Source organism: Scleropages formosus, chromosome 10 (assembly GCF_900964775.1).
Source record: "Scleropages formosus chromosome 10, fSclFor1.1, whole genome shotgun sequence".
Classification (NCBI taxonomy): domain Eukaryota; kingdom Metazoa; phylum Chordata; class Actinopteri; order Osteoglossiformes; family Osteoglossidae; genus Scleropages; species Scleropages formosus.
This window is the reverse complement of record NC_041815.1, coordinates 13,803,116-13,925,011: the sequence shown is the minus strand read 5'-3', so window position 1 is coordinate 13,925,011 and position 121,896 is coordinate 13,803,116. Positions and strand designations below refer to the sequence as shown.

Sequence of the window (121,896 nt, the reverse complement as noted above, 5' to 3'; positions counted from 1 at the left end):
GAATATTTTATCATTCTGTGATTGACTGGTGCCCATTAAGGATATGCTTAGGCTCATGCCCCATGATTCCACGATAGATGCCCGCCCACTGTGACCGCTCCGTGGACAAGGGGTTATTGATAATGGAGATAAAGACTGATATTTTTTGAAAATATTAGTTTGATAAATCTGTGTTTTCGGTAGCATTTTTTATTATTTGCTTTCTTAAGATGCCATATATAAAAAGCTGCAATGAGAGTGGATCTGTACATTACAGCAAAGTGGGAGTAAGCAGAAATTAATCTGTCTCCGAGTGGATCTCCTGTTCATCACTGTGTAGTAGTTAAAAGGGCTACTGCACTCTTGGGGGAGTTTGAGAGTCGATACATCAATCCGCCGGATGCTTCCCGATGCCCTGTGGGGTCGAGGGGCTGACTCGCAGCCCGCCAGGCGGCCTGCAGGGTGGCAGGTCCCGCAGCAAGCCAGGGTGCAACTGAGGAGAGGCACTTAAAAATCCCTGGCTTCAGAAGGAGGGAGGTTCACCGGATGTCCCGTCTTACGTGAAGCCGAGAAACACACGGGAGGAAGCTGCAACCCTTTTACGTTTGGTGTCCTTGCGGTCACTAAAGTGAGATTGGAGGTGCGAGTCACAAACATACGTCCTTGCGTGGGGTATGTAACTTGGGTCATTTTATTTTAAAGAAATTCAGCTGAATCGCTGGGCGAGGAGTAAACCTGTAAGCTCGCTTCAGATAAAAGGTTCTGGTAAGCTGCTAAATAATTAGTAAGTTATAAAAAAAACTAATGAAGCGTAATGAAGTGACTCGCCTAATGCACAGTCTGGGCTTACAGCCTAAAAGGCCTGAAAAGAGCAGTAATGAGATCAGCCTGAATAAAATGGGGCAGGATGAGCGCTGCCCTGGGACAGGAGGACCCCAGAGGAGGACCTAATGAGGGGAGCGAGTCAGGCTGAGGCGTGGACACTGGCCAGGGGATGGCAGAGAAGGTTCTGGATTACAGCACCAGAATTTCAGTTTGGGGCTGGCAGTTGAAAATCATGGTTATTGAGACCGGACCAGTTTTCTAACTTATAATCAAATTTATGCAATTGTGCAGAGGTGCCTAAATCAGGGGTCGCTAAATTTTGCTTACAAAAACTGAAAAATAGAATCTGCGCCCAGGTCTCTCTTTTGTTGTTGTGAAGCAGTTCGGTATTGTTCTGTGGTGGGTACGTCACTTTCGAGAAAAGCTTCCGCTAAATGAATAAACGTATCGGTATATTGAAATCTCAGGGAAAAAAGACTCGCTTGAAGGTCTGTTAGAAGATTGAAATCTCCTGTTTCATGTTACATAAACATTGTATGAAGCATCACCGCTCTGTGTCTGAAATGCTGCAACTTTGCAGGCAACATTTTCTATTTAAAAAAAAAAAAAAAAACAGTTGGTTTATGCCATAAATAATATACATTTGTTCCTCACCAAACATCATTCCGAAACAGTTTAGTTTCCAGTCCATTTCCAGTCGTTAAATCATAAATGTGTTCTGTGTATATCTGTTTACATCATAATTACATAAAAAAAAACCTTGTATTCATAAATTCAAATTTTATTTTCCCTTCTTCAGGATCTACATGTCTATATCTAAAATACATTTTTTTTGTAGTATAAAGTACACAAATTATAAAAAAAGTTGTCCCTTCTGTGCATCTGAAAAGAGCTATTATCTGGAATGGAACAGCAGGTACTATAATACTCAGTCACCTTACAATCAAAGGACTTGGGTGTCGAACCCCGCCCCCAGCTGTATTGCCCCAAATAAGGCACCCTGCACTGATACAAAAAAAAAAAAATTGCCCAGCTGTAAAAATGGATGAATACATGGGGTATACAACAACAAATACACAAATAAAGGAAACTCCATGCATGAAAGTGGATTAAATTTGAAGTAACTAAATTACAAATAGAAATGCAACCAGAAAGATGAGTTGTATTCGAGCGACCATTTAGCAGTATGTGCCAGCTCTAAAAGAAGTTTTTAAAAAAAAAAAAAAAAAAAAATCTATTTTTTGCACCACGGCTGCAGTTAAGGAACTTCTGGTATCCAAGGCCAGCAAACAAAGGCACATAACCCGGTCGAAGGAGCACAAAACTTAAACCTCTGATCAATGGAAGAAAGTACTAAGGCCTGATAAGTGATCTTTCACCCCATTTCCTACATCCACATGGGTTTACATTTGGAAAAAAGCAAAGGATCCCTTCAACCCAATAGTTAGATGTGGTGGGAGATCTGTAGTGGTTATGGGCAGCCATGGGAGTCAATAGGTCGTATGATTTTTTATATAATGGCAAAGGAGTATGAGGCCATTTCACAGGACCAGGTGTCCCCCTATGGTGCAAACACTGTTCCTTCAAGACACTCCAATATTCTATGATGCTAATGCCCCAGAAAACGCTTAAATTCAAGACAGGTCTCGTAAAAACGAGAATGATGTTAAACACAACCCTTATGGGAAGTTCTAGAGTCCTGATTGCAAAAAAGATTTCCCACCTCCTTTGTCAATCAGATAACCGGAGGCTTTTCTTCTTGAAGAAGGGTGCAGCATGTCTCTGGACACACTCAGGACTTGTATGACAGCATTTCAAGGAGGACTCAAAATGTTCTGAAGGCAAAGGATAGCCTTACTCTTTATTGGGTCCTTAACATTCGATATTTTGGGCATTTCTGTTACTTTGGCCACCATGTCTGTGTGCCTTTATTAATCTGAAGGTAGTCTATGGGGTGTGAGGTTGATTCTTGCCTAGGGGGACCAAAAATCGTAGCGGAGAACCTGTTTGGAGATTATAAGCATCACTCCTTCCGGACCAGGGAGGATGGATATGATGGATGTGATTTGCAAGAATGTTTTTCAGAACTCCAGTTGGCCATAGCTGTGATGTGTTGTTCACAGTTTTATCAGGCAGTGTTATCATCTCCTGCTGATGTAATGACTTGGCTGTGTTCATTTGTGTGCATGCAGTGCCAAAGAGATCGCCATAGGCACCACTGTGACACAACGGGGTGCGTACTGCTGTCCTACCCAATGCCCCCCGCCTCGAGAGTGCCGCTTTGAAGATGAATGTCAGATTTGCTTTCAACTGCCCACCTTTGGCTTCGAGCTCCATTGGCGTCATCGCACAGCCTGCTGGAAGGCATGACCTGCGAGACACTGCTCAAATCCACCGGGTCTCGAGAAACACAAACAGGGATGGTCAAAGCATGCAAGAAAAATTGAGGCAACCGAACGAGGAGACGAAACAAAAATGATTAGTCTTGTTTTTTGAAAATGGAACAAACTGATTTGACAGTGAACGGGTGAGACTTTTCAGACATGGTGGTGCACCGCAGAAGGTCTCGGATGTCAGCGTCGCTTCTCGTCACTCTACCCCTCAGCACATCTACGAGCAGGCCTTCCCATCCGGAGGGCGAGGTGAACCTGGGGCTTTGGGGAAGTGATTGGCTCAGCCAGGGCATGTGACCTCGTGACTCAGCCAGCTGCTGTCACAGGAAATCAGCACAGGGGACACTGCAGTGGGGCATTATGACAGTGAAGCTCTGTTTCCATGGAAACACCCCAGGGACAGCCAAGCAAGCAGGAATCGAGTGCATCCTGGAAGGCTGCAGACTTATAGTCAGTTCCTTGGGATCTGAAGGCAGGGGGGCGGGTAGAGGTTTGGGGGGGCCCTCAGGAACAAGCTGGAAAAAAACATGGCCTTAAATTCATCCACAAAGGGTTCCAACATCTCCTGCAATCGAAACGTAAACAAAGTTCCAACTTCAGGAGCAAAAACTTGAAACGCTCAGTGGGAACTCCTGAACAAAAAAAGAGCTTCTGCAAAACGTCATCAAGCTGCTTGTGGTGAGGAAACAAGTACAGTGTGTGTTTGACGCAAAGCCAGCAGTCAAACGCTGTGATACAAGGTTGTGCGAAACAAGATGCAAATTACACTTTAAAAGAGCACAGATGTTAATATTAACATGATGGAACACTTCCCCTGTGGCGACGATGCAGCCATTCATGCAGATATTCTATTTATACCACACCGGTTGAGGATGAGCAGTTCCTTCGCTTCGACGAGACTAATTGGAACGTTTGCGGTTCTGCACATTGAGCGCTTTCCTTAGCCGCTGCCAAGCGAACGTCACAGAAACAGCGCTACAAACCAACTTATTAATCGTACAGAATCCGATACCGAACCGGAGATCTATCTGCGCACTGCAACATAATGGCCAGCGTAGCCCTGCCTGGGGCTGTTCGCTTCCTGTTGCCCCTCACTGGTCACACCAGTCCTTTGTTTCAGGAGGCTGAGAAACACTCGGAGGGCCCTCCAGGGAGAGCACCACGCCACTCCCACCCACCTCACTTGTGCACTTACTGATGATAGAAGTGCTCCATCCTAAGTCAGGCGTCGCCGGGTGACACGAGGGGAAAGGCACACCGGGTTATGGGCAGGCCTTTGTCCCATCAGTGCACTTCCACACACGCATCGTGGATGCTTGGCACATGCACAGTGCAAGAAGAATAAAGGAAGAATCAAGCATTGGCTGCGTCAATCACAAAGGAACATTAAGATGTGTCTCTTTCGCCCCCTACTGGCCAGGCTCCGGGAGCACAGGAGTTACTCAGCAATCAAAGCAAGCCTTGGGATGCAAAGATGAAAAACATGCATTTCTTTTGGTGTTGATCGACGCCCTTATGTAGAATTATTTTGCCTGTTAAATCGAAGGTCTGGTGAAGGAAGTACTGCTTGTGCTGTAAAGCTTTGGAGGAAAGGTTTATACAGGGAAGGGTGGTTTTTAAAAATAAAAAATAAAACCATACACACAGAAACTGTGATCCACATCTTTCCCCTTTAGACAGAGCTGCTTTCACCTGGCGTGACTCCAGGCCCCTCTGTCCCAGTCCCATCCCAGGACGCTTCCTGATGGCCTGTCTGTGGTCTTGCTTGGCACAGGCGCAGATGTTAATGGGGGAGGAATGAGTTTTGAGCCAGGGAACCAGACCTACATGGGCTTGTTACTCATTAATGGATGTGTAAAAGCACTGAGCACCGCAGACCGTCCCTCTCACGAGACCATGAATTATTCAGCCCGCTTTCAGGAAACCCCAGTCTATCAAGGGAGCTTTCATACAGACTGACCAGGAGGCCAGCTCCAAAACATCCCCCAAAGGACTACGGGTGGAAGGGAGTCACGTCGGAAAGCACGGCTCTCTCTAAGCGACACGCCGTCGAAAACCGACAGCGAACCGTCGTGCCGAGTATCCCGAATGTGTAGTTTACAGAGCGCTCATTCCAGACAACAGTCCTAGTATAGCGCTAGCTAACAGGGATCAAGGACGAGACACTGGAAACACAACAGTTGCTCAGAAGTTTATGTTGCATACAGGAGAAAGTCAAGCACATAAGCAGTAAATAAGCAGCACAACAGTCATCGTCAGAAAATACAAAGAGTCCCAAAGCAAAGCCCATCAGAACAAATACTCAAAGGAAACGGCTGATCTATAGGTCGTACATGCCTAGTATTTCACTCCTGTAGCACAAACAGTCTAATACCAAGGTACTCATACACCTGAACCCCTCCCAATCAAAACCACTTAACTTCTAATAGATTACAGATTACTTCTCACTAGAATAAATAAAACACCAGTGACATACATGTGTGAACCCTGAAAACTTGAATTATTTAGAAGGTACTCAATGTGGCATTGGATTATGTCCTGCCCTAGGCTTCACAATATGGAATCAATGATATTAATATAGTTTTCAATAACGTAAGCCTACTGACTGTCTAAATAAACCCCAGAATACAACCACAATTCCTCAGCATTCAGCAGGTAGCCCAATAAGCATTTGTTATAGGTACAAGTGTTTTCATATTCCTAACCCTTCTATTTTCAAGTAACACTCATTAAATTCAAAAAAGCAGGAAGAAATATGATTAATAATGCCATAAACTAAAATTATTTAGGAGGCAACATCACTTTCCATTCTACATTTAAATCTTTAGGTAATACCAAGCATCTTGAATACACAAGGAAAAGATGACTGTAGCTAGTTTAATTATATACTGTGCTGCTTATGATTTGGTTGTCAAGAGCTTTTCGTTTAAATTAAAAAAAAAAAAGGAATGTGACAACTGAATTCAGAAGCCTTTGATTAAATGCTCGACGCAGAAAAAGCAATCATATCCTGCAGCGCCCTCTAGTGGGCCACAGCCGGGACTACAGCACCCTCTAGTGGAAAGGAAGAAAGTTGTGGGCCAGTGGGGCTCAGATGCTATGCGATGACGTCACTGCCACATGTCTCCGTTGTCCCCATTCTCATGAAAACGGTGCAGGTGATCAGAGTACCTTCAAAAAAAGGCATGGATAAGAACAAGGCATCAGAAATTCTGCAAGAATCTACAGCCCGCACTCTCCCACTGTCTTACGTACAATATTGAATACTAGTAGGTACATACGAGTACTATATCTAAGCATAATGACAACAGTGTAACAATATAAAGTTATTTAAACACACACTGGCTAAAACCGCTGGTCCCGAGTGGGGTCGCAGTGAACCGGAGCCTGACCCGGCAACACAGGGCATAAGACCGGAGGGGGAGGGGACACACCCAGGATGGGACACCAGTCCGTCGCAAGGCACCCCAAGCAGGACTCGAACCCTAGACTCACCGGAAAGCAGGACCCGGCCAAACCCGCCGCGCCCCCTTAAGTCATTTAAACTCCATTCAAAATGAGATAAAATATTTCAATCTTTGAGTCAGTAGCGTGTAGGCAAACAGGACAACTGTAACATGCTGCAGGTGTGTGAGAGGAATCTGGACAGAGCACGGGGCAAAACTGCATGCACTCACTTCTTGGCGCAGTAGGCAGCGCAGTCACGTCCGATGCTCTCGCTCCAAGCGGTTTTGTACAGCACCTGGCAAGGTGAGCGCAAGTCAGGAGAACCCAATGCCAGTTTACACCGTACCCTGTTTACGGTGACTGGTTCCTCTCACTAACAGTTATATACGGAAATGTGAATTTGCTTGTGCCAGTGGTGAATATGCATAGCTAAAGTGAGCTACCATTAAAACCTTTATTTAAAAGGTTACTTTTAAGTGTACTAAGTTTATCCTATTATCTCAAGAAACCATTTTTATTAGAAAGTGAACAGGAAGTATGCTACACATTATTAAATGTCTCAGGTTTTAAACTGACCAATAGTTTATTTTTATTAGTACACAGAAAACACTACACATAGCATCATCATACATTTTTATACCTAATATATTATACAGAAATATGTATTTTAGAACTAGCTCATATACCCTTGACATCCTCAGTAAATGGACACATTGTTAGGATCACCAAGCCTACTGCTGAACAGTATGTACAGGAGGGCACGAGACACACCAGGAAGACCAGGCAATGCAGGAGGATGGTGTAGAAGAAGGCAATGGTCCGGGCCATCTTGTTGGACAGGATCACTCGACCCTGAAACACGAGGTCTGATCAGTCCGGTTGTCTCAGTCCGTACGTGAGGCCCGGTTAGCGTGGTCAGCCCAATCAGTGCAGTCAAGGCGAACCTCGGAGAGCCCTCGCAGATAGCCGTACTCACCATGCTCAGCGTGGCCTTGTCCCAGGGGCTGAGACTCAGGTACCGGCGCTGACGCTCCTACAAAGAGAAATTCAGCCAGGCTCGTGATCAACTCATAAAACACAGGTTTTAAGGAACGAAACACAACGTTAGAGGTATGTGTACAAACACGGTAGGGTACTGAGTGGCGGTGTCTGTTTTAAGGGTGTTTGGCATGCTATAAAGGAGGAGGAGACTCTCCTCACCCTCTTGCTAAAGGAAGCAAAAGGGTCCAGCCTCTCTTCGTACTGCGAAGAGTAGCGCATCACGGTGTCATCACTGCCTCCAGCCTGCAGGGGTTGAACGAGAGCTTCCAGTTACATGCAAACTTCTGCACTGATCAAAGGGAAAGACCCTGATTTCTCACTTTTTTTTTTGCTTGCTAGGAGTGGCCTCCTGGTTGAAACAGAACTATGGGAGGACCCACCCTGCCTGGGTAGCTTTGGAGGAACTTGATCTTCTCGTAGAGCTTGATGTTGTCAGCACGCAAGCTGTCCAGTTCCGTCTGCAGAGCCTGCATGGTCTGATGAAGGGAGCGACTTTCCTGAGACAGTCAAGGGTACAGAGCGGTAAAAAGAGGTCAAATACTACAACACATGCTCACAGCTATTTTAAAACCAGGATAAAAAATTACACACAAAATATGAAAAGGTTATTGTATGTGAGGAGACACCTTTCAAAGTTATGTATGTACTGTATGTATGAGATAATGAGGGTGTAGCTTCTGAGGAAGCATGTCAGTTAGGCTGTTGTGTCAGTTTCATCATCAATGTGAAATATTAAACTAAGCAAGTACTAGTGCAGGCAATCAGTATCAGTGTCACAGAGTCTGAGACACACACTGCTACCAGCATCAGTGTGTAAATGGTGGTGAAGACATGGTCACTCACTGCCTCCAGTTCTTGGTTGCGGGCTCGGAACCGTTCCCTTTGACTGGAGATGATAGACAGGAGCGAGTCCATCTGCCCCTGGGGCAGTTCGGCCTGGGGCTGGACACCTGAGCCTGCACACGCAAAGTGTAAATGGCAGAGGAACAGAGATGAAGCAACACCCTCATCATGGTCCAGCGGTTTTACATACTGTCACATCACTGGTTGTGAGCTCTGGTTGCAGCTACACGGAACATGACTGTATATACTGCGTTCTAATTTGCTGCACTATAGTACAAGTGAGATAACCCTGAGAACCCTTGCTGGAAATATTTTCCATAATTGATTTCATAATTGCATAACTTCTGACGACTACTATAATTGTGACTAAGGCTAATTAACATTACTGTAGTTGCATCTCCCCTCCCTGACCACAGCAGGCACAGTCTGCAGTCACAGACTTACCTGGGAACAGAGCCGTAGCCTCTTTTATGGGCTCAGGGATTTTCCCCAAGTTACCAAAATCAGCTCCCTGGAGACAGGGGAAGAGAGAAAAAGAAAGAAGAAAAAAAAAAGAAAAATTACTCTTTTAATATGAACAAAAGCAGGGGGAGGAGGTTTAATGTGGTCAGCAGGACCCAGTGTTAAAATGGGCTAAACGCAGTTCTCAGCGATGGGTGACGGCTCAGTCTGCACAGACTGCTTCTGCCAGCAGCAAAACTCCAGCTGTGAGAAAAGGGCCCTCATTTCACTCAGAAGCTATTTACCTCATTAGCGTTCACAAACATGGCTCCGAACAGAAACCAAAGAAGTGCCACAGGCCTTTCGATTGGGCTTTTTTTTTTTTTTTTTTTTTTTTTAAACGTGAAGACACCAGAAAGCGATGTGCACCTTTGTGAAACGGTCCTTGTGTTTAGAAATCAAGAGTTTTCATTTTAAAATTAAAAATCAAGCAGCTCTAATGAAAGCTGCATATTATCACTTGGTAGGAGGAGCTGAATGAAGTTGGATAATGAAACACACACACACACACACACACACTTTCTGAACCGCTTGTCCCATACGGGGTCGCGAGGAGCCGGAGCCTAACCCTGCAACTCAGGGCGTAAGGCCGGAGGGGAAAGGGACACACCCAGGACGGGACGTCAGTCCGTCGCAAGGCACCCCAAGCAGGACTTGAACCCCAGACCCACCGGAGAGCAGGACCCGGTCCAACCCACTGCGCCACCGCACCCCCCCGGATAATGAAACATCCCCAGGAATTATTTCTAACCTGCTGTTACAGCTGGGACAAACACCAAAAAAGGGCGTTTAAACTTTCCATTCTTGGATAATGAAGAACAGGAAAAGCCCCACCTCAGCATCTGGGCGAGGTAAGGAGGACAGGGCCTGGATGGTACTTAGGTCGTGTTCCAACTTGAGGATGAGCTCCTTCTGTTCGCCGCTGGTTCGCACCGCCTCAGAGAACTCCCGCTGTAGCTCGGTATAACGGCCTGCAGACCCGGAACCCAGCCCACCCAGCCAGACAAAGCAGGTTATCAGTCAAGCATTTTGATTACATAGACCAAACACTGAGTTGCCCTCAGCACAAAGAATACGGCAAAATGGCCTGTACAGATACAATAGGCTTAGAAGGGACAATTACCTACCAGTTGAGGAATTGCATTGCTGCCCTCTTTATTCACTCAATCATGTCATAACACCCTAACAAGATTTTATTCACATCTTTAAAGATCTGGTTGAAAAACTCATTGCTTTTTTAATCTGGCTGGACAGTTTGTAGCGTAGTGGTTAAAGCTACTGCCTTTGGATCTAAAGGCCGCACGTTCAATCCCAGCCTCCAGCTGCAGTACCCTTGAGCAAGATACTTACCCTAAATTCCTCCAGTAAAATTAGCCAGCTGTATACATGGGTAAATAATTGTAACTTTAACACTAAGTCGCTTAGGAGAAAAGCAACAGTTAAATAAATAAATGAAATACAGGTGGTCCCCAATTTACAATGGTTCGATTTGCGATAGACATTCAGCAGAAACCGTACTTTCAATCCCCCCCCCCCGGCAAACAACATGCAGAGCGATACTCTCGCGATGCTGGGCAGTGGCAGCGATCTGCATCTCCCAGGCTGTCAGGCAGAGACACCTCTATTTAGGTGTTAGGTGTATTAAATGCGTTTGAGTTACAATATTTTTGATTTATGATGGGTTTCACGGAACGTAACCCCATTGCAAATCGGGGACCACCTGTATACGAAAAGATGGATAGAATACAACTGATTGGGTTCAGCATCCACTGCATGGAAGAACAGATGGTAAACAGACATTTAAAGTCATAGTTGTGTCAAAAACTTTGTGAACCCTTTGGAATTACCTGAATTTTTTTTCATGGAAGACTCCTAATCTGATGTTATCTTCACCCGAGTTAATATAATGTAGTCAGTCTAATTTAACAAAGAACATACATTTTAAATAGCCATGTCTTTATCAAGCAAATGGTTTAAACAAATCCGTTGTTGGAAAAAGTACATCAACCCTTATACAGACTAGTGGAATTTCCTTTATTGGGAATAACCTCAACTAAATGCTTCCTGCAGCTGCTGATCAGATCCACACAGTGGTGAGGAGGTATTTTGGCTCATTCCTCCATACTAAACTGTTTCAGTTCATGTATATTTTTGGTGTCTTGCTCAAATGGACTGCTTCACACCACAGCATTTTAATAGGATTGAGGTAAGGGACTCTAACTTGGCCATTTTAAAATACTGAATTTCTTTTGGGCCACTGTTGCTGATTTACTCATATGTTTTAGATCATTGTCATGTTGCCTGACCAAACTTCTTGAGTTTTGCATCACAGATAAACTTAGTTTGCTGAAGTATTTCCTGATACATTAGTCCATAAATGACTGCAAGCCATCCAGGTCCTGAGGCAGCAATGCTGCCCCACAGCATGACGCTCCCTCCACCATGCTTCACAGCTGGGATTTGGTGTTATGCAGTTTTTTTTTTTCCCTCTAAATATAGACATTGTACATTCACCAAAAGGTTAACCATTTGTCTCATCTGTTTGCTAAACATTATATAGGTTAGTACTGTGGAATATCCAAGGGTCTTCAGCAAACTTGAGATAGGCACTAAAGTTTTTTGGAGAACCATGGTTTCCCTTGTGGTAACCTCCTGTGACCTCCACAGTATTTCAGTTAAGTATTTTTCTTACAGTAGACTCATATACGTCATCAAGGGCAAGAGTTGCCTGCAGATCTTTAGATGTCACCCCAGGGTTCTTTGTCACTTTGAGGATTGTACGGTGTGCAGTTGCATTGATCTTTCTAGATCCTTTGAACGTACAAGGATCTCCTTGAACATACAAACTACTTCCCAAAAAAAAGTTTGGGCCTCTATCAGTCCATGTTGAAGGAAGTCTTTTTGTAACCCCTTTTTCAAGCTTCAAAAACTGTTGCCTCAAATCTCTAAACTAGGCCATACTGCAGTTTAACAGAATTCAGTTAAGTACAGGTAACAAACTTTCCTTTTTGACTGGCAGGGGAGGTCAAACCACATCTGAACCCAACTCAGTCCAGTCACCCTCTATTCAAAGTGTCTGTTACCCTAGAGGTTCACATCAATGACCTCGACTGTTTACAGCATTAGTGCAACAGCGGTATAGAAATGTAAATGTATGTGTGGTTTTTTTTTTTTTTTTTAGTAAGACTTATGACTAAGATATTACATTTCATAAGCCATTCATGCAGAAATATATCATTTCAAAGGGTTTGCAAATTTTTGCTCACAACTGTAAGCTACACTAGAACTGTATGATGAACTCTAAGGTTTAAAAAGTCTACAACTTCACAGTTTGAGTAGTTCTCCTCCTGTGCAGTGCCTCCCATTTACTCAGAAAGGAAGAGAGATACAAACAGCCTGACACACAGACAGATCAGAACTCATTTCAAAGCTGTTGATGCAGTAGTAACCATCCCTACTCCTCCGTGTCACCTGCGGTCCCTTTTCTCAGCAAACAGTTGTTTCACCGGGACGGAACTGTATGCAGCATGCTGGAGAAGCTTTCATGGGTATACAAGTGTGCTGAAACCATAAAGAAATTGTAAAAGACACAGAAAATCAAGAAAACTACCTAGAACTAAAACTATTGCATTCTGAAGTACTCTGTGTGACTTTCCCACCCCCACACATCCCTGCTGGAGGAGTAGGAGCCACCACTTCTCCTATGCCAAAGACCAGAGTGTGTCATCGAAAGGCCGACACTGTTAGCAGTGACTAAATACCATATGATCCTGGAGGTTGGCACTGGCTTGGGTCCAAGCACACACAGAAAAGTGCTACCAGGACCTGGGTACTGAAAACCTCTTGGGTGTATACTTAAAAGGGACAGGAAGTATAGGACATAAGTGGGGGAGAGTTTGACCTTATGGGGGGAAAAAGGGAGGGGGGGGAAAAAAAAAAAAAAAAAAAAAAAAAAAAAAAAAAAAAACTACATCACACAGTGAGCTTGTGTTTGTATAAAAGATATTTACTTCAATTATCACACCTAGGGTGCTAGTGAATAACAATAATACATTTTGTGAGTTTCATACAGTGATATTGCTTCTCCATATTGTTGAGGGACTGTCTTTCAGTGCTGAGAACAGACAACAACAAAAAGGAACAATACATGGAAAAGAAAGTTACTGGAAAAGGTTCTTTGTTAGTGGAGGACACAACCATCTTCCACCGAAAGCCACCATACAGCCTCATCCCAGCGCAACACAAGAACAGAGAGAACCGAGCATGGTGACAACAGCAAGACCCCAGAAAAGAGGGCCCCTCGCCATGACCATGCCCCACAGAGAGCCCTGGGCTCCCGTCCCCAATCCTCCCCAAACTCGAGACAACACCAAGGCTGCATACAAAGAGTGCTACTGAAGGGTCTACACATGTACACACAAATACACACACATACACAGCCCACCCTGGGTGCAGCCTGGCTCTCCCTTTGGTGACCCCTTGTGAAACTACTATTCGGGACCAAGTGTAAAACGAAATGCGAACTGCAGTGAAACTCCTGATCAGCTCAAGTGCTGCTTTTGCTGGAAAGACATCTATTTAAAATTTATTTTGCTTTAACTTTTTTTGTAACATTAGGGTAACAGAACTTCAATGTGAAGTTTGATAAGTCACAATAGCCTCATAAAGCAAAATTAAATAAAACATCAAAAAACCCTGATGGATGCCATAATTATAACAGAGGTCTTAATTTTTCTTTAAAAAAGGAAAAAAAACTGGTTGAATTACACCAGCCCTGGAAAAACTTGTACCTAAAAACCATTAATAGCTTTTGAACATCAGAGAAAACTCCCATGCCTAGACAGTAATTTTTGGTATAAAATTGTGCTCCACTACCCTTCTATTACAAACAAAAAAAAATTTAAAGAAGATTTTTGGAAATCACTGAAATAGGAGTTGACAAAGCATACAGTGCCTCCTATGATATAAAAAGTGTCATGTATTACAATAAACAGACTGATTTAAAAGTTGTAAGCTGATGCATGTCATCCAGAGTTACAAACTAATAAAGTCGCTGTGCAAGAAGAGGATGGACGTGTTGTGATCAGCTGTGGACCCACATACAAAACCACCCCCCGTGACTGATCTCACTCTCCAGTGAGAGAAACAATGTTCTTGTTTCAACAAAGAGCAGAAAAATATTCCTTTCAAGAAAGGCTGCTTATAAATCTGGTTTAGTAGTAAACTGAGTCAATGTGAAAAGCCACAAAACTGGTGGCAAGTGGAGTTAATTCAACTTTATTTTCTTTTTTTGTTTTAATAAAAGTAACCACATCGGTATACAACTGCTTCCTACAAATGCATAAGACTACAGTATTAAATGGAAAAATAAGAAGAAATAAAGTGGGAAACTTAATGATTCAGCTCAGCATAACATAAGTAATGTCTTGATCACCCAGCTGGCAGCAGGGTGTAGGAACATGTAGTTGCATGAGCTTATAAGACAACTATACTCAGGGTCATTATAGACATACAGTACATACAGCTTATTAGTATGGAACTATACTGAAAACACGGAAAACAAACATCTCATGTCACCCCAAAAAAAAAAAAAAAAAAAAAAAAAAAAAAAAAAAACCTCTTTCCCTGTGCTCTACAGCACTTCAGAAAACATGCTCTAAACAGCAGCAAGGCACTATGGGAGATGCAGTTTGTCAAGCGTTAAAGTACTACTTCCCAGCAGGGTGGTGCACTGGAAGATTCAGCACTGTTGCTGGGGTGCTGAAGGGATACATTAACAAAATTTGGATCTAATTAGCCAAAGGCTTGCCAAGATGATCTTATTCCAGTCTCATGAATCAGGATAGGTGTTAACATACACAGATGACTACATGGCATCTTCCTTGGTGCATTACAAACAAATGCCTAAAAAAAAAACCTTCCCACAGACTTAGGGTTTGGTCACATGGTAGTATAATAGTGGTAGGATCACAGACCTTACCTAAACATACCAGACCAAAACCTTCTGTAAACCTCCTTCAGCAAGAGCTTTTCATAACTACTCTGGCAGACAGGCTTTCACCCACTGTGGGATGCAGAAGACTGACAACACATCAGATGGAGCGCTTTTCTGTGTCTATTGCATCAAAATGCCTGAATTAGAGAACATCCAGGCTACTCTTCTGATCTATAACTTCATCTCCTGTCAGTTGCTTATTCCTCCCACTTATACTTTATTTTGTTTTTGGCATGAACAACCACAGGCTAGCCATGCACCAGCAAGACTGATTTTGTAGAGGCAATAAATACAAAACTGTAGGTGTAAAATGTATCTCCTGCATGTGAAAGCCATATCAAACTGTGCTTTACAGACCCACCTAAGGTGTTAAGCACACATTGTAGACACCAGAAGCTGTTACACTGGCTGCCAAATCAAATGGGGGAACCCAAGAATCAACAAAGGATGAAAAAAAATGCCACCCTTAGCGTCATACCAGGCAACTGTTCATCGGCTGTGAATCATTGTATTAGAAACATCCTTAAAAACAAGAAAAAAAAAACTGAGGTTTATAAATTTGATATGCAACACAAAACTGGAGGTGAAATTCCACATCAATTCTACATAGAAATGTTCAATACTTCAATATAAAAAAACTGAAATCTAAGGAATACCTAAAGGGTATCACTGCATCTATACAACTTCATAGGACAGTGAACAGAATCTGTCCAACAATCTCATTTAATGCAATAGAAAAATACCTGCAGAGGGCAAACTCTTGAGTCTTTTTAAAAAGCCTGAACAGAGCCATACTGATGGCACAGTTCAGAAATGCCTCTTGTAGAAGCCAGCGTCATTTTGTTCCAGCACGGTTTGCCTTCCTCTACGCTTCATGAGATAAATTCAGATCTCACCCACTCACCTAAAGGCCTGAGGACAGCTATCTGAAATAGCAACCAACAGCAGAGGTCACACCCCTGTTACTGGCATTTTTATGGAAGGGGAGAGTGAAAAAAAAGTTTGACTTGTGCGACTTGATTTACCATACAGCATGGTCACTTCAGAAAAACCTCTCGGCCTCAAGTCTCTTAAAAACTGACCTATACGTGTAAATGCACTTAAAAACAGAAAATAATGCCAATAAATTAAGAGCTGCTGAAAAACTTTGTGTTTCTTAACAGACAGTTTGGTCCCTGCTGACTTTAATGCCAGATCTCTATGTATTGTTATGCCTTTTGTAAAAACTTCACCGGGACATTGGGAGCTCAAAGCTAACAGGCCGATGCTGGACTCAAAACACAGGTCTGGAAAGTTCAGTCTGATCCTGAGATCAATCTAGCAACCCTTGCCTTGCTCTCCAGGGAGAGAAAGAAGAGGGGAGGGAGAAGGGGGGGGGGGGGGGGGGAACAACAAAAAAAAACCCCCACCACCACCATATGCACAATGTCATTTCCAAAACTAATCCACAAGACGGTAATGCTAATTTTTCCACAAGGAGTTGACAGCATTTTTGAAAAGTATGAATGCCATCCACAAGTCAAAAGGCAACAAAAGGCATCAGCTCGCTGGGACTCAACTCTACGTAACCAGACATGCAAGACCTGCTCCATCACCGCTAGACATTTTCCATTAGATCATAAACCCTCAGGAGTTTAATGTATTTTGGTGGAATTACGCACAACTTAATGAACAGATGGTAGTAGCAAATCAAGGCAACAGAAACCTTATAAACAGTAAAATACAGTGAAATGATTTGGTGGCCCACAACACAAGACGAGAACATGTTCTACAGCAACAGGCCTGACATGGACCTTCAGTAGCAAAGACAGACCTTTCAGCTTCATTAGAATCTCTCTGGCTTCCAGAACCAAACAGCAGCAAATCTAGTCCTCAAAAGTCCCTGCCCACAGACACATTTTTAACCATGTTCAGTGAAAGAAAGCTACTTGATCTCGTTTGACCGTCAGTATTGATGTAGTTGAAACACAGCTAGAAGCTACAGCTACTGACCATGACCGCACTATCAGGAATCATCAGCGAAGTTTATTGTGGTGTGTATGGACTCCAGGAGGCTTAATGGTCAATCACCACCCACTCACCGACAAATTTAAGATTTTGTCCCAGTTAAGATGCAGGTAGTACTATGCTGACTGTGAGCTATACTAAGACTTTATGACTTAGCTCAGCTTGTTGTGCACTGCAAGCAAGATACACATAAGTTCAAGAGATCCTAGGGAAAAAAAAGCTCAGATTGGTTAAGTGATTAGGAACAGCTTATGTTAATGCTGAAGAAAGTTTTCTGACAGGTAAGGAGATGTGACAGAAGTCAGATATCTCTGCAAACAGCCTGGACAAGCAACATCAAAAATGTGAATAAGCATTAACCCCATAAAACCTTTCTCATGTGTTGTGACTTTCAAAATGAGTCCTGCTACATCATTTTCAAATCCTGCAATATGGACAACATAATGGAGAACATAAACACGCTGGGCTTATCCGATGAGAACTCGAACTTCAGGAGCTTGCAAAGTTTGTGCCAAAAGCAAGAGTGCTGATGCAAGCTTTGAAAGAGATATTCAGTGTCTTAGAGGACCAAGTATGCGATATGTGACAAATGGCATGATGTTCCACCTAACAAAGCTGCATATGCATGGTATGTTTTAAGAATTCTGATGCTTGGGAATTAAGGAGAGCTGGACTAAAATGGGACAACTGGGCTGTAGTGAGGATACCCTTTGACTCCTGGTTAGTCTCTCTGGGTTAAATGGATTACTAATGACAGAAACCTGAGGGTTTAGGGTTGAAGGCTAGGTCTTAACCTGCATCCATGCAGGAAAGCTACTAACACCCATATTCCCATGAGGTTCTGCATCTGCAAGGTGCCAGAGTGAAAAGAGGGGTCAGGCTGTATGATAGATTAACAACAATATAAGTGCATGGTAGAAGAGCTCAAAGGCACCTCTGGAAGCTTGGCCTTGGTTTGATGAACATCTGTCATGACAGTTGCTATTGGTGGAGAGAATCTCCAGTCTTCTGTCCTTTGGGACAAGTTTCAAACAGACTGAGGACTGCTGTAAAAGTGATAGGAAGGCACAAGCCAACTGCTCAGGATATAACTACTCAAGAATTCAAAGTGCCAGTGCACTGGTCACATATGAAGCCTATTTTTTTTGACAAAAGAGGAATTGTAAAGAAGTTTGCTTATTGACAGTATAATTTGGCAGACGGGTTCATTTGCATTAGGAGTAATTACACAAAAAGTTAAACTGGTAAGAACATGTTTTTTTGCAAATTTTTGACACCATTGCACCTGATCTAATTTCACAAAACAACATCGCAACATTGCTATTGTTTTAGACATTATGACGCTGAGGTAAAAACATACTATATGTAATTAAACAAAAAAATTAAAACAAGAATACTGGATTTGCTTAGCTCTCATGTTCCCTAACTGCTTGTCCAAGTTTCACTGTAAGTAGTGTATCTAGCAGTGTAAGTCACCCTGGTGAATAAGGTGTGTGGGCTGATAACACTACATAGAGTTCAATGGAAGTTGCTTTGAAGAAATGCATCTGCTAAATAAAGTAATGTAAATGTAAGTCAGGGTCATGGTGGTCCTGAGCTTATCCCAAAAACAAAGGGCACAAGGCCAAGTAGAGTACAACCTGTGCAGGACACCAGTCCACTGTAGGGTTGCTACACACATCCATTCACACATGCCATGGGCAATTTAGAGTCACCAATTAACCTGAAACACACATCTTAGGACTGTGAGAAAAACCCACACAGACACAGGTAAATCTGTAAAACCCCACAGAAACCGAAGTGGATTCAAATCTGCATCGTGAGGCAACAGTGCTACCCTCTGTGGCACCGTGCTGCCCAGACTTACATAGTTTACACTAAAAATATTTATACAATACATAAATATATAATATATATTACAAAAAACAAAAAAAATTAAATTAGCAATGACACCTATTCTTAAATTTCTAAACTGTTGTCAACCATGCACCTATTGTCAATAACCACTTACCCTATACAAGGCTGAGGTGATCTGGAGCCCATCCTGCATGTACAAATTGCACTAAACTACCAATGTGTTTTGCCACTAAGGGAAATGAGGGCAGAATGTAGTCAATACTGCAAAAATAATTAATTTTGATTTGGTGAGACTGGATGTAAGAATTTGTGCTGGCAGGTCCTAACAAGTGCTTCAGTTCCAGCTTTTTGACACCCATGTGGCCTTGCTGGAGCTCAACTAGCTTAAAAACAGGTCAGTTGGTTTCAAATGAAGAGTGTTCAAAAATGTCACGGACACATTGTACAGTGTGCAGACCCTAAAGCCTCCTGGAGTCAATGAAACTGAACTATGGACCTTCACGGTAAGGGTGAGAGGTGAATTCATATTTCCATCCTATAAGAAAAACCTAGAAGGACCAACTGCTTGAGGATAAACCAAATCAGCCAAACGCTTGACTGAGCTAGTCAGGTCAGAAAGTGCATCCGAGGAGTAAAGAGAGGTGAAGCACAAACGGAGGGGCAGGACACATGCAAACAAATGCAAATCTCTCCTTCAAGAGGAAAAAAGGACTGGGGAAAAAAAGCATTATAGCACTGATAAGAGAGAAATGGGTCAACATCTCCTTTTCTAAATCAAGCATGTGAAGGTGTTTGGTACTTTAGTCCTTTTTAAATATTTAAATGCATAATAATGAGAAATGAAACAAAAACCCTGCATGATTAAATCATGAACTGCAAATGCTCCATGTAATGCTATGTTTACGTAAATCTTCCAACACAATACAAATGACATTGTCAAAATAATCTCAAAAAGTTCATTAATATATACGAATGACAGCTACGTCTTGTAAATATTAACAAATACTGCCGGCAGTCTATCAGTCTAAAAAGTAACATGCCCACTTATAATCCCTTCCATAATAAAAATCTAATAAAATAAGTTGTCAAATGAGAAATACAGCACCTATAAATAAAGCAGAGTTTACAAAAAAAAAAACTACATCTTTAAGATATGGCAATAAATGGAAATTAAAAATCAGCTATTGGTCAGAAGCCATTAAATTGATATAAGAGCTGAAAGAGGATAAAAGGTGGCAGCTGTGCACTACACAAGTGCCCAGGTAGGTACAAATTAGAACCTCACACAAACGTATAAAACACACTGTATGCGTATGCTCAACGTCTCTCCCTTTCTTCTCTTTCTCACACACAGACATACACATAAAGCTTGAGACAGAGTGCTGGCTGGATCTGTATATGCCTGGAGTTACACACACACACAAAAAAAAAAAAAAAAAAGTGTAGAGTTCATGTATGTGGTTTTTTTTTGTGGATGTGAACAAGATTTTGCTCTAACACTCAAAATCACATATAGTAAAGAGGTCTGCCTAAACACAAGAGTGCATGACGTCAACTTTTTAGCATCTTCTATAAAAGCCCACCAGGTCTGTGTCACAGCCATTCGGTGTGTCTGAAGTACTTTGTTCAGCAGTGACATGTTAGCACTGGGTGTGTGCAAGATGCCTCCATATTTTTTGCAACCTGCACTTAGACCGTATGGGCAGGTAGAACTGTCAATCATACTTTGGCATGCCACAAAAGCTTAATGTGTACAGTTCACGCCCCCTGCTCACATGTCTACTGACCAGTGAATGGACTACCAGCGGACAGAAGTCTGAGCACCTGGTGGGGAGCAGAACTGGGAACAGGGGCTTTCCATCTGACTGACCAACAAGGGGAAAAATCGAGGTGAGACGTCAACATCTCTTGTGCTTATTGGACACAGAAAAAAAAACCTGTAAATCAGAGCTGAATTTGAACTTCATGTATGAATGCTCTGCGCCTATGAACGAACACACACACAAACACAGACGTTTTATATGCACACACATGTATGTGTCTGGCAAGCCAGGGAACCGATGGTGAAGCAGTGTAGGAGAAAGTGTGATGTGTCTCTCCGAGCACTGAGCAGAACCCCAAACAAGTGGTCCTTTGATGCTCCGTGGACACACCTGTGTAGTGCTGGAAGCCCAAGTCACAGAGCTGACCCAGGAACGAGGTCTCCGGAGTGGCTTTGAGGCCACGGTTTTAAAAAGCTCTTTTAAAACATCTAAAAACAAGTGGACACTAATATTTCTCCAAGTGAATTTTTCAATCTGTTTTCCTGTTCTCCTGGTGTTGGCCTGAAACAGAGTGTGAACAAATGCTCACTGTGGCTCGACAACACACGCAGAACTCAGCAAAAGATGTGAGACAAACGTGAACTACAAAGAATACTGTCGCCCAGAGAAAAACTGACAAAATCACGTACTGATACTTTTCAGCTTTTTGGATTTTCCTGACATGAACCTTCACTGAAGTTAAAAACTTTGTGAATTAAATTGATAACTTTTTAAAACAATAACTGTTTGTATATTTCTTTGAACTTTTAACCCCCCAAATATCAAGGGATGAAAACTCATTATTTAGAGTCGACAGACTGTGCAATCTCTTAGTGGCAAAACTGCTATACAATTTTTTTTTTTCTTTTTTGCTACTAACAATTTGTGAAAGAATCAACTTTTTTCCTTAAAGCGATCCACGGTGTCCAGGGTGTTCCAAGCCATTCGATGGCGAGCTGAGGAGAACAGAAACCCAGTGATAGGGAAGGGACCTCTTCCATATGTCCCTCCCCTTGTTTTCTGGGGGGGGGACCCCACTGCATGAATGCTTGACTTTGAATGCTTGTTCCTAAAATCTCCCCCTTGTCTTCTTCAGGGTGGGATGATAAAACCACAGAGGGGTAAAAAGAACCAAAACCGTAATTTAAAAACACACACACACACGCACACAGACTAACAGTTCAACAGTGTGTGAAAAACCCAAGAAAATGTTTTCCTGAACACAGACGTGACACGCAATCCTCTTGCTTAAAAAGGAGCGGGGGAAATTTCTTGAAAGATTTTATCATCCAAACGGCAGGATTCCCAGGATATAATTCTCCATGTTCTTTGTTTAGTCTGTGGCGTCCTTGCACCAGTAGCGGATGGTGTTCAAACCCTGTGGCCAGCAGGGCATTTAAGTGCTTTTCTGAATAAAATCAATATATCAGTTTTCCTGCAGGTTTCCTTTCACAGCCTTTACCCTAGTAATGCAAGGAAAGGAGCGTAACCGTCTGCTTCCCCTTGAGGCTTGGCCTTAGCTGTCTGCAAGCAGCAAAGAGGAGCTCCTTCTGCCCAAAAGGCCATCAGAACTCCCACTCGGCACCCTCCTCACGGCTTGCCGCTTTTTCCAGCCGGTGAATGATGTTGTTGAGGTTGGCTGCCTTCTTTTTGCGCAGGCTGCTGTCCCTGGGGTTCCTGGCAGTGGTGGGCGTGGCCTCAGGAAAGCTGAACAGTCCAGTCACACCCCCTTCCTTCCGGCTACTAGTCCCCGGGGCACAAGAGTCTGTAGGGGCTGAGTCTGGCGGAGCTGGCGAGCGCCCCGGTGTCCCTGCACCTCCATCACCACTAAGTTCCTTCGTGACACCCCCATTGCCCTCTGACATGGCCCCCCTTCCCTCCTCAGGCCCTGAGGCCTCAGCAGGCCTGCTCTCCAAGGCACTGTCGGACTCAGTGCCATCACAGCTGTCACCCTCGCCCACCTTGATTGTTTGGGCTGTAGGGGATGAGCAACCCTCTCTGGAATCTCCAGTGGAACCAGCTGCTCCGGCCTGGATCTCCTCAATGAAGAGCTCCCTGCGGATACGGGACCTGGAACACAAATACAGGAAAATCCACACTTCAGGCAACAGCCCACTGGAACACAGTTCCTCCCCTCTCGCAGACAAACACTGATAGAGTCAAACCCTTGTGACATCAGTCAGAACGTTCAGCGACCTGTAGTTGTGGAACCAGTTGATAACGGTGCTGGTCTTGAGATTCAGTTGGTTGGCCAGCTCCTCAATGGTCTTTGGAGAGGGGTAGGGTTTCTGCTGGTAAGCTCGCTTCAAGGCCTCCTTCTCCTCAGGGGCCAGGACCACACGAGGCTTCTTCAGTTGGTGCTGCTGGTGCTGGGGGCTACTGCCTGGGCCAAAGTCCCCCCCAGTTGGGACGCTATCCACTGGCTGGCTCTCGCTCACTGAGCTGTGCCTTCGCTTCATGTACGCTGCGAACACACGGACACAAGGGCACATCAGGTCAACACATGCTTTTCAAAATCAAGTTCTCATACAAACAGCCTGAAGGAATACTACAAACTATATCCATTCAACTATATTTAAATATCATAGCTTATACTTACAGAACATTTTTACAGTGTCAGTGTAATTTTCCAGAAGCACGGGAAAAATTACAGCGCAATCTGAGAACAATGCAATATATGGGGGGCACAGTGCCTGCTCTGAAAATCCATTGTTCCACATACTGTATGTATGTATGTATGTATGTATGTATGTGTGTGTATATACACAGGTGATCCCCGACTTACAACAGGGTTACGCTCCGCAAAACCCATTATAAGTCAAAAACATCGTACGTCGAAAATGCATTTAGTACACAGCTCTGCGTGACAGACTGGGAGATGCGGATCGTTGCCGCTGCCCAGCATTGCAAGAGAATATCGCTCCGCATATCGTTTTCCCAGGGAAAGGGGGAGAAAAGAGGAGGGGAAAAAAAATATCAAAATTTGAAGTGCGGTTTCTAGCGAACGTCTATCGCTAGCTCACCATCATAAAGTTGACAAAAGTGTAAGTCGAACATTCGTAAGTCGGAGACCACCTGTACATACACATAAATATAAACATGCACATACATACTGATATGTATATATTTATTGCTCCTGAAACCCATGACTGTTTTATGGATGGGCTGTAGTTGAAGTGGATATATGACCACTAGGGGACAGGCTTAACACATATCGCCCAAAAGAGAGCTGCCACAAGAAAAAAAAAAAGAAAAAAAAAAAGCGCCGCAAATAAAGAAAATCCATTTCCGGCAGTGTTTGTAAAGGCCTCTGCAGAACAATTACAAACTGCCGATTCAGATCCAGGAATGTCACAGCTTCTGCTTTCGCTCTGCCTTTGTTCTACCTCATCAGCTTATTTCGTCTCCAAACCGCATAGCACCATTTTTAATGGCAAGACCAAAGTCATATCCCTCACCAATGGTCTATAGACCCAAGCTACTTCTCCATCTCCTTATTAAACTGCAGTGTGATACTTGGGCCCACAGGGTGCACGAATGAACTGTTGGTTTTTCCTGCCATACAACGGGGGCCCAGCTGAGGCCCAGACCGCCCAAGGACCCCCAGCCCACTGAGATGAGGTCAAATAACCAGCAATGTTGCCTTCCCCACCCAAGAGGAGTGATAAACAGGTCTAAATCATTCCAGGAATGCTCATTTAGCTTGCTGCGGAAAGGAAAAACACAAACGCACTGGACTTGAAATAAGCAGACCCTCGGGAGGTTCCTGCTTGTCATATCGGATTGGGGCAGGATTGTCCATCTCCCTTATCGGTGTGGACAGCACAGCGAGAAGCGCGTTAACCCTCGGAGCTGGGAGAGAAAGAGCGAGCGCAGATCGCCTTTGCCAGTGGACTCAGGACTGCTTATAGAAAGAACAACCCAGCAGCCCTGCTTGATCTCGCTTGACTCACAATCCACTGCAAACCCAGTGAGCAGACAAAACATACCTTTGCAGCTGTACTACTAAATGAAGACCATTCCAGAAAATCAACAGAAGCAATGCTTGTTTATGGAATAAAATGATTCATTTTTCCTCAGACACTGACAGGAGGTGAACTTGAGGGGTGAGTCACACCTACAATCGCAGGGTAAGAACTGACCCCAATTCATCAGGCCTTCAAAGTAAAAGAACATCCGCATCAGTCAAGATCTGGGATGATCTCCAGGTCCCTTACCAAAGAAGCACTTGATGGAAAGCTCCAGTTACTGTGCTTAAAAATGGGCAGTGCAGTGTTTACAGCCTTTGCCTTCCATTCAAAAGGCTCAGCTTCCAATGCAATTCCTCCTCTATTATGAGCAAGATACTTGCACTGAACTTGTCAAGTTGCACTACTGTATAAATGGGCAAATAACTAGCTTAGTATACAAATTCCACATTATATGCTGCTCTGGAGAAACGTGTCAATTAAAATAATTGGGAAAAAAACGCTGATTAAGAAACACCAACATGTGGATGAAAAACTGCTCTGTTCTGCTTGAATTATTTCAGTAGGTAACCAGTTCTTCAGTGAAGATTTTCAAACATGCAAGAATTCAAAGCTATGAGATGGGAACTGAAATAAAAGCATCTGCTAACCAAATTAAGAAACCCAAGTAACTGAAAAGATAAGAGTCCCATTGGTAACACACATTCCCAAAGGCACCCACTGTGGAAGCAGTTGGGGCCAAATACAAGGGGACAATACTCAACAGCGAAGCACGGAGCTAGTCTAGCAAACCAGAATGAAGGGGTGAACCCAAGAAAGCAAGGCCGGTCACAACTACCTTTCTTCTCCATGCGCTTCATATCCATGAGCTTCTCCACGTTGCGGGGGTCACTAAGCCACAGCTGCATACGCACGAAGGGCTCCCTCCCCTTGAGGCTCAGTTTGTGCCAGGGCTTGGGTCGGGCCAGCAGGTCTGACACGGAGCCCTGAGTCAGGCCCAAGATAGTTTCCCCAAAGAGGCGCTGCCCTGAAAGACATAAACACACCAAGTCTATTAGACAGGGTGTTGATGGTGGGGTGTGAAGTAATGTTTAGGATCTAGGCAAAGGGGAAAAAGTGCTGAAGCAGCTGAAGAATTAGTCAACTAAATACTGCTGTCGCATCAAAACTGGGGTCCATCGCGGCAGATCGTGTGCTCAGATGTAGCAGTCTGCGGCTACCAAAGCCCAAGGGAGGATGAAGGATGCCACCGCTGACAACCAAGCCTTCATGCAAACGCCAACCATAGGCCAGATCGCCCGTTCTAACAAGAAAATGTCTCAGATCTTCCCAAAAGGGAAAGTCGTCAAGCCACCACAGTATAGAGAAACTGCTACAAAGCACTATCATAGCAAACCATTTGATCCTACAAAACTGTGCTGGAAACAGATTGTCACTGCTGCTTTTGCTGCCATCTCAGTGACACACACTTTATTATTAAACTGCGTCAGGTTAAGGAAGAACCTGGGTGCCTACGTACTAAAGAGCTTAGCCATGTTACTTTACGCGACATGTGTGACCGTCTTGTTTCCGGGCATTAAGCTAAAAGAGCTGGAAGGCAGTCAGCAGACCAATCATCTCAATTATATAAAGATGGGCCTCACATCGTAATGCTTCCTCAAATGGACTCCAAGAGATTCAAGGAATTCTGGGAGATTTCATTCATCATAGGCCTGGCAGCAACAGAAGCAGCACTGTTTCCATAAGGTACTTCAAAGAATTCAAGGGACTTCATGGCCAGTGCTCATACCATCATCTTTTTCCTGAGTGTAGCCTTAAGACAACTTTTAAATGAAATAAAGAGAGCAGAACTACATAAAACTTAAATAAAAGGTACAATTCATACGGCGCAATGAAGAAAGAACCCTAAAATACAAAATAAAAATGTAAGTGGTCTTCTATAACAGACCTTGAAGAAAATTGCTGTATTACCCAACACGCCTTTATGTTTCACTCGGCCATGAAAAAGGTACAGCATTTATGAAATGTATGACGGTAACATTTTTTTAATACAAATCTTTCAAGTGGTGCTGGCTGTTCATTCAAGCGGTACAGCTTTCTATTCCTGCGGAGAACACATAAAATTCAGTCGGATGAACCTGTGGCAAAACCTGAAGCAGGGCAGTAAATCTTCCCAAAGGTCAGCCAGGAGCGGAACACAAACATGGCTTTTGATATGAGACTGTGAGCCTGGAGGGAACAGGGTTGTGTGTGTGTTTGTGTCAGCGGGGCAAGCCTTAGGCTTTATGTTTAAAATGAAAGAGGCTTCAGTGTGTGGACAATCTTGGCTCGAAGGCTCTGCGGATCACGCTTAAATGACAACATCCATCATCCGTGGCAGCTTGTCTGATGGGAAAGGAGACGGGGGCTTTGATAGTGGGACCCAAAGAGTGGGAAGGTACAGGACACTTGTGGGGAGAAGGATAATGGTTCTCACCGAGGTTGTTGTCTGTCAGCACCTCTTTGACCTTCTTGGTGATGACATAGGTGTCCAGCTCAGGGGACACAGCCACCATCTCCTGGATGCTGAGGCCTGAGTGTCCAGGGACAGGGAGTGGCGTGCTGGGCTGAGAGTCGGATGGGTCGCCGGGCTCTGGGGCCTGAGCCTGGCCTGACAGCTCCCCCACACTCCTCACAGATTCCTCGCCAGAGCTCAGTGGGGACTCTGGAGCAGGGCTGCAGCTGGCTGAGGTCTTTGGAGTGCCCTCTGGAGGAAGATAAAGAAGGGGTTAGTTTATAGAGAAGAACCCCACAGGAGGCATACACTTTATTATACTGCCTTAAAAACAGCACAACGGCATCACGCTGAATTTCACATTTCACTTGAAACATTGTTACCCTATGAGAAGAGTACAGAGTGTAAACACTCAGGGTACTGTAGCCATGCTAGTCACCTACATCTGACCATTAAAAACAGCGCACATCTAGAAACTACTTTAGAATAACAGTACTGTAACAGGGAGGCTGTTCCGTGAAATAATGCTTGACATCAAAATGTTACATGAGGGTAGAGTGAGCAGTGACACTGCGGTGACTAGTGCGTTCTGTGAGCAGATGCTGCAAAGAAGTGAACGAATCCCTCTCGCTGCGATCAAAATATCTGTGTGTGTGTGTGTGTGTGTGTGTGTGGTATTCCTATGTTCTGCTTCACTGGCAGCATCAGCCATAAATACTAGAGACACTCTTCCTTCCTCCCTATCAGCAAATAAGAGCTGGATAGCGCCACCTCCAGTGGGACTGCATTTAAAACTACACTGCCATCGAGCTCCAGAGCTGGGGCATCACACCACGGCCCACGTCAGACGCTGCGGCTGAATCCTTATACAAGAGATGATGTTCCTACCTCCTTAAGTACAAGATATCCACCACACATAGACTCACAGCGATTCATGAGGCAGGAAACAAAATATCTACCGCAGTGAAGGTACAGGCCATTTCAAAGATAAACCATTTAACTGCACATTGAATACAGCTTTAACTGTTATTTGCTTTGGCATGTCAGAGGAGGCTGTAACACGTCTGCATTTGAACAGCTGTGTTTTTAGACAACAGCTTAATGTGGAGCTTGAAAGTGAAGATGGAAGGAAAAGAGAGCAAGATGTTTGCTTTGCCATGGAAGGGCCCTTTGTCTCCATTCTTATCTATATTTTAGTGTTTGGTTCACCAAACCATAGCATGGACATCAAGGCACAGTGACCGCAGCAACTGCAGTGCGTCTGGCCCGTCTCTTACTGAAACTCGAAGATGAATTCTGGCTTCATTTTAGCTCCTGAATGTTAGCATTGGCAGTGTGCACTGTAAACATCCCTGCTCGTCCTCTTTCCCTCTCTCATCCCTCATCCTCCCACTTCGTGCCCCTCCCACTAGGCTTGGCTGGTAACAGCCCACAAGTGAGCAGCAAGAGGAGCCGTCACTTGCCATCAGGGTGAGGCTGCTCGGGGGTGAGGGGGATGCTGGCTGGTGACATTCTAACCAGCGGCGCCATGGAGAGGGTGCGAGTAGATGAGAGTGGAGGCGACAGGCCGTCCTGCTACACGGTGCCAGTGAACCAGAGAGCTACCCCAGCGCTGAGGGAAAGAGCTGGGTGACAGTGGAGCGGCAGGCTTTTGGGGCACAGGGGATGAGCCGAAATGTTCTGCATCTGTCCACGCAGCCACTTACAATGAACAAAGCGCATTTTCACCTTCCACTCAATTCCATAAAGGTACAGCTGTGTGCCAAAAAAACAACAACACCCATTTGGTAAGGATTCTTTCATTTCCCATCTACTACTGTAAATTCATCTACTAAAAAAAAAAATAAATGAAGGAGACAGCTGAAAGATTCACCACAGTTCACCGTGTGTCACAGGAAGGGCACGCTGCCATTCCTCCACAGACAGGGCAGCAGGTGTTCTCACACACACAAAAATGGGAACAAGCTATACCTTGTATGTCTACACAAGGTTCAGTGCAGTTTAAAGCATTATGAATCACCTAAATATGTCTGCTAAATACTACGTACTAATCGCTCTGGAGAATAACATCTGGAAAATGAACAAATGTAAATGTAAGTCCCAGCACCAGTGACACAACTTGCCAAAAGAGTTGACATGAGTAATGAACCAGTGCCAGACTGATGTGCCTTGAGACAACGAGTTTCTTCCATTCAGATCATGACTGGCTGCTTCATGACACACAATAGACTAAAATTCACCGCTGAGCAAAGTGTGACTGACCAACAGGGAGGCACCCCATCAGGCTTTGTGCCAAGAGAGCCAACAGAAGGATAAAATTCGTGCTTGCTGTTACTTGTGTGTGAGGAAAAAAAAATGGGGAGTTTTTTTTTTTTTTTTTTAAAAAAGAACTCAGGCTTACTGCATTCCAGGAAGGCCCAGTCTCTCCTATGGAGCTGCTGAACAGGCTACATGTTAAAACCATCTCCAGACCGTAATGCCCTTTTAAAATCTCGCTCCGGCCAGGATTAGGCTCAAAGGCAAGCTGACATTTACGTTTCTTTTTAAGCTACGAGCACATTTTAAAAGCCATTAATTTCCGATCCACCAGGCTTTCTGGGGGTTAAAGCCATCTCCTTAATCTATATATTGCTTTGCATAATTTCCAGTGAAAATTATTGAGGAACGGTGCTTAATGCAGGTCGGGTGGTAAAAGCCATCCATCATGATGCCCCGTGCCCCAGCGCTCCTGTTCTGTATTCATCATGTGATCGGTCGATCATTTGCATATTAATCGGCCCGTCGAGCGTGATGATGGCACTTTGCGGCCGGCTGCTTCCCTGCCTGAGACTATTGGGGGGTGGGGTGAAGGGCTGAGCTCTGCAATTACCACCCATCAGCGATGCCACAGGGTAATTGATTACCACGGTTTCTGGATGCTTCTGAAGAGCTCCAAGTTCTGTCTGCTCGTTCAGTTGCTATACACAGTAGACTGTGCAGAAGTGTATACGTTTGCACTTGCATACACACCCTTCATGAACTGCAACTTTAACGTAAGCTTGATGATTTCTGAACCACCTGACAATTTCCCTCATCAGGCAGAACTTCACTGTATTCAAGGGCTAATTATAATAAACACAGAGTAGGAGGACAGGAATAAACACTGACAAGGGCTAGAGACACTGGGGGTGGAGTTTGACGCTCCAGGCCTCTGGAGAGCCAGCCAGACTCTGAACCTAGATGGGTAATGAGGTGATAGTGGTGGGGAGATGGATGGCTGGTCAGTATGCCAGACACTCTCCCAGGGGAGGGGGCGGCGGTGCTCAGCTGTACACAGGGTCATTCCTTTGTGCCCAGGGGCTATGTGGCCAACAGCAGAGTGACATGCTGTGAAACCCGGTTTGGACGCATGTACAGGATATGAACAGTAGTCAGTACCTTGTAGCGTGCCCTGTTGGCCTTGCAGTGGCAGCACGCTGTGGGCTGGCTCGCCATTCAGACACGGCTGCATGCGGGAGAAGGGCTCACGGGTCTTCTGGGTCATCTTACTCCAGGGTTTGGGCCGGGAGAGCATGTCGCTCACGCTGCCTTGGGAGAGCGCCAGCGTCTGGAACACACACACAACCAAGAAATCATTAAAGGTCTGTCACAGTGATCTACACATGTAATCTTGATACACGACGACACGAGGCTCGAAGACAAACAGGAGCACAAAAAAGTAGATCAAAATGCAGAGACCGGTATTCATATATCCAGCTCTTTTTAACATCACTGAGATTTTAACTTCCTTTATTCTACCCTGCAGCTGCTAAAAAGTAAATCTGTGACATATGGAGGACAAAAACATCCCCTCCGGAAGCAATAAACAAACAGCCTCTATACTGATCACTTCTAATCAGCGTCAAAATGCAATAAAACAAAGCCTGGTCAAAAGGAATGAATTTAAAAACTGCTTTGGAATCAGTTTCTCCAGAAGACTCAGCAGAGCAGATGGGGAAAGTACAGAACTATGTGGACTGGTTTGGAGGCTTTCTGTGTGTGTGTAGATGTTCGTTACCTCTTTGGGGCTGTCATGGCTGCGGTTTTCATCAGCTGCTGTTGGAGGTGCGCTACGACGGTCAGGGTTCATGGTACTCCACCAGTGGTCGCTCCATGAGGCCCCTCCCCGTACTGAGCTAGGCCCTCCATCAGCCACTCCCTCGGAGGGGGCCAGTTCCGCACCCTCCTTCCTGATCCCCGCAGGGTGTAAGTCTGGGTGGGGGGAGGGTGTGGAGGAGACAGGTGGCTTCTTCAGGGACAGGGCCAGAGGTGAGCAGGCAGAGACAGCGGCCAAGGAGGGTGGAGCACCCAATGGTGGCCGGAGTGAAGGGAGCTGGGAGTCAACAGGAGGGGTGGAGGAGCCACCTTTCAGCAAAGGCTGCAGCGCTGCCTGCTGGGCTTCCATCTCACGACGTGCCTGCTCCAGGATGGAGCGAATAGCCTCGTCAGAGCTGCTGCCACTACTCCTCCCACCACCTCCACAGGAGTGATGAGGCAGAGAGGGCTCTGCTGTCGGAAGAAAGGAGTGCTGGCGTAAGAGGAGAGCGGCAGGAGGAATCCATAGAGACCAACACACACAGATCTTTCTGGTGCTTACCCAGAAAATCTAGGTAAAACAACGAATGACCACAGGTTCAGCGGACAGTGATACTTAGGAGGTAGTGAAAGCAGTTTATTTTATTCAACATCATTTACCACTAACACAGAAATTCTCCTGAAAATGTAGGTCTTAAGGAAACAGAATGGTTCATTGTAGGTTTTTCAGGAAGTACTTGAACAATGAGCACCCAGTGAGGCAGCGTCGTAGTGAGCCATAATCCTGTGCATTAAACTCCTCTGACACCATTCAAATCACCACCACGGTATAAACAGCGGCAGGCTAAGGGGACACTCACCAGTCTTCTGCACCTGCAGTTCCCTCTTAGCCTGCTCCAGGATGGACTTGATGGCCTCGTCAGAACCACTCTCTGGGGTGCGGATGCGGGTGGTGATGTTGCCTGCGGAAAGGGACCAGGCAAAGGGGTCACATGTCAGTTTGAGGTCAAAGGGGGCAAAGCCCTGCGCATCCAGTCAATAGCCACTAGAAGGGACACTGGTCTGTAGTAACCAAAGATACACCTCTTCTGCAGTAACCCAAAGGTATACCTCATCAAAAGCACCACAGCACTGCTGTACATTCAACTGTGCACTATGTCCACCCAAAAAAGATGGTGAATTTTGACAAAGTCATATTCATACTCATTCTCATCATTATATTGCCAAAGAAATGGAGACAGCATTCAACAGTTCATCTAGGAAGAGTGATTCTTTCTGCCCCCTCAGGGACATCCAGGTTCCACAAACACCCCGGCACACGGTAGATCAGCACCCAAATTACAAGAGACTACGCTCATGGCTGGATTCTATTACTTAATAGCATTTTCCACATTGCTCTTAATAGTATCTCCAGCAGTTTTGAAAATAATCATGAACCCAACAAAATACATATAAATGAGCAGACAAAATGCTAATTCAGCAACTAATGCCTAAAAACAAAACTTCCTGGTGCAGCAAGCAGCATAGCAGTTACTGCAGCCACCTTTGGATCTGAAGATTGCAGGTTTAAATCCGCACTTAGTGCTGTACTGCACTGCACTTGAGCCAGATACTTTTACCCTGAATTAAAAATTGCCCAGTTGTATAAATGGGTAAACAACTTCTAAGATGCTTTGAAGAAATGCATCAGCTAAATGAATTAATGTAATGTAAAAACAAATAAGGTGATGTCTGCACAAAGAGTTTGTTGGTTGTAATTAGCCATACAGGCTGGTGGTAAAACCAAAAAAAAAAAAAAAAAAACCACTTAAAAATACAGATGTAGCCACATCCTTAATCTCAGAAATGGATGAATACCAAGTTCTTAAGTGTCCCTTTAAGGCATAATGCTGACCCAAATAGGGTGAAAACAGGCAGACCCTGCAGGATCCCAAGCAGCCACAGTGAGGAACAAAGGGGAAAGAACCCCAGTCTAGGCCTTCATACCCCTCACGATAACTACGGCAGTGAGGAGTTGAACCCCAATCCACCTGAAGGCAACAAGGCAATTCATTTACTGTATGTGCCACTTGAGAAGCTACTCAGTCCTTTTTTTTTTTAAATTTACATAGCGATCAACTAATAATTGAAATCAAAACCTATGTGACATTCCTCTGAAAATAGCTTCCACCCCACTGGGTTATATATATACACACACACACACACACACACACACACACACACACACACACACACACACACATATATATATATTATATATATATGAAACTCCATCAGTACCGCTGAAGTTAACAAATACTTATTAATTATGAATACATTACTGATTCGGATCTCCACATAGGTAAGCCATCAGCAAGCTATTAATTTTAAATATTTCCAAATGTTCTATTGTACATAAACCTTTCATATGGAGCATGTTTAGTGAGCATTTGGGGAGGGAAATAAGATTATATTAATGGATAAGCTTGGCAGGACTGTTCATGACACTCTGCACAGACAGCACACAAATACACAACAAGGTACAGACATTGGAGACCTGAGCCTGCACTACGTGAACTGATGAAGAGGTCGTCAGGTAACGGAGCACTGACCTGACACGGCAACAGCATGTCCTTCAATTCTACATTGAGATCTGTTAATTTAAGAGGGACTTTTCTCTAAAGCACCATGCACCTCAGGTATATAAATATGCATTTCACAACAAAGCACTTTGATTGTCCTCATCCTGTGCCCATGACAGCTGTTCAGAGGAAGTCTTTGCTCATATTTTACCACAAGCTGGTGGCTGGAAAGTGTCTTTCTCTAAAAAGAAGCTAAAGAAGAGGGGAAAAACAACTTATAGACCAGTCTTAAAAATAAAGGGTAGTGTAAGAAAGGACACTGATTAGAGATGGAGGAAAACAAACTGCATCTTACATAAAGATGTCTTTATAAGGACTTAAATTACATGCGTGGCTTTCGATTGACGTCTCTCTGGGACCGTGTGGATGGCACTAGTCTGGTTGTGTCGCTCTTTGTGTGCCTCCATCTGCAGCTCTATGCATAATCTCCACAACGGATAAATCTGTCTCCACATCATCTCTCCAGCCTCACCCCACCCCACACACATCAAGCCACGCTTTTTTGCTCTCCAGATTCCAGGCCAGAAGGAGAAGCGGGCGCAAACATGCTCAAACAGCACGGACACACGGGGTCACTCCACTCCCAGCAGCACGGCGAGGGCAGAGCACACACCTGGAGGTGGGGCGCCTTCATGGCCGGCTCGTCGCTTCGGACCCTCCTGAAACACGCGCTTCAGGTTCTGGCCTGGGTTCTCTGTTGGAAAACAAGCGGCGACAGATAGGGGTTGAGTGTCAAGTGGTGAGCTGCTTGCATGGAAGAGCTGAATGTGAGGCACATACACTGGCCACACTGGAACTGAGCTGCGGCACCACCAAACTTCAACACCATCTGTCTTGCGCCACATCAAATCACACAATTGAGGAATGACATCTGTCTCGCGCTGCTGGCAACTGGCCAGATGCCTGCAAGCACCAGGTGGGGCTACAGAGGGGTTCTCACACAGCAACAAGGAGAGAGACACCAGCCAACTTAAGAACCCCCTCTTAGGGTCATACAAGTGACACTAGGAACCCTCAGAAACTGGCCATCTGACAGCTCAGGGTTGCTGTATTAGAGAGTAAATTATTGTATAGTTGATTATGTAACACTGCAAGCTGCCTTGGACAAATGCGCGAGAAAAATGAATAGGAAAAGTACATTACAATTCATATCACAGCAGAAACAGTGGTCTTTGCTGCAAGAACTATAGCAAGAACAGTGCTCTTTCTGAAATGCACCCGACTGCTCGTACCACGACGCTACAGAGGAATTGACATGAATTCATTACGTGGTAGTACACCACTGTGTTCTGGAAGGCACAATCACAAGGTACAGCAGTAACAAATAAAAGGTGCCCTTCCTGTAAATCTTGTGTCAAACATCATGAGGAGGAACACCCTACATTCTCAGGTCTCTAAACTAGAGAATGCCAGTGAAGGCACAGAGCTGTAAGCATGCATTCAGTTCATGGAGGTCAATCTCAACATCTGAGCCAAGCAATAACCACCTCGTGGTTCCAAGGCTTCTAGTCAGTGCACGCTATCCTGCTGTCTCTCCTTTCCCCTTGACCATGTCTCCAGGCTCATTTAAAGCCGTAGGTTTGATGTGGAGCGACCAGGGGAGTTTAGCATGCAAGAAAACATTAAGGCTTCTCGCCATGTCCGAGCTCCTGGATAAGAGAGCGCTCATTGCAAGACACGTCACTGACAGAATCACTAATCAATACTGAAACTCTCAAGACGTTATTTCCTCAAACACAGTAAGCTCCGTTCGGTGCCGCAGCCAAGGAGAAGACTGGTTCAAGGCACTCAGCCAGACCAGCCGCTTGAACTGCTTCCAGACAAGCGTTACTGACAAGAATTCAACAATAGTGCCCATGTTCCGCACCTTCCACCCATTATGACGCTGCAGTCCAACACTTTGCCAAGAAGACTGTTTAAATTTATTTCCTTCCAGCTGCCAAGCGCAGTCAGGTGGGAAGAAGTGTTCCTAACTGCATGTCAATTTTAAGTTCCAGCACATTCTGCTGAACATCGGCAGACACTGTTCCAGTTCCGGATTAAGTTTGCAACGTGAATTGTGAGAAACTCAGGTTAGAACAGCAATAGTCTTTGCAAATTTCGGTCTCTTTCTAGTTTCATATAAAGGCAATAGAAGTGTCGCAAGCTGGTGTGAAAAAGATGTCTGCTGTTGGCAAAGAAACACAAAATGCCAAAGTTGTTTTCGAAAGGGTCTGTTTATGTTTCAAAAATAAAGGCCAACGAAATTTGAGTAGATACAAACTAAAGTATGGGGAAAATATTTAAAAACACAAACAATGCGAAGAGAAAAGGGTGGAAACTAATTCCAGCGAAGGAATTCCGAATTACTGTAAGGCCATGTTCTGATTCATTGTTCTGCTGGGAGCAGTTTGGTCCCTACAGGGGGAAACGACAGCAGACGCTGCAGATGCTTTCACTCAAATGGATGCTGTCCCATGTCCAGCTTCCAGTGTCTTTGACTTCTTTGAGATGAACACAAAGACAAATTACCAATCTCCATGGCTACATCTTCACACTGTGCACACACTGCACAGTGACCTTGTGTTTAGTCCATCACTTGTGCTCCTCTGGATAGTCATTCCTACTTAGCATATTACTTTACACATTTCCCAACAGTCAATTTACACCAACATTTTTATTTGTGCTCTTTTAGAATTACAATGAGTTCTCCCCCCAATATAGACAATAGCTAGATGCACAAGACATCATCTGAACAGCATTTGGTGAAGTAAAACAGAGTATGTGCACCAAACAACTGAGTGAGCAGTGCTGTATGTAAGGTCATGTCTCACTGACCATTCAGCCCTTACAGACTTATGCTCAGAATGGCAGCACATGAGCTATCAGGCTGGAGCAGCGTACCATACCGTAGAACTAGGTGTAAGGAAAGTGGGTGGGCTCACCTCGTTGGCGTCCTTGGATGCTGCGCAGTGCCAGGATGTTCTGCTCGTCAGATAGGAACTGTCTCATCTTGTGGAAGGGCTCCTTGCCACGGATGGTCAGCTTGCTCCAGGGCTTGGGCCGAGCCAGGATCTCGCTGACAGAGCCTTGCGAAAGGCCCAGGACGTAGTGGCCAAAGATGCGCTGGCCGATGTTGTGCTTAATGAGCTGCTCTTTGACCTGCCGTGCAATCTCTGCTGTGTCCATGTCCTCGCCTTCTGAGGCACTGCCTGCACCCTCCGATTGGCTTGGCGATGGGGCCAAGCCATTGGGGTCTGGGCTAGCGGCTGGCTGGTGCTGGGGTAGTGGGCTAGCGGTGTAGGGCCCAGGGCTGAAGAGTACAGCCCCACCAGGCGAGTCCTGCAGGGCCTTAGAGTAGAAGCTGTGCATGAGCTGTCGCTGGAGCAGGGAGCTGAGTGGCACTTTGCCCGCCGGGGGGAAGGCAGCGCCAGATGTTGGCCCGTATAAGTCCTGCCCCATACCCGTGGGGGAGAAGGGGTGAGCGCCGTTAGCCTCGGGCACAGGCCGTAGGAGCAGCTGTGAGGGGGGAGGGGGGGTGCCGGTGTTGGCTGTGGCAGCGGTGCGCTGCAGACTCTCCACAGGGCCCTCTTTCCCTTTCCGTCCAGCTGGCCCTACAAGAAAGGTCAAACACAATGCATTATGGGGGAGTCAACAAAAAAGGGGTCCAAAAATACAAAAAGAAAATTATTAAAAAAAAGGACTAATATAAAAGTCCATATTCTGGACTTTCAAGGCATTTTATTTGATTTTATTATTTATTTATTTAATTTTTTTTTTTTTTTTAAACCAAACTCCCCTGACACACACCCATGCATTTGTGCTTTGTACCTTTCTTGTAGGGAGCAGCCTGGAAGGACTAAAGGCACTACTGTCCTCTCTTGGGTACCTCACATGCAACTGGTTCCTCAAAGTTGCCAGTCTCAGAGAGTCCCCAGAGGGGGTGGGAGCACTAGGAATGATGGGGAAGGGGTGGGGACTGCAGGAAAGAGTTCATGGACGGCCAGTTGGGTCCGTGGTGGCTTTAGCCGTGTTCTGTGGAAGGTTCGTGGTGCTCTCAGAGCTGTGCTCCTGGCTGGAGGGGCACATTGATTTGAAGAGATTAGCCTGCATGGCCTCCATCCTATTTGTCCATTGCTAGCCATTGAGCTGCACACAACTTTTTCAACGTCCAGGAGCACATAGCAGCAGTCGTTCTGTGCATCAAAGCAGTGATCCGGATCTTATGGCTCCTGAATGGCATGCACTGAAAATGCATGTTTTTAAATGTCTCAAGAAAAAAGATCAGAAGGTTGATTCTGGGAATGTCTGTCTCGGATGTCTTTGACCGTAAAAAGCCTCAAGGCAAAGTAAGAATTAAAAACTGTCCATTTAAATGGAGATGCTTAAAAAATTTTTTAAAAACTGAAGAAGTGGAATAAAAATGTGCAACGGCTAATTAATTCCAGGGTTACCTTCCAGTGCCAAGTTTCCCCATCTAGATGCACCGTCACACAGAGCCATTCACCGGTAAACCATCATCCATCGTTTCATCTATCAATGCATGTCACTGAATATCACTTTTACCTTTCCACTGGGGAATATGTAGTGAACAAATGTACAGTATGACAATCATTTCGCGCACTCTGCATTTACATTGAGTCATTTTCGTTCCTTCAACAAAATTTATAAAACCGATCCACATTCCATATGAGAATTACACAGAAGCTGCATCAGTCTTAGATATTTAAAAACTAATACTAACACAATAAAATAAGAACATAAAATCGTAATGCCTTCCAAAACTCAATTAGGATGACATTCCACTGGTCATGAAGACACACCACTCAAAACAATGCAATGGAAAAGAGAATTAAAAAAAGACTTTTTTTTGTTTAGCAAATCCTTAAAAGTCAGTGGCTTACGTGCAAACATCGTGAAGTGATTTTAACGAAAGATGCATCGTATAAAGACCAGCCATGACAATACAATGACTATGGCTTTCCGCAGCATGGACGGAGAATTGAAACTACACAAGTCCCTGTTCAAAAATGCTAATTTGTTGTTCATATGGGAGTATATACTTCTATCTGTGTAGCCCCTTGGCAAATTCAAGACATTTTAGACTGGTGAAGCAAATACTACAAAATAGGACAGAAGGGGGAGGGGGGTGTGTGTGAAGCCTCATCTGTACACAGAGCCCAATCTCTTTTTCCACAATGTCTGCCAAAGGGCTGCAGTATTCCACTTCGAAATCATGTGGTTGTTTGACAGCCCGTTCACCACCTTGTTCAGGCTGACAGCAGCAGTGTACAAGCACACTATCACAAACTCTTCAAAGCCATAACGTAACTCAGCTTACCCAATGTACTGGCCAAAAAAACCCTGAACGAGCTACAGCAGAGAGCATGCCAAAGCTGTGTGTACACAGACACACAGTGCTTAGTCTGTATTAATATCAGGACCAGTCCACTACAAGCCATGTTGTTCTCCCATGTGCCACCCATACAGTCCTAGTGGAAAGCCTCAACTGCACCCTGAGAGTGTAGCGAAATGGACGATGCATGCAGAGCTCAGATTCCACAAAGAGAGAGAGACTTGTGAATGCTGCTCAGGTGCTGTGGGCCCAGCAATGCACTGGGTGCCCTGCCCACAGCAGGGAACTCACCGCTAAGATCGCTGTTGGCGATGCGCAGGGAAGCGTTCTCTGACTGCAGGTTGCGGTTCTTCTCCAGGAGCAGCACCTCCAGGGGTTTTGCAGAATCCTTGGGGAGGAACAGGGGGCAGTGATTAGCCTACTTACAGAAACAAAAAGAATCCAGAGACACTAATCACACCGGTCTTTAGAGAGCACTGCCGCCCCACTGCTTGACTGATTATGTACAAACCAACTCGGTTTGGTTTACAATGGGCGGCACAGCGAGTAGCGCTGTTGTCTCACAGCGCCTGGGTGGTGCGAGAGGACGTGGGTTCAATCCCCACTCAATCTGCGTGGAGTTTGCCTTTTCTCCCTGTGCCTGCGTAGGTTTCCTCCAGGTGCCCCGGTTTCCTCCCACAATCCAAAGACATGCTGTTCAGGTTCCCCCATAGTGTGCGAGTGACACAGAGTGTGTCCCACTAACGTATGGATGAGTGACCCAGTGTAAGTAGTGTATCTAGCAGTGTAAGTCACCACAGTGAATAAGGTGTGTAGGCTCATAACACTACATAGAGTTCATTGCAAGCTGCTTTGGAGAAAAGCGCCTGCTAAATGTAATAAACTGCAAACACATTTTGAACTGAAGCATATAAATTTATGAAGAAGTTATTTTATGGTGGTCTTACCTGTGCTGTAGTTCCCTCAGATGGCCCGAATTCCATGGATTTCAGAATGCTGTGGAGAGTGAAGGACATAAGTGAGGACGCTGTGGAAGTAAGACACCATACTATACTGGTTTCTGACCATTTACATGTGTGGATTTGGGTCTGCAGCTCAGAAATCGCATTGCTCTCCATCTAGCATTTACCCCATACATTGTCTCATTTGGGTTAACACATGGAGAAGGTGATACTCAAGAGAACAAGGAGCAAAAGAAGAGGGGGGGGAAAAAAAAAATCACATTACTGCATTTGTTAAAATGCCCATTTTACATATACTATCAACCACCTTCATTTGTGTGATACCCAACAGTTGTACAAAAAAAGCATGAAGGCACTCCACCCATTACAGGAATGCTTCTCACCAGGAATGAAGCTATCAATACTAATTCAACCAACAGTGTGTGAGATTAATGGCACGCTCCAACAGTAATGAATCTTTTAGACCCTCCCCATTTGTGTACACATAATAGATTTATAATAAAGAAAATCTCATCACAGAATTAGTGTCCGGACATGTCCCACTTTGAAGCCGTTAGAGACTATCAAACAGCAGCAACAATTAGATCAGCCACAAACACCCCCGCCTGAGGAATGTGTCTCCATAACTTTGTTAGCCTTTTCATAACTCATTTGGGCTAAAATATATCCCTGTAATAATGTCAAATGACTGTCCGTAGTAAATGGCAACAGTCTATTTTTGAGGTATCACAGTCTGATTGAATCTTACAGCCTGGGGGGCAAAATTCTGAGGTTGTAAAAAGATGCTAGAAATCTCAGAAGTAAAATTCAAACGGATAAGCTCTTAAGCATCATTTAACTGACTTCTTCCAAGGCAAGTTACGTCGACTTTGAATACTGAGTTACTCACAATTATTTACCCAAGACTTGAGTGTCTTCTATTCACTATGCCACCTTGCTGCTCACTACCCACCAGAACTGATTTAAGATGTATATTACCAGCTGTCCTGAGTTCTAACCAAACGCAATACAAATACTGGAAAGGTACAAACAGTTAACTGCCGTATTAGTCCTCTGTGCTTTGATAAACTGTAAGCTATACATAGTACTCCAGACATGTGGGAAGTAAAAAGGAATCTAATATAATAACTGTATTAAAGAATATTCTGTGAAAACAGACCAGCTCCATTACTTACTTCAGCTCTTTCTTGACCTCTTCATAGTCAGCCTGCTCCTTCAGCTTCTCCTCCAGTTGCTGGTGGGAACATGGTTAGTCCATGAAGAATGTGTAGAAGGTGCATTTGGGTTATACAGCCCTCAAAACATATTCCAGAGACCCTATGTGACATTCTCAAAACGTTACTTAAACGCTTTATTTTTTAAGTTGATGTCTAACATTACATAAACTTTGGAACCAGTTTCCTACACGATGCAGTGTCATCCAGAAGATTTAAAACCCCAGTCAATTTACATAAACTTTTTGAGAATGTCATACAATATTCAAGTAGAAAATATAGCTGCTTGTGTAACAGCAGCAAAGAAACAGGAAAAAAAAAAGCACACCTAATCAGAAGTTAAAAACAGTCTTAACCATCACACTGTAACCCACTGGGACCGCAATAAGTACAATGAGCAACCTGTAAAGAGGTAATCCCAGTTTCTCACGTTGTGTGACGAACCCCTTATAGCACCCCAAGGCACAGCACTCCCATCAGGCCTTACCCTCAGGGTAGAGTTCTTGGTGTTAAGCTGCTGCTCCAGTTGGGAAATCTGGCTGGAGGAGGTCTCACGCAGCTTGGTTAGGCTGGCCTGCAGTCTCTGGACATCCTCCACAAGCTGGACCACCTCCCGCTCCTTAGCGCTTAGCTCCACCTCCAAGCTGGATCGTGAGAGCACTTCCATGGCCTCCTCCTGCACGTTTTTACACATCACACACACACACACACACACACACACACACTGTTGGGATCTCATTCTGAGGGTGCCAATATGGAATTCATTTCTGAATGCTTACACTCTGACCCAGGGAAAAAGGGGTACCACACAGGGACCTTAATGAAATACAAAGGACCCAGTTTGAACTTTGACTCCTGTAATCAGAAATTACATTACTGTTCTGTGTGAGGGACAGGTGATTTTAGAGGTCGTTGGCCTACCATGTTGGGGGCCTTCTGGATCTGTGTGGCCAACTGCAGGGACTTGTTGGCTGACGTCAGCTGCTCTCGTAGGGTGCTTGCCTCCCTCTCGGCCACCTCAGCTCTCTGGGGAGCAGGTTTTGGGGGGGACGGGGGATGGACACGCATTTAGCCAATGTGGAAAATATCCTAATTATTTGCTCGACCTCATGAGAAGTAGGTAAACAATTACAATGCCCACAACATATACTGTCAAACACATAAGCCCATTTATACACTTCCTATTACAGACAGTCTCTAGGTTACAGATGCCCAACTTACATGCAACCTGTAGTTAAGAACCACTGCCATATTTAAAAATAAAAAATTTTTTTTTTTTTTTACTAGGAAGGTGATCAGAAATCGTGGATATTATGATAAAGTTTTATGCAGCTACTCATGTGATGAGCATAGTTCATATGTTGGAAAGGAACTAACTGCACTTAATCACTTAAAATTGGGTAGCACGGTGGCACAGCAAGTAGCGCTGCTGCCTCACAGCACCTGGGTGGTGCGAGAGGACATGGATTCGATTCTCCGCTCAGTCTGCGTGGAGTCTGCATGTTCTCCCCATGTCTGCGTGGGTTTCCTCCCACAGTCCAAAGACATGCTGTTCAGGTTTCCGCACAGTGTGTGGGTAACAGAGAGAGTGTGTGTGTTCTACTGACGTATGGATGAGTGACCCAGCGTAAGTAGTGTATCTAGCAGTGTAAGTCACTGTGGTGAATAAGGTGTGTAGGCTGGTAACACTACATAGAGTTCACTGGAAGTCGCTTTGGAGAAAAGCATCTGTAAGTGAAAATGTGAAATGCACTTAATTATGCATCAATGTCTCTTTCTGCTAATGTAATGCACACATTGTATTCTCCATAAGATGTACATTGCTTTGGAGAAAAGCGTCTGCTAAATGAATAAATGTAGATGTAAAGCCTGTTATATTAAAAGTTAAAATTACATTAAATTGTCCTAATAAAAAAATGGGCGCTTCTTTGCAACACGAATGAAAACATTGCGCGTCTACAGTGGTTCGTCTGCTCGCAGGCCCAAAGTAGGACAGACTTCCTTCTTCTCCGTCAGACTACCACGCCCACAACCTTTCCTCGAATGTCCGCATGTGCCCGAAATCAGAGCAGCGGGATATAAAGAAGCCGCAGTTGCACACCCTGGTAGCGGAATCTCATTTGAGAAACCCATCTCTTCAGCGCTCAAGTAAACCCACGGCAATCTACCCGTCCTTCCCAGTCCCTCGTTCTCCTCAATACGTTGTTCTCGCTCCTGATGTCCACAGCTCCAGACACTTGCATCGCCTCTTCAACTATAACGCTGGATTCTCCCCAAGACCTACGTTTTTGCATCGATAGACCCATGCCTATCCCCAACCACAAACCTCATCTGCTCCCTTGTGTACCAACAAAGATCCCGTGATTGGGTACACACACCTTAGTCTCCTGTCTGCTCGGTATGACATGGACCACATTACTGTTAAGTATCTCGTATGTGTTGCTGTATTTGTGACAAATACAATATAACACAGGAAAACAATACTGATTGAAACTAAAGTGGAAATAAAGCAATCGGGGAAAAGGTCAAATGCCAATGAACACTGGAAAAGCAAACAAAGTTTCTTTAATGTTTTTTATACCCCCACACACACACTCCTCCTCCCTCTATTATAAATACTGTAGTAAAATTTCTCTGTCCATTATAAATACTGTAGTTACATTTATTATTATTAATGTCATTACATTTCATTATTACTGTATTGTTATACTGAAGATGTTTTAGTGTATCCAGAAGTGTTTCTTTAATGTTTTTAATGCATTGAAAGGTACATGATATACTAAGACAAACATTTGACCAACTGATGTTAGACATGAACTGTACCCAACTTTTCCAATTTATGCGAAAATCTGACTTAAAAGACAGACTTTGGAACGGAACTCGTTCGTAATCCGGGGACTGTCTGTATTTATATTAAGAATAGATGAGACTGTCTGGTGGAAACGGAAAAATAACGTCTCAGCTTTTTTTGAAAGCCTCAATTAGCTCGCCACACACATTACAGCACGGTCCACTGACCACTTAAACACCGCGTCTAACCGTACAACAGCATCTCCCTTGCGAATGCACACACAAACGTAGAAATGGGTGACTGCTCCATCTCGAAGAGAAGGGGAAAAACTGAAAACTGTGAGACGTTTTTAAGAGTGAAAATGTAGTAGCAGAGGTGGAAGTGGAGAGCAGAGAAGCAGAAGCAGCTTTCAGCAGAAACATTGTGGAGACCTTGTTCCTATGCCTCATCTGATTCCTCTGCGTGAGGAGAGCGAGATGACACCAGCAATGCCAGTGTGGTGTGGATGGATGTAACCAGAACCATTTTTACAGGGTATGGGACAGGTTCCTATGCCATGTACAGCCAGCTCTTTTTAATATTTAAAAAAAAAAAAAAAAAAACCCATCCGGACATGTGTTAAAAAGATGAGTCTTTACAAAGAAATCCGATACTGACATTCACAAAAAATGATCCTGAAAACTCCTTAAAAAGACAACAGAATATATTTAATTTTAACAGCTCAAAGATGGAAGCATACAGCTCAAGAGCACAACTGTAGCAGACAGCCTAGAACCAACATTCATCCTAGCTGTTGAAAATGCAGATCTTTACCCAGTGCTATTTTTATAATCCCATGTAAACAACAGACATGCAAATCAAGTTTAAAAAAGGGAGACAACTTCAAGAGCAATATAATATTCAATCGTAAGCCAAATGGTGTAAATAACGATCCCAACTTGTGTAAAACCAAACCAACAAGGTACAACAACAAAAATTAGTAGCCAGAGGAAAATCAGATTCGCAATCCTAGCAGAACGGGGCCGGAGACATCACGGAGGCACAGGACACACGGCTACAAGGGGCAGAAACTCCAGACAGTTCTATGTTTTGAGTCTGAGGAAGCAACAGTCATGTAGCTCTAAACAGTGTAGCTGCTCTGGTACTTTGCTGTCCCGTGGGTGAGCTGTGTCTCCATCTCAGTCACCCTGCTGTGTGCCCTGGAGGAAAGGTGCCCCATTGTTCAGCAGCCAGGAGCCTACGGTCTTTGTAGCCACTGTAATCAACAGCTCATCCTCTCCAAGCCAGACTGGGGGTTCCAGGTATATAGCAACAAAGACATACAGGTCATTGTTTGCCTGCATCATTCCCACAATGCTCTGCTGCTTCACTTTCATTTCACTGAAAAGAGTCTGTGTCAACAATAAAAAAGGTCAGAAGACCAGTGTATTCCAGCGTTCATTATCACAGAGAGGTCTCCAGTCTGCTCCTGCTCCTTCAAGTGGATTTTTATTACAGTCGAATTAAATAACTCTGGCACTGTCGTGTCTCTAGCGAATAGGTGAAAAAACACACCAACAGTCCAATTTAATGCTGGTTTCGAAGCAGCGTTCTACAATGCTCTGTTCTTATCACTTGATTTGAAACCCACAAAAAACTGTACTGCTGCGTTATTTATAAGCCATCATCTGCTTCCCATAATGCATTTCCTCCCTACAGGCTGGAAGCATCCCAGCAGCTCACCTGATTGGCTCTCTCCAGGTCAGTCATCACCATCTCGATCTCATCAGCCCTAAGGGGAAAGGAGAGGCAGATGCTTATTATGAACACACCCAGGTGGGTAGCAGCAGAAGCTCACAAAACACACAACAGCATCCAACAGCAGCAATATGCTACTTTACCAGGGCAGCAAAAAAGAACCCAAATTTATAGAAGAGTGATGGAAAGAATTGAAAAAGACATTAAACACAATGGTCTTGTTCTTAAGGAAAAAACACTTTGACAATAAATACAAGGAAGACTGACAGAAGAGCAGCTTTCATCTCTGTGAATCACAGAAAAAGGAGGATGACTAAGAGCTCCAAGACGCCCACAAACACGGGTACAACAGGACAGGTACACGGATAGGTAACCGAGAAACCATTACTCAGCTCTAGAGCTGGGGGAAATAGGGAAACCATGTACTAGGAAAAGAAAAGAAAAATTTCCACCTCCTGCCAAAGACATGTATAACTGAACAGGGGATCACTTTTTTTTTTTTTTTTTTTTAGATAATAAAATAGCATTTGGACCTGATGGCCAACACATTTGCAGAGAAAAATGGCAGCCGAACACTGCTGGAGCTGGAGGGACTGTTGTAGCCCGCATCGGTGCTTTACCAGCAGAGATGGAGCTCACTGAAGGCACAGGGGAAATCAAGCCACCACTTCAGCGCTCTGACAAAGAGCACGTTATTGCATCAAGAGAAAGGCCTTATTCTCGCTCCGGAGACGGCACAACAAATCTGGGTCACTAAAAAGTCCAGTTATCAGTCTAACGGCTTCACAAGGGAGGTCCGCCTGTCTCCCCAAGCTTGCTGAACGACGTGCTTCCTGTTTGGACCCAGCAAGCCCTCTCGGTTACAGACTAATCTGGCCGACGGCGGGCGCCAGGGCCCAGGCCATAAGTGCGTGCCTAAGCCAAATAGACAAGCCTGCATTAAAACAGAGGGATTACACTAATATAGTCTTTAGGCTCCCCACAATACTCTCTAATCTGATATAATATTTTCTGATGCTGTAAGTGAAGAGCAAGCTCCAGCAGCTAGCTACATTTGTTTCCCCGTGGTGGGAAAGACAAGCCTGGGCAAGGGCACGTATCAGCTAACTGCAATTCAAGTCAAGAGCTCTCAGTCAAAGCGCTGCCCGTCAACAGTCCAACAGTGGGCGATGGCAAAGCCCTCTTCGGTATGCTGTAAAAGCATTTCAAAGTCTCTGGGCTTCTCTCTGCACTTCCAGGACATTCCAACACATCCTGTTCTGAATTATGCAAAGATACATACCCGGGCTGGCCGGTCTGTGCCGAGATGACCTCATGCTGGGCGCACCACTCTCCGTGGTTGCCTGCTCACGCTGCCATCAATGTTTTATTGAGGGAAAGGAGGCGGCACATCTCTGCCTCCCACAAGGCTCGGGTTCCAGGGAGCCCCTTTCACAGGCTCGTCATCTTCACTTCCAAACACAGACATTATTTATGGGATTGTCCTAAAAATATGACTTCAGCAGTCACACCCTGAAGTGAACGGCTAATGGCCTCGGAACTGGCTTCACTACGGAGGTGTACGAGCACAAAGGTCACACTCTGCGAAGCTTAACCACAGAAGTCCATCATAATAAATACGTATTCCCACAACACAGGCACATTTTTTGCTGTTTTTTGGCTTTGCTGCTTCCCAGACAAGAAGTTGTCCCAGAATTCCAGAGGACAGCCTTCCATGCACCCCAGCATGAGTTGGACCCATTCGAATAGCTGATTATGCAGCCACAGAATTCACACTGAGAGCAGCCAACATGTGTTAATTTAATGACCTGGCGTCTGATTAGAGGTGATTTTGCATTAAGTGTTTAATTATGTTAATTGGGTTTTATCTGGAATGCTAAGTGCACTGCACTTTTCAAATGGCTGTTTTAATGAAAGCACAGACAGTGCCAAGACTTCTGTTGCTCCTGTTATGATATCAGTGGTGCAGGTGGAAGCAGATTTGAAAAAGCATATCTGCACAGTCCTCCACTATGACGACAGAAATACCGCAGTAAATAAGCAGTATATTTGAGGTCAAATTGGTGCTAAAAGCAATACAGGAAAAACAGAGAGACTGCTGTTTAGAGCAGCTCAAAGTATTTGGACCAAACCAGCGCATTTTTATGGCTGGTAGGGAAGGGGCAGGGGCTTCTGCAGTACATAAGGCTTGATGTTATGAACAGACAGCATCAAGCTGGTTTTAACAGCCTACATGGGTCTAATGCAACTCAGACAGGGTAAAGCACAAAATTTGACCATTTAATCAAAAGTACCGATGTAAAGTATTTTCTAAATAACATTCGGATTTTCATGGTTTCAGGAATTAAAAAAGTAAATGCATCTGTAAAGGAGATCAGCGATTAGTTGACAGGATTGACATCTGTGACTATGTACAAACGGTCTCCGTTTCCAACTGGGGTCCTGACAAAGGCACACGTTAAGAGCCCATATCCACCTCCTCTCAAGTACAAATGCCAAGCCACCTTAAGACAGAGTTGCTGAAATACACGAAAGCTGTGGAGCAAGTACAAAGTAATCCAACCTCCCTTATTGCAAACAAATAGCAGCAGGGACACGGCCAACAACATACCCAACATCTGGCAAGGGGGGGGGGTCTTGCTCTTCAAAGTTATACTTTGTCAAAATAAGAGATCGGCTGAATCCATTGACTATCGTCAGCTACCTCAGATTTTTTCCCTGCCATTGGTCTCGATCTTATTGTAAACTATGCGCCGTTCGTTTTGCACCCGTGGCCCCTGGGAAGCATCAGAATCGGTGCAATGTGGCTCCATGAACCTATCCAGTGACACTTTGACATGGTGAGATAGAAGCATCAATATCCACAGCTAAATGAAGACTCTGAATGTCTGCTGTTACAGGAGTCATCACAGACTTCCCAACAGAGCAATCAGGGAAACATTAGGACCCCAATTAAAGTAGTTTTTGTGCTTGATTGGTGCTGATGAAGCCAGGCTGGAGACTGGCGCATGAGAGCAGGATCACCCGTGGTCTATCACCGCCTGCCTGCCAGCTGAGAGGGTCTCACAGCCCCTAACATGGAGAGCTTGCTTATGGAGGTGTGCGTGAAGCCCAGTTGGTGTCAATCCGACCTGCCTCAGGTGGTGCAGCGAGTAGCGCTATTGTTTTACAGCACCTGGGCAGTGCAAGACGACATGCTCTCCCTGTGTTCATGTGGATTTCCTCTGGGTGCTCTGGTTTCTTCCCACAGTCCAAAGACATGTTTCAGCTGAACTGGTGACTCTAAATCACCCATAGTCTACGTGAGAGTTTGTTGTTCCAGCATACAGATAAGAGACTAAAAAGATTCGTTGTAGGTACTGTCGCGTATCTAGCATCGTACGTCACCTTGGTTGAAAAAGGTGTCAGCTAAACACTACACAGCATTCACTAAGTACCTTTGGATAAAAGTGTCTGCTAAATTCATAATTGTAAATATAGAAGGCCACACTTCAGGCCATTTTTGAGCACATCTAAATGTATAAGGTTCTCCATCACTTCTGGGCACCAAGTTCTTCTGCTTGTGGAGCATCCTGCGACCACAAGGAAGCACAGAGAAGGTTGTTCTGAGAAACTGTTCAGTTGTTGTTTCATAGCTAGTGCCTTCACTGAGATACTCTCTGATAAAAACAAAAGGGAGAAAGCTACTGCTATGCAGAAAAAGAAATCAAGTACAATGAATTAAGGAAACCCAAGACATTAAAGGACCCCAACTTAAAGACAGTGACAAACTATTACTGTCCAGATTATTCAAAGATCTCTTCCCATGGACTAATCTTGCATTTAAAATGCTTTTATTTTCAAATGGTTCTGATTAAGGCAAACAACCAAATACAAATGAAACTGAACCAGATGCCTAGATCTGTAATGGTCCTATAATCCCTGCAATATTTCTCGTGTGGGACACACATATGGGTAGACATCTGGGTCAGCAAAGTTGTCCACATATACTAGCAACAAGCAGAGCGTATTAAAGCAGTCCTGGTCCAGACAGGTCAGCAACACCAGTCCATCCTTGACCACTGGAGGAAGGGAATGCAGAAGCCCAGGGAACACAGTGGCCTAGTACGGCTACGAGTTCACAGACGTGTGGTGGTAATCCTCTCCTTTCCCCTTCTCTCATATCCTGAGCATCGCCGGCCAAATTTCCCCGAGGCCAACAACATTTTGCAGATTTAGCCCATTACATTTTCATTTCCACCATCACCCTCCCTGGTGCAGCTCTTTGACTCAGCGGAAATGCTTTGATTTATTTTTCTAACTTTTTCTCCATTCCTTCACCAGAACTGGGAAACACTAGCAAACCATCATGACCACAAGGCCTTGGTCTTCAGGCAGGAACCAAGGGTGGGCGGTGGAGTTAACAGATCACCTTGCTGAACTATCATCACATGTATCCCCACCCACTGTCACATCTGCACTCCTTGGCTCCAGCATCACAGCTGCAAGTGTCCCTGAGATGCATTCTCTGCTTCCACCACTTAGGTACTGTCACCAAAGAGCTCAGCTTATTACAGCACTTGGTGTCAGTGTGTATGAAGTATCGAGAGTGATGGGAAATGAATGCATGCATGCAGCTCTAAGTACACACCTATACACAATCTACAAATGGCTAGGAGCAGGGCCTCTGTCCCAGTGAAGGCACATAGGCTGGGGTCAAGCTGCCACTTCGAGAGCCTGTGATCAATACAGCATTAATCTTTTAAAGAAACAAAAAGCAGAGCGCACGCCAGGTGCTTTCAAGGCAAGAATGGATGCCGTCCCAGCCCCTCTGGCCTTGTCCTAGTGGGGAAACGGAAGCACTTCCGTATCGACTCTGAAGCAGCGCAGCGGGCTGGATAGAGAGTCCTGCGGGAACCATCACCTCTCTGCCACGAAACACTACATTTAAGTCAAGCGAAGACGGAGCACTCCACGTTCCGCAGGTAGCACTGTCAGCACCGCACCTTGGTCATGTGAAGCAGGGCCATCAGTTGGACTGCTTGCAGCAATGAGTTCCCAGGGGACTGGCACTGTCATGCTAGTACAAGAGTCACTTCAGCCACCACTGATGTACGCCCCTCTCCATTCACCCACCCTCTGATGAAGCAGCAGCTCCACACATGTATTACAAACTATGCTTATCAGAATATATAAAATTATGGATAATATGTAATGCTATTATTGTTACACCATACGTAATGTTGGAACTAAAAATGGTGAGAAATGTATTTTTACCATGACAAACGAGCAAATAAATACTTACCTTGGGTAAAATGGAACCGAGGCCAAAGTGGCAAAGAGGGAAGAACTCAAACTCCCATAATTAAGTACTGAGTCATTTGAAAACAGAAGGTAGAAATGGATACATTGCCAAAGTAGATATGAACAGACGTTTGAAACGCTGTTTGGAAAATATTATAATGAATTGTTATTTCTTGAACTTTACATGTAAAGTGGGTATTTTTAATTTTAACTTTAACTGTACAATGGAATAGCTGAAGGCAGAGGTATATAAATTACTTCAGTTCAGGGGGAACAGAGTATTGCTGTTGACACATCAGAAATGAAAGTCTTAAGTTTGTACATGGCTACTGGGTTAGCTGCACTTGTTAGAGCAATGGAACAGCCACTTAAGGAAACAAACTTTTGTTTATACACCCCAACGTCACGTTCTCCTCATTCCTCGCTCAACCTGGTCATACCCTCACACAAAACCAAAAAAGATTTCCCAAAAATTCTCATCTCTGCTTTCCTAAGAAGTCTGAGAGCAAACGTTGCAGCAGGGGTGTGGTTGGGAAAGTGTGAGAATGCTCCCCACACACACAGCTGAAAACTGGCATGTGCAGAGTTAAGTCCGCTGACACTGGCCAGGACACTGGGGCCCAGTGGAGCGTATAATGGGGGGGGGGGGGGGGGGGGGGGGGGCGTGGCGGTGGTGGGCGAGTGGCTGCGCTAAGAGGCCTGGAGAGGTGTGGTGGATTGTGCTCCAATGCATTAAAATTTCAGATCGCGGCACATCTACACAGGCAGACTATACAGACCACCAGCAAGCAGCCTGCAGCACAGTGGGATGAGGAAAGACAAGATGCTCCATGGTCCTCTGTCATCTGACACTGACATTTCTTAGCAAACAGTTCAGATTGGGGGCCAGCTCCATCACTCAGCTCCCCAACTCCTCCTCTAACAAGCTCCTCCCATTTCCTCATTTTCTTTAACTCTGCACAGATGCACCACTGGGGGATTGTGAGAGATGAGATGGCAGGAACACAAGATGATGTAACTCAACAGAGAAAAGAGCAGTTAACTTAGCACCATTTCCGTTCAGCAGAGTTCACCACATTAAGCTGCCAACGTTAAACTGAGAATAATAAAATATGCAAGTAAAATTCCCCAATTTCTTGCTGCATGGAGAAGAGTCGCTGGTATGAAGCCCTGATGTTGGAACCTGTGTACTGCTGTGACAGCCTTTAACAACTGGGATTGCAGGCAAATTTCAAAGGCTTTGGAAGAGCGCTTCCAGAATGTTCTCCCTCCATTTCTAAAGCAACTATTTTCTGACTCTCTCCCTCACACACAATTTATCTGCTGCTTCTTGCCAGACAATTCAAGTGTGTTTAACACATTCAGGTTGCACCAAACCCTTGTGGCCCAAGGGCTCAGAATCTCAGATGTCAGACACTTTGGAAGTAAGGTGCTACACTCCAGCTATAACTCAGGGACTCCTGCATGAGAAATGAGAGGTGGATGATGTGCTGGGATTTCACAAACTGAAAGGCATTAGGAAATGCAGATGAAGCAATTGATGGTACGTTTTTCTCTTTAAACCCATAACCCTGTGGTCAAGCATCTGCTACCTTGACTGCGATGCCCTCTGCAGTTGAATGATAAGACATCAATATCAAGTTTAAAACAGCAGATTTGGCAGGTTTCCTGTGAAGAACAAATGCAATGAGCAGAAGTTCCAATCTACCTACTGTTCCACATACAGAAAAAAATGCATAAAAACTGGCAGGACAGATTCCATGATTGGTTGTTCAGCTTTATTTATTACCCTGTTATGTATTTATTTATTTATTTTTTTTTACACTTCACAGTACCTAGAGTGACAAGGCCCAGAGCTGTCCTTCAAAGAAGATGGTTGACAATCAAAACCATCTTCTAAGTCCATTGTTTTGAGCTGCCACGTCAGTAGGTCAAGCCCTGCCCTGCTGTAAAACTTCACCACTGGCCTTTTAAAATGTGTGTCACCCGCTGAGCATATGTTCACAACAGGAGAAGATGCATCATTCGGCTCAGAGCCAAACCGTTGTTGGCTCTCTCTATACATCTACTTTAAACAACGCAAGGCTCTTTGGTATCAAACCTGATGAAGGGGAAGAGGAGGAACTCAGCTGAAAATAAACCAACCCACACACACAGCCCCATACTCAACTGAACATCATTCCATGATACTATACTGACCAACAATTTTTTGCTGCTAATTAGTGTATCTATACTATTTATTATATTGTAGTATATTCAGTTTATCACTGTGTATTGTTTTCTTAATTACTGTACTCTCTTGTGCTGTTTCTACATATTTTGCACACGTGAACTTTATGTAGTCCTGTAGATAGCTTTGTGTTTTATGTAGCACCATGGTCCTGGAGGAATGTTGTTTCATTTCACTGTATACTGTACCATCTGCATGTGGTTGAAATGACAATAAACCACTTGACACCAAAATGCCTGTTTTTACTCCTCACACAAAAAAAAAAAGTCAGCTGGAAAAAACTGGAAATCTGAGGTCCACACCAACGAAATGAACATGGTCGTTAAAGACTGTTATACTGGGGTGCAGTAAACAGCTCTCCAAACAAAACTTCACACTAACATCCACCGAAACACATTGGCTAGATCAAATAATGGGGAAAATATTAAAGACCCCTCAGCTACAGGAATTCACATCATCTATTCAACAAACAAGGAGAGTGTGAAAGGCAGAAATGGGACTTCATGTGCTGAAGTAGCAACTGGGAAAGGGGATGTATAGCCTTGGAAGAAGGAGAAAAAAGAAGGGAACACAGCAGGACAAAAAGTTGGATGGGAAGGAAGAATCAGGACATGAGAGCGAGATCATGCATACTGGGGGTCGGGTAAAGAGTTTGAATCCTGAACGCTGAGAAGCTGTGTAGCCGCCTGTCAGGCTCTCGAAAACCCCCCCCCCCCATGCAGTTGGTGGATGCTTTCCGCCACTCGGCTTTTTCGGCTGCGGTGTAATTAGCCCTGCGAGACGGAACAGGGGCCCGTCGAGGAGCTTACAAGGCGCACCATTCCTGTGTGTGTGTGTGTGTGTGTGTGTGTGTGTGTGTGTGTTAGTGCCAGGATCCTGGAGTGTTTATTAATGAGAGGTCGCCATGCAACCCACCAGCTTCAACAAACAGCCTCTCTACTCCTCCTCTCGCTCAAGAGCTGCGTGTGTGCGCCGCTGGGACAGGCAGCAGCCTCTGTGTACCTCCCCCATCTCACGTGGCTTCAAAGACACCCTCAGGTAAAATCAACAGGAGGGATGCGAGAGGAAAAAGAAGGGAGCTGAGCCGCACGAAAGCCAATTAGCGAATCCCCAGCCCTACAGAGTCTTCCAGAACTGCTGTCTCTGCCGAGTGTGGGAATAAACGCTCTCCACACTGCTAGATGCTGAGGTACAATTTACAAAGAAACACTTGCTCGTGTGTGCAGTTTACTACCAGTAACATAGGGATAAGCATAAATAACTGACTTACCAAAAGAGTGGCAAATTAATGGCACACTTTACCATAACAAACTGTAGCATCTTCCTCAGGAAACAGGACTCTCCCAAGATTGGGGTAGAGGGCAGCCAACTGCCCAACACTACCAAAAGCTCATAAAGCTATCAATGTTGATACACCTCAGATGACTACAAGAATGTGAGCGCTAAATAGTAGCTGTGACACAACCCCCCGCCCCCATCTGGCAGGACCTTCTCTTGAGAAAAGTGGAAAAATTACCTATTAAAAAAAAATATAGCTGTGTGCTGGAGAAATAATAATGATGGAGGAAGTTGGGGATGAACTAAAAATACTTATTAAAAAAGAAACTTTACATTACCGTTAATATTTAAATTATCAAGTGACACTTTTAAGGAAGAGGGATCTAGAGTGCTAGTTGGGGAAGGGTGGGAGGCCAGAGACTGCTAAACATGTGGAGCACGCTGAGGTGCTGGTGTTTGTCGTCCACGCGTGCATGCACACAGCGGATGTGAAGCGCGACATACACACGCTGCTGCGATCGCCCATAAATCCTCTACGAACTTGCAGCATTCAGCACGTGTTAGTCACCAGGAGTTTATATCACTCTGCATACTAAAACCTACACCACTCATGAGACAATGAGTCATTTGTATCTGCATCAGGGACGTTATGAATATACCACACCACCTCACCCCCATCTCACTTTCTACTGGAAGCTATGAGCTGATGTACAGAACCAACATTGCATAGCAATTTTCACCCAAGACCTGAAAAAAGTTACAATCTCAGAAGAAGTAGAACCTAAAACATATTAACAGCTGTAGCAGTTTTTTTAAATGTAAAACTGAAGACAATTTTAGAAATGAATAGGAAGTGTTTTATTACAGTTGCCATGAGCAGATATAAAGTCGTTCGACAGTGAGGACAAGGAGGCTGCATGTACACTGTCCTTTGAAATGAAAACTGGGCACAGTTCTGCAGCAGAAAACACGCACGCTCGGATCTTAAAACACATGATGTACGGAACACAAACACTATTAGTCACGCCAGTGTGAGAAATCACAGATTCCTGCAGCCACATCAAGCTCCGAACAACAGGCTCCTCGACTGACATGACATTACGTGGATCTGATGGAAGCGTTTTCCTTGTTTCCGTTTTAAAAGCCGGTCTCGCTATATATTTGTTTCCTCTTGTGGATGCACAAACATGAATACAATTAAGTTTGATTTCACGCTGCTGCCTTGCTGAACATGGCGAGACTGAGTGCTGTTGTCAGGGATGCGGGTGACTAATCCATGAGGAAGGGGTGATAAGCGAGGGAGGCAGGACTGTGAAGGCAAGAGAATTTAGGAAACAGTATGGCCTGAGTGTGTGGCCTGAACGTGGCCATGTGGTCAGACTGCGTTCTATTTTCTCACAGCAACAACCCTCTATTCATCACCCAGCTTCATCAGCAAAACAATTCTAAATAAATCAGCTTACACTACTAGTAACAGTCTTGTGAGCTATGAGTAAGTGTTTAACCCTTAAATACTTGCTTCCCACTGAGGTCCTGTAATGAGTGGAAGCGGAACTATGTTGCAAACAGCATTACTCGTACCTCGATAGTTGGGACTTACTTTGCGGTAGTCTCCTCATCATATTTGGTCTTCAGATCGAAAAGCTCTGCCTGAGTGGTTTCTAGTGCTGGAAGACAAAAACAACCGGCATGGGTTTTTTTTTTTTTTTTTTGTACCATTGTGCTTCAGGTTTTGGTTGTGCTCAGAGCTCAGAGTGTCTGCCCTTGATGACTCTGCCAGGTGGAGTGATGGGCAGGTTGGTACCTGATTGTAGGGACTGGGCCTTGTGGTTGGCCTCCTCCAGCCTCGAGGACATGGATGCCTGGGTCTCCTGAAGCTTCCTGACAGAGGAGGGGAGGCAGTCAAAGATCAGTCCTGTAATGCCATATAGCGACCACCACGTGTGTTCTGAACAGAGTGAAACATGTAATATCCAAAAAAGGCAGCTCTAATACGCCACCAGGCTCACCTCTCCTTCTCTGCATAGTCACTGTGCAGCTGCTGTTCCTTCTGCTGGGCTAAGCTCTCTGCCTGGCTCCGCAGGGTCTGCTCGTACTCCCGGATCTTCTCCTTAAGCGCTTTGATTGTGACCTCTGCCCCGGAGTGAGAGAACAAGATTCAACACTGTACTCAAAGGGACAATGACAGGGCACAACCCAGCACCTAACTAGGCTTCAAAATGTCTTGCAGTATTAGAGGGAGATGGGGGGGCTACCACATCGTCTTTTTTCAAGTTGTGTAGCTGGTGCGTGTTGCCTTAAGTTCTCGACCTCCATTAATTTGCTAGTCCCTCCTGTTATACTCTTGGCAAAGGACTATCCATACAATGTCAACTTGCTCGGAGAACGTGAATTCATTTGTGCCGTTTTATTTGGATTTTCAGTGTTTAAGGTACTGTCTTGTTTTTTTGCATTAAAGGTTAAACATCAAGTACCATATATTGTGTGTTTTTCAGCATCTCTAAAGTGTAGGGTATGCAATAGCTACGAAACAGCTGAAGGAGCACAGGTAGAAAGCCATATAATATTGTAATTAACTCCCTGTAGCTTCCTTCCGGAAGGGAAACTGCTTTAACTACTGAAGTAAATGTGTCAAGTTTAATGGGATTTTTTAAGAAGACTTAAGCATAAATGGGTGCTAGTTTTGGGGCTCAGGTAACTTCCAGCAGACCCTGTGAAACACATACAAACTTCATGTTTGTCAGCTCTACTAGCGGCTGAACGCAGGCTTCCATTTCACTTAAAGTTCTGACTTTCCGACAGCTTCAGCCTGCGTATGACAAGCTTAATGCCACGGGTTCGATCAGGTGTCCTCCAGGCATACGCAAGACAGATACTCAAGACCCGCCTGTCCACTTTCTACACCGCTTGCTGCTCTCTCTTTTACGTGCGCCTGGTGAAAGGGCTGTTCTGCTGGCCTCTCTCCGTTCTATAAAGGGTGGGTGAGGTGAACACTGCTCCTTGTTGTTCCTGATTGAGAGCTCCCGCTTTCTCCTTGCACTTTTTCTCCTCCCACTCCCTTTCCCTTCCTTCCTTCCTTCCTCACTGTTCTCTGTGATTTAAGTGCCACCATTTCAGGCCTGACACATAATCAATGGCAGCCGTTCCCACCTGACGCCTCTTACCCCTTAACTGTTAGACTGAACTTTAAACATTTAGGCTGCAGAGGATCAATGGCCTCATCTAGGGGGAGACACAGGGTGCATGGCAGGGGGGGGTTTGGACTATAAGCACCAGGTCAGGATCTCTGCAGCACCACCAGCAGAGGGCATGAGGGGGACCGGGTGGGGGGGGGGGAAAGGAAAATCAATATCAAAATATAGTACTGTTGCAGCTCAGCTGGCTCAATTAGATCTCTGCAGGATGGAAATTCCAAGCCTTACACACACACACACACACACACACACACACACTCCAGCACCTCTCATCACCCCCATTTCAACAGGGACAAAGTGGTTGAAGTATAACTGTGGGCGGAAATGAGACAATAAACAGAGTCCCCACTCTGAAAAGTCACACTGGCAGAGGGAGGGTGAGCGGGTGACACGGGCACACGTGTCTGCGTTTGCGCATCGCACCTTGGTTTTTAACCTCGGCAAACTCCTTGTTGTACTCCTCCAGCGTCTCCCGCAGCTTCTGGTTTTCTGTCTCCACATCATGCATCCTCTGAACCTTCTGCTGCAGCTGCTGCCCTGCTTCTAAGGCAGGAACTGGGTCTGAAAGGGGGCAGGACTCAGGGTGAGGGGGTGTGACAAATCACAAGCACGTTGCAGGAACCTACATCGCAGCATGTCTCAAAATCCTCTCACAAACACAGATGAAAGGAATGTTTCCTTACACACACATTCAGACTTATGGGTAAGCAACAGCAGACAGCATTTCTGGACTCTTGAAGAGTTCAGGCCTGCTTAGCTGTGCAGCATGGAGGAGAGACTGAGATGAAGCATCTTCTTGCTGTTACACCACTGTACAACTGGCACACCAGTGAAACACAACATGGATCCTGAGCAACAGTGTGGCATCTGGAGAAGCTCCGGGGAACAGTTCCTCACACAACCTGACACATCTTGCCAAGACTAAGCATAGTAAAACTAAAGATTTCGGGTGCCAGGTTTGCGACAAAAATAAATTTTTTTGGGAGGAAACAATCACTAAGTCAGGGATTTGCTACAGTTGAGAAAATTATTACATTCACAATTAAAGAGGGCAGCTGGTAGTGCAGTGGTCAGAGCTGCTGCCCTTGGACCAAAAGCTGGCAGGTTTGAATCTCACTTCCAGCTGTAGCACCCTAGAGCAAGGTATTTAACTTAAATTGCTGCAGTAAAATTACCCAGCTGTACAAATGGGTAAATGATTGTATGCAGCCTAAAACTAAGTTACTTTGGAGAAAAGTTTCTGCTAAATGAGTAAATGTAGAGGGTTATACACTTGTATTCAAAGCAGAAGGTTGTAAAAGTTTGTTAAATTCTCTTATCTACCATGTGGGGCGTTGCCAAATCAGGACTGTGTATTCGTGAAGGTCATTTTTCATTCCCTCTGCCTGACTGCAAACAGTTTCCCAGAAAGACTGACAGCACAGGGGGTCCTGGAGAGATGCAACAAACCCTTCCTTGCCACTCCACGGTGGTCTCCCAGCAGCCCCCTTCATCAGTGCTGTCAGCTGGCTAATTATGCCCCTGTTCCAGTTGATTTTCGTTAATGAGACAGCTGGGTTAATTATGTAATCATATGATTACATTAGCCCCCCCACTCCCCAAGAGTCTCTTGCCTGAATGGATGGTGTGAAAAGTGGGATGAGAGAAGAGAGACGGTTGTAGACGGGGCCTGGAAAAGGACATCAGAATGCAGATGGAAAGCGGTTAACTGGAGAGCATAAAGTGTATGAGTAGGAAAAGATGGAGAGGGGAATCACACACCCCCGCCCAATCACCCAGCCTCCTGCTGTGGAATGAGCGCATCGCACCTTGAGCACACCACGCGTCGTTGGATGTGTTAATCTGCCTAATTTCAGGTCGTCACATGACTGAACGCAATGCCGGCTTTGCAGCGCAGAAGCCCCGCTGCGAGGCTGCTGCTGCGCTTCCTTCAGCAGTGTGTTTGAGCATATTTGTGTGTCTGCGTGAGTCCTTCCAGAAACATTAAATTAGCTGTATGGTAAGTAGAATATAAACACTCCCTGAGAAGTAAATAGGGCCAGGGTGCGCAACAGCGGTACGCACTCCTGACACAGTCTAAGGGTAGGCATATGAATCGGGGACAGTTACCTGGGACATCGATGAGCCTCTTGTAGACGTTGAGGAAGGCAGCTTCTGCTTCTTTACTCCTCTTACTCAAAGCATCAATCTGAGGGATGGGACAGGGACATTTCCATAAATACTTCAGGCACACAAAAAACAAACAGCACAAGAAGCAGGGATGCGGGGGGTCTTGAAAGATCACCATCAGCTATGTTAACTCAATGTCAGTATCATTCTTTACAGAGACGTGGCCTTCTCTGGTGTCTGACACAGGAGGGCATCTGTTCACATGGCAATAAAGAGCAGACTGCTCTCACCTCATGGCAGTGTCTCACTGAAACCACATTCATTCGCACACATAATCCTGCATTTCAATTTGAGGACAACACTGAGGACACACCCAAACCCAGATTCAGAAACTGAACACATGCGTCCACCTAGCATGCTCTTCAGTGGCAACGGGCACACGCACACAGCTTTGACTGTCACCATCCATTCTGATCCTGTCAGTTTCTCCATGCTGCAACAACCAGGAAAACTGCTGCCTTTACTAGCATGCCTACTGGTATATGCAGTGGATCCATTACCACACCAGTAAAACAGAGACCCTCATGGTATTACTGAAGTGCCATATTTCTGAAGGATATGCCGAATATCCCGTGCCCTGACAGAAGAGTGTGAGAAAGTCCTGTAGTGAAACACACTGCCTGATACCATTTACCCAACCCAAACACAGGTCAGCTCCATGTTCGGATGCCCACGTTTGCCTTCACAGCTGCAATCATGATCATTTGGATCGAGAGAGAGAGAGACTTTGTGCACATACCAGGAGCCACAGCTATTACTGGACTAGAGTCATGACAATGAGTCAATGTCTCAGCTGTTGATGTACCCTTCCTTTGTAGCATTATTTGATTTTTTTTTTTTTATAACAGGTAACACTGACCCAATACACGCACAGATACGTTTTCTGCCTACTGATGTTTCCATCTTCTCAACCCCAGTAAAAGGGGTACGGGGGACTTCTGTTTAAAATGAAAAAAAAATTCACCACAGATGCAGAAACTCAGTACCATTTACAGTGGGTTTATACTGTAGATATAACTGTGCTCTGTATTGAAAACAAACTGCAAGTTTCCTCTGATGAATAATTTAATCCTGAAATACAGCAGCTTCCTGTCAAGCTGCCGCTTGTTTTAGTCATGCCACGGCAATCTAATCACTGACACTGCTCATGCAGCACGCATCTGTGACGCAATGTCACTTTAAGAGAACGGGTTCCAGCCTTTGCTCTAATCCTTTTGTACATTTACTGGGAAAACAAAAAATAAACAATGCATAAAAATGTTCAGGTTTCATGTATGCAACCCAAACCCAGTTACGACTGATTTATGGCATGGGTCAGTTGCCTCTGTAAATAGACTACGTAGGAGTCACTTTTCACTCCTGTGGGACGGGAATTAAATCCTTTCAGATGTTTTTTGCAAGAAAACATCTGGATGAAAGCAGGAGATGCCAAGTTTTCAAAGGAAAATGGAGCTCTTCCAGGATTTCTGAAAAGAGTTCAACAGCAAACTGAAAGGCTCATAAGACAAAAAGATCCAATTTTTTACATCGTATTTTCCTTTACCTATCAAGAAGGCAAGGTAACAGTGCCTCCCAGTGAAGAGGTGAGCTGGACATGCAGCCAAATAGGAGTGTTTGAGAAAAGCATGCAGATACCCTGAGATGTGTCTCTCTTCCCTCCACTCTCCTGCGAAGGGAGCCAAGTTGGCAGGATGGGGTGCTGTTGAGTGGCAACACGTTCTGCCTGCTGCGCTCCTGCTCACTATGGTACTCTGCTAGAAACAACCAACCTTGTCAGCCTGGCCCCCCCACACTCCTCTTTAGTCATTTCACTGCAGTTCTCTTACAGACTGCACTTCTACAACTATAACTAACTGTTTCTTGCCACATTCAAATGCACTTACATGCTGGTAGTGTAGTGGTTAGAGCTATGGCCTTTGGACCCAAAGCTTGCAGGTTCAAATCCAACCTCCAGCTGTAGTGGCCTTCAGCAAGGTACATACCCTAAATTACTCTAGTAAAAATTACCCAGCTATATACACGGATAAATAATTCTAAGTAGCTTAATGTAAGTTTACTAGGAGAAAAGCATCAACTAAAAGAATAAACGTAAATCAGACAATATGAATGAGTGGCTCCATTTTGTTTTCCTTTCTTGGCAGAACTGAAGAACACTTAGATATTTACAGTGCCTACAGCCTTCAATGCAGATATTCACTGCAGACATCTGCACAAAAAAAATACTGCTGACAGAAAGTTATGTAAAAACTAAATTGCTAGAGAGGAGAGTTCAGAGAATCAGCCTACATGTTTTGAACCAGGCCTCTGAACGAAGTACAGGTAAGAGTACACACACATCAATGTACCTGGGAGATCACAGGACACCGTCCGACAGCTGACCAGCACCATCGAACACCTTGACACCTGCTGCTTTTATAACCTCATAAAAAGACAGTAGCATGTTCGAGGGCTGATGGCATTCTTACTCAGCTGGGAACAGTGGCTTTTACATGCTGCCCTGCAGCTGTGTTGGAGCAAATGGACTTTTGAGCTCTAAAGGCAGAAGTGCTTGTTCTCTGTAAAGGTCAGCTGTGGTAGCGTTATGGCTGCCTTCAGCACCAAGCCACACCAAGGGCTTGTATTAAAGCTTCATACCAGCCACCAGTCCCCCTCCAAACCGCAGTCAGCTGAAATTCCTCCAACAGAGCCACATTTACCAGGGTTCCCTTCCATTTATGTAGTTTTCTTTAAGGTGACAGGTCAGGTTGTCAGCAGCAATTGACCAGCTGCAGCCTTTTGATCCTCATCTGTTTCTCTTAATGCAGAAATCTAGATGACAAGCTGAAACCCAAATCTAAAGCCTGGGACTATTTGTTCAAGCAGTGTTCGAGTTTCAAATGATAGACACTGCAAGCCTTACACTCCACGCCGATCTTGAAAAAGACTGGAGCCCTGTTGATATGTCACCATAACACTGGTGAACTTTATATAAAGTGTAACCTTTGGATGGAAACTGGAAGCAAGGGAGCCATTAAATACCAGGCAGGAGGAGACTTCAGACCATTCTGGTGATCCAGCTCATCACCCTGTCTGTAACATTCAGAGTACATTCAGATAACCAAATTTGAAATATGAATTCAAGCAAGCAACTTTTTTTAAACATATTTTACCATTTCATCCATCATCCATGCATTAATATAAGTACCTCCTAAGTCTGGAAATGATCAGAAATTTGGCAGGAAGGACTTAATTTCTTTTACAAATCATTAGGACAGGTTTATTAGCCTTGCATAACTAGAACTGAGAAAGAGAACAAAGGACAGGCATGGTCAGTACCAAGCCTAGGGCTCCTGGACACACATCTTATACTGATGGGAAGGCATTTCAGAGCTTGTGAACCCAAGCAAAAGACAAGCCGTTGACAGATGTTCCTGCAAACACCGAAACGTTAAAGATCTAAACCTACAGAGCAACAACGCAAACCAGACGATGCACCTTTGAGGTGGGTTCAGCTAGACATCCAGTGATGGTCCACACTGCACCTGGTTGTGGTGCTTATGTAGCAAATGCTTGGAAAATCAATTGAGGAGATTACAACATTTGACAGGAGAAACATCGAGGGCTCTCAGGACAAAAATGTTAAAGCGTTAATATTCTACCGCCTTCGGCTGACAATCGCTGTCACATCGAATTGTTCAGGGTCACACACTTATCCCTGGTGCGGGGCGTTATTCTGCAACTGCAGGGTTCTGACGCCAATCCCCTCAACCCTAAACTCACCCCCACTGTTCGCTAACCTTTCCACCCTGAATTGCCCGAGCTTAAATGAGCTGCTTTGCTCAGAGCCTAACACGAAGCACAAATCTGTGCTGCAGTGTTAGAGAGATCATGCGGAAACTATTCCCGAAGGAGGAATAACTCTTCCTGCACAAGGACAAAATAGATGAGAACATTCGAGAGGCCACTATATTTGCCTAATTCATCAGAGAGAACCTAGACCAGCTTGGGCTAACAAATACTGCAAAAGCAAATAAGGAATAAATTTACAGGAAGGAAAAAAAAAAAAAAAAAAAAAAGGTTTTTCCATCAGGTTTTTGGAAAGAAGCTGTTGCTTGTTTCTTTTGAACTTAAAGAACCAGACAGACAAGAGGCAGGACTGACAGAGATACGCTGAAAGACATAATGTCCTCCATTTGTGACCATGTGCCTGTTCATACAGGCCATCACTCCACCACCTGCCAGCAACTGGCAGCCAGGGTCATGGAAACCGCAAACGCCGACAAGCCACACTTTCTGCAAAGAGGACACAACTCACCTCTGCCTGGAAACTCTTGAGCAAAGGGGCCACCTGCTTGCGCAGATCCTGCAAAAGAGAGACAAAACAAGGTCTTTAGGTTGACAACACAGAGAAGGAATGGACAACACCTCTCAGAGGGAAGGAATAGGAATCACAGACAATAACCCTCAACCATCTGAACACACAAACTGGCACCTGACTGGTGAGACTGGGCCACTACTGATGGAAGTACAGCCGTTTCTATTTAGCTTGCATTACCATTTCTAGTTAATTTTATATATGTACCTGTGTGCATGCATATATATATATAGACACACAAACACACACACACACACACACACACACACGGTGTGTATAGGAAAGTGCTGAACAGAAAAATTAATCTGAAAGAAAAATAATGGCCCCCAGGGGAAGCTTGTTCTCAGCAAAGGGGGGGCATACATTCGTCCTACCCTTGGCTGTGAGCACAGAGGACGACCCAAACTAAAAAGATACACAAGGACACCACCTGCATCTCGCTGTCCCCATTTGCTCACAAAAGTGTGCAGTAGGAACTCTGTGTTCAGAAGCTCTGATCCCAAAGAGCCTTGCCCTGTTCAGAGAGCCATATCTCAATGGCCCTGAACACATCTGGTGTCTGCTTCATAGACAAGAACTACTTTGTCTTTCATTGTTACTCATTTTTGCTATTTAATAATTCTTTCTTGTGGAATTCCACAGATAACAAACGACATTGCTACATTAAAATGCAGAAGACTGATCTGAATATGGCTGGTGGCTCTATATCAGGCCTCGTCTTATTCTTCACATCTCTCTGCAGACATACAGCTCCAGCATCCACAACTCTAACAGTGTCTAATTATTTGGATCATTAAAATGCACTAAATAATGGCTGTATATAAATCTCTGTACATAAATCTGCTTGAGCATGAGCAACGCATGGCTGTAATGAGGCTTGTGACAGCAGGCCGCCCAACACCAGGCAATCAAATGGCCTGTTAGCTGCACTCTTCTGTCACCTACGCTGACGGGGACCACACACACTTCAGTCTGGCCCGTTCGATTTAAGAAAGCCTGCTGGGAAGAAGCAGAGATGGGTCCAAATCAGGCAGCAACTGACAAGTGTCATGTCACTGCATTGCTCACTCTAGCGAAGTCCAGGAGATGGCATGAACCACACTAGCATGGAAACTTCTAAATCTTGGTGGTTCCCACCTCAGTGCCAATGCCAGATATCTACACTCCAAGTGGAGCACACGTATAGCAAAACTTCAATAAAAGGATGCTTGTGACAGCAGCCACCATACCGATAACCTGGCCAGGAAAACACTTCCAAACATTGGTCAGGATTCTTTCCACCAGTGAGATCATCACGATCTGCAAAGCGGAAGACTTTATACCCCATTGGAACCCAAGCCTCTAAAACAAGGTGGATGGCATTAAAATGGAAAGGTATCTAAACACAGTGATGAACAGGATGAGCATGGAGAAAGAAAAACAGACAAGTCTAAGCTGTGGACTGCTGAGGCTGGCTGACCACAGTACAACCTCAAAGCCTGTCTGAAGATGCTGATGGCCGCATTGGTCCTACTAAGACTTTCTTTCCTTGACAGACTGTGGAATCCAGCCAGGAGGGCCCAGCGAAGGGACATTGGTCCAGGAGTGCTGTGCCGTTGCTGAACAGAGAAAAAGGTCTGAGTCGCAGGAGAATATGAAAGATCAGTACACCGCAAATACATCTCTCATCCGTCCTTTCCTATCTAACGGAACACCCTCTGCACGTTCCGCTCCAGTGAGATACACAGGCTAAAAATACCCAGGCTGCCTCTGACTCTTGTCCCCAGCCCAGGATGAGGGGCCAAAGGAGGTGTGTGTGAGGCAGTGGAGGAACGAGATGGGGTAAGAGAGCTGCTGCTCGCTCCAGTACCGTAGACACGCTCACTGCTCAGGGCTGCTCCACTAATGGAGGGCTGAGTGCCTCTCTCCTTGTTGAAGTGCGCTCAGCCTTGCAGTTTTTATCAAGTGGAACAATCAAGGCTGCCCTGAAGGGTTGAACCCCATGTGCAGCCATGTGGGCTTTCGCACCCCCTCCACACCTTTTCTCCCCCATTACCTCAACTCTGTAATACTACTGCGATTCCAGAAGGAGGCCGCCTTGAATCGGTTCCTAGCTCTGCTAAGTCAAGCCTTGGCAGAGAGGCCAGACACAGGCCCCACAGCACTGTGGGCATGGGCACGGGCACCCACACACACTTGCCCTGCCTCCTTCAGTGGAGCACACAGAAGGGGTGTTGAGCAGCCACAGGAGAACCCCACAGCAACAAGGGTCTCTCAAAAAGAGTGACAGTAGCAGAACTGGGACCCAGACTCAGACACTCCAGTGAGGCACTAAAGCGTAGCCCCGAGTGGAAGTGATGACCACTCAAGGCAACGGCAGCACTGACTCACCATGTAGCACAAGGGGAAGGAAGCGGAGAGGTGCCTTGTTTCCTGTGTAAGAGCACCAACACAGTGCCCACCTTCCATCAGCAACCTTATTCTTTTCTCCAGTATTGCCTATAAATGGAGAATGGAGCGAGAAACTTGGCGTCGAGTGCATCTAGCCAGAAAGGCACATCTTTAATATTCCTTAACCACTACGCCACCTGCTGCGTAACAAGTACTGTAACTGCTGCTGCCAGATCCAGAATGAGCTATTGTTACACACCAGGGCAACAGCAGGCCCCACGCACGGGGAGTTACGCCATCTCACTCCCGCTGTACGCACGCAGAAACGGCACAGTGTGGAATTCCACACCATTAGCCAGAAACGTGGCACTTCCTCCACCACGTTGTGCAGCGGAGCCCACACACGCATAGCGTTTTCACAGAGCAGCAAAGCAGACATGTGCGAGCTGCCAGCGATTGCCAGGCTCGTGCCAGCGAGCCCTTTAATGGGTCGTGACAGGGAGGGGAGTGCGGACGGCTGGCACGCAAGACGAGCACCAGGCGGATGCCGCCTCCACAAGACGCCTTGTAAACCCTTTGGAGCATCCCTCCGTCTTAGAGCGTGCGCAATATTGGTGGCAACACACCATCCGTATTGAGCCATGCTGTTAAGCTTAAGCCGCTACCGTTGGTAAAATGCTGACTACATTGTAAATAAAGGAATTCTGTTAGCCTCATGAGTGACAACAAATGAAACGCAAGCTGAGGCATACAGTGAAGTTTGAAAGCGGAACAACAAACAAGGGCAGCAAAAGACAGGGAAAATTCTTCAGCTGCAATTAGTCCAGATGAGCAGGTCCGCCTGGCAGCCAGCTATTGAGAGGCTATTTATAGGGTCCGCTTCAGGACAAAAACCTGCGACGCAGCCGTGCGCATCGTGCGGAGGGGGAGGGGAACAGGCAGATATGGCGAACAGTTCTGCTCCTCCCTCCAGGACAGGAGACAGGAGGACCACCACCGGAGCAAAGCACTTCCTCGCCGCACAAACCTGCACCACAGTAAGCCCGGGTTTTACGTTATTAGTCATTGTTGTTAACACAGATGCCATTATTCAGCTGCTTGGCAGACATTTCCATGCAAAATAGCTTATTGTTTTAGATGCTGGCTGCTCATTCAGCTGGATAGCTACTGAAGCATTTCAGTTTAAAGTCCCGTTTTGCAGGAGTACAGGAGTTTACCCTGAACGGGTCCGGATGAGATCTTTGGACTCAAAGTTGGTACCCGTGACAGGTTAGACCACCTGGTACTGGGATCAAGGGGAGAAAAGTCTTGTCACGGTGGATTTGGTCAGCCGTCACACTCAGCTCGTTGCTTTACAAACCCACATATCATCGGCTGCAACATATAGTGCACTGCTTCATCGAATCCCTCCACAAACACTGCAGAGGAATTTTTCACCACAAAAAATGGGCGCTGTAGTGACAACACCCATTGGCCTGCAACCTAAATATTGCTGACTTCAGTCTTGCTTCTGCATAGTTTCCTTGGTCAAGGTACTTACTCTGACATACTACAGTAAATCTGAATAACTGTCCTTATGCCGATTCAACAAATCAGTAAATCAATGTAAATTACAACCAAAACACAAAATAAAGCCTTTCCTACAGTTTGTCTGAATGCAATTGACAGTGGTTGTCAAAACGTCTCAAAAGCATTTGGAAAGGTTTCAATGGAAACACACAGATTTACATAACACATACCTTTCACAAAAGCGTTGAGCCAACAAACCACTCGCCTCTCTACCTTACAGTGTAACTGTGAAAAATAACCGCAAGAGGGAACTCAGCCGCTTCTTTGGGTTTTTGTGCTGATCTTGGTTTACGTGAAAAAAGTGAAAACTAAGCTAGGATTGCATATCCCACATCTCAAAGCACACCAACGCTTGAGTGCCAGCATCACCATCGACCTAGTCCTCCATCTCTCTCTTACAAACACACAGGGAATGGGAAGCCTAACGTGCACGGCCAGCTCTGTGACGGGCATTTGGGGAAACGAGTGTCGGTGAAACACTGTGCTCCATCAGTGGGGAGCGTTGGCCTGTAACGGTGAGGAGAACAAACAGAGCAAACACATTAGCGTCACTGCTTGGGTCCACGCATGGCTGCGTTCGCAGACTGTGACTCATCCCCATCGAGGAGCTGGCCTTGGAGGAGCCCACAGGGGAATGGCGCAACGGACAACCTGCTCTTTTTCCTCCCTCTGACCCGAGTCCCTCGTGTACGGTCGTTTCAGACCGTTTCCTCCTTCTCCTTTGACCAAGAAGTGGTGCCTACATCACTCATACACAATCCCACAGCAGCCATACACCTCTCTGCATCTCAGTTTTGGGTAGAGCTTCATATCCAGCAAAGCTCCATTAAAGATTAGAAAGTTGCTTTTAACAAGTACCTTGTAAGAAAGGAAAGAAAAATAAATTTGCTTCTCATACCAGCACATGGATCGTTGCAGGTGAATAACCACTGTGACTGGTGCGTGGAAAATATGGCCAAATTTTGCCCACTAGCAGAAACAATATTATCGTTCATAATAATGGTGTAAATGCTGCATTCAGCAAAGTGAAAATTCCATTACCGCCATAAGCAAACAGTAATCATACTGAGTCACCAAATTCCCTCACAACAAAAATACTGACATGCTGTGTTGTGGGGGGCGATGAAAGTGCTGACCGACCCCTCGATGGCGCTCTGTGAGTACTTTCCAAACATGGATAGTATCTTGCAATTTTGCAATCCTCTGGTTCGGTCTACGCCACCGTGGCTGTGCAACAGTTGTGGTGTGTTCGGAACGAAGCGAGTTCGGAGCCAACGAAACAACCCTGACCTTGAACTCTGATACCTTACACTTCATTGGAAAAACGGAAAGGCCTGTGAGATTACGAGTCCCCGCTGGTGGAGGAGGATTTGCAGATCCTGTGAAAAATTCCTGCATTAAACCTTGACACTGGTGCTGGGTTTCTACTTGCCTTGGTGTGCATACGTTAGTTCCCCCAACGACAGCGATCAAGAACTGCTTAGAAACCTATTTAGTGCACGTCGCTCCAAGGAACACAAACTTTCTTTTTGGTGCCGCAGTCTCCGAACAATCTCCTGTATTTCAATGAGTCGAGTTTGTTGCTCAACGTGCTGTTTCTGTCCGTTAGTTAATGACGCTCGTGAAATGGAGATTACCACTTTAAAGCTGAAGTATAGTTTCATATCATCAAAAAAGTATAAACAAGAATGACTGGGATGTGTGCATGCAAAATATGGCAGCACTGCACACAGAAGGCCCTCTAGAGTGTGCGGAGATACCGGTTAAGTCAGTCTCCCCAGAGACATGCCTGTTTGTACAAGTGAGACCACACTCGGGTGAGAACAGGCCGCAGCGACAAGGGGCCAACGGAGGCCCCAGGGACGGTGAGCCAAGATGGGGACGCCATGAAGCGGAGAAGGCGCCAGAAGAGGCAGACTAACAACCAGCGTTCTCAAAGCGCTGCATGAGGATGTTTTCTGGGATGCCAGACAGAGCCAGAACCCATCTCTTTCCCTTACTCACCATAGCCATGTCTGTGTTGTACGTTTCTCACTTTGCTCGGGGTAAGAGTTTCCAGAATCCTGCCAAATATGCATGACAGCACTGAAACATCTCTGCAGAGACTACGGGGCACAAAATGCTTCACAACAAGGGTCATCCAAGTGGATGTGCCACCAAGCCTCTGCACCGGGGTTGTTTATCCCACCGGGGAACTTTCTGCTCCCATTAACTCATTTTCATGGCCATTTCTTGGCCTCATTTTGTACATTTTTTTGGCACTTCAGACCTGCACCCTACATTTTGCTGCATCTGATTCTCCTGTTCAAAGCCCACATTTGTGTCTGCCCTAACCAGATTCTTTGTTCCAAAGGTAAAACTATACTCATTAAAAAGACAGACCTGACCAGTTGTGAGAAAAAACATGAGGGGATCTGAATTACAGGCACACACTCATGAGAGCCATAGCAAATGTGGCCTGTGTGTTGGCAGAAGAAACTCTGGGCTTTGTGAATTTAACAGAAGATCCCAAAAAAATTAACATGTTATCTCTGAAGAAAGTTCCCCTCATCATTTGAGTCCTGTAGGGCCACAATCCAAGGGATTTATTTCAATTGAAAGGAGAAAAGATTCATTGACATTCAATCAAAGTCCTTGCTTTAATTGAGGCTCTGAAGACTGAACAGCAAGAGAAATTCTGTCTGAGGTTTTACAGAACGCCACTTCAGACAGAATAACTAGCTGCTATTCATCTTGTTCTCAATCGTGACTCAAACCAGAGTCTGGTTTGGCGAATCAACCTGACTTCCTTTCCAAAACCTCTTGCAAATGTTTCACCAGAGAAAACTGACGACGCAAGCTCAGTGTAAAACCTGCACATGGATCAAATGTACGATGATGCAGAATCCAAACTGCTTCTCTACCGACAAACACGCAAGAGTGACATCAGGCAAAAAAGGCAACATATTCTCCTGTGCCAAAACAGGTTGTTGATTTATGCAGGAGAGATGGTCTGAAAGAAGCAGAAAATGCAGCATAGGTTTCATATACCATTGAGTCCAACACACAAGTCCGTAGACGCCCAAAAAATCTCTCAATCTGGTTTAAAGACAAAACCATGTCATCAGTGATGAAAACAAGCATTTAACCTGCAGAACCTGAACCATTGCTACTTCCCAGCAAGAATGCTGAGCTCCTTCACCTCTGGCTGCTTGCAGGTATGAGGCTTCAAAATTTAAATCATGTTGGTTCTTGCTGTGGGCCTTTATGTGATGAATGAGCCCTCTGTCCCTCAGAACTGCAGAACCCTTCCAGCATTGAAGAGTTTTCACAATTTATCTTTCAAACACATTTCCTTCCCAAGTTTGACACCTTTGTGAAGAGTCCTTCACCACTTGGTACTTTTTCATCTATTTTCCTTTTCATGTGTCACTTGCATAGGTAGCTGGTGGAATATGTGCGCTATAAGAACAAAAGTGCTGAAAAAAAGCTGTGCTTCAATAATAGCATGTACATACTGTATATATAAGCCCTCTATGTACTCTCAATTGCACATTCCTTTGGGGAAAAGCATCTACTACATTAATAAATGTAAACATACTATAAAATGCTATTCCGTGCAGTCCTCAAATTAAAAAGTTAAAGAACAATGAGGTTTTCAAATGTGCGAATGAAAAGCACCTGCACAGAGGCAAACATGCAAGCTAACCTGCATATACTTCCTCTCACTACATCAAGTCAGTAGCTCTGAGCACAACACACTCAAAGTTAGCTTTTTTCCAAGACTTGCATTTCACCATTTGTCTCATATCTTCAACATTGCTTCCTGGGAATCTTCTGAGCAGCAGACTAGGCAGGAGAACTTGGCCTGGTAAATACAATACTAAACTTTGGCACAGTAAGGTCTGTATCATCTCACTACTGACTTGCACTTTCAGAATGAAATTCTGAAATATTTTGATGAACACAGATTAACAACAGTAACAATCTTACACCCAATACTATTAATTTTCAGCCATAAGTAGGTCAACATGACTGTCAGGCTAACCAGAGCGTTGATAGAAGCAAGTGTTCCCAGACTTCAAGTTACTCAGATGTTCTTTTAGGACACAGAATTACATGTTAAATGCAAAGCCCTCCATTAGACAGTGCTAAAAGACTATAGGTAAGGGTGTTTCTGTTCACATGCCATGTGATGCCAACGTGTTGTGGACAATCGATTGGTATTAAAACTAACACCTCTTCTGAGCACTATGAGTCAAACAACGGTGGATCACTGCGGAAAACTTGTTGAACCAGTACGTCTGCGGTTTACAAAGCGAGTAGGAAAAACCTAAAGAAAGAAAACATCCTTGTGGAATCAAGGTGTGAAATTCTTGTAGAACAAGATATACATCCTTGTTGATGCCACAGTAACACTTGGCATGGTCCTTAATTCCCCAAATGTGTCAGCCCATTGTGGGATTCCTCTGTCTGTCCTGTCTGACTCACAAAAACATGTTTTGAGTATTATCATTATCTGGAGTATCACAAAAAAGTTTCTCCAAAAAAATGAATTAAAATATAGGGCTTGTAACAAAACCTGGCAGCAGATTCAAGAAACAAAGGTCAAAACCTTTTCTGTGGCATCTTGTGTCAACAGCCATCACTTATATGGGTGCATGCATGTGTCTTTTGGCATGGTTTTTATATCAGTGACAAAAAATATGAAATCCGAGTGATGAGACTTTGGAACTCTTCAAAATGTCCTAAAACAGTTTTCACAAAAAGACAAAATTGTGATCAGCATAAAGGAGTAAAGGAGAGGCTGGTGTGTGAATGTTGCTACAGATTGATAGCTGTTCCACTTGAGCCTTTCATCTGAACAGCAGGGTGGTAAACTGGAGTTTACAGGGCAGAGTGGAGGACCACAGAAGCAAGAAGAACTGGGGGAGATACCAGAGAAGACCAGCAAAGGAAGTCAGTCATGACAGCTGGAATGCTCTTTTGCAAGTATTCAGCCTTGCTGTAATGGAGGTCTGCAGAACCTCCAACAATAGCCCTGTTGGATGGAAAGTGACGGACATTTTACTGCCGAATCAGACAGAAAATCTTGAGCTGTCACGGCTGTCGCAGAGCTGAGAATAGAAGCGAGGGACCTCTTACTGGCTGGTAAGTGTCATCCTATACACCTTATACAGCTGTAGATAACCACAAAGTGGTGGCCACAGGTGATAAAAATGGGCTGTATAAACTCACTAAACTTCAGTGGTGCATTGTTACAGTAATTCTTAGCAATTGAGGATCTCTGACTCAGTAATCTAAAAGTCTCAAAGAAAGCAATCAAGGCTACTAGTGACAGACAGAAGTACAGGCTATTTAATGCATAAATCAGCTCAGATGGGTGTGAAGCATTGGGATCACTCAAATAGTGAAGGCAGACTGTTAGATGGGCTGCATTACATATCCCACTGATTTAGCCCAGCAGCCAGTAAAGCACATTCTCGTCTTTATGTCACAGCTTGTGTATTTTCTCCCAGGTAATGAAGAAAGGCTAAGGCCACCCCAAAACACCACATGGCCTTGCTTGGTGACCGTTTAACTGCTTCTCAGAGACAAAGAAACGGACCAGTAAGCCAATAAACCCTTCTTACCACACATTCTTCACCAGCACTACCTTGGCAGAAGACTCACATTAACAAGAACAGTAGGTCCAACTTCCAGGAGAGAGATTTACAGACAGTCCACCAGGAGGATCATTTAATCAGTACTTAAATGAGATATCATATCCACAGTCCTCAATAGACCAAAAAACACAGATTTAATATGCATGCATTTCTGGCAGTGCATAAATGGGAATCAAGTTTTTATCAAAGCCTGACTCGCTGGGGTAATCAAGATGGTCTGCCATGTACTAAACGATGCTGAGGTATTTCAGAAGCATACCGCCCACAGACGTGGAGTATCACACAGAGGACCATATAGACCATATGGGAGGAGGCCACTGTGGACTTACTGAAACAGATGAGAGAGGAGCTCATGGAAGATGGTCCCATTCCAACACAAAGTTGAAGAAGGGATGTATTTTTCTTAAAGACACTTGCTATCAAAGAAATGCACACCATGATGAAAATGGATTTCCCTCAAAGACCACAGTAGTGGTCGGACAGTGTGCTTGACAAATGGGGTACAGTTTTAAAAAAAAAAGTTTAAAATTTAAATGTTAAAAAAACAGCATCACAGAGGGAAGCATTTTCAAATGACACCAGTTGAACAAGAACATACAAAAAACCATACTCAAGGGGAATAAAGACATTTTTATTTCGCTTTTCTGCACATACTGATGCACTTTCCACTGCTACCATTGAACAGTACACTAAGGGTGCAAACAACTCAATCCCAAACCTTCCTTTAATCACTGCATTACCTCATGTCCCTGCTTACCTGCACCAGAATTCTTAATTGGATTATGGCAGGAGGGTGCAGTCAAAGGAAGAAAAAACAACCCAACCAACAAGTAAAGGTGGAGAGCAGCAGAAGCACCCCAAAATGGTGCCACGACTCAGGAGCGGTTCAGTCCCTTCATATTAGAGCAAAGCAGAAACAGGCTGGACATTCTTTCTTCACCCAGACACTCAGAGCCCCCCGCAGCTTGTCCTTTCGATCCAGGGCAGAAAAATTTGGATCAGGTTTCCCCAAACACCCCCCCACCCCCCAAATACAGTTCCCAAGATCCCAGGAAACAGAGCCTTCGAGCCAAAATCCCAGCACCATTCATTTAGTACTGACTTATTAAGCCGAAGCATAAATTGCAGAACTGGACATTTTTAAAGGAAAAGAGTCCTGATTTATTGGCGATCTGGAGACAATGCAGGTTTCTATTTTCCATTTATTCATCAAAACACAGCAGTGAAGAATTTGGGAGAACAGAGGACAAGAAATAAAACAAGGAGAGAAGGATCCAGAGACTGCTGTAACTGAAGGCCACAAGACTACACACTATTAATATTACATGGGCTCTAGCTTTACCTCCAGTATGTAAAAATAAAAGACCTACAAATAAAGCAACATGCATGAGCCATTCTGACACAAAAATTTAATATTAAAACATCTCTTATAAAATGTAAAACATTCTTACAGATTTCACTAATCTATCTCAACACAAAACCTGAAGGGTCTTAATGATAGCTGAACAGCACTATGACATTTCATAAGTCTGATCTAACAGTTGTGTTGTCTTCATTTATGAGAGAAGTCATCTTGAACAGTACATTCATGGGTGTAAAATATTCAGGCAAAAGCCACATTCAGGAGGTGGGACTGAAGCTCGCAAGCAAAAAAAAAAAAAAAAGAAAGCAAAGCCTCCTGATACTCTATGAAAAACTCAATTCAACTTGTGACGACTCCATATCTGGGAATGAATCATTGTGTGACTCATTGAGGCTGAATGTTCACATCAACAATGACAGTTTTATTCAGATAATCATTGTGTTTGAGGGTAAGACTCCAGTGTTATCTTGTACAATAAAAATATGACAAGGATATTAGTTCACCAAATGCTTCTCCTTGACAAAGGCAATAAGATGGAAAAAATAATGCACTAATATTACTGAAGTACAGTGAGACCGTAAGGTCCTAGGGAATTTGTGGATGTACAAGTTGGTATGTAAGTTAGCTTCAGCTAATAACTTGCACGGGGTGTCCAAAACTATCTGTAAAATGCACTGGTGGTATTTCACAGGCAGTGAATTATTGTTTGCTGGATGCTGAAAAACACTGCAGGTATGTCTGATAAGTTCCTTCAGAGGCTTTCATTCCTGTCGTCCCACGGCGTATGTTCCTTTTTGTTTTTATTGCCTTTTTTTTTTTTTTTTATTTAAACCACAACAAACAAATCCAGTTGGCTGAGATAGTTCGTATCACTTGAGGCCCACCTTTACTAGTGTAAACATCAGTGGTAGTTTCTATTTCTTTTTTGCCATGTACTCTCCAACAGTCCACCACTTGTGCCATCACCCCAACTGTTTCTGGCACCCATTAGTTAAATATGTTGACCTTCCTTCCATGTACTTCTACTCTACTCATTATTAAAATGCACTTCTTGATGATATGTAGCTTCTAATTTTCCTTGAATTTTTTCAGTGACATTAAGTAATACATCAGCCAGTAGGGAGGCAATAAACCCCAACTGCTGCTGTCATCATGGCCTATACTGTCAGGGGCCCTGTGCTGCTGTTCTGTAACGGCGACATTAAACATGTCTGTCTATGCCTTGTCGTATCAAAGGAAGACTGACTGCGCTAACCAGCAGAGGGGAACAGCAGACGCGATGCTCCAGGGCTGACTGGACTGCTGGTTCAGTCTGAATGGAGTGGCACCCACAATCCCACATCTCAGTCCACTTGGAAAGGTGAACAAAGACTGTTCTTAGAGAAGAGCTGAAGGATATGACAACAACTCCATGCTAGTGACCAACTACAGAGGTCACACACAACAAAGCAAATGATCTTTCCGATATGCACTACAATGACGACGATGATGATACTGGTGATAAACTGTACAAAAAGCCCTGGAACACCTGGTTGCTGAACAACACACATGCCAACGTCCCTGTGAAACAGCCATATAGAACAAAAAAAACGCAGAGCACATCATAATCTATCAGTACTTTCTTTCAAAAGGAAACATAAGGGATATAAGAACATAGCTCAGGTATTGCTGACAGTGCTTTATATTAATGGCTTCCAAATAATGGTGCGTATACACAACAGAAATGCTGTTTTACTGCAGCCACACAGTATCAGCAAAACTGAGTTCTAGTAAACAACAAAAAAAGTTTACACCAGGAGCTGATTTAAAAAAAAAAAAAAAACACCGAGGTGACAGTATAACTGCCTAAGAGGTGCCCTCTCCAACCAAACAAACACACATAAACACACACTGAGGGGTAAGGCTGAGAAGGATCTTACCTCTGGTGTGTTCTTCTTGAACTCACGGCTCTGGTCGATGAGCTTCTTTCGTGACTGCTCGCTCTCATCCTGTCGATTGGCCAACACTGTGGCAGTGGCGTCCAGCTCCCTCTGAGGGGTATAACATGGGGAAACGTTACTAATGGCTGATTATGGGGCAAGCATCTCTCACACTAAATATTCAAAAGTGTCTCAATATTTTCAACTCGGAACATCAGGCTGTTCACAGCTCTCTGCAAAACAGACCCCCCAGCGCCACAGCACATTGGAGATCTTGGTTGTCGGTCACAAGAGTCTAATGGCCAGGGACTGCTCAGGACCGTTGCACCCTGCTGTACCGTGCCACAGATGCAGACAAAGCCAGAAACTTCATGACCCAGGAGCAGCACATAGCTCAGTGCAGCAACTGGTTTCTGAGAACCAAATGCACGAATGAGTCAATCAGGTCCCCAGACAGACATCATAAGCAAAAAGCTGCTAGGCTTAACATCCTGAACCAGCCAGTCGAGCTGCCTATGAAGCCATTTGTACTAGAGCTATTAGAAAACTGTCTCAAGTTTCTGGAATCAGATGACTTGTTTAGGATGACACTGAACACAGGATTAGCTGCATAGTAAGTGACAAAGTGTCTGCCTATTGGAACAAAAACACTGAAGACACCAGCAGTTTGATGCATGGCAGTACAGATATCCAGATGGCTGTTCTATAAGTACTAGTACATAACACAAAGAATCCCAAAATATAACTAAAGCAGCTGTGATAATTAGACAAGCACAGAAAGATCACAGGACATCATCATCCTCTTGGAGATGCCTTCACTGCTTTGCCTTGGACGATACTGTATTCACCACATCATTGTGGATGTCATGGCATGTATTAGAGGCCAGTCTAGTGTACAATGGTAACCCATGAAATATTCCACCTTTCTATTTCTCAAAATATTAACCTGAAACATACTTTTAAAAAAAAAAAAAAAAAAGCAGTCCTCACATTCTACAGCCATTATGACTGACACCCTCTCTCAGAATGTATTATTAAAATTGCAACACAGCAGATTAAAAATCACAGAAGCAACACTTTTTTTCTTAGCTTTCTGTCTCTCTTGCTGTCCATGGAGGAGTTGGGGGGTATAGACCCCCTAAAGGCGATTAGCAGGTTCTGCTATTGCACCAATTATGCAAACTAATTGGCTAATCTCTAAAAATTGATTTCCAGGAGGTTTGCAGGAGCTCTGGGACCCTTTGGGCCAGGCCATGGGAATACGGGAAATAAATATTCCCTCTTAATCAAGCAGAGCCTCCCACCCACCGGTTAGCCTAGTGCAGTTACACAGTTTGATTTGTTCTGGCCAACAAGGTCTTGGTGGAACACGAGTAGCATGAAACCAAGCCGAAGGGAGACGAGCACCTCTGTCGCATTAGCTGTGTGACAGAGAAGGACTGTGAGACAGGCCTAGTTGAGTAGTGAGGTTCTTCCTATCCTGTGTCAACTGCCCAATGCTACAGAAATGTATAGTAACCTACTGGAAATTACACTACAGATAGAGGAAGAACTCATTATGTGCTGATCTTGACATTTGCGATGCATCTGCTCAGAAGGCTTGCCCTCAAAATCAAGTCATTATTTAGCTGACACCTTCCTCCCAAGCAACTTACAATGTTAGATTCGTATACTAAGCCACTTGAGGTGACTTACCCATTTATATACCAGAGGTATGGTTTTTTTTTTTTTTTTGGAAGAGTGGGGGGGAAAATTCAGGGAAGGTACCTTGCTCAAGGATTACTACAGCACGCTCCAAGGGTCTCATGATTCCAAGGTGACAACTACGCTACCTGCTGTGGTCACACTAATCACAACACCATAATCTCCTCCATACTAATACAAAAAACAAACAAAAACTATCCCTTCAGAACTACCAAGGAAACAATATGCTCATAGCACAGGGACTGTGTCCGGTAAACTGTGCAAAGTTTGGTCCAAAGCTGCAGCAGAAAATTCATCTTTATTTTCATTTTCACTCAGACCGCCAGCAATAAACAGGCTGATCAGTGGAGGACATGAAGGTGAATCGGAAGTGAAAATAAGGAACGTGACATGTTAGAGGGTGAACTAAGAAAGAAACCATTGCGGTCTTTATTTTACACATCTCGGTACCACTCTGAGTCAAACCCGTGTTCCTCACACGCCTACAGCTATGTCTTACTTCCTTGGCAGATGATTTCATACAGAGCAACACTTAGATTTCCAGTGTCATAACTGGAAAGAGAGGCAATGCAGCTTAAGTACTGTGCTTCTGTCAAGCGGAGCTGTGCCTTTTGAAAATAAATTCAGCTCTTTAACTGTTGCACTACTGGCTGTTAAAAATAAATATTACAGCCCACACAGATTCTTAACCAGTACATACACTAGTCCAGCCATCAACATTTAAGCACCACGAATGTTCGATCCAGTGTACAGGACTATACTACATATACTAAACAGTGGTCACTTTTTTTTTTTTTTTTTTTTTTAAATCATTCCACATTCTAGAACCAGTGCACACTGTCACCGAGCTCATGTCTCATCTCTTCCCCATGCAGGAGGCTCAGCCGCGCTCCATAAAGGCTTCATCATTTTCCTAATGGAGGAATTCTGCTGGCTCAGGCTGCGGCGCTTGTCTTTGTTAATTTGTTCGGTAGTAAACGCTGATGGAACAGATTACGGCACTCCCCCGAGAGACGGCCTGTGCCAGATGCTATCAGCTGCGCGTGCAACGCGAGACGCTGCTCTGCTGCCTTCCGTCCACCACTTGCACTGAAGCAGAGAGCATCAGCAATTTATGGGAATTAACAAAACTGTAATGAAATGCTGGATGGCCGACAACTGCAGACTCCCCCTAAGACAAAACTGGATCGCATTCCAAATTAAATTTTAGACTCATTAGATGAAGGGGGCGGGGGCAGCACAACTGACTGGCAGTGAAACCCATAAGGCAAGGCTGCCAGGCGGGACACTCGATAGCGGAGCGGACAGTGCAGAGTCCCGCTGACATAGCGCTGTGTCACAGTGTTGTCTGGACAGCGGGTCACAGTTACGTAAGGAAAACAGAGGCTGGGGCAGGTGGCAATCTGCTGAGCTGCGCCCTCCTACCATACTGAGAGTACTGGCCAAGTACTTTCCATCAGGGGCAATTGAGAGTTTTAAAACAAAGTCCCAACACTTCTGAGGCCTGGGCAAAACACAAGGAAATACTGAGGGGAGGGGGGTCTTTAACTGGCTTTTTAATTCTCAGCTTTGTAGTACAATTTCCACCTCTTCCCAACACAGTTATGGGGTCATATTATGACGCAAAAACATACTACTGAAGTATATTTTACAGGTTTCACAGTCTTACACTATCATCTGAGATCTACCCTAAGCTCACAAGAAAAAAAAAGCAGACTGTAAACACACTATTCAGAGCTGCTGATTTAGTTGATTTACTTCATTTTTGGCTCGTTTTGGTTTCCTGGGGAAAAACTGGCAGCCAAAAAAAAAAATTCCCACTGGGCTTTTAACTCAGTAACACAAGTGAGATTTTAAAAATAAATGAAATATCAAAACATCTGCAATGCAATTTTTACCAACACTTGAACCAAAAAGAGCTTAAAAATATTCTATGCATCAGAAAGTACCAGACTAAATGAAAAACGTGTTTATACTTAATGAGGTGTTCATAATATCATTAAATTACACCGGCCTGCGTCAATTACTGATCAAAATTTATGTAAAAATAGTTGTGGCCTGAAATTTCCATTATACCATCACCAAATATTTAAGTTGTTATTCTTGTGCCAAGTCAGGGTGGATTAATTCTTTTGAAAAGCAGCCATTTCTCCTGAGGCTGCTTGCTTCAAAAAACGTAACACACTTCCCCCCCCCCCCAACAAATGTATTTTTAGCTCATAAATCTCCAGCCATAGATAAAAAAAAAAAAAAAAAAAGTGCGTATGGATTGGGACAAAAAATAAGGGGACAACAAGTGACAGAACGAGAGCTTTCTAATTTCACAAGCCCCTTAATTTCCAACAAAAGTCACACAGAAGCAACGAACATCTGGACATACCTTTCTTTTTTTTTAAAAAAAAAAATAAATAAATTAAAAAAAATGCCAGCAGCTGACATTAAGCAGGTTAAATCATGTGCACTCAAGCACTGACTGTTTTCAGAAATACACATTCGGTTTTAACACAAGAGCCACTTCCATATAATTATATTTAGAAAGTGGCAAAAAAATCTCATCTTATTTTTAAAATAAACTTGCTTCCACTATTACTCTGATCTGATTTTCAGACAAAGCCAGAAAAAGGAGAAAGGTTTGTAATTTCAGGCCTGTACTCAACTTGATACCGCTGCAGACTTTTCACAGAGAATAGTCCTGCTAATAAGAAATCATTTGAAGTTCTCCAACTCATGTAGAACACATCATTAAAGGTTTTCAATTAATCAATTAAAATGGGAGAAGAGGAGCCAAAGGATTGGTCAATGTGGTCTTGGCTCTGCCCACCAGTTCTTATGTGAGCATCTTCATTACTGCACATAGGGATGCAGCACCTACTGAATGGTAATGCCCATTGCCCTTAACTGGGGTGCCATGAATAGCCAGGCAACTTGCTGTTCACAGCAACCCCATGGGCATTCTGGAAAGAGTGAGGGAGAGGAGGAAGGTCACAGCTGGAAGATCTCTATTGCGAAGATGACTTCTGGGCAGTCATAGTCTCCAATCACATTTACCCCCAGAAGCAAAGGGGGGTGGAGTGGGGACAAGGGTGAATCACAACTCAAGCTTTTATCTGAACACATTGACTCAGTCAAAAAATGACCTATACATCCTAATTAAGCCACAAGTATGGTGACTGGAAGCTAGTTAATATCACAGATCAGTACAGTAAAACTAAGGGGTATAATTGTTGAAAGCTCAATTTTCAGCTGGTTGAACACTCAGTCACATGTTTTTACCTGCCTACAGTTTAGCTGGTTAGCACACTTAGTAGATAGCCAAAAACATTAGTGGGCAAAGGATAGGACAATCTTCAAATATTCAGGATAACTAAGGGTGTTAGAGGAAAGGGGGGGGGGGGGGAAGCTTTACAACTCATCCTCAAATTGAATTCCAGTTTGCAGAACTCAAACTATTAAGTCACGGATGACGTAGACAGGACATACTATCAAGTAGCAGCTCGTCATTAACATAATCTTAGAGTGTTAGCTGCTTATCTCTGGCCTTTACAATGTTTACATTAAAGGTTATTTATTCACATGATTCATATTCATGTTTTCACTCTAATTACTCTTTGTATACTCGCTTTACTGAGGACTCATCAGTTCTTATGGATTCAGTTATTATGGGCGCAACACTAAAGGCTTCTAAGGACAAGGGGTTTACTGGGAGGGATTAAATTTGCTGTTGTCCAGAGCCGTAGACAGCAGTTGACACGGATGTTGGGGGTTTTTTTTTCTTCTTACCCTTTAGGATTAAGAAAGCAGTTGCTGAGACCAAAAAAAGCCAAGGTATCCCCAAACAGTAACCTCAACACAAAAGGACTGTGCATGGACTAGTTTCTAAACAAAACCAACATGTCATTCCTACACAAGTTTCAGTTCACTCAACAGGAAAAACATTAAATGTGATGCTTTGTCAGCAATGCCATAGGCATAAAAGTTAAGCTGCCTAAGCAGGTAAGACTCCTACATGACCTATCAACTGAGAAGTTTCCATAGATGTCACAGTATGCAAGAAATCTAGAGACCCAACATTCACAGCACTACTGTTTCTTATATTTCCCCGTTCTCCATTAGAGCAGAGGAAGCCATGACTTTAGCACATTTTCAACTAAGAGCTGGCTTTTGATACAGCTAGAGCAGCCATCAAAGGGCTGGAGGAGGAGGCTATTTATTGTACACACGTACACCAGTCAGTCACAACATTAAAACCACCTGCCTAATATCGTGTAGGTCCCCCTCATGCCACCAAAACAGCTCTGACCCATCGAGACATGGACTCCACAAAACCGCTGAAGGTTTCCTGTGGTATCTGGCACCAAGACGTTAGCAGCAGATCCTTTAAGTCGCAAGGTGGGGCCTTCATGGATCAGACTTGTTTTCCCAGCACATCCCACAGATGCTCGATCAGATTGAGATCTGGGGAATTTGGAGGCTAAGTCAACACCTTTAACTCTATCTCTCTCGTGCACGCACGCACGCAGAAACCGGTTGTCCCGAGCGGGGTCGCAGCAAGCCGGAGCCTAACCCGGCAGCACAGGGCACAAGGCTGGAGGGGGAGGGGCCACACTTAGGACGGGACACCAGTCCATAGCAAGGCACCCCAAGCGGGACTCGAATCCTAGACCCACCGGAGAGCGGGACCCGGCCAAACCCGCAGTTCCTCAAACCATTCATGAACAATTTTCAGAGTGTGCATTATCCTGCTGAAAGAGGCCACTGCCATCAGGGAATAACGTTGCCATGAAGGGGTGTAAATGGTCTGCAACAATCTTTAGGTAGGTGGAACGTGTCAAATTGACATCCACATGAAACGTAAAGTTTCCTAGCAGAACATTCCCCAGAGCATCATACTGCCTCTGCTGGCTTGCCTTTTTCCCCATAGGGTATCCTGTTGCCATCCCTTCCCCAGGTAAACAACACACACACACCCAGCCGTCCACATACGCTATACGGAAATGTAATTCATCAGATCAGACCACCTTCTTCTATTGCTCCATGGTCCACTTCTGATGCTCACGTGCCCGTCGTAGGTGCTTTTGGCAGCGGACAGGGGTCAGCATGGGAACTATAACCGGTCTGCAGCTACACAGCAAGCTGCGATGCACTGTGTTCTGACACCTTCTTATTATGATCAGCATTAAGGTTTTCAGCAATTTGTGCAACGGTAGCTCTTCTGCGGGATGAGATCAGATGGGCTAGCCTTCACTCCCCACACACATCAGTGAGCCTTGGGCGTCCATGACACCGTTGCGGGTTCACCGGTTGTCCTTCCTTGGACCACTTTAGGTAGGTACTAACCACTGCATACTGGGAACACACCACAAGACCTGCCCTTTTGGAGTCTAGCCATCATAATTTAGCCCTTGTAAAAGTCACTCAGATCCTTACACTTGCCTATTTTCCCTGTTTCCAACATATTAAATTCAAGAACTGACTGTTCACTTGCTGCCTAATATATCCACCACTTGACAGGTGCCATTGTAACAAGATAATCAATGTTATTCACTTCACCTGTCAGAGGTTTTAATGTTGTGGCTGATCAGCGTACGGTAACATCCATCCTTTCGATAATTACACAGCAGTTAATCAATAAAGTTCTGCTGCAAATTTTAAAAAAAGGTACAGATGAAGCATAGAGGACTTTTTTTTAATGCAGTTAAAATATCAAAAAAAGGCAACAGAAGCCCAATAAGAACATTATTATTTAGCTGGCACTTTTTGCCCCCCCCATAAAAAAAACCATACTTATATGAGGTTTGTACACTAAGCTACTTACATTCATTTGCACAGCTGGGTAATTTTTACTGGAGCAATTCAGGACAAGTACCTTGCTCAAGGGTACTACAAGCAAGAGGCAGTATTCAAACTTGGGTCTCAATTTCAAGACAACAGCTCCAACCACTATGCTACTTGCTGCCCCATGTCACTGATCCTGCTATAGGTGTCTGTGTGCATCAACTGCTGCCAAAATGCCCCAAAACCAGTGTAAAAATTCCAGTAGTGGAGTGCTTTAATAACCAGTGGTTTCAAATTAAAGCCGTTCTGACCGCGTTGTCTCTACTGATTTTGTGATTCTACATTTTATTCAGTCCATTACAACATCAGTATGAAGAAATGACAGCTTACTGGACCTGATGACAAACGCTCCTTTCATATGCGACAAGGATGGATAAGCTGGCACACACCGTATCCCAGTGGGACGGCACATCACTTGAAAACATATAGGCACGTCTGCTTGCTTTGCTTACTAACATGAATTTCAATCTTCTAGCTGGTCTGAGTGTGGAGTTCTCCCATACAGACAGGGAGCAGGAGGAAAGCCTAGGAATGCATCGGCAAAAGCGTGCCAGCAAAGCAGGCTGCCAGGAAGGGGAGATTCTGCTCTTACGGAAGCCCAAAACAAGGACTAAGGTTCCTCAGCAGGACTGGCAGGAAGCAGATGGCAGGCAGAAGTGATCACTGGCACATCATGGAAACAATTCCCTGGAACTCTCCCTCAGTGCGAAACCCTCGGAACAGTTACAATCTCTACTCAGTAAGATGAAAAGCAGCTATTCAGGTGGGACAGAGAGTACACTGTACACAAACCAATACCCCTCTGTAGACCAAACCATGGCTGAGAAAATCCATAATTCAAGGCCATTGTAGTGGCAAACAAATGTTGTATTATATCTACAAAGATTACAACCTTATCTGATTTACACCCAGTACTAGAACTAGCTGTATTAGCATTTTGACACTGGAGTTACTGTGCAGATCTTCAACAGTGGTGTAATTTATCAAGGTCACCAAATTACTTAAAATTCAAAATGCTAATTAATTAGCACAGCTATGTACAGTGAATGTACAGAGGCAGCTTTCTGGACATACAAGCATGCGATTGTTACATACGATGGGCAGGCATGATACGTGGCCTTTGATTGCATGGCAGTTCTTACTGACCTCGCTCCACCCCAGCCACCCACTTTCTCACATTCACAAGCTGTAGACAGAAGACGGGAGGAGGCCCACGTGCTGCCATGTTCACAGGAAATGCCGCCTCTGCCAGACCACCTGCCCCGCCTGCCAACACGTGCCGACATAAGGGTTAGCGAAACGCTCCGACAAAAACCCCCGCAAACGCTTTCCAAGACGTTCCATCCTGTGTTTCGCTGAGCGACCTGCGGTCTGTGGTCACAGTCAGGTTTCCTCCGTCAAGCTACGTGCGTATCTGCACAACGGTCGGTCACCCTCTCATCTCACATTCCACGCAGGGTGCCGATGTGTGCTATAACGTAACAGACGGTACGCGTGCCTGCATCTGTGGCGACATCCGCGATAGTACACAGTAGCTGAAAACAGTTAGTGCTCCCACACATCCTCCTGTCTGCTCCAGCCTCCTGCAGGTCACACAGCAGCACCAGGTTGGTACCATCACTGTTACACTGACACTTTCGCTCCTCCCCCCCAACAGATGGCTGGACCTGTGTTGCTGTGGAAAACAGCCACGTATTACGAACATGCAGTGCGGTCGCAACTGAGCGGTTAGACCTGTATCAAAGAACAGAGCTGTCAGAGTGCACAAAGAGCATAATTGCACATTTGGATTTCCTTCTCAGATGAGCGGCTGCCTAGCATACAAAATTCCTTACCAATTAATTTATATCATCTAAAAAAAAAAGGTTTTTATACTGGAACTTTTTCAGATCCAACTAAATCATTCTGTGAACCTTTTGCCAATTTTTTTTCTGGTTACCATGCACAAATGAGATCATGACAAACAATACCCATTACATGATTCAGGACTGTAAGACAACAATTTGCAAAAATATCAGTAGCGTCACATATATAGAAATGTGTATATAAGTTTTACATGCAATTATATGATACATTTCTTACTTTGCGGCAAGACAATATAACTTGTTTCGTAGTATGATCATGTAAGCTGTGAATATGGTAAACAAGTGACACGCATTCAGACATTGTCCTTTACAACAGGATAACAATGAAAACTCTGTACCAGCCGAACATCTGTCCCTTGCAAAGAGCCACTAGGTGTGGAGAGATTGAAAAAGTAACACAAAGAAATACACACACACCTGGACCATGCAGGACATAAACTGGAGGTCAAATCAAAAGAAAATACAGAACCTGCAATTTCCTTTAAAAAAAAAAAAAAAAAAAAAACAGAAAAAAATAAAAACCAACACCTACCACAAATAAAAACATCCCTGAAAAGGAAACACCTTTTAATGCAGATGTTCCAAAGAATCCCTTTGCATGCCTTCCAAGTAGTTGGTGCACTCCAGGGATTAACAGCGCATCACCAATTTCAGCACACAACAGTTGAAAACGGTGTTGCGTAGCAGCAAGCGTTGACATTTCAAAATGGCACCTCCCAAAATAACCAGAGGTACAACAGAACCTTCACAGATACAGTTCATACCACAAAGGACATTTGCATGCTGCTTCAATCACAGCGTATCTAAAGGCAAAAGAAAACCACTCTTGGTTTCCTTTCATCTGCCCTTGCAAGAAGACATTGCAAGTGACCCAAAAGTGGGAACTACAAGCTGCAGAGGTGGACAATTCTGGGCCTCCCTAAGGCCTCAGTAGCCCCAGGCCACATCCAGAACCGCTTACTTGTAGAAGGCTCTGACCTGCAGCTGGAATTCACCAGGAAAAGGTAAAGAAAACCTTAGTGTTGAAGGAGAGGATAACTGTCAAACTCTAGCGCAGAATTTCAGACCACGTACAGACTACGAAAGACCTCTTTCACACAAACTGTTCAACCACCCAGGATTTTCACTTGCTGTTCAACACAATTTCATGAAGCAGTAAAGAGGTACAACTGGTAAGATTTATGTTCCATGTAAAATTTCTAATACTAATCCAGTGTGCAAAAAAAAAAAAAATGCAACTGCTTTTTAAAAATAATTTTCAGCTGATGCAGACGTTATAGTGGGCGGCTTTAAAACAAAAACAGATGGGACTCATGAAACCCACCTACGGTAAAATGTAGTCTACGTGACCCACAGCTGCTCCTGAGTCAGCACCTGCATTTAAGAGCACACTTGAAAGCACAATCAAGAGTTGTATTTAAAGCGGAAAGTGCTGGATTTTCTGTCTTCACTTTGGGTTGCAAAGGAGCTGAGGAGCACCTTAGCTCTCATTAGCTTAACTGTGAATGCACTAGAGACACCAAACAGGGCTACAGGAGGCTTAAACCATTCATTTCCAACGTTACAGCAGCAAATCAATTTTATAAAATTACCGATGGTCCAACCGAGACCCCCACCACCACCACCACCACCCAATTTGTGCCTTTCCATCCCAATGCCACGCCAAAGAGACTCCCTGACCACTCTGCCATCTGAAATATCTCACTTCTTGCTCTACACTGCAGCAGTTTTGCTCTGATCCCAGCGAGGTTTTCGGGATTATTTTTGTCTAGACATCCACCGGAAAAACTCTTAAAAGGAGGGTGTCCCACTGCTCAAGGTAAACCACCTCAAGAACGCCAAGACAACACTGCAGCACCATTTGCTGAGAAGAGGCTGAAACAGCAGCCCTGAATTTGGCAGCCAGTTGCTGGTGGACGGTCATTGCAGAATGCCACGAATGACCGAATCCTGTAGAAATCACTCCAGGTTGGTGGTGGGGAGAGGAAGAGGAGGGGGGGGGAGAACAAAACAAAACAAACATGCAGACCCTAACAGCAGCATCTGCCTGCCAAAAAGCTTCCTATTAAATTATTTTTCCACAATGTTACAGCAATGTCAAGGGCAAGGAAGGTCCCTAGGGCCTCTGTTGTCCAGCAGTGTCCTAGAGGAAGGGCAGCACACTGGGCCCAGTGAACATCAGTAAAATAACACACTTCCCACACACAGCTCCAGAAAGCAGCCTGTTTGTTCTCTGATACTGAGGAAGAACATGGACCATTTAGCAACACCTTAATTAGACTGGCAGCACATTGTGAGCTCAAGCAGCCCTCTGTATTCTGCATATTAGGGACATGAGAGCAAATGATCTAATAGAAACAAAGTGCTGGGTGCTGGTGGACGCCCTTTGATATCAGAAGTCACAACACTAACGTGAAAAACTGAAATCTGCTGTTAAGCAACACGCTGTACAGTGGTTTCGAGGGTGCATTTGTGACCTGTCACAAGGACCACCACAGGAGGAACTGGCTGACAAAGAACACAACTGCTTCTTTTAAGGTTGAGGCTCACAGGAGGCTTGAACCACCAGGGCACTCAACCACCAGCAGACACTTGTTACCAGCAATCCCTACTGGTAAGGGGGAAGTCTTGGCCTGAGCTCCTTTAACACAGTCGTCATGGTCAGCTGCGTCAGACAGGAACGCAAGGCTAACCGCCATGGTGCCGGCTTTAAATATCTCCAGTAGCAGGACACTTAATTTGTTTATGTGGGATAGACAAGGCAGGCTCTGAGGCGACAGCATTTTTTTTTTTTTTTTTTTTTTTGGGGGGGGTCCCTAAGTCAACAACACAAAGAAGTTGAGAAACAAGTTTTTTTTTTTTTTTTTTTTTTAATATACCAGAAACGCAACCTCAAAAGAGACCGAAATGCAAAAATCGTGTGTTTATAGTTTAAAAAAAAAAAAAAAAAAAAAAAAAAAAAAAAAAAAAAAAAAAACTGTTCCCCCTCACGTCAATGGCAATAACATTACAAAGGAGCCCAGTGGGGGAATGGGTCTTCCAGCAGACAATGGACAGCGTCATGCCGGGGGCCACAAAGGTGAACTAAGCAGTAACCAAAGCCATGTCACACAACACAGATAAACTTGTCAGCTACTAATGGTTTTCACTCTGCTGAAATATACGTATAACTATTTTCCACTCTGACCACATCTGGTATCTATTTCCATCCAGGACTCCTGAAGGTTTTCAGGTCACCAGTAATAATTGTTTCAGACAGACTGCAAGTTCAGCCAAAGTGTAGCACCATGCCAGACACCTGAATTACAGCTCTGACGATCGACAAACTCCCACTCGATACAGCAGAAGTTATAACCCAGCACACTGGATCCTCAGTTGACAAACGCAATTGGGACCTGGTAATCTGTTTGACACAATCAAAAAAGCTACATAATATAAACATCCTGGCTCATACTCATCTGTTAGGTTCTGGAAAAATTTCATATTGCTAAAATAAATGTTTCTTTAACCCACGCATCCATCAAAATTTCCAAAAATACAGGAGCTTGTTTCCTCAACCTCCTATTCGATACCGATTGCTGGCCATTGAATCACGTAAGTGAATCCAATGTTAGTCAGTTTTGGCCACTTTCAACTTCATACGATCATACATACAGATATAATACATGTAAAACTTTGTAAGAGAATCCATTTACTTCTGAAATATGCTACATTAAAATTAAAACCAATTTAAAATTACTAAGGGGGAAAAAATTCTCTAATCTCATTCAGTGCCAACTCTTGACATCACAAACATCTAATGCTCGTCATCTTACTGATCAACACGTGAAAACAAGACAAGCTCCAAATACTGCAGAACTCAACTAAGTTACTCTTTCACTCGTGTTCTATTCGGTTGCGTATTACTGCCAACTAACACATGAATGCAGGATGCTTTCACTTTAAGAAGTTTTAGAAAACAGTGAAAACAAAACAACAAAAAAAAAAAAAAAAACTGGAAAACTTTCCTACCGACAAATAGTCATAACTCTGAACTAAACGAGAAGCCAACGTACTGTGGATCGGAACACTAAGTAGCGAAGACAAAAACTGAGAACTGAAACAGACTGCAAAAGGTTGTGTGTACGCTCACTCATGCAACACGGTGTATTGGAAAAGGAATGATTACACAAACCAAACGATCAAAGAACCGCTGGTGTGATATCAGACTGGCTGGTATAAACGACAAAAGGAAGCCATCCCTGACCTTTGGCTACACATTAAGTAAAATTTTCATGTTAATTTGCCTGTTAGCCAAGTCAAAGCTCAATACATCAATATATGAATAAAAATAAAAATTATAAGCTGCTCTGAAAGTTAAACTTTAATAACTTTCTAATGATACAAAACACAGCCTGTAGACAGAGACAAGACCTTCCTTTGGCTAGACAAATTCATTATTTGTTGATTTATTCTGCTAGTTGTTGGGTCCTGACAGTCAATGAGCCTTGAGTATCACAGCAGTATGGAAACACCTAGGCCAGAATATCCCTGGATGCTCAACATCTCCTGGACCACTTGGTGGTCTGTGGCGGGCAGGTGTGATCTTTAAAAGTGCAGTGTTGCACGGAGATCCAAAGAGAAATGGAATTTCACTCTCCTGCATGTGTAACTCGCATATTGACAGAATGACATGAAGTTAAGTGACTTTATGTGAGGCAATCTAGAGTCCCCAATAAACACTTCAATAACCCAGCTACCACTTTAGGAAATGTATAATTCCAGAGATTCCTTTATAAGGCTACACTGTAAGGAAAACTGGATACTTTTTCAATTCTAGTAATAAATAAATAATTCCAATATCATACTGCTTCAACGAAACACTGTGAGCAATATACAAAGAGCAGCCAAAGTAATCTTTGCCCAGATTGAATTTTGTCCAAATTAGTCATTTCTAGGCCATTAGCACCTGTATCAAAAAACCATGAAATGACCAATTACGAAGTCTCAAAGCCAGTGCTCTCATTTTCCCAGATGCCTCAGGGAATCATGAGCGCCCTCACCTTGCTCCTCATCAAGTTCGCTCATTGTCTGGGTGGGGGACACTCTTATTATCAGACATGCCAAAGTGTTGGACTGGAGACCCTTACACTTATACGAAGGCTGTTGTTCTCCCTCTTCTTGTCTTGTTCTGTTCCAACAGCAGCACACCTGATTCTAATAATCAAATCACTCTGAACACAAAGCGAGTTCTAAACACCACTGTATCAATCATGTACGGTTGGGTCCCCAGTCATTTAGTAAGAGTCCGTAGGCAACACTAGCAGTTTGCTGTATGAAACCATTCCGTTTACAGGAAGTAGCTTCATGCTGTCATATGTACTAAAGAACACCGAGCAGTACACCTCATCCATTTTCCCCTTCTGCTAGAGCTTGGGTTGAGCTTCCTGTGTGCACATTTTCCCCATAAGCAAACGAAACAGAACGGAACAATTCAAACAAGGGCTTTTTGGCAGCCATTCATCACAGAGGCATTAAAAGCCTTTCATTAAAACGCTTAATTCTCAACAGCCTGTAGAGTACTGAAATATGGTTTTTATCGCAATGGCAGTATAGGCCTTTTAGGATCATAAATGACAAGAGCACCATGTGTCGTTTTCTACGCAGTCAAAGTAATAAATGTTTATTTAAAAGGCAAACATCTGGATTTAGTCCGACGACAGCTCAATTATTCCAAACAAAAGGCACGTAACGAGAGACAGATGAAGATGGTCATGACTTCTTCCAGATACACTGCTCTGGAGCTGGACCAGTGGCCACTGGAAAACACAACAAGTCTGCCTCCAGCTCTGCATTACTTCTCAAAGCAAAATTACTGCTCTCTAGATGTTCTGGTCCAACAGTGCGAGCTCAACCAGTAGTTCATCATCTCTGATGGTCAAAGTGTGTGTGTTGGGGTGAACTACAGACACTTGTCAAACTTCACACATGCCAGGGAGAAAACCATCAAGGTTGTCATCTGACTTACTCAAGGGACACACACACACACACACACACAACTGCTCTGCAAAAATACTAATAACTCAGAAAAGGAAAAATGTCCATGTTTGAGGAAAGTTTACTTGAACTATGAATTCTAGAGAATAAATGTAAATTGCATTTTCAGTTGGTCAAATATTTACTTCCACTTTGTCCACAGGTGGCAGTTTCAGGGATGAAAGTATAGGCAACAAAAAAAATTTGCATAGACAACACTGAGTGATGTTCCACATTTGCATTAACAGAGTCCTTACTGAAAGCGCAACTGAAATTGACAGCTTCAGTTTCCACTTTCAACGAACACCCCAGCACACCCTCAAAGATCAGTCACAATAAATGGAAATACTGTCAGATATTAATCTGGGAACAGGGCAGAGAGAAATTTACTGAGAGTAAATATAGATTTCAGCAACAGTTGGATCTCACCAATTAAACAGAAGAATTTTGCCCTACAGAAAGACACACCGAGATCTGTCGCACTCACTGATGAAGTAACATCATAATCATCACTCACTGATGACAAAGAACTAGCAAATCCGCAGGTAAAATCTTTGCGCAGTCCCTAGGCACCCATCTGAACCAATTCCAACTGATGTTGAAGGCACCTGGAGACCTCTCACATCCTTCGTGACAACCCCTGAACAGGCTGCGGGGTCACTGATTCACGTTGATCTAAACCAGAGTGCGCAACAGCACAAACCCCACTCTTCATTTTCCTATTCTACCTCAAAGTGCCAGGAAAGCAGCTGTGGTCTGCAAAACTGCAACACTTCTCCACTCCTCTCAAGGTCTGACAACTGAGGTCCCACTTCTCAATGCCTTCCTCTGGGTTTGGACAACCTGCAAGCAGAGCATGCTCTAATGGACCTTGGGGACACGTTACCTGATGGAACATGACAGGTGAGCACTGCACTTGCCAAATAAAGTGAATAGACACTTCTAAAACATACAGGACCCCTGTAGAGAACAACATCCCCCCCCCCAAAAAAACATCAATAAATTTATCTGGGGTACTAACAACACAGGTTTAAGTATCTTTCAGAATGAAGGCAGGTCTCTCTCTTTCACTCACTCACACACACACGCACCAGAATGACACATAAGTTCCCACCCGAGTTTCTTCAATTCATGAAAAAATCTGGCAAACACGTACAGGAAACACATGAGGTGAAGAGATTAGCAAATAAGTACTGGAACACGAATGTGCTATCTCTGCTGAACTCAGCACGACTGATAAATGAGCAACATATTAAGACATTGATTTGGAACCAATGTTGCAGACTGCAATCAAATTCAGTCACAAAAAAACTGCAGCAATCACAGAAACTAAATCAAAATTGGTTTTAAAAAAAAAAAAAAAAAAAAAAAAAAAAAAAAAAAAAAAAACACTTTTGCATTTTTAATTAAGAAGGATACACAGCCCTAAGGACAGAACTTACAAGCGAAGGAAATAAAACTGCCTCTCATAACACTGGGCTAAAATATTCTGTTTTAAATAAAACAAGTTAAATACCAGGACAGCAACAGGTTTTGATGTAAACACACCAAAGTCTTCTGACATGAAATAGTATTAATAAAATCAATCAGTGAATCCCTATCAATACCAGAGCTAAAGGCCTACAACCCTGTGCTATCATTCATGCATGAACAACACCAATCATGCTTTTGAGAAGTCCTCCTGTTTGCCTCAACCACTATAGCGAGGGGAGAGGATGGGATGCACCCCCCAACAGCTCACATTTCTCAAGTTCTTAATTCCCCCTATATCTCACCATACTATTTCCAGATGTAGGTGCACAGAAGTAGATTAAGTAGATCACCGCTGAGGGGTTTGTCTTTTTCCATATACTGCAGCCACCTACCAGCAGGACACTGAAAATAGGCAGCATTGTTTTTACATTCATATAAAACTATGGAAACACACAACAAAACATGACATGCACTGAACATATACGTTTGAGCAGAGGCGAACTCGGCGTTTATTACAGCTCTGTACATTACACATCACAATTAATGATGGTTATGACAGATAGATGTCAAACCAACTGTGCTCGGACAGCCCCTTAAAGAATTGTTGAGCCAGGCTATTTTATTAGGCATCATTTGTTACATTGAGGATGTAGCTACATTTCAATTCCCACTGTTACATGTAATGCACCAGCAACTGGCTGACGAGTGCAACAGTAAAAGGAAAGGACTGGGGCAGATGTAGTAGCCTCCCTCCCTGCCACCTCCCTGTTCCGTTTCGCTCGCGTTCGTGGGCAACACATTCCGGGGTAATTACGCATCTGGCGTCAGGGTGTCTGCAAAAACGATGTGGAGCAAGGACGGGAGGGTCTATGATATTCCAAAGATATGAAGAAAGTGGGCAGAGTGACATATGCATACAGGCAATAAAGAGGAAGAACAGGATCTGCACTTTGGACCCCTCCACACACCCTCAAGCCTACAGAACTGTGCCCTAGTCACTCTACACAAAGACCACCTGCACAGCATTTCTGAAGCTCAGTGAGCTCATACTCAGAGGGACTGCCGTCTTCCAACTCTGCAAAACTCTCCTACCTGAGCCCCTGGGTAGTTGGCATGGCAACAGAGGGGTAAACAAACATCAGTGCACTCACAGTCCTGCACAGCAGACCGACAGAACAGGACAGCAAATGCTCAAATGCGAAGAGAAAGACATTACACCAGAGTTGTCAAAACCAGAAGCAACTAGTCACAAGTGAACTAAAAAGTGCCCTTCATAATTTAAAGAGGTTCATTAAAAATAGTAAAATGTCTTAGGAGAGAAAGTCACTTTCATCTGCTAAAGCAGAGACGGAACGGAAAAATCTGTAAAGTCAAAAAGAACATCACCTGTCAACGATTAATGAAGCCCCCAGTCAGGTCATAAAACACTGAACACAGTGACTAATTAACAGCAGATTGAGACTCCAGGACAGTACCTCCTGCCTGGTTTGTGCTGTCAGGGAAAAGCGGCAAGAACAGGCTCTACGTGTTGGGACAGACAGGTTGCAATTCTGGCATCGCATGAGACATAAATGTCCAAACTGAACTCGACCGTGAGAACGAGCCCAGCTCACACCCTTTTCACTACAAAGGAGAGCCAGTAACTGTGTCCCTGTTGGAGGTTCCTCGCTGTTAAAGCCTACTGTAAGTACAGCAGGGAGCAGCCGCTGCTCCTCCCCCACCCCAAGGCCCAACAACAAGGCTCTTTATTCACAGCTTCACATCAAAAGAACAGGCTCTGAAAAGCCTGCTCCTGTGGGCTGCTGTCTGACATCGGGGAGGGGGGAGATTGCAGTCTCTACATCAGAAAGACTAGCTGGCCAGGCGCCCTGCACCTGTGGGATGTGTCTGCTGACTCCCAGCGTCACAAGTCCAAACAGAACTCGGAGTACCGAAGATCACTAACGCGAAGGTACTGTTTAAACGCAAGTGTCACGGTGAGCTCTGGAGCGACAACTCTTACAGATGAGCAGAGGTGTATCGAACCGAAACATCTTTATAATGACTCTTCCTTATCAGTAGTTTCCTGAAGCACTTGGCTAAGGAGACCTTTAAGGTTACACGCACCTGTATCTAAAGCATAAACGCAACACAAACTGATGCACACCTGCCTGCAGTGCATGTGGTGCAAATTGCATTTTTTTTTTAAATTCAAGAAAGTAGGGGCAAGTGTATAATTAGTGGTAGTGGGAAAAAAATGAATTCTGAAAAGGTTGAGCATTGAAAAACAAAGAAAAAAATGCATAGTACTGCCCTAAAACAGCTATATTCCAGAAACCACTTCACAGATGTAAATAAGCCACCATCAATAATACACAGAGTGAATCTTCAGAACTCATAGTGCCAACCAGGTTTTTCTTTTTTTATCCAGACAAATCAAACATGTCCAGAAAGACCAAAATGTACAGTCTTAACTAATAGCATATGATAGTCCAGTAATAATAGCAGGACCTCTTCTGACAACCTTATGCAACGCATATTTCAAAATGAAGCCATGCCTGGCAGCGAACCTTTGAATGCACATCTGGGAGAACAGAGAGATTACTCGAGATGTACTTAAAGACAAAATGAAGACGCTTCTTGCACGTTAGGAGCTGAGTCTGAAAGCTCATTAGATCTCCAACTTGACTGTCCCACGAGGACACGGATGCAACGCTTCTGCAGCAAACCCAACACACGAAAGGCGGCGGGCAGCGAACACAGGCGAAAACGTCTGCATGTTTAAATCCAGACAGGGAATCTGCTATTTCGCCACTGAAATAAGTGCAACTAGAAGTATCTCAAAAGAAAAACGATTGCACGAAACTCAGGTAGAAAGAAAGAGAAAAAAAAAAAAAAGCAGCTGTGGATAAAATTCAATTCAATTTATTTTTACAGAGCACTCTTCTCACGCATACCAAGCAAACAACCTGGGGCTGTAACAGTTTTGAATCCAAGTATAGCCTTTGCTACTTCCTGTGTCTTTGATAACTGTAATCCAACTATCCACTTTCTCACACACACAGAAGGGAAAAGTGTTGCGGTTAGATATATCGGCAGGTGCTTACTCTATTTTAATCTAGACTTCACAGCACCTGTCAAGTGTCAAAGATTGTAAAACTCCTCAAGTACAATAATCAATCAAGTGGGACGACTTATTTAAATATTGTTTGTTCGTTTTGAAATTAACACATCCTGTCATTTAGGTGATGCTTCTCTGGAAAGCCATCAGTGAGGTATTGAACCAACAGCGCAGGTGAAGTACCCTGCTCAAGTGTACTAGAAGCGGAACAGACAAGAGGGCTGAACGCTTGTTCATAATAATGCTACATTGAAATGTCATTGGAAGTCCAATCAGGACTCGGTAAAAGTGATCAGTATACCAGTGTAAATTACCAGGCCAGGGCAGCGGGAGCGCAACCAACTCTCACAGCGGCACACGGACACAGTGTAGCGAGAAGAAAACCCACTTATTTACCAACCATAAGCGCTTCAAAACGCGCAGCACCCCGCAAAGGCCATTAATGCAAATTTGAAAGAAATGTAAAGATCTGCCGCAGTCGGACAAATATTCAAAGGTAGGTTAAGAGCAGAGCGAGGGGGGGGGGCGGGTGTCCCGCCGTGTGAAACAGAGCGGATCCGCACACGATCCATCGCTCCGCGACCCCATTTCCACACCGAAAACGGCCCTTCGAAGTTCCACGTTGGCTCACCGTGTGAGAAAACACCTCCCTCCCCCTTGTGTCGGAGAGGAGGGGGGGGATCGTGTCTAAGATCCGGCAGTTATGGTTATGGAGGGAGACGCGGAGTGTGGATGATGTAGGTCCACTTGAGTTAACACACGAACGTGACAATAACAACAACAACAAAAAAACCACCTAAACACTAAGCTAAAGCCCGCAAAGTGTTCGAAGTAGCGCTTCTGTGTAAAAGTTTCTGACTGAAGACCGTGTAAACCGGAGCCCGGCAGCAGAGTGTGACAAACAGAAACACGGGCACAACAACGAACAACGCGTTTTCTGTGCGCTGCTCGATGCGATGGCGCCGGGCGAACGCGACTCCGACTGTTGTGTTTGTAGGTTCCGCGGTGCGGTCACTGCTGAGTGACAGGACACACCACAGCTCGCCTGAGGTGACTTAACACTGAACGCTCCGCGCTCTCTCTCTCTCACACACACACACACACACACACACACACACACACACACACACACACACACACACACACACACACACGCCGCTCTACTTTTGACTATCACGACAACAGTCAGAAGTCCGGCCGCGCATGCCAACTTATCGAACCTGGTCAAAACAACTCCTGTGACTTTCCTTCGCTTGTTGGCAAAGTGTGCGCCGACTTTGTAACTATCCGAGCTCCGCAGGACGAGGCGGCGCGATTCATAAACTAGAGAGACAGCGGCGGCGGCGAAAGAGCGAGCGCGCGCCTGCGAGCCGCGCGTAAAAACAATTAAAGTAAACGAGCCGCGGTGTCGGCGCGCCGCCCGCCACAGCACTTCCCTCCGCGAGCTCACTCTCCGGCGACACAAACTCGCGAGCAGGCGACGGGCTCTCTTCGCGCCCCGTCCACTGGTTGTTAAATGTTAGGCAGTAGTTTCTCAGCTCCCCGACCCTACGAGGGGCCCTTTCCGTTTCCCCGCGGCGGTGCCGGGGCGCCATGATGGTCGATCGATGGGAATTGAACAAAGAGGATCAATTTCCGATCAGCGAGAACGGCGCTTTGATCAATGAGGTGAGGACGAGACTCGTTCCGAAAGCAGTGGCGAAACACCGGCGCAAAGGGGGTGCTCCAGGGCGAAACGACTTGCCCCACAAACACTTCTGCCCCTCGTGACCGCCCCGAAGGAAAGAAAAGCACCGACAAGGATGGAGAGGCTGACCTGGAGCTGCTGTAAATCAAAGCGCTTCCAATATTGAAACATCGATCCCGCATTGGCCGCCATCTTGAGACATATTGAGACGGAGTGAGAGGCTGACGGAGAGAGCGCGAGGGGCTGGAGCTCGCGGAGCTGGAAGGGGGCGGGGGGGGGATTTCGTAAAACACGGAGCGGAGTGATCGAAGAGGCCCTTCGCTTATCGAACACCGTCACGGAACGGACTTATCGAACGGCGACCTGCCCTATCGAACAGGCCGCGGAATGGAGACATCGAACGGGAAGTGGTGAGCGCTCTAACCCGTAAAACGTGGACTGGATTCACGTTTGGCGTCATCACGTCAAGGATCGCATGGCTGCGGCACGTGCTCCATTATTTTACTGGAGTGTAAGTTTAAGACGACGCACTGAGTCAGACTGAAAGTTTTACTCAATTGTTTAATTTTTTTGAAAATAAAATCTTTATACTACGTACACGAGTTTTCATTTTTATTATTGTTGTTGTATCGATAGCTTTTTTTGAGTGTAGGGTTAAAGTTATAATTCATGCTTACCACTTATCACATTTATTCAATCATGACTACTTTACAGTGCTATAAATGTATAATTACTCGTGTTTTCATGGACCGTTTTGCGTTCGATTTGAACACTTGAACTTGAAAATGGACGCTGGAGCGCCACCCAGTGGCGATAATTGGAACTGGAATTGACGCGTATGGTCCCGCAAATCGATCACTTCGGCACCGCCGCATAGTTTCCGGCCTTTTCGCCGATTTTCAAGTCCTTAGAGCGCCGTTTAAATACTTCGCACTTGTTTTTCTAAGCAGACGATGAATCCAATATTTAATTAATTGATCAGGGGTACCAATGGAATAATGGAAACGTCACTCCAGGGATTGGAGAGGGAAACTTTTAATGTCCTATCTCTTTTATTCTCAATCATTAAATGCTTGTCCAAGAGTGGGTAGTGGTGGTCCGGAGCCTGTCCCGGCCTTACGTGGCAAGCTACAGCCGGGACGCCAGTTCATCCAGAGTGGTTACACACTCATTCAAACACTTACAGGCAAAATAGTGACCAGAACGCCTGCCGAACAGTATTATTGCTGTTTTTTTAATTTGGTATCTCAACACAAACACTGTAAAATCTCTGTCACTGGCTCTCAAACCCTTCTTTTGAACACCTCACTCCCTTTCTGTGTTTGATCTGTTCTATAAGGTAAGTAGCGGACCCCTTTCTTGCCTTATACACACCACTGGACTGAATGTAATTTAGGTCAATGAGTCTGAATTTGGGAGTTTAATTGGTCCTTTCAAGTCACACAGCCAAGGAAGATCATATTACTTTCATTTAGCATTTATTTTCATTTTCTTATTGCCCCTTGACTGATGACTATGTATTAGAAATTAAAAAAAAAGAATTGTTAGAAGAGAACTCGTTTGTTTTTCGGCCCATTGCTTGGTTAAAAAATGTCCTATTCTTAGTTTTAATATAGTTTTTAAATTAATCCTCGAGACTGCTGCAATATAACATACACCAATGAATTTCGCACATCATTAGAGAACAGAAAACGTGCGATAAAATCTTTTGAACGAGCCTATTTGCGCGGTCACCCCACACCGCTGAAAATACATATTTGCTAAATCGGCCTGATTCGAATTACCATTAATTCGGCGGTCACAAAGTATGAAAAATAAATTAAGGTTGCTAAATATATAAGGATGATGATAACCTGAGCTAACGCTTCCATGCGTGACCTTAAATAGTGCGTGAGAAATCATGGCCGGTACAATTTGGCCGTCCTCAGCAGCGAAATTGACCAAAGGTGAGTCACGGGTTAATTCTGTGCCCTCGCACTGCTTGTGCGGAGCAGAGAGAGAGTGAGCTGTACAGTAATCGGAGCTGAAATGCAGGCATTGTTAGGCCTTTCCAGCGCAAGCAACCAGTGACGGGAAACACCCTATAGAGTCATGACACCGGTCCGGCAGGTGTTTCCACTTGAGGTCCACGTCAGTTTCACAAATAAGGAGCGGAGCGAGGCCTTCGGAGACCATCTGCGGAGCAAATTGTAAAATGCGTGCCCCGCACAAAGACTTAAGTGCGATAGATGGTGTTCTTCGTTTGAGTTGCCTGCTTAAAAATAAATCCGGAGAGAATGTCACCACCTTGTTGTTCCTCGTTAGATTGCCCACGGTTACCGTATTTTCCACGTTCGTTCAGCCTGACCGAAGCATGTCTCTTTCCTTCTATGGTCGTGGTATATACAAGTGATAACTATAATAAATAAGGCCAATTGAATCCTTTTCTCCAGAATTCTGGGCTGGTGGTGCCGTCGCAATGGAAGGTCACAGCGACGCCGAAGAAACGCTCGCCAAAAAGTAGGGAAACTTACTCTGAGGCGCTTCCCTCAGCTGCGTTTACCCCTCGCGTCTCTTGCCGATCGCCGGAAAGAAGCGAGGTACACGTTTCGCCCACGGCGTGAGTGGAATAGGTGGTAAGCGAGGACGGGCTGTGCTTTCTCACCCTGCGGAGGAGCCACTGAAAACCGTTCGTGGACCAAGGTCGGTCAAGGAATTCCAGGCCCCTCTGATGTGCCGCTTGGAGGTAGACGCTTAAAGCTCTGCATCTGGATCTGCATCTTGGAGGTAGACGCTTGAAGCTCTGCAGGTATCCCGTAGGATCGCCCTTTCTGCCACTTTTCCTCACGGGTGACGCTAAGAGACCTCACGTTTCGGCTCGACTTCAAGCTCTGCTGCCCGGCTGCTTCTCTTGTTCCCGGTGCGCCTGTCCTGGATTTTTTAAATTTTTTTTAATAAGCCGTTTTCAAGTAACTGCATGCATGTTCACAACTGCTCCTGCTTACATAAATCCAAATCAGTTGGATATATATATATATATTTGTCGCTCTGGGAAATTCCAGCGTTTCGCCGAGGGAGGGACGGTTTAAAAAAAAATATCCTAATGTCTGTTCCATGTGTACTAGGAGAGAACCAGATTGGTGGGGGAGGTAAATGAGTAAGTTGCCACCCGCTTCGCGTTGAGGTCCTCGCCGGAATTTGAACGAGCGCTGTTTTTGGCTGATGGATGAGCGTAAGCTGCTCACGCTGAACATCAACGTATCTGACGACAATTCGGAGGCAACGGCGAATTATGCGGCAACCGCAGGCTCCATCCGGGAGAGCCGCTCGCGGTTACGGCCGAAGCGAGAGGAGCAGGTGGCTCTCCGCGTGGAACGGGGGCCCTCTGGTCGGGACCGGCCAGAACTGCACGCTGAAATGCCAGGAAGCATCACGAAGCGGCGCGACTGAAAGATCCGCGTTGGCCGGAGCTTAGCTGAACCCCGTGATGGCAAGAGGCGTAAATGTCCGTCCGCCGTATCGCCCTCAGCCTGACACATTCCTGGCCTCTAACCTCGGAGGTCTTGGAAACGGCGATGGACACACAGAGTAGCTCACTTTCACTTCTTTTCTTCTCTTTCCCAAGGCACTTCACACGTAAAAGTGGAAAGTTGGTGGAATTATAATTCGGGAACCAGGCGTGTAGCCAAATGGCTGCAGACGTGAATCCCGGGAGGGGAACTGGAGCATCTAAATTCGAATTGCTTTGGTCCAGTAAATATCACAGTAAATGCCGCACAGTTATTTGAAGTGGACAAGAGCGTCTGAGAGGAATGTAAATGGCGAGTAATTTAAAGCTCGTCACAGTCGCTTGGGGGGGGTGGTGCTGAGAATCGCTTACCTGTCAAAGGTCCATCTCCCAGCGTCGGCGCAGGAATGTGATCGTTGGCAGGGGGGCCTCGAGACTGGCCCGTCCTCCTAACACGGGCACCTCCGCCTCACGAGGACCGACTGCCAGACAGACGCGGTAGCCATTGCCACCTCGGGCCACCTCGTTCCACCTCGTGACTTGGAGAACGTGCAGAAGCTTGGCAGCACGATCGCGGCATTTTCGACCGCATCCCTTCTAGGAAGCGATCCCTATTTTATCGGCCGCTCCCGCATTCCTGCACGCATCAATCAGATCCTCGTTCGCAACCGGCCTTTGGCCTCTCCCACCTCACGGTATGGGTCACGGGGGTTTCGTCAGACGGAATGAATAACCACGGCTTGACAGGCGCGACGGCCAGCTGCTTCTAGCCTGTCAAAACACCACGCCTGAACAACAACATAGTACCACATCAGGCCCTAATTTTAGCATTACCACCACTTCCATCATGTGATTGCGCTCTGTCTAACAAGGCTGTCCAATGAAACATAAAATAATGAAATAATATGCTGCGAGATGATGTACGTCGCTTTGGAGAAAAGCATCTGCTAGAATGTAACGTAAATGCGTGTGGACAGCAGATACCATAGCTAACATGGGTTTGTAGCCTCAAGGTTGGAGGTTCAAGCCCCACTGCCTGCTATTGCTGTAGTACTCTTGAGCATGGTACTTAAGCCCAAGTTTATGCAGTATAAATACCCAGCTGTAAAATGAGTAAATACTGTAAATTGCCTTCCCTAGATCATCAGCTAAGCAATATACTAATAAAAAAAAAAAAAAAAAAAAAAAAAACCATTCCAGGCTTCCTGAAGGCAATGGCGGAGATTCGCTTACTGCGTGGCTCTGTAGAAACCTCTGGTTTTTTAGGTAGGTACGGGCTGTGTAGCCCACTTGCTATTTTCCCACAGCTTTACTGTTCCCACCACTATTTCTTCTTACCAGGAACGCTCTTTTGATCTTATGTTCCGTGGTATTTTTGTTCCTTTCTCTAAGGAAAGAGAGCTGTCGGTGCCACAAGGCGATGATATGACTTTTAGTTTGACCCATAGGTACTACTTTTCATACCCCCCCCCCAACTAACACACAGATCCTAAAAGCCAGCTAGATACACCTGATCAACATGGTTCATACATTTTACCGTGAACCTAGTCAGGGTTTTACCAGGTTTGTGACAATGAAATCCTGCACCAGCTGCTGGTAATGCCTTCACAGACCCCAGACACTCCAGTATTAAGTAATTAACATTTCCACAAATATCCGAGATGTGGGACCGGGGAGGCTCGCTATTTCAATGCAAACCGTTCGCACGGAAAACCGAGCACTTGAGGACTTGTGAAGACTCAGCTATTCGCACTTCGTGCGCAGAGCTCCGGATAAAATGATGGATGATCCCTGCGTTTAAAAATCTGGCAGAAGATAATGGTACAAAGGCAGAAGAAACTTGTATCCTGCCCAAGGGGTGTCAACGTACCATTTTTCACAAGGGATGCTGGTGTCTGCATTGCACTCGTGCCTGGAATTATGGTTAGTTATTGCATTCTCCTGCTTGGTCTCCATTGTCTAAACTTAGAAGCGGTGTTGGAGCTCACCGCTGGGGCTGAGGTATAAATCGGAGAGGTCATTTTGCGTTTTCCCTTCAGCCGTTCATCGACAAGGGGGCAGGAGGAGACGCTCTTCACAATGGTAGGGATTTCTCACCCTCGTTCTTTCCTACCGACTTTCCGTGTGTGTGTGAGGTCAGAAAGGCCAGGAGTGTGTTGTACGATTGCTACGTACGCTTTGCCTTGCATGTCGGAAACTTCAGGGGTCAGCTGTTGCATCTTTTTGGAGACAATTTGTTGCCAGACACAGTAACTGTCAGAAACACGCACACCTATAGATCATGATATGCAGAAGTGCTTTGCCATCATCTGCATGTTGGATTGTTATCAAATGAAATTTTCAACTCTCTTAATATCAGAGTTTTTTTTTTTGTCTCTTAAAGCCAGAATCCTTCTTTGAACGGCTCATTGAAATTTGTGACCGTGAGTTTGAACGTAAGAGCGGAAGGTCAGAGGGACAGTTTCGCATGTTGTAAAGCGGCAGGGGCTTGGGCTTCCGCAATAAGCTGAACATGTCTGAAGGCAATGTATAGTTTGGTCTTTAACTCCTTGCAATCTTTTCGAAGTCAAATGTCTGCAACTTTGCCAGTGAGGCACGTTGACATTCTCAGTCCTTCTCTCTTCTGTGCGTTTCAGTCGCCAAAGAAAGCCAAGAAGAAGGAGGCGGTGAGCTCCAACCTGTTCGCCATGTTTGAGCAGTCCCAGATCCAGGAGTTTAAAGAGGTGGGTGGGAGAGGGTGGAACCCAAGAATTAATGCGGTCAATGATGTTCACAGGCCACAACGTGCAAGCCCTGTAATTCACGAGTGTACCAATCCAGGTCTTAAAAAGGTGTTTGCACTGGAACCCTCCCGGTGCTCTTAAAACATCCAGCAACTTTATTACCTGAAGACAAAGTTTAGGGAGTTCTGCAGAGGCTAAACAAACACCCATGTATGTAGTAGGATTCCGCCTGATTTAGATGAATGACATCACCACCACCTCCTTATTTTCTACACACCTATACAGACCTCTCTTCTCACTTGCAGGCTTTCACCATCATGGACCAGAACAGAGATGGTTTCATCGACAAAAATGACTTGAGAGACACCTTTGCCGCTTTGGGTGGGTGCACCTCTCTGTGTGAATTGTGTTCTGCTGGGGCCCGTGCCAGTCTGTGTGAAGCCAGGCTTTGTGTCTCTCAGGCCGCATTAATGTGAGCAATGACGAGCTGGAGGACATGCTGAAAGAAGCCCCGAGTGCTATAAACTTCACCGTGTTCCTCACCATGTTTGGGGAGAAACTCAAAGGTGAGTTGCCTTCAGTGTCAATATGCCATTGCCAGAGTTCCCTGAAGATCCATAAACCACTTTTAGAAACAGTATTAACAGAATCTTTAAAGAGATGATAGAATTTATTTTTTTTTTCTCCCCAGTGTCCATCTCATTTTTCCAGGCTTGGGCCATATTTTTCACTTTCCTCAATGAACAAAACCCTGAGACATATTTACTCCTCAAATGTATGTGACAAAGCAACTGCTTTCGTGACATTCTAGAGGTCGAAGGGTTTTATGCATTAAAGATCGTGCTACTGGCAAAGTACCACCTTTTTACCACTAGCAAGAGTCAGGACAAACAGGTCTTTAAGAGGCACCGATGCAGCGGTCAGCCAAGATACTCCAGCCAACCCCCTGCTGACTGGGGAACAATGACAGTAATGTTCCACTGCTGTATGGTTGCCAGTCACAACTGGCTAATGGAAGAACTTAGTCTTTGAGTTCTTTCATCATCCATGTTGCAGCATGAAGTGTGCAGTTTAAGTGCTGTCGGTCAATTTGCAGCCCGAGTTGTGAAGTTCCTGTAGCTGATGGCATTCATATTGCAAAACCCGTCTTTCTCTTTTCAGGCACAGATCCAGAGGAGACCCTTCTGAATGCCTTTAAGATCTTTGACCCTGAGGGGAAAGGGTATCTCAAGGGAGATGAGTAAGTACATAGATTGCAAGTTGCACAGGGTGGCTTGTATTTATCATCAGGACCTATGACAGCCAAATTTCTGATCTCTGGGTAGCTCATATTGCTTATTGCCAGAGTAAATTTCCAGTATGGCCAAGCTTAGGCCAACAAAACTTTTTGCATTGTCTTACATCGCTGTGGTTCTTATGTCTGAGAGCAGGAGATCCATAGAACTGGAACATAGCTTGAGTCCAAATATGGTAATTGTGTAACAACACTAATCTTTTTTTTTTTTTGTGAGATTGCGCGGAATGTCCGTTATTGCTTAACATAAAAACACAGCAGAACATTTCATGAAAAGAAAATAGTCAAGATTTATGTGTAATAAAGAGTTCAGCATAGCATTCTGACAGGGATCATGGTAGTGTAGTGGGTGCTGAACATTGCAGTTACACTGTGTATTAGGTGTTGTGCTCCCTGATTTAAAAAAAAATAAAAAAGTCTTTCTGCTTGGTCAACAGATCCCATCTAAAGCTTGGTATTCTTATGTGATGTTCCCAGGAAAAACAAGCCAATTCATTATCTTACCATAGTAGTCAGCCATCATAGTGACAGGTGAAAAGACATATGGCAGCCGCACGTGCTAAATGTGGAACTCAGGTGTGCTATATAGCAGGTAAATAATTAATCTTGAACATATCCTTGACCTCCACCTTGTTTCATTCCAGAATCAAGTACCACCTCATGTCTCAAGCGGACAAGTTTTCTGAAGCAGAGGTAAGCCATATCCCTTAAGTTTCACAAATGCCAAGGATCAAACTTTTGGACATATTAGCTGCATCAAAGAAGGGTTCTTTCCTCTCTCGGTACGATCGGTCGGCCTTATTTCACAGGATACTTTCAACTGTAGAAACCCCAGTGCTGAGGTGCCCGCAGTGAGTCACAGGAAACCTGTGGTACACAGTGAGAAGCACATAAAGGATCAGACACTCTAACCAAACGGCCAAGGGATCTATCAGTTCTAGGTCTTAGCAGATGCAATGTGCACAGACAATGAGCTCATATACCATTTTGTTTACCGTGGCACATCTCTCTCTCTCTCTCTCTCGTCATCCATTAGTAGTTGACATCCCAAAATATAATCACATATCATGAGAACAAATGGCATACAGTGTCTTTGTGGAGATTCTCTTCATTTTCAGTGAAGACTAACAGTTTTAGTATTATTTTTGAACTGTTTCTCTGTGTTGGTTTGAAAGAGACAATGACTGGAAGTGCAGGGGAGAATCACTGCCGTTGGTCAATGACATTGTTTTTTTTTGCTACTGCTGGTGGCGTCCCCTGGCTGCTGACACTAATGGGCGCTGACTGTGCCTCCCACAGGTGAACGAGATGTTCACAAACTTCCCCCTTGATGTCGCTGGCAACCTGGACTACAAGAACTTGTGCTATGTCATTACTCATGGAGAAGAGAAGGACTAGGAGAAGAAGAGTCATCCTTCCTGTTGTGTATATAACCTCAGCCTGCACTCCATATTTTCTCTGCAAACGCCACCTTTCTACTACCTTAACAAAAACCCACTGTGACGCTTTGGTGTGTTTTCTGAGACTGTGGTGTGGAAAGCACATTAACATGTTGTGACTGGTTTAGAACTTGATGAATCTAGTATGCTAGACCACTTTGCCACAACCCCCAATGAATAAAATGCTGTAGAAAGAGACATTACAATGCCAGTAAAAAGAAATAAAGGGAAGATATTACTTGTTGATGCTGTAAACACAGCTGCTGAAGCAAGAAACTCGACATCTGCTGTAGAGTTGAACATACACCATCCAGTACGGGCCCACACACACACACAATCCACACAAACACACACAGAGGTATTTCTGCGAGACCCAATTAAATTTGAAACGGCTGTCGGGGTTGGGTTTTCCTGTCTGTCACGCACACAGTATGAGGGACTACGGCAATAGGGTCAAAAGGGAAATCGCTGTTTACTACATGTCATGGCAGCTGTCCAGACAAAAAAAATGATGCTATGCTCTGCAGGTACAGCCCTGGCCGCAAGCCTGACCATGGCAGCTGGGTGGGCAAGGTGTGTGCTGGCTGACAACTGAGCTGGTCTATGATGCAGCTGGAAGAGATTGAATGCAGAAGCCCTTTTAATGGTGTACTGGAAGGAGAGGCAGCAGGACTCTCTCATGAACAGGCCTCACACAGAGAAGCAGGCTGCACACGGCTAGGACACGTCACATCATGGCAGATAAACCAACACACAGAGCGCACGGGGGTGGCTTGGAGTGTACTAGGTAGAGCGTCTACCTTTGGACCCAAAGGTCCAAATCCCACCTCCAGCTGTAGTACCCTTGAGCACGATACTTACCCTGAAGTGCTCCAGTAAAATTACGCAGCTGTATAAATGGGTAAATAGTTGTAATAGCTTAACATTTTAAGTTGCTTTGGAGAAAAGCATCAACTACATGAAAAGGTGATGTAAATGAATAACACATTATGCTAATTCATTATTATTGTAACACACTGTACATTAGAAACAAATGAAACACAAAAAACGAGAGAAATTTATAGCCCAATGAGTTCATTTCTGGGTCCAAGAGCATAAAACAAATTTTAAATGTATAAATTTTATGTGATTATTGTAGACACATACCACCTGACTGCTTGTAGCTGAAAAAATAAAATCTCCATTTTTGCAGTTTAATGGAGGATGAGTTCCAGAATATTACATCTAGCATTAGATATGCTTTTTATTGAGGCAGAAGGAATACTGATGAACATGATAAACATTTATAGCAAGTTTCTGTGAAAATCAAGTAAACCAGCTTTCTTAGAAGCCAGCAAGCACATAGTGACAGCAATATGCTATGAATTCCTTCACTGAACATCACCTTTAGAAAGTCATGCAGCGTTTTTGGCTTATACGCCTTGCAAAGAACAATACACCATTTATATATAAAGAAGGAGGAAGAAACTGGGGACGAAGCTGGTATCGCAATATACTGTATAATTACTGGTATCACAATCTATAATTATTCTTGGCTATAGCTGGAATAATCCAGTCCAGAGAAAACATACAGATATCATAATGCATCAAAGGCATCATGTCACTGTTAATAATTTGAAAATACAAAAGAGCTGGCGACTTTCTTTGCAAAGTTCATTCCATGTGTGTCCGTGGCTCTGCAAAGCACTGCCAGAACACAAAATGACAAAATTTTATTTATTTCACCAGGCCTGTTGTGATCAGCCAGCTACTTTCGTTTAGCCTCTGGATTTAAGTGACAGAAATGGAAACAGGAAGGAGTGTTCCAGCAATGTTACGGTGTGATCACAGGGCTCAAGAAAACACACTAAAGGAAATACGCTGAGCACAATGTGACAAACTACTTTCAATGATAATGAGGAATTTATGTGAAAATGCACCTACAGTAATTTTTTTATCCAAAAAAGGCTTTGGCTTTTTTAGACTTTTTTTAAATTCAAATACATTCTAACTCCATGAAGTCTTAAGAAAATTTAAAATGTTCATTATACTCTTGCAGTCTTGACAAATCTTGAGTAAAAATGCTATATGAAAATGAATTGAACTGAACTAACAAATGTTTCCAAGAGCAACAAGCACAGTATGTTATGAATAACTAGTTACTAGAAAAATTTGCACAAATAACAGAAAGCATAGAAGTGTAAAAAATGTACACCCGAAAATACCATCAGATGATATCCGCAAAAAGGTACCAATATTGCAGAGGGAAAAATTCCCTTGTAGAGACCAAATGTCACCTGACTAGAAAATCACTCATGGACTGGAGGGCAGGCAGACCTGGTCTCTCCTGCTTCCCTTCGGCCTATAAGAGCTAGAATGTGTTCTTCAGTGCCTAGTGCATGCCTGCCTCACGGCTCTGAAAAGTACACCACCGGCTTGCACAATGCTCTAGTTCTGACTCTTTCTCTCTCTGCCCTTTGAACCCCATCGGCTTCCCCCTAACAGAGGGGAGGAGAAGCTGATAGGCTCCGCCCTTCTGGTCTTCACAGCGGCCAGTGGCACAGGGTCGATGAGGGCATCTAACCCAGAGCCAGGCTCCACTGGGTTTTCTGAATAGAAACATTGTGTAGTCAGTGACAGAGGTAAAGTAGTATATTAGCCTTACCTATTCGGGCCATTTATAGTCTTTTCAGACACATAGCAATACAGACAGAACTGAAAACTCAGAAATTAACAGAAAGCTGAGAGGTGAAATTTTTGTTGTGATGCTGCAGCTCTCACCATGGATGCCCATCATGTGTTCCAGAATGAGGACCCTCTCAGCCAGGATCTTCAGTGCCTCCCTCAACTGTTGGACAGCATCACTCTACAGAGAGAACCACACCATCACCTTAACCCACTCAGGGATATTACACTGACCAGTTACAAGTGCCTTCTGTTGCAAGACAAAGTGGTGTAATTTTAAACCAATCTGAACTGACATCAGAATGTGGGAGACACACATAACTAAAGGCTTAAAAGGAACAGCATTAGTTTGCCTCACCTCTGACTGGCTCTCTCCCGGGTCACCTTTGGGCCCTGGAGCCCCCTGCAAAGACAAACACAAACACGCATTTTCTAATACTGTGACGTTTGTTGTTAGGCAGAAGAGATGATGAAGAGCATGTGTCTGCAGGGAAGTCAGATGGTCATGGCCACATGCAAAGGACAGGTTCTCACAGGGTGGCCTTGCTCTCCTGTTAATCCAGGGGGACCCTAAATAGAGAACAAAATCCAGACTTTCATTTAACACTCAAATATCTAAAGGTTACTAAACCTTCTGTTAATGCTCAAAGAAACTTAAGATTAAACCCAGGCCTCCTATCTATTTGTCATGTTTGAGAAAAAACTCAAAAAAAGCTCACCGTTTCACCTCGGTCTCCTTTAGGTCCTGGAGGCCCAGGTATGCCTGAATACCCTCCTTCTGCCTGCAACACACAGTCAAACACCTTATAGGCAAAGTACCTTAAAGCCAAGAGTCATAAATACAATCTCCAATCACCACATGCAGCAGAATGAGAATGTGTGCCACATTCATTCAGCGTACACAGGACAAGATATTATATCCCATGTGCACTTAACAACGGCTGTATACGAGGACATATTCCAACTGACTTCACCATGAAGCCACAGAGGAAGGCATCCGGTATTGCCATCATACTGTACATCTCAATGAGTCAAGAGGAAGCAGCTTAATCTCCTCCCCCAAACAACCATATCAACCACAGGGAGTTAACATGGGTATTTCATTGTGTTTGTCAAGTGGGCATCGCCTTTCGTCGATGTTTTGTTGAATTAGGCCCACAACACCTCAGGAAGGTTCAACAGTGGAGTCTGGCATCCCAGACCCACTCCCTTCCACCCACAACAAACTCAGCAACTCCACAAACTCAACCACTCCAAGTAAACAATACCACTATATTAAATCAAACAACTATAGTGACCACAAATGTTAATTTTTTTTATGCTATCGTGCTGTATTCAACAGTTCAAATCAAAGGCCAATCACACACTGAGACATCTATATTTTAAGATTAAAAATGTCTAACTTTGAAATTGGCAGTCCAAAATATTTCTATGCTGCTCTGCGAATCAGTTTCAAAGTGTGAATAGCTTAGTCTTCACAAGTCCTCAAGTGCTCAGTTTTCCGTGTGAACGGTTTGCATTGAAACAGTGAGCCTCCCAAGTCCCACATCTCAGATATTGGTGGAAATGTTAATTACTTAATACTGGAGTGTCTGGGGTCTGTGAAGGCATTACCAGCAGCTGGTGCAGGATTTCATTGTCACAAACCTGGTAAAACCCTGACTCGGTTCACAGTAAAATGTATGAACCATGTTGATTAATTTTTCTAAAAAAAAAAAAAAAAAACAACTTTTATTAGGTCAAAAAACAGATCTCTAAGCCTGAGCATGAATTTGAAAGGAGTTGAAGAGTCTGTATCATTCAGATATTCTGCCAGTATTTGACTGGTTGGTTGTGTGGAGAGACAGCTAATTTTCACACAGAAATGCTGGATGGATGGAAATCTTACATTCCTTTCTGTTAGTCCCAGTAGTTTGAATAGTTACTCAACTGAGTTTTGCTTATGTCATTAATTAAGGAATTTTTAAAAATAATCTTTAACAAAATGTCCCGAACTTGATTCAACACACATTCGACATATCCAAATGACTAGGAAAATTGTAGTTGGCCTGGGAGCTAAACAAAGCCAGGATAGTCATAAGCTTGCTGCCTCACACACTAACACACTGTCAACAGACCACATGGGGTCTTGCATTGTTCATGACTGCACTCACATCTCTCCCAGGAATGCCCGGAATCCCTGGCACTCCAGCTGGTCCTGGGGAGCCTGTGGAATTGGGAGTAATAAGAAGAAACTACTTCAGGCCCATTCCCATGACACAAAGACTCTGAGAGATTATGTTTCAGCTAATTTACATTAAAAGGCAGTTGAGGTGCTAAAAGCACACACACACACACACACACACACACACACACACACACATTTTCAGAACCGCTTGTCCCATACGGGGTCACGGGGAACCGGAGCCTACCCGGCAACACAGGGCGTAAGGCTGGAGAGAGGGAGGGGACACACCCAGGACGGGACGCCAGTCCGTCGCAAGGCACCCCCAGCGGGACTTGAACCCCAGACCCACCGGAGAGCAGGACTGCGGTCCAACCCACTGCGCCACCGCGCCCCTCCTAAAAGCAATGTCTTAAAAATAATGATGGCCCAGTAAACCACGCAGACTCACTCAACAAGTGAGTCTCAGTTCTCCTACTCTGCTCACCTGGGGGCCCGCGGGGTCCAGGTGGCCCTGGAGGCCCAAGTTCCATAAAAGGCTGGAGTCCTTCACCTTTTTTCAAACAGAAATCAAAGCAGTGATGGAAAACATTGACAGGAAAGTGTCCACAGTTCCAGAAATACAAACAGCCAAATTCGAGCACAATTCTGAAATTAGACAATATTTTGCTTGTGATGCTTGATTTAAAACTCCTGTGTAAAGAAAAAAAAAAAAAGTCAAAGAAACTGATGCACTTAGTTGGCTTCCACCTTCTCATCTGCATCTTTGTCTTTTGTGTTATTCAGCATTCAGCTGTACAGCTCAGATTACCCAAAAATTAAAGTGACCATGCTCAAAAAAGTGAACTTCTTAGATCCTCTGATACTTAAAAGGAATAATAAAATGATAAAATAAGAAAAACTGAACACCATGTCAAGGCTCAGACATTTCAAACAATATGATGCCAATATGACAAAAAAGTTCTCTCTGAAGTTACGATGCAGTAACACCTGTTCACTTTCTTACAGGGTGTATGAGTAACCCTGGCCTAATGAAGTCACTCAAGAGACTAAGTAAATGCCTATCAATACATTCTTGTGGAATCAACTGGTCTTAAGATGAGAAACTGACAGACTGCTCCTATAAATGAGACACAAGCAGACAATCTGGGACTCACGGCCAGATAGAGAAGGGGACAAGGCTGCCTTTCCAACTGTTTTCCGTAAGTGCACCGAACCTGGGCCCACAGCACTGCGAGGGACTCGGCTGTCACTGTGTGTATTTGCTAGGGTAGAGAGCTCGACCTGGTGAGGACCCCCCCCCCCCCCACCAACCGTAATGAACTTAACCCGCAGATAACCTATCTACATGCATTAATGATAAAGAAGCTTCTGGGAGTAAATCCCTCAGAAACCCATTTCTGGTTCTCTGGCCATCTGTCTGAAGTACCCTAACAGCATAAAGGTTTGATCTGAGAGGTTCTCCATCTCCATTTTATCTTTTTTACTGAGAAGGCTTTTGGCTTGAGGGGTAATACTTGCTTTCCAAAACCAGACTGCAGCGCTGACAGGTTACAAATTGGTCCTGATTTACAGCAGACCGAGAGCAGCTCAAGACATGGCTCTGAAGACAGCAACCCCCAAATTAAACACAGCTTGTTACCAGGGTAGGCAGAGTAGGTGTTTGCTGCTCTCTAGTGATGGAAAATGGGATCAGTAGGGAGTCTGGCAGGCAAAGTTCAAAATGTTGCCTCGACTGGCAAAATAATCACAGAAAAATTATCTTTCCACAAGACCAGCTATGTTGACATGCATGTCAGCAATATGGAAAACAATACACCTGTAAATTTACTTTTGCTAGCTAACATGCCATGAAGCCAAAGTTGACTCTTGATGATGGTTTTTTTATGGCAGGGGAGGTAACCGATGTGGTTTACCATTGCCTCCTTTCTCGTGTGTCTTTGAGAGAACATCCTTGTGAACACTGTGAGAAGATGCAAGCTCAACAAAGACAGAGCTGAATTAGAACCCAGATCCCAACTACCAGCACAAGAGCTGTGCCATGTCCCATTGTACCATCAGGCAGCCCATTTACTTTTGCTACATTATTCAAAATATGAATTCTTCCAATTTTTTGTTCCTTGTTATGTGTGAAGCTTAGGCCAAGTGACTGATACAAAAGTTGAAGATATTCCAGGGCAGAATTATACATAGAAGATTTGGATCTCTTTGACTCAGATAAAGAATGTACATCTATTTAATTAAAACTCAATAATACTGTAGAAAAATGTCAGTCTTGAATATTTTCTTAAAAGTGTAGCCAAAGGCTGCACAAAAAGCTTAAGCAAAAATACTAGAAAAACATCTATAATTGACAATGACTCTGTTTTAGCCAAGACGACAACAGAACATCATACTCCAATCCAGCAGCAGGATTTAAAACAAGCAAGTTATTTTTGGCGCTGGTCTATAATGCACGATCAGAATGGCAGAGCCATGTATCAGTCTGGAAAAACATAGGACTGGCTTTAGATCTGCAGCGCCACATGGGTTGTGCTTCATGAAGCCAGCAAGAGAAACCAGCACTGAAGAAGGTGGTGGTGTCAAGCACAACTGCAACTTCCATGCTTCCACAGAAAGTCAACAATTGCTCCCTGATGAGGACAATACTATACCACTGGTGACATCGCTCGGCAAGTTGTGCACATGGAGCTCATGGCGATCACCCACCCAGCGGCAATATATCACCCCTCAGTGAGAGGACTGTAGTAGGTCCTGGGAGTCCAGGGGGTCCTGGAGGTCCTGGTTGCCCAATCTCCCCAGGAAAACCCATTTCTCCCTTGGGCCCTGTGGGAACAAAGGAACCAGTTAGAATTTTCATCCCTCAGTTTCCCAAAAGTGCAACACTTAGCACATTAATGAAATACATATTATGAACCACAACAAAAAGTTGAAGTATGACAGGCTTCTGTTCTTGAAGCCCTCAATCAGTTATCCTATACTGCAATCCTTCCCTTCACTGTACATCCAAATTCTCAAACTGTATGCATAAGTGTTTCATTGTGGTCCATCATGGTACATTTAGGAACACAGTTTTATAACTGGGTTGATTTCAAGGTACAATAGATCTGCCAGAGAAGTTCACCCGGTGATCCCTTGCTCCCAGGATATCCCACTGGTCCCACTTGTCCTTTGGGTCCTGGTGGACCTGGTGGACCAGGGATGCCCGGTGGTCCGACTGGTCCTGGAGGGCCCCTTGCTCCTGAAGAACATTGAATGAAGATTCTGGTGGCATTTTATGCAAGATTTAGGGAAAACCTGATAGGATTATTTTGTTGTTTGTCACCTGGCAGCCCAAGGGTTGGGGGTTCGAAAGGGGTGGGGTTTGGCGTGTCCACCTCGTTGTCTGTGGACCCCTCTGGCAGGCTGCTTCCAGATAGAGATGGAAGTCTGGCGTTTTCCAGAAGAGCAACCTAGAAGGAAACATAAAGAAGACCACAAGGGCTTTCATCATGGAACTCTGTGCACACATACTGATTTATAGTGTAAACCATTTAAGAATGTAATAAGAACTTGTGTGAGACCCCCAGTAACACTGTGCAAACAGTCCACAAGACTTAGACTTGTATATTCCAAAATCTGACGTACATCAGCATGAACATGACGTGACTCTTTCATGCATGGCAGCCAGATATGGGAAGCTGAGGGTAGCATGGGTTGGCTGGGGGTCTCTACTCAGACCCTCAGGCAGCTCTGTGCTGCCTCTACTGGATTGGAGGGATGGTTGCACTTGCCTTGGACTCGATGAACCTGAGTCTGTCAATCATTTCAGTGTAGCTTGTGCAGTTCATACACTCTGAAAGGAAGAACAGAGATAGAGAGATAGATGTCATGCTGGAAGCATTCTGCACAGTAGCTCTATGTCAGGCTTCACACCACAGTGGTAAGAGAGGCCATTCCCAGGACCGAAGCCTGAATACAGATGCTAAAGAGAGCTACACTTTCCCATTCCTTTGCTTGCAGCCCACCCACAATAACATGCCACTGAGAGATTTAGTGCAATCAGACACTTTGTGGCGACTCTGGATGGGTGTCAGAGCCAAGACTCCACAAAGATGCAGAGAGAGAGAGATCCCAGTCTGGTGGAGTCCTCCTCACCCAGGCATCCTGGATCCCAGGCACAAGCTCTGTGCCATGGTGTCAGAGGATGGACAGATGGCAGCCTTCCCCGGTACTTCTGTGAGTGCCTGCTTGTTTTCCGTCTGTCTGCCCCCGGCAGCTCCTGCTGTGCACCCAGACACTAAGAACACACACTCACCCCACCGCAGACATCCCCAAACACCAGCACACCATCCCAAGCTAGCAGTGCCACATGCCAGGGTATCATGACAGAACTGTCCTACTAAGAAGGCTGGTGCATGCTTCCATCCACTCTCTAAAGGATCAGCTCTACTTTGATCATCTTCATGACGATCTCCAATGTTTCTAATTAAAAAGGCTGACTCAGGATAAGTGGGGCCACTGGCAGGATGCAGTGTCACAGCTCAACATCTGCTGAGTGGGAAAAGGGATGGAGGTCTGTTTGACATTGCAGACCGGAGCAGGAGACACCAAACGCATGCTCAATGGCTGTTATGATTAGGATATCTTTTTGAAGTAATGACATGCTTGTTGTCAACCAGCAACTGGCTGAAACATTCCTCTCAGTGTACAGCTGTGTCCACACTGTCATAGACTGCACTGGTTCCTTAACATGAGTGCACTGAAACTTCAACACATGATCCACTCAAATTGTTCCACATTCACATCTACATGCTTGGAGCAATTAAACCTGCCTCTTCCCTCAAAAGTGGACTAGAGATAAGCACCAAGTTTCCTGTTCAGTGGATTTGTAGTACAAGTGGCAGCCCCCTCCCTTCTACTCCTAACCACATCCTGATGGAAAAGTAGTATTCTGTGCTAGCCATGGAAGCTGGTAATGTGCCCCTCTGGACCTAGCCAACACCAGTGTCATTTAGGGTCATCAGTCCACCAACAAGGCATCCTTAGCCTCTGCATTGGTCAGTCCGTGCAGTCTCCACAATGATAGGTTTGTACCACATCTGAAGGTAATGAAGAGACTCAGAGTAAAACAACAGAAATCGGTGGAGACGTGACTTCCGTCTCTGAGGGACTCTAATTATATGAAGAATAAAATAAAACCTTTTGATAATTCCCCACAGACACGTCATCCTTATGTAATCTACTGTGGTGCTCAAGGTGATCTTAAGAATGGCTAAAACTCATCTGTAAACCATGGAAATCTATTTTTTAAAAGTAACAGGGAATCAGTTAGACCTTTCAGGACCATGGCGGAAGTAAACAATGGCACCTAGCCAGCATTGGTTTTTGGCTCTGAGCAGCATGTTAAATAACAGGCTAATTGAGAAAATTGATGGCATGCTCACTTATACAGCTGCTACCCATCAAAGTGTTTTTGGGAAACGCTAATAGGCTGTTTAGGGTTGATTAGGTCTGGCGAGAACTGGCAGAGTGAGCTTTGTAGCCAGAGACCTTAACCTATACCCCAGGAGAAGTTCAGTCTCCAGTCGGACCATTTGATCCATCTCCAAGTGTATCACAAGACGCTCAGCCGGCTTACTCTTAGAGCAGCTCAGAAACGCGTACAGATCACCTCACATCTAATCAATTGTTTGTAGCATCAAAAGTTTACGGTGTCCAGCTTTACCAAGGGCAGCTGTCAAAGTAACTGATTAATACTTGAATATCTTTTGACACCACTGCTTCTCTAGTTTCATTTGTATTGGTGTCTGCCTTGCACAAAAATATAATGTGTAACTTTAACTTAGAGCTGCATGAATTTAAACCATGTATGCAGCACAACGTAAGGAAACACATAGGGTTGGGTGACACAAAGGATGCCCCAGTGACTGTACAATCTTGTAAGAGCTGCCTCTATGGATTCGGATGCAGTGAGAGCCAACCTCCTAAAGTCGGTGTTTACACCATGATTTTCCCCAAGCTGTTGGCACAGAGATTCGGAGCTTGTGATATGAGGGACCAGGGGAATAAGAATTTCTCTGAAGATAATAAGGCTCTCGTATGAATAAACATGTTGGACAAGCTCAATTTTCCTACCCTCACTCTGGGTACAAATACAATTTTATGATTTGCCTTCCATATCTGAAGAATAATGGGGATTTTAATAGCTGAGTCTTTGGCTGAGGTACGCATTTGAGAAGCATTTGAGTCAATTATTAGAAAATGCAGTCTACACAACCCACTGAGAAACATACTATCTGGCAACTGCTTCCATATGAGTCCAGCCTGTCCTGAAGGCAACAAAGACACTGGATGACCTTTATAAGAGAAAGTGAATTCTGTGAATGGTATATTTTATGGAGCTCTGCTTGAAAATGCTGACCAATGTATTGGCTGAATTAAACTTTGATTTAGAAAGACAAAGCTCTTCAAATTACTTACACAGAGGATACAAGTAATGTGTCACAGCACAAGTACATGGTTCACTGATGTGCACACTATGCAGTTCTCCATTCCTGTCACTATCTCACTGTCGTGTACACTCTGTCCATCACGCACACACATGCAAACATGTGGGAATAGCCATCCTTATCAAAATAATGCAACACTCCCTATCGCAAATGGCTGCATACAGCCTGAGTTCCACAGGAAACTGTGCCCTGTAGGAAATACAAATAGCCAAATATAAACCCGAGTGAGGACTTGCCCCTCCAGAGACAGTGGTTAAGATAGTGTTGTTTGTTGGGGCAGATTGGGATTGCTTTGTTTTCTTCTAAAACACACATTGCATTCTTCAGGCAGATGATCTGACAGGGGATGATGATGATGAAGAATCATGCTGTTATCCAGATTGTATAATACAACTCTTCATTACCTTCCCTTTAATTCTCTACTTGCCTCCTCCTGGACCCTCTTTCCACACATATATACAGCCCACCCTGTCTAGGTGGGGCTGAAAGTGGGTAATTGGCCTTGTTCAGAATAATTAACAGAGTGGCTGTTTCCTAGACTTCTGCTGTACACTAATGTAGAAGCTTTCCCTCCATGCCACCCTCACCAAAGGACATTGGAGGATCAACCCTGTACTGACAGAAACCAAATGCATAAGACTAGAAATCCATCATGTGTCTTGTGAAATTTATTTCTTGCCAGCTGAATTATTACTGCCACAACCTTCCTTAAGCCAACTCTGAAAAAGTTTTAACAGGCCTTTTATGAAAAGGACAAGTCCTCTTCTCAAAAGTAAAAACAGCGTCTTCCACAAATTGTCAGCTATGTCGGTCTTACCCAACTCTATAAAGAAAACAAGATTATAAAGAAGCAAAAGGGAAAACAAAGGGAATGCATACAACAGTAACAAAACGTACTAATCATACATCCCAAGGAGCAGCAGTTTCTTTCCAAACCAGAGTTGAGGCAGTATTAAAACACAGGCCACAGTGCCGTCTATGGTTAATTGTACCGTTGGGTCGGAAGGCAAGGAATGGCTAAAGTGGAGCCAGCCAAGACCACCCTTAATGGCACATTCCTTCCACAGGTGACAGTCCTGGAGCTAATAATGGTCTGTCTCCGCAGAAAAACGCAGATCAGGAATCTGAAAAACAATTACTCCAAAACATAGCAGACAGTGGTGCTGGGGCGTAACAGGGAAAGCAAATTATTGTGCACATAGAGGCAACATTTGCTATTAGCGAGAAATGCCTTCATTGAAATATGGCTCTATATAGTCCCAAATGCAGTTAAAAATGAGAACTAATTTCCTGCTAATATGAAGATTATCCAGCAGTCTATAGATATAAATTGTACTGTGCATCACATGTAATAATTTTTAAATGCCTGTCAAAATAATTGAAGGCTGCATGTTCTTGGTGGCCTGAACGCAGATACTTCACATAATATTGTGCAACATGATATTTTAGAATTATAAACTGCTTAGAAAATGCCCCCGATATTAGAACAGAGATATGGTGCGCGACCGTCTGGGAGCTATCCGAGGTCTGGAATATCAGCTGTCTGTTGTGGCACTGCGCTATTTGCCAGCTGTCTCTAGACCCTGCATCACGTTTCATGCAGTTGCTCAGGGAAAAGTGCCGAAACGACAGCAATGTCTCCTCGAGCAGTATTATTTAACATTTATAATGTGGAATGATTAAACAGTTGGCTTATGGAAACCTCAGAGATCAGCTGGCACTCAGAAGGGGTACACTTGATTTAGTGCTCATGACAGCTAGTCAGCGGAAAACAGGATATTCCAGTCTTCACAAGAGCACTACCTTCAGGCACAGCCCTTGGAAACAGAAGATTGGTACTCGTATTTATGCAGACAGGTTATGACTAGCACGTCTCAATTGGCTGGACACGAGGCTGTTTTCCCAAGATATACCAGGTGTTCTTCGGTATGTGTGTCCAGGTCTTAAAACAGATGTGCAATCAAAATGGGACTATTTGATACAACAGCCCACTTCCCAAATCAAGCTGTGATTTTCACAGAAAATGGAAGTGAAGATGTGTCTACGTGCCATCCCTCTCCATCCTCTGTGTCTACGGAGCAGGGATAGACGGCTCCTGGGCTGGCCGGCCTTTGACCTCTAGCTTCAGCTCGTGTTGCCACCTTTGGAGATCTCTCACTCCATCTCCACCATGAAGGGCAAGCATAGAGACATGTACATTTCCTGATGAGAACCTGCACAAGTGGCAGTCATGTGGCCACTAACATATGCCCTCGGAAAATGGGAATTTCACCCAGCTGTCTCCATCAGCTGTACCCAGGTCTTCCCCGCTCACTGTTCCCTCCAGCTGTCCCATCAAGTGTTCCCCTCAGCTGTCCCTGCTCTCTTCCACTAAAGTAAGGCTGTGGGTGCATATCTGATGCCAACCTTTTTGCGGGATGTCAGAAAACCATTTTTGCCAAAATCATGACTCTTGGCAAGACCATATAATGCCACTTGAATTTAAAATTCCCACATGTAAATTCTTTTAAAAATTATTCTAACTTTTTGTATGATTTGTTAACCTCAAACCAGCAAAATGATGCCCAGCGCCCCTCTTTTGTCCACTAACACTACCGTAATACTTCAGTTAAAATTCATACAAAAAAAAAAAGACATTTCTACAAATCGATATAAAGCAGAAGCTATTGAAAACAGCAGCTCCACACAATTAAGTTTTTTTTTTTCCTCCAGAAGG

The 121,896-nt window shown here is 44.5% G+C and overlaps 3 protein-coding genes across 11 annotated transcripts in view; 1 reads left to right on the top strand and 2 right to left on the bottom strand.

Annotated features, from left to right (window-relative positions):
* Positions 1 to 5,381: 5,381 nt before the first annotated feature.
* Positions 5,382 to 99,231, bottom strand: LOC108922449 (protein CASP-like). 4 transcript variants are annotated; one of them, XM_018732573.2, is made up of 23 exons: positions 99,048 to 99,151; positions 77,240 to 77,350; positions 64,314 to 64,361; positions 59,960 to 60,038; positions 58,274 to 58,411; positions 56,666 to 56,789; positions 56,461 to 56,537; positions 56,257 to 56,323; positions 45,851 to 45,899; positions 42,259 to 42,363; positions 41,825 to 42,013; positions 41,299 to 41,357; positions 40,109 to 40,157; positions 39,453 to 39,549; positions 9,864 to 10,000; positions 8,973 to 9,039; positions 8,529 to 8,641; positions 8,066 to 8,182; positions 7,845 to 7,928; positions 7,621 to 7,677; positions 7,416 to 7,496; positions 6,875 to 6,939; positions 5,382 to 6,368 (listed from the first exon to the last, which is right to left on the bottom strand). In XM_018732573.2, the coding sequence occupies exons 1-23, from the start codon at positions 99,108 to 99,110 to the stop codon at positions 6,308 to 6,310; spliced, it is 2,037 nt and encodes a 678-aa protein (XP_018588089.1). In that variant the 5' UTR covers positions 99,111 to 99,151; the 3' UTR covers positions 5,382 to 6,307. The 4 variants fall into 4 exon arrangements, with proteins under 4 accessions (XP_018588089.1, XP_018588088.1, XP_018588086.1 ...); XM_018732572.2 differs by lacking the exons at positions 5,382 to 6,368; positions 6,875 to 6,939; positions 7,416 to 7,496; ... (4 more) ...; positions 8,973 to 9,039; positions 9,864 to 10,000 and adding exons at positions 20,347 to 22,760; positions 22,887 to 23,154; positions 25,497 to 25,685; ... (4 more) ...; positions 34,440 to 34,520; positions 36,751 to 37,419 and having other exon boundaries at positions 99,048 to 99,231; XM_018732570.2 differs by lacking the exons at positions 5,382 to 6,368; positions 6,875 to 6,939; positions 7,416 to 7,496; ... (4 more) ...; positions 8,973 to 9,039; positions 9,864 to 10,000 and adding exons at positions 20,347 to 22,760; positions 22,887 to 23,154; positions 25,497 to 25,685; ... (4 more) ...; positions 34,440 to 34,520; positions 36,751 to 37,419 and having other exon boundaries at positions 99,048 to 99,164.
* A 5,813-nt stretch (positions 99,232 to 105,044) lies between these two features.
* Positions 105,045 to 108,018, top strand: myl10 (myosin, light chain 10, regulatory). The gene is made up of 6 exons (XM_018732464.1): positions 105,045 to 105,128; positions 105,434 to 105,509; positions 105,590 to 105,694; positions 106,290 to 106,368; positions 107,067 to 107,115; positions 107,722 to 108,018. The coding sequence occupies exons 1-6, from the start codon at positions 105,093 to 105,095 to the stop codon at positions 107,818 to 107,820; spliced, it is 444 nt and encodes a 147-aa protein (XP_018587980.1). The 5' UTR covers positions 105,045 to 105,092; the 3' UTR covers positions 107,821 to 108,018.
* Positions 106,651 to 121,896, bottom strand: part of LOC108922390 (collagen alpha-1(XXVI) chain-like) — a 24,130-nt gene continuing 8,884 nt past the window's right edge. For 4 of the 6 annotated variants that reach the window (XM_029255831.1, XM_029255829.1, XM_029255830.1 and 1 more), the window contains exons 4-14: positions 116,463 to 116,524; positions 116,015 to 116,141; positions 115,814 to 115,930; positions 115,399 to 115,515; positions 113,177 to 113,242; positions 112,679 to 112,731; positions 111,245 to 111,307; positions 111,060 to 111,095; positions 110,884 to 110,928; positions 110,622 to 110,706; positions 109,982 to 110,449 (exon numbers count right to left, since the gene is read on the bottom strand). In XM_029255831.1, the coding sequence (XP_029111664.1) occupies positions 110,289 to 110,449; positions 110,622 to 110,706; positions 110,884 to 110,928; positions 111,060 to 111,095; positions 111,245 to 111,307; positions 112,679 to 112,731; positions 113,177 to 113,242; positions 115,399 to 115,515; positions 115,814 to 115,930; positions 116,015 to 116,141; positions 116,463 to 116,524 (932 nt within the window). In that variant the 3' untranslated portion in view covers positions 109,982 to 110,288. Of the gene's footprint in view, positions 107,290 to 109,981; positions 110,450 to 110,621; positions 110,707 to 110,883; positions 110,929 to 111,059; positions 111,096 to 111,244; positions 111,308 to 112,678; positions 112,732 to 113,176; positions 113,243 to 115,398; positions 115,516 to 115,813; positions 115,931 to 116,014; positions 116,142 to 116,462; positions 116,525 to 121,896 lie in introns of those variants that run through there. The other 2 variants (XM_029255834.1, XM_029255833.1) reach the window with 2 other exon arrangements.

Excerpts from the sequence above, each read along its gene's own strand:
- myl10 (XM_018732464.1), top strand. The coding sequence starts at position 105,093 with ATGTTTGAGCAGTCCCAGATCCAGGAGTTTAAAGAG. Across the intron at positions 105,695-106,289 it reads GTTTGGGGAGAAACTCAAAG|GCACAGATCCAGAGGAGACC; the intron begins GTGAGTTGCCTT and ends TTCTCTTTTCAG. Across the intron at positions 107,116-107,721 it reads ACAAGTTTTCTGAAGCAGAG|GTGAACGAGATGTTCACAAA; the intron begins GTAAGCCATATC and ends TGCCTCCCACAG.
- LOC108922449 (XM_018732572.2), bottom strand. The coding sequence starts at position 99,110 with ATGGCGGCCAATGCGGGATCGATGTTTCAATATTGGAAGCGCTTTGAT. Across the intron at positions 77,351-99,047 it reads TTGATTTACAGCAGCTCCAG|AGGGAGCTGGACGCCACTGC; the intron begins GTCAGCCTCTCC and ends TATACCCCTCAG. Across the intron at positions 41,358-41,824 it reads CCAAGAACTCTACCCTGAGG|CAACTGGAGGAGAAGCTGAA; the intron begins GTAAGGCCTGAT and ends TGTTCCCACCAG.